Genomic DNA, 144,179 nt, shown 5'->3' on the forward strand with positions numbered 1-144,179 from the left:
TTGTGATACATGACTCTTTTTGAATTATGATTTTCTCAGGGTATATGCCCAGTAGTGGAATTGCGGTGTCACATGGTAGTTCTATTTTTAGTTTTTTAAGGAACCTCCATACTGTTCTCCATAGTGGCTGTATCAATTTACATTCGCAACAACACTGCAAGAGGTTTCCCTTTTCTCCACACCCTCTCCAGCATTTATTGTTTGTAGATATTTTGATGGCCATTCTGACTGGTGTGAGGTGATACCTCATTGTAGTTTTGACTCGCATTTCTCTAATGATTAGTGATGTTGAGCATTCTTTCACGTGTTTGTTGACAATCTGTATATCTTCTTTGGAGAAATGTCTATTTAGGTCTTCTGCCCATTTTTGGATTGGGTTGTTTGTTTTTGTGATATTGAGCTGCATGACCTGCTTGTAAATTTTGGAGATTATTCCTTTGTCAGTTGCTTCATTTGCAAATATTTTCTCCCATTCTGAAGGTTGTCATTTCATCTTGTTTGGCTTCCTTTGCTGTGCAAAAGCCTTTAAGTTTCATTAGGTCCCATTTGTTTATTTTTGTTTTTATTTCCATTTCTTTAGGAAGTGGGTCAAAAAGGATCTTGCTGTGATTGATGTCATAGAGTGTTCTGCCTATGTTTTCCTCTAAGAGTTTGATAGTGTCTGGCCTAACATTTAGGTCTTTAATCCATTTTGAGTTTATTTTTGTGTATGGTGTTAGGGAGTGTTCTAATTTCATTCTTTTACATGTAGCTGTCCAGTTTTCCTAGCACCACTTATTGAAGAGGATGTCTTTTCTCCATTTTATATTCTTGCCTCCTTTATCAAAAATAAGGTGACCATATGTGCATGGGTTTATCTCTGGGCTTTCTATCCTGTTCCATTGATCTATATTTCTGTTTTTGTGCCAGTGCCATATTACCTTGATTACTGTTGTTTTGTAATATAGTCTAAAGTCAGGGAGCCTGATTCCTCCAGCTCCATTTTTCTTTCTCAAGATTACTTTGGCTACTCAGGGACTTCTGTGTTTCCATACAAATTGTGAAATTGTTTGTTCTACTTCTGTGGAAAATGCCATTGGTAGTTTGATAGGGATTGCATTGAATCTGTAGATTGCTTTGGGTAGTATAGTCATTTTCACAATATTGATTTTTCCAATCCAAGAACATGGTACATCTCTCCATCTGTTGGTATCATCTTTAATTTCTTTCATCAGTGTCTTATACTTTTCTGCATACAGGTCTTTTGTCTCCTTAGGTAGGTTTATTCCTAGGTATTTTATTCTTTTTGTTGCAATGATAAATGAGAGTGTTTCCTTAATTTCTCTTTCAGATTTTTCATCATTACTGTATAGGAATGCAAGAGATTTCTGTGCATTAATTTTGTATCCTGCTACTTTACAAAATTCATTGATTACCTCTGGTAGTTTTCTGGTAGAGTCTTTAGGATTCTCTATGTATAGTATCATTTCATCTGCAAACAGTGACAGCTTTGCTTCTTCTTTTACGATTTGGATTCCTTTTATTTCTTTTTCTTCTCTGATTGCTTTGGCTAAGCCTTCCAAAATTTTATTGAATAGCAGTGGTGAGAGTGGGCAACCTTGTCTTGTTCCTGATCTTAGTGGAAATGGTTTCAGTTTTCACCATTGAGAATGATGTTGACTGTGGGTTTTTCATATATGGTCTTTATTATGTTGAGGGAAGTTCCTTCTGTGCGTACTTTCTGGAGGGTTTTTATCATAAATGAGTGTTGGATTTTGTTGAAAGCTTTTCCATCAACCGTTGAGATGATCATATGGTTTTTATCCTTCAATTTGTTACTGTGCTTTATCACATTGATTGATTTGCATATATTGAAGAATCCTTGCATTCTTGGGTTAAACCCCACTTGATCATGGTGTATGATCCTTTTAATTTGCTGTTAGATTCTGTTTGCTATTATTTTGTTGAGGAATTTTGCATCTATGTTCATCAGTAATATTGGTCTGTAGTTTTCTTTCTTTGTGACATCTTTGTCTGGTTTTGGTATCAGGGTGATGGTGGTCATGTAGAATGAGTTTGGGAGTGTTCCTTCCTCTGCTATATTTTGGAAGAGTTTGAGAAGAATAGGTGTTAGCTCTTCTCTAAATATCTGATAGAAGTCGCCTGTGAAGCCATCTGGTCCTGGGCTTTTGTTTGTTGGAAGATTTTTAATCACAGTCTCAACTTCAGTGCTGTGATTGGTCTGTTTATATTTTCTGTTTCTTCCTGGTTCAGCCTCAGAACGTTGTGCTTTTCTAAGAATTTGTCCATTTCTTCCAGGTTGTCCATTTTATTGGCATATAGTTGCTTGTAGTAATCTCTCTTGATCCTTTGTATTTCTGCAGTGTCAGTTGTTACTTCTCCTTTTTCATTTCTAATTCTATTGATTTGAGTCTTCTCCCTTTTTTTCTTGATGAGTCTGGCTAATGGTTTATTAATTTTGTTTATCTTCTCAAAGAACCAGCTTTTAGTCTCATTGATCTTTGCTATTGTTTCCTTCATTTCTTTTTCATTTATTTCTGATCTGATCTTTATGATTTCTTTCCTTCAGCTAACTTTGGGGTTTTTGTTGTTCTTCTTTTTTCTCTAATTGCTTTAGGTATAAGCTTAGGTTGTTTATTTGAGATGTTCCTTGAGGTAGGATTCTATTACTATAAACTTCCCTCTTAGAGATGCTTTTGCTGCATCCCATAGGTTTTGGGCCATCGTGTTTTCATTGTCATTTGTCTCTAGGTATTTTTTCATTTCATCTTTGATTTCTTCAGTGATCTCTTAGTTACTATTAGTGTATTGTTTAGCCTCCATGTTTTTGTAATTTTTAGAGTTTTTTTCCTTTAATTGATATCTAGTCTCATAGCATTGTGGTCAGAAAAGATACTTGATAAGATTTCAATTTTCTTAAATTTACCAAGGCTCAATTTGTGACCCAAGATATGTTCTATCCTGGAGAATGTTTCATGAGCACTTGAGAAGAAAGTGTATTCTGTTGTTTTTGGATGGAATGTCCTATAAATATCAATTAAGTCCATCTTGCTTAATGTATCATTTAAAGCTTGTGTTTCCTTATTTATTTTCATTTTGGAGAAAGTGGGGTGTTAAAGTCCCCTAGTATGATTGTGTTACTGTCGATTTCCCCTTTTATGGCTGTTAGCATTTGCCTTATGTATTGAGGTGCTCCTATGTTGGGTGCATAAATATTTACAATTGTTATATCTTCTTCTTGGATCGATCCCTTGATCATTATATAGTGTCCTTCTTTGTCTCTTGTAATAGTTTTTATTTTAGTCTTTATTTTAAAGTCTACTTTGTCTGATATGAGAATTGTTACTCCAGCTTTCTTTTGATTTACATTTGCACGGAATATCTTTTTCTGTCCCCTCACTTTCAGTCTGTATGTGTCCCTATGTCTGAAGTGGGTCTCTTGTAGACAGCGTATGTATGGGTCTTGCTTTTGTATCCATTCAGCAAGGCTGCGTCTTTTGGTTGGAGCATTTAATCCAATCACGTTTAAGGTAATTATCCACATGTATGTTCCTATTACCATTTTCTTAACTGTTTTGGGTTTGTTATGTAGGTCTTTCCCTTCTCCTGTGTTTCCTGCCTAGAGAACTTCCTTTAGCATTTGTTGTAAAGCTGGTTTGGTGGTACTGAATTTTCTTAGCTTTTGCTTGTCTGTAAAGGTTTTAATTTCTCCATCGAGTCTGAATGAGATCCTTGCTGGGTAGAGTAATCTTGGTTGTAGGTTTTTCCCTTTCATCATTTTAAATATGTCCTGCCACTCCCTTCTGGCTTGCAGAGTTTCTGCTGAAATATCCACTGTTAACCTTATGGGGATTCTCTTGTATGTTACTTGTTTTTCCGTTGCTGCTTTTAATATTTTTTTCTTGTGTTTAATTTTTGACAGTTTGATTAATATGTGTCTTGGCATGTTTCTCCTTGCATTTACCCTGTATGGGACTCTCTGCGCTTCCTGGGCTTGATTAACCATTTCCTTTCCCATATTAGGGAATTTTTCAACTATAATCTCTTCAAATATTTTCTCAGTTCCTTTCTTTTCTCTTCTTCTTCTGGGACCCCTATAATTCGAATGTTGGTGTGTTTAATGTTGTCCCAGAGGTCTCTGAGACTGTCCTCAATTCTTTTCATTCTTTTTTTTTAATTCTTCTCTTCAGTAGTTATTTCCACTATTTTATCTTCCTGGTCACTTATCCGTTCTTCTGCCTCAGTTATTCTGCTATTAATTCCTTCTAGAGAATTTTTAATATCATTTATTGAGTTGTTCGTCATTATTTGTTTGCTCTTTAGTTCTTCTAGGTCCTTGTTAAACGTTTCTTGTGTTTTCTCCATTCTGTTTCCAATATTTTGGGTCATCTTTACTATCATTATTCTGAATTCTTTTTCAGGTAGACTGCCTATTTGCTCTTCATTAGTTTGGTCTGGTGGGTTTTTACCTTGCTCCTTCATCTGCTGTGTGTTTCTCTGTCTTCTCATTTTTCTTAACTTACTGTGTTTGGGGTTTCCTTCTTGCAGGCTGCAGGTTCATGTTTCCCGTTGTTTTTGGTGTCTGCCCCCAGTGGTTCAGTGGGTTTGGTTCAGTGGGTTGTGTCAGCTTCCTGGTGGAGGGGACTAGTGCCTGTGTTCTGGTGGATGAGGCTGGATCTTGTCTTTCTGGTGGGCAGGACCACATCCGTTGGTGTGTTTTGGGGTGTCTTTGACCTTATTATGATTTTAGGCAGCCTTTCTACTAATGGGTGGGGTTATGTTCCTGTCTTGCTAGTTTTTTGGCATGGGGTGTCCAGTGCTGGAGCTTGTTGGTCGTTGAGTGGAACTGGGTCTTATCGTTGAGCTGGAGATCTCTGGAAGAGCTTTTGCCATTTGATATTACGTGGAGCCGGGAGGTCTCTGGTGGACCAATATCCTGAACTTGGCTGTCCCACCTCAGAGTCACAGGCCTGACACCCAGCCAGATCAGCAAGACCCTGTCAGCCACACGGCTCAGAAGAAAAGGGAGAAAAAAAAGAAAAATAATAAAATAAAGTTATTAAAATAAAAAATTAAGAATAAAAAATTTAGGGCTTCTCTGGTGGCGCAGTGGTTGAGAGTCCGCCTGCCGATGCAGGGGACGCGGGTTCGTGCCCCGGTCCAGGAAGATCCCACATACCGCAGAGCAGCTGGGCCCGTGAGCCATGGCCGCTGAGCCCGCGCGTCCGGAGCCTGTGCTCCGCAAGGGGAGAGGCCACAGCAGTGAGAGGCCCGCATACCGCAAAAAAAAACAAACAAAAAAAAACCAAACAAACAAAAAAAAAGAATAAAAAATTTAGAAGTAATAGAAAAAGAAAAAAAGAAAGAAAGAAGAGAGCAACCAAACCAAAAAACAAATCCACCAATGATAACAAGTGCTAAAAACTAAACTAAAAAAAAAAAAAAAAATGGACAGACACAACCCTAGGACAAATGGTAAAAAGCAAAGCTATACAGACAGAATCACACAAAGAAGCATACACATACACATTCACAAAAAGAGGAAAAGGGGAAAATATATATATATTGTTGCTCCCAACATCCACCTCCTTAATTTGGGATGATTCGTTGTCTATTCATGTATTCCACAGATGCAGCGTACATGAAGTTGATTGTGGAGCTTTAATGCACTGCTTCTGAGGCTGCTGGGAGAGATTTCCCTTTCTCTTCTTTGTTCGCACAGCTCCTGGGGTTCAGCTTTGGATTTGGCCCCGCCTCTGCATGTAGGTTGTCGGAGGGCTTCTGTTCTTCGCTCAGACAGGACGGGGTTAAAGGAGCCGCTGACTCGGGGGCTCTGGCTCACTCAGGCTGGGGGGTGGGAGGGGTACGGATGCGGGGCGAGCCTGCGGCAGCAGAGGCGTCATGACATTGCACCAGCCTGAGACACGCCATGCGTTCTCCCGGGGAAGTCCCTGGATCACGAGACCCTGGCAGTGGCGGGCTGCACAGGCTCCCAGGAGGGGAGGTGTGGACAGTGACCTGTGCTCGCACACAGGCTTCCTGTGGCGGCAGCAGCAGCCTGAGCGTTTCATGCCCGTCTCTGGGGTCTGCGCTGATAGCCGCGGCTCGCTCCCGTCTCTGGAGCTCGTTTAGGCGGTGCTCTGAATCCCTTCTCCTCACGCACCCTGAAACAATGGTCTCTTGCCTCTTCAGCAGCTCCAGACTTTTTCCCGGACTTTCTCCCGTCTAGCCATGGCGCACTAGCGCCCTGCAGGCTGTGTTCACGCAGCCAACCCCAGTCCTCTCCCTGTGATCCGAATTCCGAAGCCTGAGCCTCAGCTCGCAGCCCTGCCCGCCCCGGCGGGTGAGCAGACAAGCATCTCGGGCTGGTGAGTGCTGGTCGGCCCCATCCTCTGTGCGGGAATCTCCCCGCTTTGCCCTCCGCACCCCTGTTGCTGCGCTCTCCTCCGCGGCTCCGAAGCTTCCCCCCTCTGCCACCCACAGTCTCCGCCCATGAAGGGCCTTCCCAGTGTGTGGAACTCTTTCCTCCTTCACAGCTCCCTCCCACTGGTGCAGGTCCCATCCCTATTCTTTTGTCTCTGTTTTTTCCTTTTTCTTTTGCCCTACGCAGGTACGTGGGGGGGTTTCTTGCCTTTTGGGGAGTCTGAGGTCTTCTGCCAGCGTTCAGTAGGTGTTCTGTAGGAGCTGTTCCACGTGTAGATGTATTTCTGATGTATTTGTGGGGAGGAAGGTGATCTCCACGTCTTACTCTTTCGCCATCTTGAAGGTCTCTCCTCAGTCTTCACTATATTTAAAAATAATATTAGTATCTTCTGAGTGGCAAAGTATAGCCACAATAAATTTTTTTCTTAATAATCTAATCACTCAACAGGTTGTTGGGACAAATCTCTCTGTCCCTACACTGAAAGCTGCATTGTGGATACATGAGGGCTTATGGAGGTACTGAGCAGACAATTGGTTCTTCATAAATGTTTCCTGAATCTTTCTCTTGTTTCAAGTCAGCCACTGTCAAGCTGGGTGAGGTCAGATAGTTACCTGTCCTAGTTGACCTATAATTTCTTTATTCTTAAAAGATAAGCACTTAACCAAATGAGTGGTTTTTAAAGTTATCTATTGGTTTGATCCTCTGATCCTCTTTTTATAAAAGACATATTCCATACAACTTCAAAATGTCAAATAAATGGGAGTGGGACTATTCTGGCTTAGGCTGTGTTGAAGAGGCTGACTTTTACCTGTTTAGTCTTCTTTTCTTTTTATCCTCACCCCACCCCCAAAGGCCTTGATACACCTTAGAGAATCCCAGAGCTCCAGAGAACACAGTTATAAAATCATAGTACTAATTATCATTATTATTTATTTAAGCTCCAATTTAAAAACTTGTTTCAAAATATTATTTAGTTAATTGCCTTACAGGTTCCTACAATTTTAATTTTTCTATTGTTCTGTAATAAAACTTCTTTTTCACTTCAGTCATCAACATGTGCACAAAGGCAGTAAAGTAGAAAAGATGAATTTTCAAGTTTCATATCTATCCTCATGCTTTGGAGACTTTATGAATCTATAAACAATTCTATTTAATCACACACACTTGAGTATCAGAAACTCAACTTGATGTTGGATTTTGTAAGGATAAAGAAACTGGTTGAGATATCTAATTGACAAAACTTTTGAAAACTATAAAGTACTGTATCATAACTAATTGAATAACACTAAAATATATATGAGTGTTGAAATTCATGTGATAAAGTTGTCTGAATTTTATTGCTGTTCAGAGGAAAGGGAGGCCAGTATATTTTGCAGGAGTCAGAAAAAGGACAAAGTGAGGGCTTCCCTGGTGGCGCAGTGGTTGAGAGTCCGCCTGCCGATGCAGGGGACACGGGTTCGTGCCCCGGTCCGGGAAGATCCCACATGCCACGGAGCGGCTGGGCCCGTGAGCCATGGCTGCTGAGCCTGCACGTCTGGAGCCTGTGCTCCGCAGTGGGAGAGGCCACAACAGTGAGAGGCCCGCGTACCACAAAAAAAAAGAAAAAGGGCAAAGTGAGATGAGCTGAGTCTAGAAGAAAGCAAGACTTTGGACAGACAGAAGCATCAGAGGTTGATGAGGTTCTTATACAAGTTTGGTGGCAGGACTGAATGCATGGAACCCAGCTTCGTGAGGCTGTGTGGTACACAGGAGGACCAAGAGCTGGGGTCAACAGCTCTGCTGCTGGACCCTGACTTTCCTCCTTAGTCAATGAAAGAATGTTTGTGAAGACACAAACAATATTTGGCACTTAAAACCATTCATTTTTTTCTTCTCTCTTAGAGGGGGATATGAGGAAAAAATTAATCCACTCTGCTCCCACCTATATATTATTTTGACCGTGTAAAAATATTGGAAGAGTACAATATATTTATGGTATAAGTGCATAACTTATACTTTGAAATGTGTTTAAGTTTTGACCTTTAAGCAGAGAATTCATTTTTCATATGTAGATTGGTGATACTAAGAATTGGTATAATATCTTCAAACATGAATATGTATGGTTCTGTGAAATATTTCTTACTGGCAGATAGTCATGCGTAAGGAACTCTGCCTGGTAGGTCAGTGCTGCCCAAAACAGATGGCACAAGTCATGGGGTATCAGCTGTTCTAAGAAGTGGGATATGTTATGTTGGAAATCTAGCTTTTCACATATGAGAGGTGGAATACGACTATAACGAAGGGTGAAATGTCATTTTTAAGGAACAAGCCCCAGATAGATAAGGTAGGATCAACTACTACCATGTTACCTCTTACCATGTCTATCTGGGCCTTGTTCCTTAAAAATGACGTTTCATCCTTCATTTGACGATTTTATAAATCATCGTAGATCCTATTTGGTGAAGGAACAATAAAAATCTGCCCCTCCATAGAAGTTGGTGGTGTTTCTCCTCTTAAATTGCTATTATTTTTCTTTTTGCACCCTGGCTCATGGGCTTTCTGGCCCTGAAACAGGTTGAAGCAAAAACAGGAAAACATCATTTCTCCTACTCTGTTTCCTGCCAAGTCAGCACTAGGAAGTGTTAAAGGACCTGGAGGTGTAGACTCAGGTCAGTTCCTGAAATCTTCCTAAATCAGTCTGGTTCATTCCCTGAGAAGGAGACTTACTGTTAATAAGATTGTGACTCCCACCAAGAAAGAACATTGATAGAAAGTCAGTTAACATATTTTATCACATTTATAGGCCGAATGGAAGAAAAATATGATACTCTCAAACAATGCTGGAAAGCTGTTTGAAAAAAGAAACTCAACATCTGTTCACCAATGAAAAATATTTTAGGACACTTGGAATCAAAAGATGTATAATACTAGAATAAATAGGCAATATGTTTTCTAGGGAAAATAATATATAAATAATGGAAAAGAGGACAAAGAATTATTATTATATGTACATGATGCATCAACCAGGAAAATGAACAAATTACTTTGACAACTATTTAGAACCAAGAGATTTTAAGTGCATGATTATAATATTTACATATGAAAATTATTAGATGTTCTCTTTATAGCAATAACAAGTTATAATGTGAATGGGATATATTCCACTTACAATATCAAGAAAAATGAAAACATCATGAATAAAACATACCAAGAAATGTTTTAGAAAAAATTTTGAAGGACATAGTAATAGAAAATGATTTAATGTAGATATAATCTATTGTGTTACTGAAACTTGCAAAGTTTATTTCTTCAGCTGTGGCAGCCTTGGGGTGCAAGAGGTAAGAGATTATAACTATGCTAATATTAGGAAAATTCTCTGCTTTTCAATCTATGCCCTGAGCTGAGAATTCTGGACTTTTAAGTTGTTACTCCCTATCTTTAAGTTGTCAGTCACTCTTAGGAGCCACCAGTTCACCTCCAATCCCTTGAAATTCTCATGCCCTACATATTCTTCCATGCACAGACCACTCAGACTTCCAAGCTTTGCCTGTAATGGGCCGTTTATTACATGTGATCCCAGACAGCCCATGCATGCCTCTAGCTGCCAGAATTCCAGCCCTTAATTGCACCAGGATTTTTCACTGCTCTCAGCACCAACTAGGCCAGTAATACATCCTAAATTTCACCACCTTTCTTGGTGGAATGGTTGTCAGTTGTATTAGTTTAGTTGTAAACATGAGAGTCTAACTTATAATGTTAAGAGTCCAACAAAACCTTGCTATAAGCAAAAGGTTGATGGTTTGTATAGGTAGGAAAGGATTATTAAAAGGATGGTGGTAACTGACAGAATCTCTTAAGGTGCCAGACAAATAGGTGTAGAGGTTACACAGAAAAGAATGCCTCAAATCCTACCCAGTACTCTTCTGCTACTGCTGGGACGTAGGTAGTACATATGATTAAAACTGGACACTAATGCCACTAGAATTGCTGTCACTGCAGCTCTTGGAAACTAGAAGTAGCTGCTGCCTCTGCTACTACCTATCAACACAACGTGAATTTCCAATCACGAAGGGTGTGTGATTGGAAAGGGTGTGAGGAAGGGTGTGTCTGATTGGCATGGCATAAACTGTGTCACCACAACTTGAGCTATGGTGGCTGGGAATGCAAATACTTTACATTTACAAGTCTTCTAGAGACGCAGCCTTAGCTTCTTCAGGAAAAGGAGTCCCTAAGCATAGGAAGGGGTTCTGTTTCCGGGATGCAAAAACAATGACAAATAGTAAGTAGGGGAAGTTCTTGCTCATGTATTTTCTTTCTGAAAAACATTTCTTCTCAACATTTCTATCTTATTTTTCGTTTTCAAAGGAATCATAGGGTCACATGACACATTTTGAAATAATAGAGTTCCAATTTTCATTAGAGTAGATTTAAATCAATCAGGTAACTTGAAAAAAATTTACATTTTGTGATACCCAGTATTTCCATCTAGGAATATAGCATGACTCAGTTGATTTACATATTCATTTATATTTTATAACAAAGTCTGCAAATATCTTCACGTGAAGATAAATTTACTAAATTTATTCCAAGGTAATTTTTCTGTTTCAAATGAGGTCTTCATATGGTTTTTAAACTGGCGTTTGCCAAAATATAGAGAAGTCATTGATTAGTAAGATTGTTTTATTGAAATATACATTTAGAAAAGTATACATATCACATGAATTTTCATAAATTGAATATATCCTATAATCAGCAACTAGATCAAGAAACAAAAAGTTACCAAGCTTGACACCAAAGGCAAAAATCTTAGCATAATTTTCTTGAGCTCTATCCTTGTTGCTTATATGTATCAATAATTCATTTCCTTAGAGCTGAGTAGTATTTCATTGTGTATATATATATATCCCAATATATTTATTTATTTATCTGTTGATGGACATTTGAATTGTTTCTAATTTTTGATTGTTACAAATGAAACTGTTACGAACATTATGTGTAAGTTGTTGTATGGACATATGCTTTCATTTCTGTAGGATAAATATTCTGCCCTAAAAACTTACCTCAGGTTCCCATCCCCATCTTCATAACTCAGGGAAACTACACATTGAGTCTGCCTTCTTGTGCTTTGTCACGGAAAATCTTTCTAGGCTGGAGCAAATGTAAGGCTTACCTCTGTGTTTCTCATCATCCTGGGATCACTGTCTTTGAATTGCTAAATGTCCAAATTCTTGAAAACTGTTGCTTAATGAATTTTTTCCAGTTTTTTATTTGTGTCTGCTAGGAGGGTTAATGCTACTCCATCTTGGCTTGAAGCTGAAGTCCTAGTAGATTTTTTTTTTTTTTAATAAATAGCTTTACTGAGAGATACTACACATGCTATAATGTTCACTATTTCAAAGTGCAGAATAATCATTCTGTAGGTTGCCTTTTCATTTTTGAATAGTTCCCTTTGCTATGCAGAATCTTTTTAGTTTTAGTTAGTCTCACTTGTTGATTTTTGCTTTGGTTGCTTTTGCTTTTGGTATCAGATTCAAAAAATCATCACCAAGACCTGTGTCAAGTAGTTTACCACCTATATTTCCTTCTAAAAGTTTTATGGTTTTAGGTCTTATAGGCAAGTCCTTAATCCATTTTGAGTTAATTTTTGTGTCTGGTGTAGGATAGTGGTTCAGTTTCATTCTTTTGCATGTGGCTGTCCAGTTTTTCCAATACTATTTATTGATGAGATTGTTCTTCCTCCATTGTATATATTCTTGCCTTCTTTGTCATAAATTAATTGACCATATCTGCGTGGGTTTATTTCTAGGCTCTCTATTTTGTTCTATTAATCTATGTTTTCATGCCAATACCATACTCTTGATTACTGTAGTTTTGTAATATAGTTTGAAATCAAGAAGTATAATGCTTGCAGCTTTATTCTTCTTTCTGAAAATTGCTTTAGCTATTTGGGGTGTTTTGTGGTTCCACACAAATTCAGGATTGTTTGTTCTATTTCTGTGAAAAATGCCATTGGAATTTTGATAGGGGTTGTGTTGAATCTGTAGATAGCTTTTGGTACTGTGGACATTTTAACAATATTAATTCTTCCAATGTATGGGCATGGAATATCTTTCTATTTATTCGTGTGTTCTAATTTCTTTCACTAATGTCATAATTTTCAGTGTACTAGTCTTTCACCTTTTTGGTTAAATTTTTTCCTAGGTATTTTACTCTTTTTGATGCAATTGTAAATGGTATTTCTTTTCCTCAATTTTTCTTTCTTGTCATTATTATTACTGTATAGAAACACAACTGATTTTTGTACGATTTTGTTTTCTGCAAGTTTACTGAATTTGTGTGTTAGTTCTAACAGTTTTCTGGTGCCTTTATGGTTTTCTATATATATGATATCATGTTATCTGCAAATAATGACAGTTTTACTTCATCCTTTTTAGGATTAGGATGCCTCTTATTTATTTTCCTTTCCTTGGCTAGGACTTCCAGTACTAAGTTGAGTAAAGGTGGTAAGAGTGGGTATCCTCAGCTTGTTCTGACCTTAGAGGGAAAACGTACACCTTTTCACCATAGAGCATAATTTAATTATGGGCTTGTCATATATGGCCTTTATTATGTTAGTGTCCATTCTCTCATACCCACTTTGTTGAGAGTTTTTATCATGAATGAAAGTTGATCAACATAATCTTATATATTTCTTTGTACATTTGTTTTAAATCAGATAGGAGAAGAAAAGTGGTACAAGCAAAAATACACTCATATAAAAGAGTAAATGGATTTCATTTTATTGCTGTTTTTTATTTCTGCAGTCAATCAAATCTAGTATCCTTTAATTTCAGCCTGAAGTACTTTTTAAGCACCTTGTAGTGCAGGTGTCTTACAAAAGATTTTCTCAATTTTTGTTGTCTACAAATGTTTTAATTTCACCATCTTATTTTGGAGGATAGTTTTGTTAGACATAGAATTCTTGGTTAACAGTCTATTTCTTTCAGCACTTTCAATAGATTATTCCACTGTCTTCTGGCCTCAATAGTGTCTGATGATAAATATTCTGTTAATCTTATGAGGATTCCCTAGTATATAATAAGTCAAAAGTGACCCTTGATGCTGTCAACATCCACTCTTTTTCTTGACTTTTGACAGTTTAACCATGGTGTTTCTAGGTGTGAAACTCTATGAATTTATCCCAGTTAATATTTGTTGAGTTTCTCAGATGTTACATAAATGATTTTCCTTAAGCTTGGGAAAATTTTTGGCCATTATTTCTTCAACTATTTTTTTCTACCCAGTTCTTTCTCCTTTTCTTCTGGGACTCCAGTTGTGCATACTTTGGTATGATTTTTGGTCCCCACATGTCTTTGAGACTGTATTTTTCTTTATTATTTTTTTTTTCAGGGAGAAGCCAGACAGGTCAAATAGTGACAATTTCCTGTTGGGTGTTTAATAAAAGTCTGTTATTAACAATAATAGTTAATACTTAAGTTTTATTATATGTCATGAGAATCGATACCTGAACAATTTTGAGTCTTCCAATACATAAACGTTGTTTATTTCTCAATTCATTTAGCTCCCTTTAATTTCTCTTAGCAATATTTTATAATATTCAATGTATCAACTTTGTACATATTTAAAAAATTTTGTCCCAATTATTTCATGATTTTTGTTGCCATGGTTTATGGTATTTTTAAAATTTCACTTAAATTATTTGTTGATAGTATGTAAATATACAATAAATTTTGTATATTCACCTGTTTGCTACACTCCTCCTTAGTTGTAATACTTTTATTGTAGATTATTGAAGATTTTCTACCTAAATTATTTTGTCCTCTATAAATAAAGACAATTTTACTTCTTCCTTTCCAAACTGTTAGCCTTTTATTTCTTGCCTTATTGCACTAGTTAAAACTTCTAGATAAATGTAGTGAGCAGGTATTCTTGGCTTATTCCATATTTTAAGTATAATGTTATCCAGAAGTTTTTCATGAATGTCCTTAATCATGGATATTGAATTTTTTCAAATATTCTTTTTCTTCATCTATTGAGAAAATCACGTTTTCTTCTTCATTCTGTTAATATGATAAATTACACTGATATTTGTGGTAAACCAACATTGCCTTCTTAGAATAAACTATGGTTAGTCATGACATATTATTCTTTTTATACGTAGCTGGATTAGATTGTTAATAGTTTAAAAAAATTATTTTTGTATTTGTGTTCTTGAGAGAGGTCACACTGAACTTTCGTTTCCTGTGATATCTTTGACTTTAGATCAAAAGTATTCTGTTCTCATAAAGTGAATCTAGAAGTACTTGTCTCATCTATTTTCTGAAGGAGTTTTTGTAGGGTTGGTCTTATTTCTTTTTTGAACGTTTTGATGGAATTATCAGTGATATCCTGTGAGTCACCTAAAATTCTGAGGATAGATACATGTATAGATTATAAATTCAGTTTCTTTAGTAGTTATGGGACTACTGAAATTTTCTTTTTCTTCTTGTATCAATTTTGGTAATGTTTATCTTTCATGGAATTTGTCCATTTCATTTGAGTTTTCAGGTTTATTGGCATAAATTTTTTCTATAATACTCCCTGATTGCCATCTTCATTTCTATGAGACCTATAGTACTGAAATCTATTTGATTCCTGATATTGGTCATTTGTACCTTCTCTCTTTTTTCTTGATCAGTTTAGCTAGAAGTTTATCAATTTTTTGACCATTTCAGTAAAACAGCTTTTGGCTTCATGGATTACTTATTGTTTGTCCATTTTAAATTTTATTTATATCTATTTATTACTTTGTATGTTTCTACTTACTTGGGTTTAATCAACATTTATTTTTCTAGCTTATTAAGATGGAGACCTAAGATAATTAATTTTATAATTATTATTTATTTTCTAATATAAAATTTAAATTTAACTGTTTCTAACACATTTTGATACACTGTGCTCTCATTATCATATAGAAGAGCTTCAAAATAAACAAAATAACCCTGATATGAAAAGAGAAATAGAAAAATATGTAAGCTACAGCTGTTTTATTATTTATGTTTGTATAATTCATTTTTCCTATTCTTTTAACTTTAAACTTATTTGTTTCATTAAATTAAAAGTGAATTTCTTAAAGACAGCATATAGTTGGGCTCACATTTTTATTCAGTCTGATAGTCTGAAAGTCTGACTTTTAATTGGAGTATTTAGTTTATTTAAATTAATGTTATTATTGATAGAGTTAGATTTAATGTACCATCTTGATATATAAACTGCTATTTTATTTTTTTCCTCAATTTTATTGTCTTTTTTGATTAACTAGTTTTCTTAGTGTTCCATTTTATCTCCAGTACTGTGTTGTTAGCTAACTCATCTACTTTAAAATGTTAAGCATTTACAATATGTATTTTCAAATTTATTAAACCTTTTTTCAAATAATGTTATTCTAATTCACATATAATTTGGGACCTCTGTAAAAATATACTTTCATTTCATCCCCACTGCTTTTGTATACAACCAATTTTTAAGAAATAAAAGTTTTTAAGGAATTTGATAATTAAGAACAAGTAAGTTACATTTCCCACATATTTCTGATGCTCTTCATTCCTTTGTTTGGACACCATTAGAAAATGAAATGCAAACCTCATTCTGAATTAATTTATTTGCAATGTATATATATGACAAGGAAGTAGGACCCTTAATAGATAAAACTCATAAATTAATAACAAGATAAATAAATAAATAAATAACAAGATAAAGCTAATAAAAATGGTCAAAAGATTTGAATTGACACTTTACTAAAGATGGTCTTGAATGGCTAACATACATGTTGAAAGATGCTCAACATCGTTAGTCGCCAGGAAAATATCAAGATGAGACTAATAGATGTTATATAGCCTCTAGATAGCCTCTAGAATGGTTGTAATCAAGAAGACTGAAAATACCAAGTGTAGGGGATCTTGTGGAAAACTGTCACTTAAACACTGCTGGTGGAAGTATAAAGTGGTAGTAATACTCGGGATACTTTTTGGATATTTCTCATAAAATTAAACATTTTGAGGATAATCATAAAATCCAGCAATTTTACTACTAGGTATTTATCCCAGATAAATAAAAATAGATGTCCATACTTGGTCTTGAACAGGAATGTTCCCAGCGATTTTGTTAACAGGTGAATGAATAAGCAAATTACGGTGCATACATGCATTGGAATTCTACTTATCAATAAAAAGAAACAGTCCACCAATACAGGTATTAACATGGATGACTCAAAATATTTCACAAAGTGAAAGAAGGCAGATGTATAATAATACATACTGTATGATTCCATTGATATGTTCTATATAAAGCAACCTTGATATTAACAGAAATCAGGTCACTAATTATCTGGATTGAGGAAGAGGGATCGCCAGCAAAGGGGCAGGGAGACTTCTCTGTGTAAGGAAACATTCTCTGTCTTGATTGTGCTGGTAGTTACATCAGTGTATACATTTTTCCAAACTCATTGATCAATTTAATTAAAGTAGGTGGATTTTATTGTAAGTAAGTTATAACTCAATAATATTGACCTAAAAAACAAAGAATAGAAGTTTGTACTTTAAAGGACCACTGAGGGCTGGTCATTTTGGGAGGAGAGGATTTTAATAACTTTCACTATTTCTTCTTTGAAAATCAGTATGTTTTTAGTTCCTATGTTTTCTGTAGTCATTTGAGTATATTACATATTTTTAAAATATTTTCCATTTCATTCATATTTTCTAGTTTATTTGCATAGAAAACAAAGTTGTCTTCTATGTATCTACATTTTTCTTTTTTGTGGTTATTTTCCATCTTTTTAATTCTTTAGGTAACTTTTCGTTCTGTGTTTTTTTTTTTTTACTAGATTTAGATGGTGATTTATTTTCTTACAGAACCATCTTTCTTTGTATTTATTAATTTTACTCTGTTTTCTGTTGATTTTTGCTTTTATCTATCAGTTTTGCCTTTTGTTTCCCTGTAATGGATTGTTTTTCTTTTTCTACTTCTGAATTTATATGATTAATTTATTTATTTTCTTTATTTTTTCTTAATAATGCTATAATTTTTTTCTGAGCTATACTTTAACCACAGCCCTCAGACTTTCCTATATACCATCATATTATTTTTGGAAAATGTGAAACTTTTGCCTTATTATATAAATGACGCACAAGTTATTTAAGGTAAAATAATTTTTATCTACAAGCAATAAGAGCTCTTTGTTTTCTGGTTTCCATAGTAGTTTCCAGTCTATTGCTTGAATCCCTTTCCCCCCTAGGATGTTTTTGAAGATATTTTGCCATCTACTCCTTTGAAGAGGCTGGAGCAGTTTGGGGGAAACTTGTTGAGAATATCAGTGACATTGCCAGTAATATTTATTTTAGGGTCCTCTTCATTCTCATTCACACTTTTTCAGAAAAAAAAGTAAAGCATGTGAAACTAGACTTTTAATAAGTTAAGAGTCAGGGACTTCCCTGGTGGCACAGTGGATAAGACTCCATGCTCCCAGTGCAGGGGGCCCGGGTTTGATCCCTGGTCAGGGAACTAGATCCCACATGCATGCCACAACTAAGATGCCACAATTAAGGAGCTCACGTGCCGCAACTAAGGAGCCCACCTGCCGCAGCTAAGACCCAGTACAAGTAAATAAATAAATAAATGAATAAATGGGGGAATAAGAAATAAGAAAGATAGTAATCTAAAGAAAAAGGATAGACTCAAATAGGGATTACTGAATGTACTGAAATTGGTTCTAAAGTCAATTAATTCAAAAAAAATTCAAGACATTAAGGCAATGAAAGAATATCTTTAGAATAAGTAAAGGAGATAACTTTCAATGGTGAATATTTTGAAAGCAATAACATTCATATGCATCTGCAAACTCTGCATTGTTTAAAAAAATATATTCTCATTGTATCAGTACAGTCTTGTTCAAAATGTAACAAATTTGGAGTTAGCTACCTGAGTTGGCATCCTGCCTTAATCAGTCACTAATTGTGTGATCTTGAGCAAGTTCTATAACTTCACTGAGACTCGGTTTTGTCATAGTTAAGCATATAATAATAATAATGTCTCATAAAGTCATGATGTGAGGATTATAAATGTAGTTTATTCAAAGCACAAAACCTGCCACAATGAAGACATCCTTCAAGTGGTAGTTATTTCTGTTTGTGCTGTTATCAAAAGAACGGAAGTAAGAGTGGAAGTATAAGAATCCTCGTCTCACTCATTATATTGTACTATTTTCAATTTTGTGAATCAATAGTGTGCAAGCTTTTTAAGAAATAGGATTTATGCATCTTCCACAGAACCCAGATATATGACTAATGTGGAAGAGTTATCCAATAAATTTATTCATTCCGCGTTACCTTATCGAGCACTTATGCTCACAGAAACATAAAACTGAAAAATAAATTGGGAGTGCTTAGATCTGTCTTGTCTTGGTGTGTCACAGAAAGATTTAACCACGAGGTGGCAGCAACATATAGGGAAAGACACTGACTTTCTCTTGTAGAAGTTAGCTGGTCTGTGTCAGCATAACCAGCGTTTATAGCACTGACACCAGCATAATCAGCTTCCCGGCTGCTGGTAATGGCCTGAGTTACTTCCTAATTGTCACCATGAATCCATTTCATAGCTGATGCTAATAAAGGAAAGCCATAGGTTCTCTCCTTGACCATCCCAACAGGATTCTCAGAGTGATATTTGGGAATTTCTTTTTGTTTCAAGTGAAAAAAATGACTAAATGAACAATATACTTTAAAAGTGCTCCCATTACACTTGGTACTATCTCTACTTCAGCTCAAATCAGCTTGTCTTCTCTCTGTTACTGTAGCTGTGTCACGAGCCCCTGGTGAGGATATATATTTTTTTACCTTTAGCATATTTAAATTTATATATTATTATCATTCTTCAAATTTAGTTATAATATTCTCTAGGGGCATTTGTTTTAACCAATTAGAACACGGATTGTAGAACTAGCTGTGATTTTTCTAAATTTTATACTTTTTTATTTTGGAATAATTTCAGGTTTACAAGAAAGTTATAAAAATAGTACAAAGAATCCCCAACTATTCTCCCCATGAGGATATTTTAACTCTCTCTGTAACCTTGATGGCTAGTACCATTCCCCATAGTTGAGAAAGAAAATGATTCAATAATAATTACTCCAGAAATAATCTTACTTCTAAAATGTATTGTGTTGGATGATTTTAAGCAAATACCAGAGTCCAGATGAAACTTTCTGTATCTAGTCACCGTCCAGAGAAAGCCAACATCTGATAGTTACCTTTGTTTGCTCAAGGCTTTTTTTGTTTGTTTGTTTTGTTTTGTTTTAATTAATTTAATTTTTGGCTGCATTGGGTCTTCGTTGCTGTGTGTGGGCTCTCTCTAGTTGCTGAGAGCGGGGGCTACTCTTTGTTGCGGAGCACAAGCTCTAGGCGTGCGGGTTTCAGTAGTTGTGGCACATGGGCTCAGCAGTTGCGGCTCACGTGCTCCAGAGCACAGGCTCAGCAGTTGTGGCGCACGGGCCCAGCTGCTCCGCGGCATGTGGGATCTTCCTGGACCAGGGCTCGAACCCGCGTCCCCTGCACCGGCAGGCAGATTCCTAACCACTGCGCCACCAGGGAAGCCCAGCCCAAGGTTTTGAACCAAGTTGTTTCTTATTACCATTTCAAAACTCTATTCGTACCTGCCTGCTTGCATTTTATTCACAATTCTCAAAGGATTTTCATGTATTTACTCCTTACTGCAATCTTTGTGGGTAGATGAAGCAGGCATTACTGTGTCAACTTTACAGATTTTACAGATCATTTAAGTGACAATTAGGGAGATTAACTACATGGGAACTAAATCAGTGTAGGAATTTATACTGAAGAGTTTGACTCCCACTTTACCGTTCTTTCTCCTCTACCTTGCTGCTTTTTCCTCAGTAGAAATATCATGATGCTGTCCTGCAAATACATCTTAATAAGAGGTAAGAATGAATTAGGCTCTAAGGCTTTGAACAGCATTTAATCTGCAGGCTAGACATTTGAAGACAATCTCTCTTACTCTATAGTTTTCAGTAAAATGGCTCAAGTTGTCCTGGCAAGAACTATCCCTTATAAATAACCTTTGAGGGCTTAGAGATATAAAAAATTTCTCTTCATCCGACATTCTCACATACCCTTTGTAACAGTCAGAGCCCTTTGATCACAAGTGACAGAAAATCCAGCCTGCCCTGCTTTACACACCAAAGGGATTATATTGATTTCTGACTAAAAGTACAAATGTGGGTCTGACTTCAGAAGAGAATCTGGACACTCCAATCATGTTTTTAAGATTCTATTTTCTCTCTCTCTTTATCCTGCCTTCTGCAGTGTCGACGTCCTCCTCAGGCTCTGTGTGTCCTTGTTCCCGTACCAATCTCCTTGTCCCCAAACAGCTCCATGAGCAAAATGACTGCTGTGGTTCCAGACCCCAGACTCTACCATCTAAAGATGGAGAGAGATCCTCTTCCAGAAGATCCCAAGCAAATCCTGGGATTTATCTTTTCTCTTTGGCCTGAATAGAATATTATGACTATTCCTCAAACCATACAGCGCAGGAGATAGGATTCGCTGATTGGCTTCGACTAACCAGGGTCCCTTCCCATAGCTGGAAAGGAGCTAATCTTCCCAAGTCCCAGGCCGGAGAACGGAGGCAGCCTCGATTCTCCAAAGTCTTTGGGCAGAAGCAGAGGGAGATGGATATTGGGTGGCAATCAGCAAATTATACTCCCTTCACTGTGCCCCTGTTTTTAGGCTTCTTCAATATATTATTTCATCAGTTATTACTTCCTCATATTTCCTCACAGTTACTTCCTCTCTTTGAATTGGAATACTTGGGGTGAGATTTATGATAACTGAGATTTTTCTGTAGCATCGAGACCTTTTATCAGGAGTCATATCTTGCTGTTGGCTAAACACCAAAATATTTGGCCATATTTAGATGGTTAGCTAAAGTTTGCTGGATACAAAATTTACTAACCATCTAACTTAAACACATCACAAATTCTGAGTCAACAATAAAAATACTTAATTCTTGAGGGATTGAGATAGCAGAGGTTAAAACACCTAGCAGAAAATTGGTTCCCTTTTTTCTCATGAATGACTTGAATGGCTCAACTAGACACTGACCCCTCATCTACCTCAGTTCTAATAGGGCTTGGCACTAAAATGCATGCTCCAGTAGGCCCGCCATCCACTTCATCCAGGTGTCCTCAATAATTTTGTCAACCATCTCTCCCCTAGACAGACCAGAAAGGAGGACAGTCTCTGGTTAAGAGTTCACTTGACTTCTAACAAGTGATAATTTTAGTAGTTTCAGTGTGCTAAGAGAATGTCCATTAAGAGACTTTTTGGTCTGTACTAGGTTTATCCCTTGTTATCTTCAAGCCTGAGGAGGGAAATTTTGAAAACTAGAGTATGAAGAAAAATAACTAAAATTGCTATTCATAGTAAGGTAAGGTCATAAACCTAGAGCAGTAGTTCTCATCGGGGACAGTTTTGTCCTTCAGGGAACAATCGGCAATGTTTGAAGATATTTTGGGGGGTCCCAAGTGGAGAAAGTTGGTGGTATTAGCATCCAGTGTTTAGAGACCAGAGAAGCTGCTAAACTTTCTATCAGTACAATGCACAGGGCAGCTCCTGACGACAAAGAATTATTCACCTCTGCTCAAAAGTATCATTGTAGAGTATGGGACAGAAAAAATATTGTTTTCCCTTCTTAGTGGATTATATCCTACAATGTGTGAGATTCGATGTGTGTCCTTCAGGAGGTGTGTGTGTGTGTGTGTGTGTGTAGTTTGTGTGTTTGACTGAACAGTTACTTATTGAATAACCAGGAGAATAAAGAGGTATGTCTAGCTGGGCTAGATTGGACTCAATTTGGATGTCACTGCCTTCCTTATAGAAAAAGTTGAAGATCTAAACCAATACTTTCCTGTGCTTTGCCATTCAAGAATTTCCAAATATAATTGAGACTAGGAAAAATGTACTTCTTGAGAGAGGGACAGGTACTGTGGGTACAATGGTGAGCCCCAAGTGAAGGTGGAGAGAATTTAGCAGAATTTAGCAGAATTTAGAAGAGACAGACAATTTCACAGAGAAGCGCAAACAGAAGGACTATGGATTGGGGGGGGGGGCATACATCCCAGGTTCTCAGCAGAGTTCTAATTTACCCCTATTGTCCAGAGAGCTATTACTAAAGCCCTCTTTCATCCTAATCATGGAGCAAGCTAAGCCCCCAGAGTGAACACATAGAGCCCACACAGGGAAGGATTATATTTCTTGAGCGCTTTGCCATTAGACTAACATAAAAGTACAATTTTAAGTGTTTATCCTTCTCCTATGTTGTAATTCATTTTTTAGTTTTTCCTAACCCTTCAATAAAATCTGATATAAAGTTGTGTCTGGAAAATAAAGAAACAGGCCTGTCTCACCCTCATTAGCAACCAGCAGCCAAGTACAGAGTTCAGTGACCAGAGAGGTCGTCAGAAGCAGATCTGGGAGAAGAGACCAGTGGGGAGAAGCAACCTGGGCAAATCAGAAGGATTTAGTTCTTTTGAATTAAAATTTTTTGACTGGGGACTTGAAAAGCTGATTTAGTTATCAAAAGTTTTTTTGTACCTTAATCTCATTCTCTGCACACTGCTTGGCTCCATTTTATTTATTTATTTATTCATTCATTCATTCACTCATTTATGCATTTATTATATACTCCTCATTTCCTGTAAAACTCCTATTTATCCTGCCTGAGTATTGGACGCTACGTCTCTCCCCTCAGGCGGATCTGACTGCTTAGTTCTTGCTTGTCAACCAGACATTTCATCCACTCTTTATCTAGTTCTTGGAATTAAATTTGTTCCATGACATGACTTTTAGGTCATGGAACAAATTTAATAACTTTCACGGTTATTCATCTACTCACGTTTCAACATACTCACATTACTGCTTATGTTTCTCCTTGAGACATAAGAAAATATAAAAGCAGAGCCCTGGCCTTGTGTGGCTGGTATAAGAGAGAAAGTAACAATTACGTTTCTGGATTGGTCCAAGGTCTGAAAAGTGGAGCTGAAAATGGAGGTCCTCCAGGCATTACAAGAAAGGAAACTGGGCTTCCCTGGTGGCGCAGTGGTTGAGAGTCCGCCTGCCGATGCAGGGGACACGGGTTCACGCCCTGGTCTGGGAAGATCCCACATGCCGCGGAGCGGCTGGGCCCGTGAGCCACGGCCGCTGAGCCTGCACGTCCGGAGCCTGTGCTCCGCAATGGGAGAGGCCACAACAGTGAGAGGCCTGCATACCACAAAAAAAAAAAAAGAAAGGAAACCAAAAATATGGAAGCCCAAAGAACAAATCTGGGGTGGAAAAGCTTAAGGCAGTATGCTCTCACGCCTGGCAGGTCATCACATTCCCTGTAAATTTTATAACACATAGATGCCATGCCCCACCACAGATATGCTCAATGAAAATCATGCAGATTGGGATCCAAGGATCTGTACTTTTGGAAAGCATCCCAGGTGATTCTGAAGAGCGATCAAGTTTAAGAAATTGGGTTCTGGGGATTTAAGGTGAAGAGCTGCCTTGCAGGTGTGACTGCACTTATGGATCCTGCCATGTCTGGGGACAGGCTTACAGACTTTCTGAGATGCAACACGTATTGCTGGCCCCTGAGTCCTGCTTGGGCCCAGCCTAATTTGCATCATATACCCTCCTGTACTCCAGTCTGGGGGGGGCCAGGTCCTCACTGCCTGTGTTCCTGGCTTTAGGTAGAGCACTGACCCAATATATAGATCCCATCAATTTGTACTGGGCCTTACTCTATTTCCCTTGGCCTATACTCATGGCACAAAAAGAGATGAGAATAATTTTTTGAATTCAAAATTCAAAAAAATTTTTTGAATCCCGTATATATATATATATATATATTATTTTATATATATATTATTTTCCATAAATCTGTGCCACAAGGAAGGAGTGGTTTCCCAGCCTCGGAAGCCTCTTACAGCTGGTGTGTGTGGTTTTGTTACTGAGCTGTCTCTTCTGAGTGGTTTGGCTTATCTCACTGCTTGCTGCTGGAGATTTTTAAGCTACAAAATATTAATTGTATGATTTTCAGGGAAATGGCATAATTCTGTACAATGGAACCTCCTGTTTAAAAAAGACCTTGCTCCCAATCCATATATAATGTCTCCTAATCTTGCACTCATGATTTCTTTTAAAAATTTGAACATGGGCTTCCCTGGTGGCGAGTGGTTGAGAGTCCGCCTGCCGATGCAGGGGACACGGGTTCGTGCCCCGGTCCGGGAAGATCCCACATGCCACGGAGTGGCTGGGCCCGTGAGCCATGGGCGCTGAGCCTGCGCGTCCGGAGCCTGTGCTCCGCAACAGGAGAGGCCACAGCAGTGAGAGGCCCGCGTACCACAAAAAAAAGAAAAAAGAAAAAAATTTGAACATATTTATTTGTTTTTCTGTTTACCACACTTTCTTGTTTTGTTTTTTTCTTAACTACCCTGTTATTAAGAACACCTTCCCATTATTAAAAAAAAAAAAACTGATTACAGTAATGTATGATTTAGAAGTACAGTCTTCTCACAGGACCTTCTCATTTGGTATATTTAATATTCTTAATCTGGGATACTGTTGTATATTAAGTGTAATGTGTACATATGTTTAAATATAAAAACACAGAGGCTCATAATTTGAAAGCATAAAAATAAAAGCTAAGCTGGTAAAAAGCAGGCTTGGAGTGTGTATCATTGAATGGATTCTGAGATGACATCCCTATACTAATTATATGAGTCAATGAGCAAAAAGATTAGCTTACCCTCAGCATTTCAGGGTCATATCTTTGGGGTTTGGTATACAAAACTAAAGCTACATGAGGTTAAAATGAAACTCAGGGGATTCCAATAGTATTTTATACTTGGTGAATTAGTGCCTTTATAAAAGAGGCCCCAGAGAGCTTGTGAGGCCCCTTCCACCATGTGATGATACACGAAGTCTACGACCTGGAACAGGGCCCTCACCCTACCATGCTGGTACCCTGATCTCAGACTTCCAGCCTCTAGAACTTTAAGGAATATTTTCTGTTATTTATCAGCAACTCAATCTGCTATTTTGTTATAGTAGCCAAAATGGAGTAAGACACTTAATATAGTGGTCAGTGCCTGGTCCCTATTGAATTTACGATATCATGTCCTTGCTTCAATACCATCCTTAGGTACTCATCATCCATGGCCCAAAATTAAAATTATCTAGTTTTATATTTCCAGTAACTTTCATGATCTGGCTATAATCAATCCTTCAAGCCTCATTTTCACCTGGTTTTCTCTAAGAACCCTCTGTTTCACCCAGACTACACAGTTTCCTCATTCCTAGGGAAAATACCTTTGTGCAGGATTTCCCACTCTTCAGAAAGGGCACCCAAACTTTTTTCCATATGTCTGAGTCCTGCTTATAATCTAACACCTAGTTTACATTGGACCCAAACCGAAAAGCCTTTCTTGACCTCCCAAGACCAAAGTGTTCTTTCCCAGAATTTCTGTATCATTGAAGGACCATTTCATTCTTCTGGCCCTTAACATGAGCTGTCTGCACTGTCAGTGAACTTTAAAGCTATGTTTGTATCTTGTTATCTCAGTTATGTTGAAAGTCCCTAAGGATAGAAATTTGGAGGTTTCGTCTTTGTAATCTTTCATAGCATAAAATAGTGCCTTTCATACCACAGTCAAATATGTATTTAATTTTTAGTACACCCAACAGAAGTAGATATAGAGTAAGTATTACACAGTTGAATATCTAACTGTTTGTAACAGTAAGGTATTTTTTAATATATGAAAAAAGTTAGTATTCGTTCCAGTCACTTATTTTTTTATTTTCATATTATCTTTGGATAACATGTGAGTTTCTTTTCCAGTTGTTTTCAACAGTCCCTAATTTTAAATGTTCAAGCACAATTTTTAAAGATGTTAAATGGTAAGTCTGGCTAAAAATAATTCTTATTGAATGGCTCTGATTTGGGACTAAAATTTGAAAAGAAGACAATCAATGTTTTTCCTAGAGCTTCTTATTAAAAGCACAATAAACATTCCCAGAATTGTGGAGAAGTTATAGCACAGTTAAGTTTGTTTGTCCTGGAGCCAAAAATTCAAAGGAACATATGTTTGTCAAGTTAATGGAACGTGAGAAGATGGGTTTAAATAATCACAGGATAAATCTGTTGCTAAGTTTTTCAAGGATTTGAAAGTTTTAGATGAATGTGATTGGGATCAAGGGACTGAGGGAATGAGCAGAGCCTGTAATTGTGGTTATTTAGTCTATATTTCTTTACACTTACCATGATTGTGTGCTCCTTTCCCACAGCACACAGATGTTTGCTTTGTAGTATTCCATTACTCAGTTGGAAAATAAAAAGCTACACATTTCCAGGATTGTTCAGTAACACACTGTGTTAGGGCCAACCATCCTAACTCATTCTGCCTTCAGAGTTAATCATGTCCGTAAGACAATTACATACATCGCTAACTTAATACCCTGACAATAACTGAGGTGGTATTTTCCAACTGCTTGTATTATAACTCACCTAAATATCCTGAGAGGACCAGACAGAAGTAAGGGGACTTGACTTTCCCGTTCAAGACTTCAGAGACTAATTTGGCATTTATTTGTTTCACTCTCAGAATTCAACTCTTTAAAAAAAGAAAAACCCATGTGCTTTTAATTAAAAACAGAGTACAGACTTATACTAGATAATTTGGAAGCAATAAACAAAGATAAAAAAGAAAAAATTTTCTCATATTTCCATCCATCTGTCATGACCCACTATTAGTATTTTGTAGTATTACTGTTTTTTCTTGGAATATATAACATTTTTTTAATAAAATCTGAATTACACAATACTGTTTTATAATTTTCTTTTAAATTTAACAATACAATATGCATGTTATACCATGTTATACATTACTTATCTTTTATAATGTCATTTAAATATTTTTGTAGTATTCCATTATCTCCCTATTCTATATTTTAATTAATATTTTAGTAAGGAATGTTTATGCTTCCATTTGTAACTATTATAAATACTTCTGCAGTAAATATCTGTGCCTATTTTTTGTTTCAGTCATTGCAATTTTCTATTATATTCATATTGTATCAGATGAGTTCTTTGTTCCTCTTTGTATTTTTTCTGTGCAAGCACTTTTCTTCTGAATTCAGGACAATTTCTCAAGCTTGTTTTCTAATTCCCTTTCTTATCCAATCTAATATATTCTGCCTCCTCTACACTTCAGTAGAGATTATATTTTTCGTCCTACAATTTTCCTTATCTGAGCTTTTTCCCCCCTCATAAAGGCCTGGCCTAATTTCAAGATGTAATATTTTATCAGATAACTTGATGAACAAAGATTAAATATTTACAAACATTTCTTCCGTTTCACAATGTATGTGTTTCATTGAGGGCTATTTGTTAATGTCTCAGTTCAACTCCTTTCTTTGAATAGCTGTCCTTTCATGTGCAGCTAATCCTCCCCTACACAATGATCCCATGTAATAAGCCATAAAAAGACACATGGTCTGAAAAAACATTTTAATGCAACTTCTGGGTGACAAAAAGCATGCTAAGAAGTATACCCTAAATGTTAGAATTTCTGGAGTACCTGGAAGGTATGTTCTCTACGATGGTGGCTGTGTGTCAAATAGTATTCTGATATTAATGGTTTCCTTCAGAAATGGACAGGATCGAAATTTATTTATAGATGAAATCACTGACATTAACAAAAGGAAGACTAATTGTTAGTGCATGTTACTATTTATGTCAGCAAATTTTGTGCAGTCTTTTACTAACATGGCTTTACAGAAAGAAAGCAAGAAATCCGTTTTATCACGTTAGGAGAATTTTTTCTAGTTTCAGGTCTATCTTGTTGTAATCTCAAGACAGTGCTGTTTTTAACATTCTAACTTTAGGTGTAGGGTAAAAAAATCTCTGTTGATGGCTATTTCTCATTAGCTACAAATTTCTGAGTTTTATGTTTTGGAGGAAAGGGGTCAGGAACGTGTGTGTGTGTGAGCGCGCGCGTGCGCGCGCTCGCACAAGCTTAGGAGGGAGTAAGGGGGAGAGAGAGAAATAGAGAAATGAGGGGGTTGTGAAGTGAAGCTCTAATAAAGAGGATCACTAAGAGACATTTTATACTGAAATCATCAAGAATGGTACTACCTAAAAAAGTGAATGAATGACACCAAACACTCATCAAATTATAACGTTTGTGGGAGGGCAGGTTTGATGCCGGCAACTGGAGACGCCTGTCATGCCGAGACGCTAGATGGCTGATATAAGTTTATGGCTTAACGATGACAAAATTCTTTTCAACTTCTGTTAAAACTGAGTTGAGAAAAACTAACAGTATCTCTCTATCTTACAGTGGTACTGTGTTATAATGTTGTGAGTTGCTGGAGCAAGGAATAAGATAGCGACTTAGTAAACTGAGAAGATGGTGGATGAGTGTCCCCCAAAACCATCCTGCCTGGATTTGGGTGCTAGTTTCTTTTATAGAACAAAGAGGGGGTGATGAGAAGGTAAAGTAAAAAGAGGATAAGTTGTAGCAAATATTTCCTGGTTCCTGACAGAGTTTTGTGGGAATGTGTTCATTTCTTCTTTCCTCCAGCCATTCACAGGTGGGCCTGGTCAGGATGTTTCCTGTGGGCTTGAAGAAAGGTGTTTTAGCTTAACATTTAGGCTTGGGAGGAAGAATTGTCAGTGACGGATTATTATGTATACTTTATGCTATGGGCAACATTCCTTCAGTGATTAACTTGTGGTTAACAAAAGGCATAGAATACAAAAGTTAAAGTAAAAGAAACAGACCCAATATGGAGTCAGATTTGTTCTTCCCTATTACAATGATAAGAAATACATATCTTGATCCTGGTCCTTGACTCCTGGCCAGACCTCCTAAAACCCTTGTAATTTCCTAAATAATAAGAGCAAAAGGAGCATCTTTAGTTACATTCCTTTTTTGTCCCTAGTTCCTGAAAATGGCTTTGGAGCTATAAATGTGAAATTTGCATCTTTTCTTATTCATAACAGGCCCATTTCAACCTTTATTATGTTAATAAAATGACTTTTGGAAAGCCGCCTCTCAGGATGGGGGTGCTGGTTGCCAGGAGAAACGATCATATGATTAAAGAGGGTTAATCACCAATGACCAAAAAAATGGGCAGATGACCTGAATAGACATTTTTCAAGAGAAGACATAAATGGCCAATGGGTGCATGAAAAAGTGTTCAATGTCACCAATCATCAAGGAAATGAAAATCAAAACCACAGTGAGATATCACTTCACACCTGTTGAGATGGATATTATCAAAAAGGCAAGAGATAAGTACTAGCAAGGGTATGAAAAAAATGGAAACCTTGTGCACTGTTGGTGGGAATGTAAACTGGTACAGCCACTATGGAAGACAGTATGGAGGTTCTTCAAAAAATTAAAAATAAACTACCATATTATCCAGCAATCTCACTTCTGGGAATATATCCAAAGTAAATGAAATAATTATCTTGAAGAGATAGCTGTACTCCCATGTTCATTGCTGTGTTATCCATAATAGCCAAGTTGTGGATGTAGGCTAAGTGATTATCAATGGATAAATGGAAAAAGAAAATTATATATATAATTTAATATATATATGTATTATATATACCTCCAATGGAATATTATTCAGCCTTAAAAAAGAAGGAAATCTAGGGGGCTTCCCTGGTGGCGCAGTGGTTGGGAGTCCACCTGCCGATGCAGGGGACACGGGTTCGTGCTCCGGTCTGGGAAGATCCCACATGCCGCGGAGTGGCTGGGCCTGTGAGCCATGGCCGCTGAGCCTGCGCGTCCGGAGCCTGTGCTCTGCAACGGGAGAGGCCACAGCAGTGAGAGGCCCACGTACCGCAAAAAAAAAAAAAAAAAGGAAATCTTGTCATTTGTGACAACATGGAAGAAGCTGGAGGACATTATGCTTAGTAAAATAAGCCAGACTGAGAAAGACAAATACTACACGGCATCCCTTACATGTGGAATCTAAACCCCCCAAAAGTGAAACTCATTGCAATAGAGAGTAGAAAAGTGGTTGTCAGGGCTTGAAGGTGGGGGAAATAGGGAGAGGTTAGTAGAAGGCTACAAACTTTCAGTTATAAGCTGAATAAGGTCTGAGGGTCTAACGTATAACCTGGTGACTACAGTTGATTGTATAATTGTATTGTATAATTGAAATTTGCTAAAACAGTCGAATTTAAATGTTCTCACCAAAAATAATAATTATAATAATAATAAGGTAAATATGTGGGGTGATGGATAGGTTAATCAACTCAATGAGGGAGGCCTATGGTAAACTTTAAGGATTGTAATAATCAAAGAAGACACTTTGTTAAATTAAGTATTGACAATATGTGACAAACTGGAGTTTAGAAAATGTTCACCAAAGTGCCTGAAAAATGGCTTAATTTCCTATTCATAGGTTTAATTTCCTATTTCCAATGGAAAGATCATTGATGTTAAAAAAAAAAAAGAATTACACTAACAGCCAAATGAGTGTTAGAGGCCGTAAGTATTATACAATAGGTATTCATTAGAGCAGGAAATCAGTGTGGGCTGGGTATGGTCAGGGAATGTGTCTTGGTAAGTACAGGATCTTGAGAGATACAACAATCTCTTTCAAGTATACTGTGAGCTTACTGGAGCATAATGGATTAAAATAATGTCAAGCTCCATGGTTTTTACCTAACCATATATTTGCAGTGAGAGTTCAAAGATGGGGGCAGAGATAGCACTTGGTCACTACCTGTACTTTCTAACTCTTCTTCTTTTTTATAGGCAATCCTCTGTTTTGTGGGTTTAGTGGTTTCAAAGAAAACAAACCGTTTAAAGCAGAAATCAAGGTGAAATAGATTAGGTTTGAACACGAGAAAATGGTTTTTAAGACTCTACTGAGTTTTGTTTCCCTTCATTCTCTTTAAGGCTCTAAATAAATCTGAAATAGCTTTAGCCATGTCTTTTATGATTACCTGAGATTTTTTTCTCAAAGTGACTAAGTCGACTTTGGAATATACACATAGGTGCCAAATAAATACTTGTTGTCTAGTAGACTAAACTGTGGTATTAGCTCTTGATGTTGTAGACGTATGTTGTTGATTGGATAGTGTTAGAGAAAGCAACACTTGAATCTTCCTAAATCTTTCTCCCCAATGTGCTAGTAAACTTTTCTTGTAAGACAGCTTATTATTTTTTTCTTTTATTGTAACATAATTGACATATAGCATAATATTAGTTTCAGACACACAACAAAATGATTCACTATATGCGTATATTGGGAAGTGATCATCACAATAAGTTTAGTTACCATCTATCACCACACACTGTTACAATTTTTTTTCTTGTGATGAGAAATTTTAAGATCTACTCTCTTAGCAATTTTCAGATATACAATACAGTATTATAGTCGCCATGCTGGGTATTATTTATCTTTTAACGGAAAGTTTATACCTTTTGATCCCCTTCACTCATTTCACCCACCCCTGATCCCAGCCTCTGGCAACCAACAATCTGTTCTCTCTACCTATGAGTTTGGCTTTTCTTGATACATGTTTATATGTAAGTGAGATCATATGGTTTTTGTCTTTCTCTGTCTGACTTATTTCACTTAGCATAATGCCACAAGAGCCACCATACAAGTTGTAGCAAATGTCAAGGCTTCCTTCTTTTTTTAAGGCTGAATAATATTCCATTGTGTGTGTGTGTATCACATTTTCTTTATCTAGTCACCCTTGGATGGACACTTAGGCTGTTTCCATGTCTTGACTATTGTAAATAATGCTGCAGTGAACATGGAGGTACAGATATCTTTTCAAGTTAGTGTTTTCTTTTCCTTTGGATAAATACCCAGGAATTGCTGGATCATATGGTAGTTCTTTTTTTTTTTTTTGAGGACCCCTCCATACTGTTTTCCGTAGTGGCTGCACCAATTTACATTCCTTCCAACAGTGCACAAAGGTTTCCTTTCGTCCACGTCCTCACCAACACCTGTATTTTTCTTGTCTTTTTGCTATGGCCATTCTAACAGCTGTGAAATGCATGTCATCGATATATGATACATATCACTGTGGTTCTGATATATCATTGTGATTCTGATTTGCACTTCCCTAGTGATTAGTGATGTTGAGCACATTTCCATGCACTGGTTGGCCCTCTGTATGTCTTCCTTGGGAAGATGCCTATTCAGATCCTCTGCCCATTTTTTAATAAGATTGTTTGTTTTACTATTGAGTTGTATAAATTTTTACATGTTTTGAATATTAACGCCTTATAAACTTATGATTTGCAAATGATTTCTTCCATTCAGTAGGTTGCTTTTTCTTTTTTAATGGTTTCCTTTGTTGTGTTGATGCTTTTTTTGTTTGATGTGGTCTCACTTGTTTATTTTTGCTTTTGTTGTCTTTGTTTTGGTGTGAAATCTAAAAAAATTCATTGCCAAGACCTATGTCAGGGAGCTTACTGCCTATGTTTTCTTCTAGGAGTTTTATGGTCTCAGGTCTTCACAAGTCTTCAACAGCTTGTTCTTTGTCTACTTTAAATCTGACATTTTAAAATTTTGATTTTCAATTTCCAGTGGATGTGTTTCTTAGACAAACTTAAAGAATAGACTTTTACTTTATTTCAAGAGACATCAAAACTTAGTCACTTCCTTTTATAAAACTCTTCAGCAATACTTAGGAAAGGAGTCACAATAATAAAATAGGGAAACGAGAACAATTTGTTCATGGAGAAGGGAATTTTTACAAAGGGAATTTTTACAAAGGGATTTACAAAGGGAATTTTTACAAACGAGCTAAGACAACCATCCAACCTCTTTACCCAGATATTTTAACCAAGCAGATTTATGGACCAAAAGGCTGAGATTAATGGTTCTTAAGCCTGGCTGAGCGTTATAATCACCTGGGCAGCTTTTAACAAACACCAAAGTCTGGGCCTCACCCCTGGAGTATCTGATTTAATTGGCTTTGGTGATGTATGGGCATTGGTGCTTCTTAATAGCTCTCCAGGTGATTCTAATGTACAGCCAGGGTTGAGAACCACTGGTCTAGAAACTGTCTCTACTGCCTCTATGAAATATACAGGTAATATAATCAGAAGTGCTTCCTTGGTTTTTCTACTCTACCTGTGGAGCTTAATCATCTTTAACTCCTTCAGGTTTCAGGAAATGTTGTAGTTAGACATTACACACACACAGGCACAACAGAACACCCGATTGGCTCAGATCTTTAGAGCAACAAAGAGGTACAGACTTTATCATGTCTTTAAATGCTATAGCTCAAAATCTTCAAGTGGCAATACCTGTCACAGTAATAATCACTGGTCTTTAATAAAAATAGAATTTCACAGTTTGTGCCTCTAAGATCAAACATTGAATAAAGCTCTTAACTCTAGTAGTATAGATATGAATTGACAAATTCTTTGGAAGAGGCTGTCCAGCGATCTTTTATTCATTCCCTCTTGGAGGTGAAAGTGATGACACGTGGAGAGTGAAAGTAGCGATGTGGATGGGGGTGCAGTCCTCATCAAAATTTTCTTCCACATTGAGAAACTGCTATAATTCAAAGTAGTTGGGCTGAATGTAGTCAAAGACCCCTGGGAATATGCCCATAAGCTTCACAATTGAAGACCAAAGAGATAGGTAGGAATAGAGTGGCAGGATTCAGCGTGATGAGGAAGGAAGTAGGGTCTCCTTGCTAGAAACATGCAAATATTTTTTAATAACCATTTATTATTTATTTTTATTAGATTATATTAGTAATTTAACATACTTTCAGAGATTAGTTGGAAATCAGTGCTGGACAAGAATGAAACATTGACTAGGTAGCAGAGTTGAGGCGAAACGTTTTCCACCAATATATTGGAAACCTATATCCGAGTGTTTTCACATAGATTTCTCTTCCTCAAAGATTAATATGAGTGGACTTCCCAGTCCCCTACTCCCCAGATTCTGTTATTGCGACCTAAGCTTACATCCTTTCCTTCTGTACTATCTGAATCCCTCTCGGCCATTGGCAGTGTGCCTCTTGGAGATCCCATTAAAATTCTGGCTCATAATACTTATGTGACATTTGTCAACCTCAGTGTGTAAAATGGAAATGATATGACATCCTATGATTTTTATTAGAGCAAAAATTAGATTAACGTATGAGAAAGTATACTGTAAACTTTTGCTACTCAACCTTAACCAAAGCTGAACCTAGGAAAATTCACGTTGCTTGCTTTCTTTGTTTTTTTACTGCCAAAGATCAATGTGGGAAGTATTGCAAATATGCTGATCCTATTGACATATTCAATGTCAGTCTGTACCTCACTGCCGTCCTATAATTCTTTAACTTTTGTGGCCTCTCTGTTGCATTATCTAAAATGGTTGTTTCATACTTTTTTCACTTGCCTCAAATCTCTACTTCTGCTTCATTTCAGCTCCTGTGAGTAGATGGCCTTGGCTCTGTTATCAAGAATGATTGGGTCCATCCAATGGGAGGTCCCTTTAATGTTTTTGCATTTTATCTGGATGTATTTTCCTGGATTGTCATCTTTCCTACCTCTCTTTGCTCCTGCCCAAAATCTCTAGGTCCTAAAGATTACCTTGACTGAAGCCCATCTTCTCCTGCTCCTGTGAAGCCTAAGTCATTATCTTCTCTCTGCTCAGCCTCTTCCCTCACTCCCTACTCATTGACTTGTTGCCTTCAGACATGTTCAGGTCTCACCACCTCCATATAAACTCTCCTTCACCCTGGTTCTACCTTACATTACCATGACATCTCCCTCTTTCCTGGATCCCAAGTCTCTTAAGTGAGTAGTCTTTCCTCATCCCCCTTTCAATATTTAACGTCTCGTTATTTCTCACACCCTATTTCCTGTGACTTTTCAGGTGTCCTTCCCATCTTTGTGGCACTGGCATCTTCTTTGGTCTCTGTGACAACGGCTCTCCTCATTTTTGTCTTACATCTCACACTCTTTCACTGACTCCCTTTTCTTTCTTGTCTTCCAAGTAGTTTTACACCAAATCCATTCCACAGCCATCTTTTCATTTTAGAATTTCTCCCTTAAGATTATTAACCATTCTCACAAATTCTAATATGTATATAACTCTCAAATTTAGTCAATGCCAGTCTTTTGAGTTTTATTCTTGTATTTCCGATTGTTTGATGGTTACCCCCACCAAACTCATATTTAAAATTGAATTCGTTGTATTTCCCTCAAGCACATTTTCTCCAGTCTTCTTATTTCTATTAATGACATTATCAACTGTATAATATTGGTGTTTCAATCTCACTCAACCACCGACTCAATCATATTTAGTCTAAATGTCTAAACGTATTAGATTCATATTTAAAATCATGTAATCAGTCTAGCCCATGCAGTGAACGAATCCTCCTAAATACACACACATATTTTTCCTCTTTATCATTTATTTTTGTGAATAACATGTAAATATTATGAGTATGAAATTGGTTACTAAAGATAATCTGATTTGATGGCATTGTATTTATTGGAAGAAAGGAATGGATTTATAGTAATTGGACATGCGACTATTGTCCAGGAACTAACCGAATCAAATACATATTGTAGCATGAATGTCTTTTACAGTAACAAGTGCATTCTGCCTTTAGTGTATTTTAAAATGTGTCTTATTTTATATCTTAGGTTGAAATGTTAAGTGATAGCAGAAATTGTATTCCATTCATCTCTGTTTTATCTGTGGCCCCTAGAACTTGCTCTTGTAAAATAGGTAATCAGTAAACATTCACTAAATTTACAAAGGCATTCACAGAGTTCTTGAGGTATAATGCAAAAAGCCACCCCAAATGTGGAATGGCTAGTGGAACAGTTGCTGACAACAGAGTAGAAGGGTTGCAAAGAGCAATCTTTACTTATTTATGTATTTTTTCCTAGGCCCAGACATTACTGTGGCATCTTCAGTAAGAAAAAAGGACATTAACACAAGAAATGCATACATTTCTACCCATAGTAACACTTTGTGGTTTTTATTTTTATATTATTTATTTATTTTAACATCTTTATTGGGGTATAATTGCTTTACAATGGTGTGTTAGTTTCTGCTTTATAACAAAGTGAATCAGTTATACGTATACATATATCCCCATAGCTCTTCCCTCTTGCGTCTCCCTCCCTCCCACCCTCCCTATCCCACCCCTCTAGGTGGTCACAAAGCACGGAGCTGGTCTCCCTGTGCTATGTGGCTGCTTCCCACTAGCTATCGGTTTTACATTTGGTAGTGTATATATGTCCATGCCACTCTCTCAGTTCGTCCCAGCTTACCCCTCCCCCTCCCCATGTCCTCAAGGCCACTCTCTAGTAGGTCTGCACTCTGTGTTTTTTATATCCCATCTTTTTCTTTGTCATTGGCAAGCCCTACATATTTAGCTTAATGTTCATCCTGGGTGTCCTCCTAGAAATACCATGAGATTAGCTCACTTATGAAACTTGAGCAATTGTACTACATGATTATCGCCTGTAATAATGATAATGAGTTAATAAAGAGAAACATGGATTCAACAATTCTCAAGACCAACAGAGCTCTATGGAACCATCTGAAGTCCAATTGGAGGCAGTTCTTAAAGAGCCAGTGAGCAAAATCTAGACAGTTTATAAAAGCAGCGTGAGCCAAGAATCATGAAAACATAAACCTTAGGGAAACTAACTTCCAACTGTACAGATTTCCTCTTTAAGTTTCAAAGTTACCTGTTTAAAAAAAATTACAAAATTCCAGTACTTTCCATTTTATTTTGGAACTGGATTGTCTCAGAATCAAGCCACTGTTCTTATCTGACTTCTGGTTGGTCTCATACTGCCTTCTTATTAGTTTGGCTGGCGTTGGTTCTAAGCGCCATGCCTAAAATTGTGGGCTTGTCGACAAAATCCAGTTTTTTGTTTTCGTTGCCGACATGTTATATATACCCTCATAGAATACTTAGTGGGTAAATGGAATAGTCTCCATTCTTTGTGGCAATAGGAATTATTTTCAAATGAGTCATTTGCTGTAAATGAATGTGGTGGTGTGGGCTACCGCTTATACCAGCAGCGTGTAAAGTTAGAAACATATTCTAAGAAACCTTAGAATATGAAGACATGATTTAAATCTTGGAAAGTTTTTAAATTGATAGTTTGATATTTGATTTCTTAGACTCACACATGATGTATGGAATATTTAACCAGGGAAGAAATAAGGGGAAAAAAAGGAAAAGAAAGAAAAAAAAAAAAAAACCCACAAATACCTTTTCTTTGACTTTCATTTTTTCTTTTAGCCTACACAGATAAAACAAAGTTCAGAATTTACTGCCAAACACTTATTCATGAGTGTAAGTCAAATTAAATGAAGACAAGTTAATAACAGCACTTTGTAAAATGATAAATAGCTAAATAAAAGGAAGGCATTATTATATTGCAGATAATTTAAAGCTATATTGGACAATATGGAGCAGTTTAGGAAAGATTTGAATTTATGACAGATTGTAAGCTCCTCAATGCCAGGGAAGAAGTTCTGCTTCATCTTTGTATCTATTCAGAAAAGCGGTATATTTTAAGTGAAGATATAGATGTGAATGTATTAATATATAATTTTATATTTATATATAAAATATATTAACATATAATTTGCATATATTATATATAAATCTTATATATATATGAAATTTTCAAAGAAGTAGTGCAACCTTAACAAGTTTTTTTTTTTAATTACCTTAAGAGTCACCGGTATATGTTTCTATTGTTTTATGGAAACATAAAGAGTTAAATTCAGAAAAGTAAGGGAAAGCAGGGGCCAGGATTCTCCAGCGTGACACACTAGAAATATCCCTACAAAACAGAAATGTCTATGGATTGATGTGTCGTATCTCAAAATATGACCCTACGAATATAATAGGATGAAGAAAACATCTTGCTGACTCATCTATTTTCAATAGATGCTCTAATGCAGTATTGTAAATGGGAGGTATTCCTGTCCCAAAATAACACACCCAAACCTGTTAAATAAATTCAACTTCATATGTCTGTTTCTCTATAGGAAATGTTAAAGCCAGTTGTTAACACACTTTGGAGACTTAATAAAGGTTCACCAAAAATACAGAATAGACTTCCTCCCCTGTTCATTAATCCTACCAAACCCTCCAAATCCAGGTCTCACCTTCTCCTGGACACATCCACACTGCAGAAAGGAAAATTAAAAATCATCTTATCTGGCTGGTATTTCACAGGTGAGAGGATTGAGCTGTCGAGAGGTTATGTGAGTGGCCTAAAGTCACACAGTTGTTCTGAGGCCAGAACTCAGATCTTCAAGTCCAAGTCTACTTCACTTTTGCCACTTCCTCACCATCCCTAGTAAATTTCTCAGGCTTTGAAGATGACCAATAAATGCAATTTAGGGAGGTAGTGTTCTAGGAAATGGGTGAAATGTTCCGGGACCACCTCCCTAGTGGGGTCTTCCTGACAAAGAAAATAGATGTAAGAGGCTTCTTAGAGGTGAAACCTCACTCTTTAGTTTGAGGGGGTGATGTTGGCAGTTACAACAGAGTGGGAACAACCTCCTTGCCAACATTATTATAGCTTACCTTTGATATCAGGAATGAGTGTACGTTCTAGAACACTGGTTTTGAAAACAAATCAATAAATGGACTTCACAGGCTCAGTACTTCTCATGAAAATCTATGCAGAATTTTGTTAATTTTTTTTTTTTTTGCATTTATCGGCCAAGTCCAAAGGTTTCCTCAAATTATCTAAGGGTTTTATGAACCAAAGAAGACATAAAAATCACAGATCTAGACTGTCAAAGGAAGTAAATCCTGCTCTAAAACTGCAAAGTTGATGCTTTTATGTTTAGTATTTCCAGCCTCTCCTTTCTGTAATATTTTGTCTTCATTAACAATATTCTGTTCCAGTCATTCCCTCCCATTTCAGTACTCTGTTCTGATGGTCTTTTTCTCCCTCTTCAAAGCCTGTCTTCAAGAAAAAAAATATTCAAAACTCTTTCCTCCCCACTGAGATGGATGTGACCCATAAAGCTGTCGTTCATCTACTCTCTCCTGTTTAGTTGAGCTGGAGGTTTGAAGGCGTCCAGCCACTTCCCGCTCTGGCCATGAGAGGATGACCTCCACATTCCTTGGCTATTTGCCATCCTCTCTTTCAGACCAACTTTAATGATTCCAGATGGGATATAATTCTTTTCCTGTGTTTATCAACTTCATGTTCTAGAGAACATGCAGTTTTTTTCATGAAATGATTACCACAATCATACTAATTAACAAATCCATCACCTCCCATAGTTATCATTTTGTGTGTGTGTGTGTGTGTGTGTGTGTGTGTGTGTGTGTGTGTGAGAGAGAGAGAGAGAGAGAGAGAGAGAGAGAGAGAGAGAGAGAGATCTACTATCTTGGCAAGTCTAAAGTGTACAATACATCATTATTAACTCTGGTCACCATGTATAACATGAGGGCTCCAGAATGTATTCATTTTATAACTGACAGTTTGTCCTCTTTGATCAGTATCTCCCCTTTTCCCTCACACCCCCATTCTCTGGTTGCTATCATTCTACTCTCTGCTACTCTGCGTTTGACTTTTTCTTTTTTTAAGATTCCACATATACATGAGAAAAGGACTGCTGGACTAGCATGAAGAGAAGGGATCTGCTTTGGGAATTATAGGAAGTAAGGCTGAACACCTACGGGAAGATAAGTTATGTAGGGTCTTCTATTCCATGGTGAATTTGAACAGTGTTAATCTTTACAGATTTAGGTACAGAACATGGTCTCTTTGCGGGGACTTTTGGAAAAAAAGGATGCTCAAGAAAGTGACTTGGCTGCAAGAGGGACTCTAGAGATGGGTAAAGGGGACAGAACACGATTTGGTAAAGAATTCAGGTGGCCAGTCAGGTATTCAGAACAAAATAGTAGGGAATTTAGGCAAAGGTTAGTTTTCAGATTTTGGCGGGAAGGTAAGGAAGTAGTTGTTATTTGTGAAAATTCTTCCTGGATGGCAAGAGTCTTCATACTGACTTAGGTCTAGAGCAGAGCTCAAGTCTTGCGGTGGGACTAAGACAGGTGTTGGGATATCTCTCGGAACAAATACACACATGCATGCTCGCACATACATTATCCCAAATCAAAGACACAGGACAGTAGGCTAGGCCACCATTTGGTTAGGCTGGAGGAGGAGTTATATCAGTTGTACAACTTGTATCCAGAACTCTTTTCTGGAAGTACAAAGCTCTGGGTTAGCAAAAGGGACTCAGAGGATAAAGCAGCAACCCAACCGGTACAACTGGACCAGCCCTACCCCCTTTTTTGGTAGAAACAATTCTTAATATCTAAAAAATTCCAGTGTATCACAGAGAGTATTGGAAAAAAACTAGAAAAGCTCTCTGTTTCTACTTGATGTTTTAGACTTGCTGAAACATCTCACTAGTGGCTAAATTTATGCTTTTAGGTGCATTGCTACCTTTCTAATTTTGCCAAAAAATGATTCTGTGCAACTGAATAAAAGCTTTTGCTCCAAGCCATCCAGTGTCCTTTCTGGACCAGTAAAGATCTTCGTTTCAAGAATGGGCTAGACAGTAAAAAAGAATGAAATAATGCCATTTGCGGTAACATGGATGGACCTAGAGATTATCCTACCAAGTGAAGTAAGTCAGACAGGGAAAGACAATTATCATATGATATCATTTCTATGTGGAATGTAAAAAAATGATATAAATGAACTTATTTACAAAACAGAAACAGATTCACAGACTTAGAAAATAAACTTATGGTAACCAAAGGGGAAAGTTGTGGGGGAAGGATACATTAGGAGGTTGGGATGAACATGCACACACTACTACATATAAAATAGAAAACAGCAAGGACCTACTGTAGAGCACAGGGACCTCTAGTCAATACTCTATAATAACCTATATGGGAAAAGAATCTGAAAAAGAATAGATATATGTGTATGTATAACTGAATCACTTTGCTGGACACTTGAAACTAACACAACATTGTAAATCAACTCTACTCCAATAAAATTTTTAAAAATGATGTGCTAGACAGAACTCAGGGGTGACACCCCAGTTTATTAGGCTGGAATGGAATGAAACTCAGGTTTCTGGGTAGCTTGAGCTCAAATTACCTACCTGATATCTCCTGAATGCCTTATTCTGATCTACAAGATCATGTTTGCTCAAAATGCCATCTGAAGTTTCCCTGAAGTAAACACTGACAGGCCGAAATGAAGCTAGAGTGACAGTAAGAGCATAGAACCATGGTTAATATGCACGTAGGGCTTTTGGAGAAGACCTGAGTGCTACGCTGGGATCAAGCATTAATGAGATGTGATAAAGAGAAGCAGAAAGTAATCATGACTCACTTTGTCATCTGGTACAAACCACACCCTCTGGTGTGCAAACATGTCCCTCTTTCCCATCCAGAAATGGTGGGAACAGATGGCTTTGGAAAAACTTGTTTTGTAAGATGAACTTCTAAAGGGTCTAGTGTGTTTTTTACATGACCCTTATCTCCAAACACAAGGCCCTCAAATCCTGTATTTTTTCTCGCTGTGTGTGTAGGGGGCTGGGGGAGGGAATGCACATTCTCTCAGTCCATGCGAATAAATCTCTTGCCCTGGCCCTGGTCCATTTCTGCCTAAACGAACTCATAAGAAATACTATAATTGGAGCCAAGGTTTGCAGCAAAAAAAAAAAAAGAAAAAAAATTGTTTTGACTGAGAGAGAGAACTGACTTTATTTCCTCCTGGGACTTTTTAAAAAGATAACTTAGCCTTGTTGATTCCAGCTTTCTTATCAGGCCAATAAGTCGGTTTGGCTAGAAGGCTCACCTGACTAGTTATTCTGTAACTCAGATCCCTGATCCGTTCAGCATTTCTGTTGGGGTTAATAATGGTGTATTGTGCAAAGCAAGCTTGATTTTCACAGCTCAGTCTTTCCTTTGCTTGGTTCTGTCTTCTCCCTCTCCTCCAAATTATCTTCTCGCCACGCACATTATCAGTTCACTTTATAGCATCCCCGGCCTTCCTGTCCCTCCAACCTTTCATTAGTTCTAAATTCTAAGTGTCCTCTCCTCATTTCCTCACTGGTAACTCTCTCAGCCTTCAATCTTGTACCCAAGTCATGAGCAATCATTATAACTGTTCCCTTTATGTCTTCAGCCTGCTTCTTCCTCCCTAAGTCTTGTTTATTCATTTTTTTTTAATTGGGGTATAGTTGCTTTACAATATTGTGTTAGTTTATACTGTACAGCGAAGTGAATCAGCTATACGTATACATTTATCCCCTTTTGTGGATTTCCTTTTCATTTAGGTCACCACAGAGCATTGAGTTTCCCTGTGCTATACAGTAGGTCCTCATTAGTTATCTATTTTATACATAGTATCAATAGTGTGTATATGTCAATCCCAATCTCCCAATTCATCCCAACCCCCCCTTCCCCCTTTGTATCCATATATTTGTTCTCTACATCTGTGTCTGTATTTCTGTTTGTAAATAAGATCGTCTATACCAACTTTTTCAGATTCCACATGTATGTGTTAATATATATTTGTTTTGCTGTTTCTGACTTACTTCACCCTGTATGACAGTCTCTAGGTCCATTCATGTCTCTTCTCTACAAATGACCCAATTTTGTTCCTAAGCCTAGTTTATTCTTACAAGAAGTTTTCTTGCCTGGACAGAAAGAATCAATAAAACATGACCAATGAAAATATTGCCTCTCTCCTGCACCTTCTCCCATACATAGTGTGTTATTTAATCATTGATTTTATGATATTCAGGTCGCCGGTTCCTGATGATAAATTCTCAGAGAAGAAAAACGTTCTCTACTGGAGCAGTGGGCATGGGCGAACCAAATTCTCGTGCTTATTTTGTTACTTGCTTTGTGATCTTTGGCAAAGGACTGCTGTATGATGTATGCAGATTCATGTTAGTACCTGTCGCATGATCTCAGAGTGTCATCATGGTGCAAATGAGTTGCTTTCTTCCCTTGCTCTATTTTTTCCCCAAAATGCTCAGATTAGGAGCTTATGTGAGCCTCTTGAAGGTAGTTTCTTTAGTGTCTGCTGTGTGTATGTGTGTGTGGGGGGGGGAGAGGGAGAGAGAGAGGGAATGTGAGAATATAAAGAAGGTAATGAGTAATCACGTATGGAGTGAATGAATGAAACTGGTTAAAATATATGAAAATCAATGGGGTGTCATTTTCTATTAATAATTAGAACAGAGAAACACATTCACCTACTAATTTATTTATACTTAAGAAAAGCCAAAGTTCTGAAAAATTCAATGAGATTTTTTTTGTAGCTCCCACTTTTCAGATTTATTTCAGAATTTTCCAAACCCCACATCTTCTTAGAAGGTGTATTTTTTTTAAGGTTTTTAAATGTAAGTAAAATAAATCGTGCTTTCAGGAAAATGTCACCATGCTAAGAATTAGTTGATTTCAAATTTTCAGATGACCATGACTATTAATTCTCAGTTGATAGGGACTTTGTGAGCACACTACACTCAATAGCGTGAGATCTGCCAACAACAGGTATATTTTTGTTTCCAGTGAAAGGTGTTGCCTATTTTGGCAAGAGTGGAACCAATTTATAAATCACTAATTTACGCTGGTGTTGTGTTTATACACACACACACACACACACACACACACACACACGTATATTTATATATGCATACACTCTCCCAGCAAACAGCCCAGCTATCCAAGACTGCATTCCAATTTGCCAGTGTCAGTAAAATTGGCTACAATACCAAAAGGTGTTCTAATAAAATTGTGTGTCTATCCCCAAATGGTGAGAGTGTTCACACGCTTCTGCATGAGTATTTTCTGTAACGCTGTGACAATGAAATGTTGGAAGCAATCCCAACAGAAGTGCATTAGTTAAATTGTTGTGCGTCCATCCAGTGGAGCACTGAGCAGCAATACAGATGCTTCAGAACTGTACCTATTCATTTAAGAGATTTTCACAATACATTTCTAAATGTAAAAGAAAGCTGTAGAACTTAATATCATGGTCTCATTTTGGAGAAAGTAACACACATATAGATGTGTTGAAAATTTTCTAAATGAATATACCCTGGTGAGAACTTGTCTCTGATGTGGAGAAATTAGACCCTTTAAAAGCCTTTTTTTCTTTTTTTGCTTGTTGGTACTTTGTGTTCTTCTATACTCAACAAGAGTTAATATGATAATAAGGAAAAACACTTTCAAGATGGCTATTTGGCCATATATGTTAAAGCCCAAGAATCATCATCCCCTCAGCATAAGAAAAATTTTACACTTTGGAATAAGACCCAGGAAAATGATTAGAATGTATACAACGTATCCAAAATATTGGACTAATTTCCCCTTCCTTCAGCAGTGATATCCTTGGCAATATTAAGCACTATCATTTAAAAAATCTGTGCTAATTTGATGGGTGAAAAATCTGTTTATTTATATTTATATTTTATATATTAATCTTTAATTAATGTGGAATTAGTATATCAGACAGGAATTCTAAGTCGATGTTTTTCTTTTCTATATAGTTAATTAGCTAGACGTATTAATTAGTAAACCTACTAATTAATACCATTTATTGAGGGCCATAAAGCGGTATGAAAATTTAACCTTATTATACACTAAATTTATAGATATATTATGGTCAATTTCTGTACTATCTAGTCGATCTCATGTATCTGCTGTCTGATACTCTGCCTGGACAAGACTTTTATTTTTATTTATTTATTTATTTTTTCTTTTGCGGTACGCGGGCCCCTCACTGCTGTGGCCTCTCCCGTTGCGGAGCACAGGCTCCGGACGCGCAGGCTCAGCGGCCATGGCTCACGGGCCCAGCCGCTCCGCGGCATGTGGGATCTTCCCGGACCGGGGCAGGAACCCGTGTCCGCTGCATCGGCAGGCGGACTCTCAACCACCGCGCCACCAGGGAAGCCCTGGACAAGACTTTTAAATAGTGTAGCTTCATGATTTAACTCTGGTGAAGATTTGCCCCTCCCTGTCCTCACTTTAATGAAGGGGTGTTTACTAAAATGACTAGAGAATTATTAATCAAGGAACTCAAAAGCATGAACAGGACTGTTTGGGGACCCCTTACAAAATTTTGACAGGTAAACGTGTGATGTATTTCTCTAGATATCTGGGTCAGTGATATCATTACGACTTGTCTGCACACGTAGACAGTGTTCACCTGCAGATCAGTATTTCTCCTAATCAGCTTTTCTACTATAAATGTTCTAACTCCTTGCCACCCAGCTTCTTTCCTAGGAACAAGAAATAACAATGTAGAAACTTCAGATAACTCCTTGGGTTCTGTGGGTCTTGTTTCATTCTATTCATCCTGACCCCATTCACTAGGTCGTTCCTGATAAATACCTTTCCTCTATATAGTAAGACACGTGCTGAGGTTTGCACCTAACAACTCTGGTAAGTCAAGCAACCCTGGCAGTGATTCATTAGAGAATTGCATACTGGAGACATCTGAGATTGCTTCTGCAACTCTCTGTGATCTATGAAGATAGTTCAAGACAATATTTGTACATGAAACTCTCATCTCCCATTCTGCATTCTACTTATTCTTCCCAGTATGTTCTCCTAGAGCTGTACCTTTATCTTTTTTTAATTTAATTTTTATTTTATATTGGAGTACAGTTGATTTACAATGTTGTGTTAGTTTCAGGTATACAGCAAAGTGATTCAGTTTTTTATATATATATATATATATATATCCATTCCTTCTCAGATTCTTTTCCCATATGGCTTATTACAGAGTATTGAGTAGAGTTCCCTGTGCTATATATTAGGTCCTTGTTGACTATCGAACTGTTCCTTTTTCTTTCAAGTCCTGCCATTCGTGGTCATCTTCCAGGTGAAAACGACTTTGGTCAATTTTTTTCTATATTCTTGTCTCGAAATTTCTCTGTGCTTCTCGTGCCACCTTGTCACTACACCACTGCTCTCTTTTCAGGCTTTCCATTGTGCCTTCCAGAATGACTGTGGCATTGTTTACAAAACCTGTGTTACTTTTGACATCACTTCACTTCATTCATCTATAGCAAGGATAATGTACATCTGTAGCTTTTTAGTAGACGGTCCTCATTCTGTTACCTCCTAAGTATGCAGGAAGCAGTGTTCAGTTTTCCTAAGTTTCCCAGCTATTGGTATCTTTCCTCTTCTATATGTGTGCAAATCGTTTTTCCTCTGAAGCTGGGCAGCACTCTATATTTGCTTAGCCTCCCAGCTACTTCTGCATATTCATCTACAAGTTAGCACACTTTTCACAGATTTTCCTGTTTCAAACCCTAGTTTCTACCACCATCCAAGTGAGTACAATGTTCATGTAATCTGATAAAAAAAAGCTGAGCTTATCGCTCAGTTCCTTGACATGCTGTTGCATTTATCTTCCCCTTATGTCATTCTCAGAAATAGCTTCATCCTCAACCTGTTCATCACTCTAAAATTCTCCAGTTTTGGAACATTAAAAAAAGTTTTTGATTTCTAATTTATTATATAAAATTAATAATGTTCACTTTAGAAAAATTTTAAGAGAATTTAAGTATATAAAGAACATACAACTCACCAGTAAGCCCAGGATATTGATAATTTGTAAGTTATATATCAATCTACCTCTATATCGATCTATCCATCTATCCATCCATCCATCCATCCATCCATTTATTGTCTATAATGTGCATGTTATCTAGCTAGCTAGCTAGCTAGCTATTTACCTATAATTCTCCCTCTCAAAACCCTCAGCCACACACTAACACACACGTGCTAATATATAGGTATACATACATCACTTTTTCTATGTCTGCATGAAGTGGCAATTGACACTCATTCTGGCCCAAATTGCTAGGCATAAACACGTGCCCTGGAACTAAGGCTGTGTAGATGAATTCTCAAAGTTGTAATGTTGAGATCCAAGTAGATTTGAGCAAGAAACACACAGTTTCAGCCTTATTGACTCTCAGCGTCTAAACAGAACACCTCTGTAACTGCCTATTGCTCTTGAATAATCATGAATAGTGTGACCAACAGCAGTGCAGCAGCTATCCTGCAAGACATCCAAGTTCCATCATGTTCTGTGTATCTCCAGGGGCCTTGTAGTGTCTGGAGCAGAAAGATTAACTCCCTAGGCTCACATGGCCATCTGACACAGGTGTTCTTTTCCATGTTTTTTTCATTACAGGTAGCTCTCTTTGCACATGTAAGTGTTTTTCCTTCTCATGGCTTTCTTCACCTGTTATACAGACATTTAAAATATATATACTTTTCAGGGGGCAACATATGACTCCTAAATTGTTTTATGTATCTTTTAAAAAATTATTTTAACAAGCATGCTTTTTTTTTTTGTGGAAACTTGAGAGCAATACTTCATTGCCTCATTTCTGCGTATATTTTTATAGACTTGAAGTTGGTTATTTTATCTATATTCAGTTTGAATGGAAAGACATCATTCTAGTTCTGGTGTTTCCTAATATACACGCTGATGGAAACAGATTTATGAATCCCAATGTCCAACATGCTCCCCCAGTCCCTCACCTAGCCCCTACCCCTTCCTTTTAACACATGACTCTGCTCTTATTTTATGGAGAAGGTACTTTTCATAGTGTGTACACTTCTTCACCAACCTTCAGTCATATTTTTTAGATGTTCCTTTATCTTAACAATTTATAATCCAGAACCTTAGTTTAATCAATTTTTAAACCCTCACATAAATGATCAATTAATATTTGACAAAGGAGCCAAGAGTACTCAGTGGAGAAAAGATAGCCTCTGCGATAAATGGTTTTGAGAAAACTGGATAATAACACACAGAAGAATGCAGTTGGACCCCTATCTTATACCATACACAAAAAATAACTCAAAATGGATTAAAGACTTAACTATAAGACCTGAAATCACAAAACTCCTAGAATAAAACATAGGAAAAAAATATTCTTGACAGTGGTTCTGGCAATGATTGTTTGGATTTGATACCAAAAACAAAAGCAACAAAAACAAAAATAAACAAGTAAGACTACATCAAACTAAAACAATAAAAACTAATAAAACAAAACAAAACTGCACAACAGGTAAACAATTGACAAAATGAAAAGGCAACCTACAGAATGGAGAAAATATTTGCAAATTATGTATCTGGTAAGGGGTTAATAACCAAAGTATATAGGAACTTATACAACTCAATAACAAAAAAACATACAGTCCAATTAAAAAATGGGCAAAGACCTGAAAAAACATTTTTCCGAAGAAGACATACAGACGGTCAACAGGTACATGAAATGATGTTCAACATCACTAATCATCAGGGAGATGCAGAACAAAACTACAATGAGGTATCACGTCACGCCTGTTAGAATGGCCATCGTCAAAAAAACAATCGATAGAAAGTGCTGGTGAGAATGTGGAGAAAAGGCAACCCTTGTGCACTGTTGGTGAGAATGTTAATTGGTGCAACAACTAAAGAAAACAGTATGATGATCCCTCAAGATATTAAAATTAGAGCTACCATATGATCCAGCAATCCCACTTGTAGGTATTTATCAAAAACAATAGAAATCAAGATCTCGAAGAGATGTCTGTACTCCCCTGTTCAGTGCAGCGTTATTCACAATAGCCAAGAATGGAAACAATGTAATGTCCATTGATGGATGAGTGGATTAAAAAAATTTATGCATACAATGGAATATTATTCAAGCTTAAAAAGAAGAAAATCCTATCATTTATGATAACATAGATGGACCAGGAGAAGGTTATGCTAAATGAAATAATCTAGACATGGAAAGACAAATACAGAATGATCTCATTTATATGTGGAATCTAAAATCATCAAATTCATAGAAGCAGGACTTCCCTGGTGGCACAGTGGTTGAGAGTCTGCCTGCCGATGCAGGGGACGCGGGTTCGTGCCCCGGTCCGGGAAGATTCCCCATGCCGCAGAGCGGCTGGGCCCGTGAGCCATGGCCACTGAGCCTGCGCGTCCAGAGCCTGTGCTCTGCAACAGGAGAGGCCACAACAGTGAGGCCCACGTACCGCAAAAAAAAAAAAAAAAAATTCATAGAAGCGGAGAGTAGAATGGTGGTTATCAGGGGCTGGGGGGGAAGGGAAGTGGGGAGTTTATGGTTAAAGGGTGCAAAGTTTCAGTTTTGTGTGGTAAATAAGTTCTAGAAATCTACTGTACAGAACAGTGCCTAGATCTAACAATACTGTATTGTATACTCAAAATTTACTAAGAGGGTAGATCTTATGTTAAGTGTTTTTACCACACAAAATAATAGTAGTAATAAACAATAATTTACAAAGGAGGTGGGAGGATACTTTAGGAGGACTTGGATATATCTGTGGCCTTGATAGTGGTGATGGCTTCATAGGTGTATACTTATCCCCAGACACATCAACTTCTATACTTTGAATATGTACAGCCTTTTACATGTCAGTTATACCTCAATAAAGTGGTTTACAAAAGAATCTGCTGATTTAAATGTTAATCTCATCAAAAAACCCTTCATAGAAGCATCCAGAATAATATTTGAACAAGTATCTGGGTATCATGGCTCAGCCAAGTTGCCACATAATATTAACCATCACCTATTTATAAGTTAAATTCTAAGTCTTAATTTCTTCAAACTCTTCTCAGTTCCTTGGTATTCAGCGGCATTTATCTTTTCTCTTCTTAAGTCACTCTCAGAAATGGCTTTATTCTTGACCTATCAAGAAGATCTGTTCAACACAAAATTAATTTAATTTATGAATAATTGGATGGTTTTAATTCATAATTATAGTGCATAAATGATCACAGACTAATAAGTGCATGGGTTAGCAGCTTTGCTTGGTTAAGTCCAGAGAGAAATCAGAAAGGATCACCCAGTCCTATATTCTTATTCTATCAAGCTTACAGAGTACTTCTGCTCAACCCAGAAGCATGTGACACAGAAGGAGAGTTTGTAGAATGACTAAGTTACAAATAAATAAATTGGTTTAATGTGACTCCTGGGACAATGTTCTTCCATACAGTTTGTATAAAAGTAAGGACAATGCCAGCAGACTCCACTTGCAGGTGTTTAAAGTTCATTTTAATTAACCTGTCACAGCTTTGGGCATTATTACTTGTGTGGCTATCCCTTCCTTTCTCCAGTGGGCCCAAGATTTGTAATACTGAGTTGATCCTCTTTGTCTGGCGAAGAATCTCTTGGAGGGCGCTCTCTGATATGCACATGTAGGGCTAGCAGGAACACGTTTTTCTAGGATTAGAGAATTAGTGTATAACCAGTTCTTTTTTGTCTTTTTTCAATGATGAAATAGCTGCAATGTGGAGTACATCTCTGTGGAGAGAGTGACAAATTAAATAAAAAGCCCTCGGCTTTCTGGAAGGGAAGAGTCAAATCCCAATCTATATGCCTAGTGTATGATTAATTTTCTGTGTTAACTTGGCTAGGCCACAGTACTAAGATATTTGGTCAAATGATACCCTGTTCCTGTGAAGATATCTTTGCAGATGACATTAACATGTAAATCAGTAGACTTCAGCAAAGGAGATTACCCACCTTAATATGTACAGGCCTCATCCAATTACTTGAAGGCTTTAATAGAAAAAAGAATGACCTCCCCTGAGAAAGAGAGCATTCTGCCAGTAGCCGGCCTTCAGACTTGAGCTGCAATCCTAACTCTTCTGGGTTTGCAGCCTGCTAGCATACCCTGCAGATTTTGGACTCGCCAGCCTCCACAATTGTGTGGGGCAACTCAGGGAATACTTCAGGATATGAGGACCAAAGACAGAGACCTCTGAATTAAATAGCATGTGGGAAAAGGGACTTTACGCTGGAGAACGGGCTTTAGACAAGGTTTTAAGTTTGATTGAGAAGAGTTGATTTGAAGCAATATGAAGCTGCCACTTCCTTTAAATCTAGCTATCCTCCCATGAACAAGCGATGTGAGCGACAGCTAAGCAAGTCAATGTGAACTAAGAACCTTAGTGCCTTATTTGAAGCACCATCACTGTCCAGGGAGGGTTCAGAGCCTGTAAAAATACTTCTATATTATGGACCAGTTTTTCCATCCAGTGACAAAACAGTTGCAATAATAGACCAATCAGAATCCAGTTCTCAGTCTCTGCTTAATATCTTGAAAAGGCATGACATACTTTCAGCTATGTAAATCTGTAAGAGTTTTGAATGATTTGGGGAATGGAAGGGTGTATACAGAGAAATATAATGGGTTTCCTGTTAAGTGTGTAATGGGGGCTCAAGTGGGTTACTAAAAACTTTTCTAAAGTTAAAATATACATCAGAATTTTACGTTAATAGATAAAAGAATTTTTGCTCCAATTTTTTAATTTAAATTCATCCATTTAAAAAACATTAACGAATATTTATTGGGCATTTTCTAAAACATGCACAGTTCTAAGTGTTAGAGCTAACTTATTGAACCATTACTTGCTTCATGGAATTTACATTCAAGGGGAAGAGAGAAAGGCTTTAAAAATGAATAAACACACAAATACATAATGTAGAATGTTGGTGTGTAATAAGTGCAATGGAGAAAAATAAAACAAAGGGTATGAGTTGTGCTACAGAAAAGAAAAATGGAAATTTCTGATTAAGTTACACCTCATTGAGAAGGCAACCTTTTTTTTTTTTTTTTTTTTTTGTTGCGGTACGCGGGCCTCTCACTGTTGTGGCCTCTCCCGCTGCGGAGCACAGGCTCCAGACACACAGGCTCAGCGGCCATGGCTCACGGGCCCAGCCGCTCCGCGGCATGTGGGATCTTCCCGGACCGGGGCACGAAGCCGTCTCCCCTGCATCGGCAGGCGGACTCTCAACCACTGCGCCACCAAGGAAGCCCAAGAACGCAATCTTTGACCAAGTACTTGAACTAATCATCCAGGTACATATCTGAGGGAAGAGTATTTCAGGCAGAAGGAAGAGTCAAAGCAAACGCTGCAGCAAGCCTGTGCCTGATTATTCAAGGAATATGGAGTCATCCAGTGTGGCTTGATTAGAGTGAGCAAGAAGATGAGCTCAGACCAGAAGGGACTGAGGGGTGAGTGCCGAGTGTTGGAGTACAGGTCCTGTACAGCCTTGAAAGTCATTGTAATGGATGGAGTTGAGTTTAATTAGGATGGTGAAGATTTTTCAGTCAGTCTGGATTTTCATGTGTAGGAAGACCATGAGGAGACGACCATAAGAAAACTTTCTCTACCTTTGATTGTAAATAAGAGGAATGAGATTTCCCTATGGGAGTTTACATGTGAAATCAACACATAATGAATCCAAACAGATATAAGCAGAATGCCTCCCTGGTCCCTTTGGAAAGGATTACTATTTGACTAGGGGACCTTATCCATAAAAATAGAGTAGGGAGGGAAATTTGTAGTTAGACCAATCCAGGCTCTCTCTCTCTCTTTTTTTTTTTTTGCCATATCAAAGCACACATATTATTGGATCTTAATTTTAGTTTTTATACCAGATGAAGGGTAGGGGAGAGTGTAGGTCAGCAGTGGAGCACAGAAAAACTAGAAGAATCACAGATATAAAGATGGACAATGTCTATTCTCATTCCACCTGGAAGACAGAGTGTTCTGACAGCCCTATCTGCTTGTTAAGTACATCAGATTATGCAAATGATGCATCAGTTTGATTGGACTCAATAAATCTCTGTGATTAGCTACTGCTTTTTAATTTAGATACTGTGTGATGAGAGGAAAGGTCACTTCATGTTACAAAGAGCCTAATGCAATGTAGCAAGTCTTAAATAATAGCTAGTAATTCAGGGTGATTCAAGGTGAGAGGAGTTATTGGCTGATTATAACAGTAAAACTTCAGGTAAAATCTTATGTAAATATAGTACCTGAAAGGAGATAACAAAAACCTGTTGGCTTTCGTAAGTAAAAATGTATTTACAGAGCTTAAAAGCCAATAGCTTTCTTTCTTTGTGTTACACTATCTACTTACCATAGGTGGGAACATAAGTTAGAAGAGGAAACCTTAAGGTTTACCTTTGTTCTGGTTTTAGAAGACTAACAGCGCTTTTCTCTCTTTTCTTCTAAGACTCAGCTGCTCATGGCTTGTAGTTCAGGGGCTCTGCTTGTTTTTTGAGTGATCCTCCTTCAAATCACTAAATCAATGTGCAAACATATATTCATTAGCTCCTGTTTTCTAAGCACTCTGTTGGGGTCTTGAGGGTGCAATGATGACTAATATGTATCCTCAAGGAGAGCTCAGTTTAGGGGAGAATAGGTCTGTTCTGAAAAAATATTTTGATTTTTGTGTTTACTTTATGTAATTTTTAAATTATAAAAATAATAGTAACCACTACTTAAATATTAAGAAATACAGGAAGAAAAGAGGTAAAAACATTCATCTTCCCAGCACATACAGAAACACCTCCCTAAATATTTGGGAATTTTTTTGCTTTTTTTTTTTTTTTTTACTCCAAATAGGTTTTTGAAATTTTTATGTAGTTGTGACCATTTTGTATATAAATTTGTGGCTTCAGTTTTGTTCCAATATTATAATGTTACAATTTCCCATAATATTAAATTTCATTGTAAGTGGTTTAATATTTTATTGAGTAGGTACGTAGTTGACTATATGCCCATCTTTTTATTTTTGGATATTTAGTTTTAGTTTTATTCCTTATAGATAATGTAATTAACATCTTGATGCATAAAACCCATTTTATATTTCAGACAATTTTCTTAGAGTGATTCTCAGTGGTTGAATTACTTGTTTAAAATAGAAAATATTTAAAAATCTTGAATTTGATGACCAGTCTGTCTTCCTTTAAACTCTAAGTTTGTATTTTTGTTTGTTCTGTTATAGGGATGTGATCCAATAAATTTTCAACATGTGTACAGTATGTGTATAGAGCAGGGAGAAGGAATGTATTCAGCCGTGTTAACGCCTGAGTTCCTTATGCTCTACAACATATCCTTTAATAGCGTCTCTGGAAGCTATTTAATTTACTCAGTGCCAGCTCTGTGTAGTTCATTTCTGGGCACAGGGAAGACAAAGGTGGTGCCTCAGTATTCACTGACCCCGTAGTGTGTCTTTGGGTTGAAGGAACGTTACCTCTCTGTCTGTTCCAGAAGCAATTTGTAAGAGCATAGCAGTGTAGGAATGTTTTAATTAAATAAAAACATATTGAAGAAAGATCCTACACCCAGTGGTCCCAAGATTTGTCACACATGCTCAGAAAAGATCAATACTGGGACTTCTCTGGGAGTCCAGTTGTTAAGACTCCGCACTTCTGCTGCAGGGGGCGCAGGTTCGATCCTGGTCAGGGAAGTAAGATCCCGCAAGCCGAGCGGCCAAAAAAAAAAAAAGAAAAGATCAATATCAAGTCTTTGATAATTCAATGACACTTCCTTCTCTAGGTTCTAGGTTGTGGTGAAGATGATTCATGTTAATACAAAGCAACTAGCACATTCTAATCACACAGTAAACATTTGCTCCTTTCTCTCTTCCTGCTAAGAAGACTTTGCATCCCCTTGGTCTGAGTAGAGTCAAGTAGGTGGTGACTGAATAATCCTTTTCTCCCAGTTCCAATACTAACATCATTTGGTCTTTTTTCTACGTGATGTTCCTTGAACTAATCAGAATGGAAAGCAGAAAGAATAGTGAGAATTCCGGGCTGAAAAGAGATTTTTGTGAAGTTCTTTTGAGGAAAAATACAGTCTTCCATGTGTGCTATTTCTCTTTGCCCTTAGTGAATAGGGACAGAGCTATAATGGTCCTGGGAGGTGAAACAGTGACAGTAAGATCTTCCTGGAGCTTCAGTGAGAACCCATCTTGGGCAGAGTTCAAGACCTGATCTCTCATTCAAATGATTTGATGATTCTAAATAATTACTGTTGAAGAAATTTTGAAAGCCTTGAATGACATAAACATACAGAGAACACAGCAGAACGATTATATTTATTAAATCAGATACAATCTATGAGTCTTAGTAACCTACCCATAATTGGGTCCTTTTTTTCCCATGATCCCACTCTCGGTTTTAGGTCCATCTCCTCCTAAGAGGTAAAGATAAGGTGTTTTAAACCTTGAACACCTCCCCTACCCATTTATCTATGTCTGTTTCTCCAGAAGTTTCTTTTTTGAGGTGTGCAGCAGGGAGGAATACAAGAAGAGAGGGTGTCCTATTGTGGTACAGACACTGCTCCAAGAAACACTTCCCAAAGCATCAATGAAAAGGCAGAGCTCAAGACCAGATCCTCCCTGATACATTACATTGATCCTCATTGCCTGTCTCCTGCTTGGTGCTGTGGGGTCCTTTCACTATCAGTCTTTCCCAGCCAGCATCCCTAAAGGACTTTCTTTTTCTGATAATCATCTCCCAGTGGACTGTGGCCCTGAAGGATGGAGTAGGATCTGAGTAACTCCAACGCTACCAAAAAACAATCCTTCATAAGCTATACACTGCTGAAGTCCCTGCAAAAACTCCCTTAATACATCTGGACCTCAGTTTCTGCATATGTAACTTGGAGTTGTTGATACATACATCGAAAAATTTTAATAGGAACTAGCGACACCACATACAATGAACTTCAAATGGCATCAGGCGTATATTAAAGGGAAGGGGCTTTACAAGTGTCTTATACATTACAATGCATAGGAACTACACAATCTGGAACACCAGTTCAAAGTAGTAATGTTCTTACCTGTAACCAGATCAGATTTCATTCCTCACTATTTTTAATCAAATGATTAAAATGGATCATCTTGTTAGAATCCTCTCTTTAGGTGACATTTAAGAGAAATTTGTGTAGACTAGAGGATAAAGTAAACATTTTACAAGTACTTTTCAAATATATATTATCATTTGATCCTTATAAAGTCCAGTGAAGTAGAATGCTGGAAGTGATATTTGCTACATGACTTTGGAACTTAACTTTCTCCATAATCAAGATTTAAGAGAAAGTTATATTCCCAGTGTAATAAAGCAAGTGGCAGAGTAAGAACTTGAGCCTGTATTTTCCCACTCAAGTTCCTGTGCTGATATCACAACAACATCTTCCCATTCCCCCAGACACTCTTTGCTCCAAAAACACCAAAACATTACCAACCATAAACTAATGTGTTTATCCTCCTCACTACTTCTCACAGTTGGTTCTTCATTGATCTCATTGTTCTTGCCTCCAGGAAGCCTTCCTTGCCCTGATAGGATTTCGGCATAGAGGTCACCTCTGACTTCTGACCTCTATGCCTAAATCTATCATAGCACTAAACACAAGGTACTGTGATATACGGACAGTACTCACTTTGCACAACTTCATGGTAACCGTTCTTGCCTATCTGCCTCACCAGACTGTAAGCATCTAAAAGGAAATGATTGTGTTTTCAGCCATGACCTCAGTGTCCTATGCATAAGATACTAATGAATGTGTACAGAATTAATGGAGAAAAGCCATGTAATCATTTAAAAGCAGATGTATTCTTTCTGTTCCCTGAAAAAAACAAACCAGTAGAACTTGGATGGAAGAGACAAGACACCTGTGAGATTCCCAATCCTGATGGCTGAAATGTTCAATAACTAGATTAAAAAATTCCCTTATGCTTGTTGGCCAATATGTGTATTATCATTTAGAGATATCCCTTTTCATTGCAATCACTAGTATAAGAATGTGCTCAGAATCCATAAAATGATGCATAATTTTAGTGGACCAGGAATGGGTTTTGTAATAATACTTCAGGGTTTTTTAGTAGGAATTGTATATTTATTTCTCAACAGAAATATAACTGGGTGTATAAATCAGCTGCATAAGTAGGAAGCATTAGAGTCTGTGAGTAGGAGATCAGACAACACCAGGTCCAAATTCCACTCCTACCACTTGCTAGCTAGGTGACTGTGGGCGAGCTGCTTACTCTATTTATTCTATAAAATGAGGAAAACTGAGTCTTAATCTTCTGAATTTTTTATCTTTTTAAACCCCAGTTTTTTTCATATACAAAATATGGGTAAGATGATATTTATCACACAGGAGTATCATAAGAATCAATATGATAATTAGTATAAAGGACCTGGAACTTGGTAAGCAGCTCTAATTAATATTAGCTATACTGTGTGATATCTGGGCATGCCAGCTTAGACTCACTACCACCTGTGACGACTCCTGAAATTATCCTGGAAATTACATCTTTTGAGTCTTAAAGGCTTCCCCCTACCCCCTTCTCTTGGTTGTTATTGATGATACGAATACCCTTGGAGAGCTGAAAAACTTTGAGCTTATAGAGTCCTACATTCTTATTTCATGAGAGTTCAAGCTCCCTGAGATCGCCATTGTGGAACAACAGGCTAAGGATACAAAATAATTGGAAAAGAGAGTTTTATATAATAATGGGATTGGATCAGAAATTGCTTCACTGAACCACATGTATATGTGAGAGGATAACCTTCTCAATAAATTTTTGCCAACATAGCAAATACATATACATGTATTTATTTATTTTGCTTTTTTTAATTTTTATTTATTCATTTTTTTATTGAAGTATAGTTGCTTTACAGTGTTGTGTTAGTTTCAGGGATCCGCAAAGTGATTCAGCTACATATATATATATACTTTTATATATACATGTATATATGTGTATATATATATTTACTAATATATATATACTTTTTCAGATTCTTTTCCCTTAGAGGTCATTACAAAACACTGAGTATAGTTCCCTGTGCTATACAGGAGGTCCTTGCTGGTTATCTATTTTATATATAGTAGTGTGTACATACATATATATTTATTACACACATAATAAATACACACATTTATCAAGCTGCATTGAAGCCATTATTGCAGTGGCTTATTGGAATATAGTATTTTACTGGAAATGTACTACTTCTGAGTGGGGAATATGGGGAAGAAAGAAAGAGAAACAATAGCGTGGGATCAAGGGATCTTAGAGCCAGACTGCGGCCAGAACTTCCGCCTGCTGTGCCACTGTCACAGGACCAGAGCCCTGAGGTTGTGCAACACCTTTAGTAAACACTTCCTGAAGCAGAGACAAGAATGAACCCTGAGGTTTCATTCTGTCTCACTTGAGAGGAAGGGACAGACCCAGTGCACGTCTGCTTGAGACAGAAGGACAGACACCAGGCTCCTGGGATCACCCAGCATGTGGCCAGGGCTTCTTTTGACAGCCACTCTCCTCCTTTCTCCACTTCCAGGTAGGTGTTTAACTCCTTTTCAGGTTCTGTTAAATACCCAGGGAACTGCTTGCTTTTCATCTTCTCCCAGTATTTTTTTTAACCAATTTTACTAACCAGTTGAGCTGGTTTAATTTGTTTTGGGGGGCCCTGACTGATTTAAACATTCAGTGTAACGGAGAGGCAAGCAGACTTCTTGAATCAATATTTACACGTCTGATCTGAGAACACTTAGAAATCAGAGGGGAAATTTCATTCAGCATCATTTAAGCAGTGAATGTGATCTTTGCATCAAAGAATGGAATGCACCCAGATCAACCTTGTCAGTTTTTAGAGCAGTTAAGATGAGGCAGGTTTGACTGGTTATTGTGGTACAGAAGGCTTCAGAAAGTATCTGTTATTATTATTGGGGCCAGTTCAATTCGTCCTATTCCTTTCAATCACATTTTTATATTTAGTCCTTTCATTATTGGTGATGATAAATATGACGAATTAGAAATAAGTAGTGGACCCATTTCATGTTTATAAAGCACTGTGATATTACTTGATCAAAACAGTGTTGCCGTTGAACTTATGTTGATCATTCACTTCCATTTTGCTGGTTAGATCAAACATTTGTCGACTGAAAAAAAAAGCACAATGTGAGAGTTGTGAGTGAAGTTTTATTTGGGGCAAAATGAGGACTGTAGCCTGGGAGACAACTTCTCAGATAACTGTGAGGAACTGTTCGGAAGAAGTAGGGCAGGGAGATCAGTACTATGCGTTTTGGTGAAGGGGGACCCATGGACTCAAGCGTACATTTTGGCAGGAGGTTGCTGCTAGTCACAGTGAGCGGATGTCTCCATTAATAATTTTAGAGCTTTTCTAGATATGAGAAAATGCAAGAAATTGGGTTCATAACATCTTCTCCTAAAAGTATCTAATTATCTGAAGGTGTGTTCTGCCAGTTTTTCCCAGAGTACAGAGTGCCTCATTTCTGATCTTTGCCGGCCCTGAACTCCTGTTTCAGGCTGCGTATTGAAGGTCAACTACTGCAGTGGCTAGTGACTTCATTCTTTTTTTTTTTTTTTTTTTTTTTCCGGCGTACGCGTCTCCGGACGTGCAGGCTCAGTGGCCATGGCTCACGGGCCCAGACGCTCCGCGGTATGTGGGATCTTCCCGGACCGGGGCACGAACCTGTGTCCCCTGCATCGGCAGGCGGACTCCCAACCACTGCGCCACCAGGGAAGCCCCAAGTGACTTCATTCTTGTAGTGCCAGATGGTGAGCAGCAATTTTTAGTTTAAGAATTCAAAAGTAGAGTAATATTACTTCCTAATAATCAATTATATCTAGCATATCTCTCCATCTCTGATGAATTCTCCAGTTAGATTTTGGTTAAATTAAATTGGCTAACACATTTCCTTTGTTTATTTCTACTTCGAGAGCTTATTGAAATTCAGCACGTTAGCTTCAGTGCGTGAGACTCCTTCCCTGGTAAACCTTTTCCTGGGCTTTAGAATGTTTGCCGGGACCTAGAAATGGGAACACATTATCAACAAGAAGGATGGGGTTAGGTAGGGAAATATTCTCCTACCCCTTTTGCCCACACAGTACTTTGTCACTAAAAGCGACTTTCCTTTTACGCTGGTTTCTGATTTGTTTTTCAGACTTGGGAAAGTTTTAACTTAACATCTTTTGGTATAGAACTGTGCTAGGAATTTAAATTATTGACTTAAAATTCCTATTTTTTGAGTCAAAGTTAATAGAAATCTTCTTTCCCTACATTCTCCAAAAGTAGGATCACTGAACACTCTCTGGGACACTTTGCTTGGTTGAAACGTAAGAATTGTTTGTGTACTAGCCTTACCCAACAGCATAAAGATCAAGCGGGATCTGTTAACAGAATAACATAGCTACCAGTGCGGTCCACCCACATTATAGCCTTTTCAGTGAATCTGGGCATACCAGTTGATTCTGTTCTCCTGTCTTTGCATTCACATCATTTGCCCCAAGAGACAAAACATTTTTAGAGGTCATGTCTCAAAGTGTGACATCTCTGAATACTTGGTGAGAAGGGGACAGAGGTTCTGAAGTGGCTTTTGTGAGGATGGGGGGATGAACAGAAAGCTGCCTTCCCTTATCTTCCATCTGGAACAGAAAGCTGCCCCCTCTTTTTTATTTTCCATTGTGTATTTTCAAGAATGTCTCCGTGAATCCGCCTGCCAATTCAGGGGACACAGGTTCGAGCCCTGGTCCGGTAGATCCCACATGCCGCAGAGCAACTAAGCCTGTGAGCCACAACTACTGAGCCCACGTGCCACAAATACTGAGCCGGTGTGCTGCTACTGAAGCCCACGAGCCTAGAGCCCGTGCCCCGCAACAAGAGAAGCCACGGCAATAAGAAGGCCATGCACCACAATGAAGAGTAGCCCCTGCTCACCACAGCTAGAGAAAGCCCGTGTACAGCAACCAAGACCCAACGCAGCCAAAAAAAAAAAAGGAATGTCTCCATGGTCCCTGAAATAACCCTGAAATGAAATACCCACTGAAATGTAAGAAGTAAAGCAATTTCCATTTTCCCATCTCCTCCTTTTTTTGTTTCTCTGCCCCCATCATCCAGAGAATAAGTATGTGCCCCTCCAACCATGACTCCTGCCCAGTTCTTACATATGCGAAATTAAAACATGAGGTCAAATCAGGCCAACTGTTTGTAATGAGCTTTACAATCCCCTGAGAAAAATAACTTATAAGATTTCATTGTAGGAAAGGGAAAAAAATTTAAAGAATGTGACAGGTGCTTGGGGGTGAAGAAGGAGAAATTTCTTTACTTCAGCAGACTATCCAGGGGGTACAGTACTTTTTGAAATTATTTTATTTCAAATTGCAATTTCTTCCTATCTTCATAAGTCGACTGGAAGACCCCAAAGAGTATACGTAATTTGATCTTTAGAGCCAAAGTGATAGACATAATTAGGATGTCTTTTTTCCTGTAGTGTTTGTACTCACTTTTACTGCATGAAGTTTAAAATCACCAGATAGTTTGATGGGGTAGCTTGATGGGGTACAGAGAATCCCAGAACTTAAGTCCATGTCATTGCATAAACCCTGATTCAGGGCTTCACATCATGCATTTAGTTTGAAAAGACATTGCTTTCAACAGTTTTGAAAAGATTTGAAGAAAAATGGAAATATCAGTATTATGTACAAAGGGGCTAAACTCTAAAATGGCTCCAAACACATTAAAAAATAAAGTAGCCATCCAGACTAATGTCTGGTAGATTAATCTTGTCAACAAGATTTAACTTTTCTAAAGACAGAGGGAGGGAGGCAGAGAGAGAAAGAGAGATAAAGGAAGGAAGAAAGAGAAAGAAAGAAAGAAAACGGTTGGAAGGAAGGATGAAGGGAGGGTGGAAGGAAGGTGAGAAGTTTCCAGATTAAAAGAGAGTAAAGAGGGCTTCCCTGGTGGCGCAGCGGTTGAGAGTCCGCCTGCCAATGCAGTGGACGTGGGTTCGTGCCCCGGTCCGGGAAGATCCCACATGCTGCAGAGTGGCTGGGCCGGTGAGCCATGGCCGCTGAGCCTGCGCGTCCGGAGCCTGTGCTCTGCAACGGGAGAGGCCACAAACATGAAAACTAGATAAAATACCTGACCCTAGAGTGGATCCTGCACTGGAATGGGGAAAATGCTATAAAGGATATTATTTGGTCAATTGACAAAACTGGAATACTGATGGTAGATTAGATAAAAGTACTGGCTCAGTGTTAAATTTCTTAAATTTGAGAGCTGTGCTATGGCTGTGTAAGAGAATATTCTTGTCCTTAGGAAATACTCAAGTTTGTAGGGGTAAAGAACCATGATGTATGTAGTGTAACTCATCCTCAAATGGTTAGAAAAAATTGTGTGTATGTGTATGTATATTTATATACATATGTATGTGTATATACACATATGTATATAAGTGAGAGACTGAGAATATTCAAAATCTCAGTGACAACAACCTCAAAATATTGGTGGCTTACAAGAATACTTTGTCATTCATGAACATGTTGGCAAAAGGGTAAATCTGTGAATTAGGTAAATCCGGGTGAAGGATATAAAGATGTTATTTGTACTATTCCTATTCTTGCAATTCTTGTATACATTTGAAATTATTGCCAAATAAGAAGTGTTTAAAAGTACCCCCCCCAAAGATTTCACTTTTCTAAAACTAATAAACAGTGAAAATAATGATCTAACCCAAAGCCAAATAACAGTTTTCTTTTTCTTGATCCGGTTTTGCTCATCAAAACTAATCCATCCTGTGAGTTCTGTGGGAGAGAGAAAAGCAAGTATTAAAGTGAATTAGTAGAAACATATTGTGTTTCATCTCAGATTTGTGTAATCCCTGGATGATAGTTAGTTGTGTTTGTTCCACAGGCCTTAAAATAATTAGTGTGCTGTTCTACAGCGGGGAGGAGACGGCACCATCACACCTTAGGATGATGAGCCAAACAACACTTAGGTCTGTTGCCTCTTTAACTGCTGTATAATTTGTTGTATCTCAAATCTCATTCTTTCAGGGCCTTCTTGGTTTCAGAAAAAGAAGGGCCATTAAGGGAAATTCTATCTGTTTTCTTTAGAGAATGTACCCTGTTGTAAGAATGTGAAAAGCTGGAAATCTGTTCACTTCACACTGAAGAAAGTGAGAGGTTGCTGGAGGCGTTTTAAAAAATATCCTGGTTTAGTTTATTCACTGATTTGTTTTGGTTGCCATTTGGAAGTGCTTGGCCATCAAACAAAGAGTTGGAAAGAAATTTCTCCACTGATTTACATACTTAGACTCCACATTTCATAGTCAGTTGGGAAACATTAGCATTTAGAAAGTAACTAGAGGCATGGAGATCAATGTGTATATCAGAGAAAACTTGTGTTGGTTGGATTGGCCTGTCCCCTTCTCACCACTTCTGAAGGGGAGCATGTGAGTGTTATCCCTTTCTGCTTTTATAAAAAGAATTAGTTGGGTAGTTATTATTTTATGAACTGAGGGCAGCTTAGACTAATATTTCCCATCAGAATAATGTGTGTTTCATACAGCATTTTTAGAAGAGTTGCTCTGGTTGCAATGTTGGTGAATATATGGCTTCATGAGCTCCATATTAATGGGACTAATTGCATTGATTGAACACAGTCCACCAGACAGCATGCGGGTGCCTTATGGTGTACTTAGAGAGTAACAGGAGACTGTACGGAATTGATACCATCAGTTAATTTCTGGCAAGAGTAATTTTCTTACTCTTGGCATCTTATTATTTTGAAATAATTATGATAATTAGGAAAATTTTCACTCGATGGAAAGAAAATGACTGATTTACTGTTCCTTTAGGCTTTTGAACCTCGCTTATTGTTTTAAAACTAACATTATTATTTTCCTATACCAAAAATTAATTAAATAGAAATAAAAGATGCCCAGCCTATTCAAAGAGATCATTGGAGATTCTGTATTTATTTGCATAAGTTGTAGACTACTTGAACTGTTCTTCAAGATCATTTAATCTGCCCCCTCTTTTCACAATTAAAAAACCCAAACTAAACCCAAAGTTAATGTAGTCTAGTGTTGACGCCACGGCTTTAAGTGTTTCTGAATTATTTTTAACAGTAAATCTTGAGCCAGTGAAAGAAATGCCATTTCATCTCTTTAACACTCCATTTTTGACCCAGTGAGCTTTTAGCAAATTTAATCACTTTTTCTATTCTTCAAAGTTAGATATGCAAATGGCTCTTGAATGGTCAGAAGAATGAAAGCCATCCTAAAATGATAAAAGAAAATTGACATCACTAGGAATCTTGAAAAGTTTCTACTTTAGTTTCTGAAGAAACTTTGAAAAAATAAGCATTTATTCTCTGGAACATCACTGGGATAAGTGTACATTCATGCAAAGTGACTAATGAAAAATACTGTTTTATTTGCTAAAAGATCAACCCCATCACATAAATTTATGTTATCATAGAATTTAGGTTTGCCTATTTTAATGAGCTAGAATTACCCTCTAGTCATTTAAAGCCTTTCCAGTTCTAGTTAGGAAACTGCTGGGTTGGGGCCATCCTGTGGACCCCTGTTCCCTTGTACCTACATTCTCTGTGGATCTGCAGCCCCTTAACCTCTAAAGAGCTGGTCTGTTGACATTTCCTCAGGCACTTCTTTATACAGAGCAGGGACTGGACCATGTGGGCAAATAAAAAAGAAAATAGAAAATTCAGCATCAGCTTTGGGAAAAAATTTCTCTAAAAAACATAACTTCTAGAAACAACATTGAAATGAGAATTCAAGATGCCAGTAGTAGGTTGAATCTTTCCAATTCTCTTTCAATATAACTGCAGGTTCAGAAGTTTTCCTTCCAGGCCAGTCCTAGTGTTCTAATTGTCTGCTTCTCCAGGTTTCATATTTTTCATGTTTTGTATTCAAAAATGAAGGTATGTCTGTACTGCAAAAGTCAGCCCATTCTATGGAGCTGATATTGGAGCCTTTTCTTACTGATTTCGTTTCTTTCGTTACTGTAAAATATTGCTGTTGGAAAACCCAAGAAAAATATATTAGAATCTGAAATGGCATCCATTAGTTTTTTCATTTTTGTGACACTGTGTAGTTTCAGAGTGCTTCAGTTTGATTATTCTGACACTGATTAGGTTCTTAGAGGATTACTTTGGCTTCTGTTCTCCTGTCCTGGCTTTTGCCTGAACTGTTTGCTACCTTCCCCTAGGGGACACAAAGTGGTAAAGAGAAGCGGGAAAATTCTTAGTGAGGAAATATCTTCACTAAGTGTTTTTGAATTATTTTTATCTTTGAATTATCTTTTATCTTAGTGAAGATATTAAATATCTTCACTAAGCTGAGAAACACCGGTAAACTTTCAGTGGGAAAATATCTGAAGATATAGATTAAAGATCTGAGAGGAAGAGTGGGCTTCTGATTTTGTTGATCTTTTCTGGTGTCTGCACTTTTATAACTCTCTCACATAACTCAGTTAAAGCCCCTGCGTGTGGCATCATTCATCAGAAACGCAATCAACATGACTACTACCGAACAGCATATGTTAGTTCTGCTTAGCTGAATCTTCTCTAACTTTTTTTTTTTTTTGCTCAGTAAATTCTATAAAAGAACTCCCTGGAGTGAAAAACTATGAAGTGGTTTATCCCAGAAGACTTCATCCACTGCATAAAAGAGAGGTCAAGGATCCAGGTCAACAGGTACAGCTTTTGATTTAATAAAGAATTTTGAATACAGGCACACACACACACACACACACATACACATATATATAACTATATTTAATATGTAGATATATATACATACACACATTTGTGTTTTTTAACCTGTCTTACCTTTATTAATCTTCACGATAACCCAACATTCTATTATTAGCTTTATTTTGATTTTAAAGTTCTGGCAGTTGAGATAAACTAACTGTCCAAGGTCACACAGAGGGTGAACTTTATTTATGGTAATTTATAACTTATTCTGTTACTTCTAAAGAATTTGATGCAACTTCTTTTGTCTATCTCTTTGTATATCTCTATCTATCTATCATCTATACATACACACATACAAACAAAACCGTGAGCACTAAAATTGAAGTAAAAAATAAAATACTGTGGGTGAATAAATGCATATATGTGTAGTAAATTAGGATTAATTCCTGTAATCGAACATAAAATTTACCTCTGTTTTTTCAAGAGTCGGCTATTAAAGTTTGTAGAATTCTTACCACTTGACAAAACACACATTCTCAGTCAGAAGAGGAAAGCTAAAACATGATGATTCATTCCACAGCAATTTTCTAATTACCTACACCTGGAAGTCTTCTGCTGGGAGCCAGGAAAATACAAATAAATGAGACATAAATGACAGCTTCTACATCTACCTATTGTAAGATGAAACTCACTGGAAGCTCATATTCCCCAACTGGACAAAGTTCCTCACAAATTATTTTTTCTAAAGCAAACACATGTATAGCAACAGAACCCAGAGTAGACTCTGTTTCCCAAAATAATTGTCTCTCAACAAAATGTTTCTGCTAAATTTATATAGGACCCATATGCATTGGATTCCCTGTCAATATGGCTTTCTTCAAATGCTTTCTGGCAGTCTCTTAAAAATGCCAACTACATTTTCCACTGAATATTTTGAGGTGAAAGCCAAGTTGCTAGAAATTAACTTTGTGGTTTCTGTGTTGAGACTCTTGGTCTTCCTTGTGCAAATAATTGATTAGCAATTACGTGAAACATTTAGAATTTAGAGTGCATGGGACAGAGGGGATCCCTGTATCTACACAGATCTCAGTCTGGATTGATCACTTCTCAAGGCAGTGAAGAGGAGGACTCTTGTACTTACTATGACACCACTGTGCCCTCTGCTGGACCAGAGAATTAAGGCACCAACATTACCTGTCAGGTATGCCAAGAGCATGGCCCATCTTTCTGACTTCCTCACACCTGGCCACATTACTTAAGATTTGAGCTAGAATGAAGTAATCCTCTGAAACATTTTCTGGAGGAGGCACTAACAGCCAAGACAGAATCTTAAAGATTTGATTCATGATTGTATTCTTGACTGTATTTTACATACATGGCATAAGGAGACCTGAATAAGCGTTTGTTGAATAAGTGAGCAAATGAGTAAGTAAACAAATAGACAAATGAATGAGTGTAAGTGGAATACATTTCCTATAAACCTGCATAGATGTATAGTCAACACATTCTCAGTCAAGGTCCCCGATGTTGAAACTTACATTCCAAAGGTGGTCACTGTTCTTGCAGTCTTCAGATCACATGCTTCCTTAGAGGCCAAAATCATCTTGCTGTTGGTCCATGCCTTAAAACAAAATATCTGGGGCTTCGCTGGTGGCGCAGTGGTTGAGAGTCCGCCTGCCGATGCAGGGGACGCGGGTTCGTGCCCTGGTCCAGGAGGATCCCACATGCCGTGGAGTGGCTGGGCCCGTGAGCCATGGCCGTTGGGCCTGCGCGTCCGGAGCCTGTGCTCTGCAACGGGAGAGGCCACAACAGTGAGAGGCCCGCGTACCGCAAAAAAAAAAAAAAAAAAATCTGGCATCACAATGCCTCCCCTATTAAGAACAACGTCAGGCCTTAGCTAGGTCCACCAAGGCTTTCAGAGGCCTCGGATTACTGTATGTTATCACAATAGTTGGGCTACAGGGTTTCCTTTGTGTATTCACAGGCATCATGTTGACTTTACAGTTCTGTTTCCATCTCAGAACCATACAGGACTCTAACCGTCCCAATCCACCCACTAGACCTTACCCATGGTGTTTCCTGGAGGAAATTTTTATTTATATGTCCCTGTGCCCAGTTAATCTTACTCAGTGAGCTCCAAATCATTTCCTTCTAGTGGAAGCTCTCCAAATAAAGGTGCCTATTTCCTCTCCCAACCCATAGCTCAGAACCTAGATAGAATACAAATAAGACACACTTCTTATTAGCAGGCATTGTTCTCCACCATGAGCTTCTACTTGAGAAGTACAGTTATAACATTACCCAGCGCACCCTCTTTCGTATAGTCTCTGGTTTTCTTCTTTGCTGTTTTCTTTCATCCGTACCCTCTATGATAGTATTGGCTAAAACTCCCATTACCCAATTATCTTTTCTGAAACAACCTCCAAATAATATTTTATCTGAAAATCTACTAAAATCCATTGCTGACAGAAAACAGATATCTGGAAGGCTCTTCTGTTTGGACGGTCATATCTGGTATCCTCCTAATATTTTCATTTTATCTGGCCTTTCTTAAGCCTGAACAAGAAGTGGTGACAACAGTTCTCCATGACGTTTGTTTTCAACCCTCAGGCTTTTTTCCAGCTCCTGTTATTCATGAAAGTAAACTCAATTAGAGCAGCTTCCCCTCCTCTAGACCCACAGTGTAGGATATTTATAGTCTGAGATTTTTGACACCAGAGACACACTTCAATAACTGAAAATTTAAAGGAAATTTTAGCTGAAATAACTGACCTTGGAGATGGTAAATCCCTGCACAATACTCTGACCAGATGGCTCTAACTTTTTTTTTTTTTTTTTTTTACGGTACGTGGGCCTCTCACTGTTGTGGCCTCTCCCGTTGCGGAGCACAGGCTCCAGACACGCAGGCTCAGCGGCCATGGCTCACGGGCCCAGCTGCTCTGCGGCATGTGGGATCTTCCCGGACCAGGGCACGAACCCGTGTCCCCTGCATCGGCAGGCGGACTCTCAACCACTACACCACCATGGAAGCCCCTTTCTTTTTTATCAACAATTTTATTTTTAAAAATTTTTATTGGAGTATAGTTGCTTTATAATATTCTGTTTATACTGCGCAGCGAAATGAATCAGCTATATGTATACATATATCCCCTCTTATTTGGATTGCCTTCTCATTTGGCTCTAACTTTCTATTGTCCCTGGATGAGTTCAGGTCCTTTTCTCTCCTTCAGGAGAGGGAGGAGACAAGAAAGCTTGACCTTAGGTGTAACACAACAGTGGAAGCATCACTGAGTCCATAATAACTGGTGCTTTATCACGTTTGCTCTGCCATATTGGATCTCTTTAATAACAACAATGTCCTAGTACTTCCCAGTGAATTGGTAGATATTACATGTCACCATGGCTAATAACCCTGTTTTATAGGACAAAGTCAGAATTCAGTACCTGATAACATCTTCTTTAAAATTCTTCTGTATAGACCTATCTCCTCCTGTATATATAAATCTAAACTTAAAATAGTTCTCCTTTTCCACACAGTTTACTAGAAGTGCCATTTTCTTCTCTTTCTGAACACCCAAGACTATGTTTTCTTCCTGATGACTTCTTCTTGCCTTATGGTACGAATTCATGTTATTTTGCCCATATTCTGCCCTCCATGTAGCAGTGAGAAGACCTCTAGACCAAATCATCAGTTGAGAGGCTTGCGGGTCTTTGGGTCTGTGTGCATAGTAGTACTTCTTCTCAAATAACTTCCCCACCCTGTGTCACCTGGCTAATTCATATCTCAGCTGACATGTTCCTTCCTCAGGAAAGTCTTTCCCTGCCCTTAAGACGTGAGACATCCTACCCTGCTTCCAGATTCATACCCCTTATCATATAACTCACTTCTATTGTCTGTCTTTCCACAATATTGTAAGCTTTCTGACAGTCAGTACCAATTTTTCCTGCTCAGAGGCCAGTTTCCAGAACTTAGCAGTGCCTGGCATATAACCCACACTCACATCCTCTTTGTAGAATGTGAGGCTGCCTGGATGGATAGATGGGTTTGTATAAAGGTCTCAGATAATTTGTCTATTCAGTTGGCAGCTTGACTTGTTAAAAAAGGCAGAAGCAGACATTTGGAATTACAGAGACCACTGTTAAAGAAAAGCAGGCATTGCTCTCTAATGATGAGACAGATGGACATAGCCAAGTGAATCTGTGTGTGTATGTTTTTAATCACCAGTAAGTGTTTGTGCATTTTTGCAGGAAAAATTTGAAACTGAACTGAAGTATGAAATGACAGTTAATGGAAAAATCGCAGTGCTTTACTTGAAGAAAAACAAGTAAGCGTCTTTACTTCTGATACTATCCTCACCAACAGCCAGTTAGCATGTGGCAAGTGTGATGACTGAGTCTGTTACTACTTATGACTCCCACAAACCTTGGCTAATCATCTTTTACTCTCAAGTGACCCAAGGGCTTCCACGAGTATTTGTTTGTACTGAAGTAGCAGAGACACTGAGTAAGGTAACAGTTCCCTAGTGTTCTGCCAGTTGAAGTCATAAAACACAATGAACGAGGTGCGAGCAGACGTATATTTTATCAACTTCTATGAAACAGCACATAGATTTTTAAGTCTCCCCCACTGAATTTTGTTATTTTAACACTGAAAGATTAGATATTTAAAAAATTTGCAACTATTTTCATCAGAAAAACAAGACATACATAAGTTAAGTAAACTCTAGGGCCAAAAAACAAGTCAGTGGTAAAAACTGACTCAGGGTCCCCTGATTGCAACGCCAATGCTGTTTCTACCCAGCCAACCACCAACCCTCCATTTTCTCATACATTACATTTTCCTGTATTCCTTCATTCTCTTCATTCAGTTCATTGAAATTCAACATTCTTTTTCAAATTTCACTACCTCAGCTCTCACCCAGATCTTGATCATCCTATATCTAGACCATATCCAAAGTAGTTTCTTCCTAATTCTATGCTTTCAAGTTTTTTTAATCCCTCAATTGTTCAGTATAGGGCAACGAGATTTTTTTTTTCCCCTCAAATAGACTATCACCTTTTGCAAAAAGCCACACTGTCGAGAGTTTGGAAACAGTGTGGTACAATGGAAATAGTATGGCTTTGAATTCAGACAAATCTGGATAGGATTCTTTGCCACTTGAACTGTTTAATCTCATCTGAAAAATAAGGAGAGTAATATTTATCTGGTAGGATTGTTGAAATGATTAAATGATATGTGTAATAGGTCTATCCCAGCAGCCAGGATGGAGAGGGTATAGAATACATATTAGTTACTTCCTTTTCTCCTTGCCCTGCCTCTTTTAAAAATATATTCAGACTCCTATTTGCTGGTGGATAATTGAAAGAACTTTAGGAAGCTCAGTGAGAATGCTGAAAGAGCCCAAACTACCAAGTGCAAGTCAATTTTCAATACACTTTCCACTGCTGCAACTGTTAACAGTTACTGGTAACTGACAAGGACTGGGTGAAAAAGGCAGTCGTCCTTAGCTGTGGGGAAGAACATTGCTCTTTTCAGTCATTTTTATCAACTTTGCCCTACTCAGTTCTATTTCTTCCTCAAATCTCTCCTCAAACAGGCAGAGTCTGATGAGGAAACAGACATTGTTCCACACTACTCAGGAATGTCCCTGCCCTTCCCACTCTCTCCAGTTTAAGCATCCCTTTCATGCTTGGATTTGCCCTGAGGGGCTAAGAGGTAAAACTTTTCTCCACACCCAGGGAAAGCTCTGGCTTTGATCACTGGACTTTGCAATTAGCATGAGTAAACATGACATTTTCCTCCCACCCTCAGGGGTCTCCTTGCACCAGGCTACACGGAAACATATTATAATTCCACTGGAAAGGAGGTCACCACGAGCCCACAGATCATGGTAAGACAGAGTATCCTAAATTCATTGCTAATTGGCGTGTGACCCACACACTCAGAAGCAGTGTCATTGCCAATTAGTGAAAGTGAAATGGTGTTATGGCAACAATGTTTTTTTCACAGTAGTAATTTCTTTTCTTTAATTTTTATTTTATATTGGAGTATAGTTGATTTACAATATTGTGTCAGTTTCAGGTGTACAGCAAAGTGATTCAGTTATACATGTATATATATCTGTTCTTTTCCAGATTCTTTTCCCATATAGCTTATTATGGAATACTGAGTAGAGTTCCCCATGCTATACAGTAGGTCCTTGTTGATTGATTATCTTATTTTATATATAGTAGTGTATATAAGATGTGGTACCTATATACTATGGAATATTACTCAGTCATAAAAAAGAATGAAAAAATCCCATTTGCAGCAACATGGATGGACCTAGAGATTATCATACTAAGTGAAGTAAGTCAGACAGAGAAAGACAAATACCATATGATACCACTTACATGTGGAATCTAAAAAAAAAATGATACAAATGAACTTATTTACAAAACAGAAACAGTAGTAATTTCTTAATAGATCCTCTAACATTTTTACAGTTTGACAAGAACAAATGTATTCCTTGACCACCATGGTAACCATTTCCAGACTTTAAGGACTCCTTATAGGAGAGTGGGCAGAAAGGGCTACTTATTTTCATTTGAAAAGTAGAGAATTAAATGTATCTGGTGTTCTTATTCAGTGCCAATCACCTCTCAGGATCATGTAGTCTCTCAAACTCAAGACTATTTCCTCAATGGTAGAATTGTAGAATTCTGTGTTTTCCCTAAATAATTTCCACTCTGGACTTTTATTCAGAGAAGAAGACAGGATGAAGTGGTATGAGGAGTGTTTTATCCTTGCCATCTATTCTGAGGAAGTTTTTCAAGCATTTTCTTCCATAGCAATGCACAGAGGTTTATGTGGGCCAATACCTCACCTGTGCCAAAGTAGAAAGGTGAATTTGACTGAAGTACATCCATGTGAAAAAGTGCTAAGACTGAGCATTTGGCTTCGAGTGGATACAGGGATGTTAAACTAATCTAGTTAGTCTGGTGGCGCTCTTTGGAAAAATCAAGAAATAACAGCACAAACTGAATAATCCATTCGTTGGAAAGAGCTCATCAGTGTTAGGAAAATTTACTGAGCAATTAGCCAAGGAAAAGAATGAATGCCTGGTGTTTTGGGGGCTCAGGTTTTAAACTTATACCTGGGAGTTGTTTTTTTCCCAAACTGTATTCATCCCTGTTATCCTTCTTCGGCAACAACAAAATTTACAACAGTGTTTAGTTAATGCCCCCTAAGCATTTGGGATCATTAGCTAAATAGTAAAGATTTTAACCACAAAAGGCTGCTTAAAGAAAATTTTTTTAGGGAGACTTCCCCGGTGGTCCAGTGGTAAAGAATCCACCTTCCAATGCGGAGGATGAGGGTTTGATCCCTGGTTGGGGGACTAAGATCCCACATGCCGTGTGGCAACTAAGCCTGCATACCACAACTACTGAGCTCGCATGCCTCAACTAGAGAGCCCACACACCACAACTAGAGAGAAGCCAGCACGCCGCAACGAAAGATCCTTCATGCCTCAACGATGATCCTGCGTGCTGCAACTAAGACCCGATGCAGCCAAAAAAAAAGAAAAGAAATTAAAAAAAAATTTTTTTGTTGTTCAGCATAAAATGATTTGAAAATATTACAGATCTTGTTTCAAGATTTCAAATTCAAATTTAGTAGCGGGTCTAAAGTACATGCACACTTTTCCTTTGTCAAACCCCTTTTCCCTTTTCTCTAGGATGACTGTTATTACCAAGGACACATCATTAATGAAAAAGTTTCTGATGCTAGTATCAGCACATGTAGGGGTCTAAGGTAAGGCTTCATAATGGTTTGTTTGTACCTGTGATGATGGGTGTGTGTGTGTGTGTTAATTACCTAAAGAATCTCAAATATAATAAATTATACTATAGTTGAGTATGAATTCTAAGGACTCAAAAATTTTGAAATTTGAAGGAAACATGGCTTTTCTTGGTAGTAGTTTGTAAATTACACCTCTGAATTGCTTGCAGAGTTGTCTTTGTTTGTTTGCTTGTTTTCAAAATATAGGTTTTTGAGTCCCAGTTTTAGAGTCAGAATCTTTAGGGAATGGGAACACCTCTCTTCACTCTAAACTCTCTCTAGTGTGTCCAATCCATGCCTATGACATCCATTTCTTTTGGGATGTTAATGACTTGTCATGTATTTGTCTACAGTAAGATATCTCTTCTGATGCCCAGACTTCATTATCTCACTTCCTCTTCCATATCTCCATCTCTCTCCATATCTGGATGTCTTAAGGAAATCTCAATCTTAATATACTCCAAATCAAACTAATGATATTCTCCCTCATGTGGCATTTTCCCAGTGCTTCCTATCTCAATAAAAGATATAGTCAACCAACCACCTAATATAGAAACCTAGGTTCCTTGATGACTTCTTGCCTTTCAAATACGCATTTTCTATCCATTTAACAAGCCCTATTGATTATATGTTCTAAATATTCCCTGAGATTATTCACTACATTCTCTCTCTACTGCCACATCCTAGTCCAAACTGCCATGATCCTTTAGGCAGACTATTGCAAGAAATCACCTAACTTATTTCCCCAATCCACTCTTCTACTTCCATGTATGCTTAGTCCAGTCTCCCTGCTATATAGTCTCAGACTTTCTTCCTAGCAGTTATCTGCCATAATTGCATGTATTACGTATACATCATATAATTGTACATATTTGTGGATCAAATGTGATTATTCGATCCACATCCATCTTCCTTATTTGAATATAAGCTCCATGAGATGAGAGACCACGACTCTTTTCCTTTTACCTTCTGCCCTTGCTCCAGTGTCTAATGAATAATGGGTGCTCGCTCCCTAATTCATGGTTAAATGAATCTTAGCTCAGGGCTTTAGCAGAGAGAATCGAGAAGAAATTGATAATATTCATTGATTATGTGCCTTATGTATTATCTCCTTCAATCTTTACAACTATACTATTAGGTAGGTATTATTATTCCCATTTCAGAGGTGGAGAACTAAGGCTATGTGAATTTAAGTCTTCTTCCCATGGTATCATGGATAATAAGTGATAGACTCAGAATTTTAACTCTATCTATAAGACTTCAAAGTCTCTTTTATTGTCGGTGTATCTTTAGAGCAGACCAGGCATGAGAATCGGAAGGACACTTGACTGAGACTCAGGAATTTTCCATTCTAGCACCAGTTCTGACACAGGTTAGCTATATGACTGCAGTAGTTACTTCTCCCCAACTAGTCCAATTTCCTCATAGAGAAAATAAGTTTAGGTAATCTCTAAGCGTCTCTTCAGCTACAATGTTATACTATATTTTACTGCCATGAGCTTGGAATGCTTTGGCATTGGTCATTTTTTGAAGTCGACAAGGCTTTAGTGCTCAGAACTGGAATATTTTTAGGAAGCTTAGATTCTTGTGTTTTTCAGGGGTTACTTCAGTCAGGGAGATCAAAAGTACTTCATTGAACCCTTAAGCCCCACAAATCAGCATGAACAGGAACATGCACTCTTCAAGCACGATCCTGATGAACAGAAGACTAACAGCAACTGTGGGATGGATGACATGTTATGGGTACCTGAAATTCATCAGAATGCAGCCCCATCGGCCACCAGTCTTCTTGTATGCCTACTTTTATTTTTTATTTGCGGTGCTCTCATGTATCTCATCCTGGCTGCTCTGGTTTCCAGTCTTAGTAGCTCCAACTGACTGAAACTTTACAGTCATTGTTGAAACTAGTAAGTTAAAGAGACCTTAAAACCTTACTGTACATTGACGATTTATTTAATGAGTGTGTAAGGATCAACTATTATTAACAACATGTTGTGTGCAAGGGTTAAAAAGATGCATCGATATAATGCTGGCCTCCTAGAAGCACACAGCTTTCGCGATGCTACAACATACAACAAAGGTGTAAAGTATTATTACTGCTTTGAGATAAAATATCCTGCCTTCTCCATGAATGAATTTATTCAATAAATCTTTCTTAAAGTACCGCCATAGGTGCTGGGGATATAGCAGTGGGCAAAATAAATATCAGATCTTCCCACAGGAACTTAGAATATTCTTTCATACCTGGAATTCAGCTTCTGGTCACAGAAGGAAAATGAATATTGCTTGTGTTTGAAACTATAAAATATATACACAAAAACTTTGTCATTATTACCTTCATTTTCTTTAGGATACGCTTCACATCCAATCATCTCTTCTACTGATACATGTTCTCAGAATGCATAAGCACTGGACAGAATAGGTTTGAATAAAATAGAATCTCTGTTGGATTCAATTTGCTATGGGTTTAAATTCTACCAGTGGTATGATATCTAAGAGTCCAGGAGAATCACTCTGAGCTATATGTTCCTGTGAACGTTGATCTCCTGGTTTAGCTTGGTACAGGCCTCTAGTCTTTCTGTCTCAATTCCTTGGTAACTGTGTGCAAATAACCTCGCTCTCATGACATCTTGTTGTTTGGTTTTGCGACTTCTTCTCAGTTCCTCTCACTGTTATCCCGCCTCTGATGGACCACTAAATATTAGAGGCCTCATGTAACTCAATACTGGGTCCCATTCTTTACTTTATCTACACATTCTTCCTAGGTAATCTCATCCAGTGCTATGTCTTATTTAAATAAGAACTGTTCACTAATTACCATCAAATGTATATCTCCAGCCTTTGCCTTTAGAGGCCAGATGGTTACAAGTAGCTACCTACTTCATGCATCTAACCCTTGTCTGAATTTCTCATCTGGCCTCTTACCAATTTCTACTGATTAAAGAGTTCAAGAACCCAGATCAGTAAAAAATCTACTGTGAAACATGTTTTTTTGTTTTTGTTTCATTTTGTGGAGAGAAAGAAACTGAAAATAGGGAGGCTTGGAATGTGGGAAGGAGATCAAGCACTGTCTGAGAAGAAAAGGACAGACTGGGTGCCGCGGTGGCTCTGGACTTTGCACCATTGGTAAAGGAGGGTGTATTCACTGGGATAGGAATAAAAGGCAACCAAAACAAAACAAAACCCTAGGAGGATGCTGAAGTTAACGTGCCTCTATTTCACAGCAGGCTAGTGGAGAAAGTCCACCGTTCAAAAAATATGAAGACTTTGGTTTTATTTTTAGCACTCAGTTGTGTAATCCTTTACACTCTTTGGTAAAAATGAAGGGGCCAGACTAGAATATCACCAATGTCTCTTCTACCTCTGACATTCTGAGCCTTGTCTATAGATGATTCTGGATGGTTAGTTAGAGTCAAAATGGTAATATTGTCTTCCTTCATTCCCAGACCAACCAACTCTTACAAAATTACTCATTTAAAATTTAAGAATGACTCTTGCAGAGAAAGATATTGTCTTAGTAATCTTCTTTTTTATGTTTATTATAGAAATCCAAAGACCAGAAGGCTTGGGAACAAAATAAATACATAGAATATTTTTTGGTCCTGGATAATGGTGAGGTAATTATATCAGATATAATTTTAAAATGCTATACTACATAAATTTATTATGCAAGATATTAAATAATGGATACGTTTTTAAAAATAATGAGTATGAGCTATTCTTTTTTACAAATTGTTTTGAACCTAGGAAATATAACATATAATTAGACTGATATGATCTTCCTTTTAAGGAATGTACACCTAATATGATATGCATAAACTGATTTTTTTGCACTATAATGCGCCTTTCTCATTGTCTTAAGAGCCCCAAACTTATTTTCCAATTAAATTCCTTTGTCACTTTGTCTTCTGTTAAGTAGTTAAATCATTGGTAAATTAAAATTTATGCTCATCAGGGAGTGGTAAATAAAATAAAAAAAAAACTAATGGATAGAATTTTCTGAAAAAGATGATTTTTTGGTAATATTCATTGTTAATCTTCTTTTATAAGAATGCATTTTATATATTGATTGTTCTAAACCTGAAGTCCACATGTGTGCTCTCAAAAGGAAAATTTTTGTGTTATGATAACGTAAGTTAGTGCAGACCCTAAAATTTTGACCTCTCTTATTATACTAAATTCACTTACTGCTCATATTTTTTGAAATAAGTAGACTATTCCTTGCACTAGTGCTCCTCAGCTTAGGAAACTATGGTATTTAACTGAAAATATGTCTGCAATAGCTCCTTAGAGCTTTACACTGAGCTAGTACTTCAGGGGACAAAACATCATCTCTTCTTCCAGACTGCTTTAATTTAGGTAGAGAAATAAGGAAGTGCTTTGTTTTTAATGTTTAAGTGTTAACTTTTATAACTGATCATTAGTTATAATAAGTAAAATAAAGTGAAATTGCTTTTTCTTACCTTCCAATTATATTTATTTCTATCAATGTCTATACTTTGTCTGTAGTTTAAAAAGTACAATCAAGACCAAGAGGAAATAAGAAAGAGGGTGTTTGAGATGGTCAATTACATCAACATGGTATGATATATTTTATTAAGTGTAATTTTAACAATTTGCTAGGTGATGCCATTGGGTGTTTCTATGAATGTTCATGAAGCAGGGAAGAAAAGCCAATAGTCCTAAGACTAATACTGCTTACTGGCTCTTGAAGGGTGACCACAACTTTGGCAACTTAATTGAATATTAATATTACATGATAGAGAAGTATCTCACATACTCACCACACTATTCTCAGGTCCATGAAGGTATAGGAGCTGGTTTTGTTTCATGGTTTTTATTTTTCTAAAACCCAGTAAGAAAATGCTGACACACAAATCCCAATAGAAAACCAATCTAAGGAAGAAAATGGAAAACCAACCAACCAACCAACCAAAAAACAAAATAAGCCAAGCTCTGGTACATAGCAGCTTTCAATACCTAATCTCATTTAATCCTTGAACAACACTAACATATTATTAAACGTAATTTATAGCTAAGAAATTAGTTTCTAAGATGCAAAATAACTTGCCTAAAATCACAAAGTTAGGAAATGGTAGAGAGAAGATTTCAACTTAGATTGGTTAGATTTCCACGCCTATTTCCATTGTAAAACTGTTGATTTGGTTCTTTAAACGTGATTTTATTATCTAATTTCTAAAAACTTTTAAAAAATGATTTTTATATCATTTCTATTTAAATCTTGTTAGTTTCCTATTAGTTGAACATATGGTTACCTACTTAGTTGAAATGGCTGAGTCACTTGTGGTCCTGCAAATCCTCTGAGGATAGAAATAAAACGAAGGTGCATACAATGACCAAGGTCATATCTCATCTTCTCACCACAAAGAGTATGCTGACTCCTCTTAAAGAGCCCCAAGAACTGGCCATATTTATTGAGCACCTACTTTGTGTCGGTACTTTTCTAGATTACGGAAATAAAATGGGGGACAAAACTGACAAATATCCTTTTTTCCAAGGAGTTATCCTTCCCTTCAGGAAGTTAGCATCCTTGTTCAAGGAGGCAAACAAACAAGTCAAATAAAGAGTATGTAAGATGGTGATAAGTGCTATAAAGAAAAATAAAGCAGAGTTTTTAAAAAGAGAGAAAGAGAGAGAGAGAGGGAGGAGAAAGATTGAGATATCTTGGGTGCTGTGTTAGACAGGGAAGTCATTTCTAATAGGGTAACATTTGAGTAGAGACTTGAAGGAAGGGAGAGAAGTCTGACCCTAGGCAGAGCAAAGGACCTGAGGGCAGAACCTAGATTGCCTTGTTTGAGGAATAAGGGGAAGGCCATTGTGGCTGGTTGTAATAAGCCAGGGCTAGGGTGGGAGATGACATCTAAAGGTAGCAGTGGCCAGAACCTGAAGGCCCTGTGGGTCTGCGTAAGGACTTTGCTATTCTTTTTTTTTATTGAAGTATAGTTGATTTACAATGTTATGTTAATTTCTGCTGTACAGCAAAGTGATTCAGTTATACACACACACACACACATATATATATATACATTCTTTTTCATATTCTTTTCCATTATGGTTTATCACAGGATACTGAGTGTAATTCCCTGTGCTATAAGTAGGACCTTGTTGTTTATCCATCCTATATATAATAGTTTTCATCTGCTAATCTCAAACTCCAACCCTTCCCTCTCCCACCCCCCTCTCCTTTGGCAACCACAAGTCTGTTCTCTATGTGTGTGAGTCGGTTTCTGTTTCATGGATAGGTTCATTTATGTCATATTTTAGATTCCACATATAAGTGATATCATATGGTATTTAGCACTTTGTTATTCTTAATGAATGAGGAAGACATTGGAAAGCCTGAGCTGAGGTGTGACATGTTCAGATCTGTGTTCTTAAAAGATTACGTTGGCCATTCTGTTAAAAATAAACTGAAGGAAAGCAAGGGCAGAAACAAGACCAGGTAGGGGAATTCAGGACAAGAGAAAAAGGCAGTGATGGGAGACCTATTGAGAAGATCTGATGTCTGGACAGAGTCAACTGGGTTTACGAGGTGGGTGGAAGATGAGAAGCATAAGAAAAAGAGTGGAGTCAGGTGACACCAAGGGTTTTGACCTAAGCAACTTCAAGAATGGGGAACAGTGGTGGGGGATGATGGAAATCTATCAGAGGAAAGATTAGGATTTCCATTTTGGACACAGCAACTTTGAGATACCTCTTTGTATAAAAATTTCTAGGTGGAAATGCTGGAGATACAATATTGAAGTTCAGGGCAAGAGATGGCAGGTCCGGGTCCATAGATATAAATCTATGACTTTAGCACATATAGATGGCATAAGACACAGGTTAGCAAACTGTAGCCTGTGGACCAACTCTGGCCTATTGCCTTTTTATAAAATAAAGTTTTATTCAAACACAGTCATGCCCATTTGTTTACACTGTTCATGGTTGCTTTCCTGCTACAATAACAAAGGTGGTGAGTAATTGCAACCAAGACCACATGGCCTCAAAGCCTAAAATATTTTCTACCTGGACCTTTGCAGAAAATGTTTGTAAAATCACCAAGGGAATGGGTGTAGATAAGTAGGAAGAGGACACAAAGATATATACTCGAAGTACTTCTCTAAGGAGGAGTAAGAGGGGAAGAGGTGAGAGAGTAGAGGTGAGACCAAGGAGTAGACAGTGAGATAGGAGGAAATCCAGGAGAGGTTGTTATTCTAGAAGCTACTTGAAACAAAAATCTATCAAAGGAAGACATGATCAATGATGTGAAATGTTGTGAGGACCAGGAACTGGCCACTGGATTTAACAAAGTAGAAGTTATTGGTCTCCTGGATGAAGCAAGTTCCTGTGGAGTGTAAAAGCATGATTCCAGGGAGTCCAGGAGACAATGAAAGAAGTGGAATTAGAGACAGCAAATACAGAAATTTTGTTATAAATGGAAGCAGAGAAATGGGGCATAAGTCATTGGAGGAAGAATCATAAAGAGAAATTCCAGTCCCGCCACGATGAGGCATCCTTTATATGCTAAAGAGAACCACGGCACAAAAGGCTAAACACTGACAGTGAAAAAAAGATGGAATAATTTTTGGAGGAATCTCTTTGATCTGGGGAGATGGCAGGTCCAGTGCATGCATGGAGAAGTTGGCCTTGGGCTCACAGTTCATTCATATAGTGAGGAAGGGGAAGCACAGGTTGTTTGAACAGGTGTAGACCAGTGGGTGGACGGGGTGGGAGCTTGTGGAGATTCTCTTCTGGTTGCATCTATGCTCTTCGATGAATGTGGCAGCAGGGACGTCTGCTCAAAGTGAGGATTTAAAAGAAAGTGGCAGAATTTTTGAGAAAGAAGAGCAAGCATGAAAAAATGTATAGAAGGTTGTGAGAGTGAATGGGTTTCGGAAATGCAGCAGGTTTGCTGGAGGGTGGTTCAGACCACTGGAGGTTAGTGGTCATGGCTTCTAAGCGAAAGCAGCCAACATCATTTGTTTTCCCCTGTCTGTGTTCGGGGCTTGATGGAGGAGAGACAGAAGGGAGAGTTTGTTTTAACCGGGATTGGAGTTTTGTCAGGTGAGTAAGATAAAGAAGAGAGGAATAAGGAAGTTGGAAAAAAATCAAAGGCAAGATTTTAATCTGATTAGATTTTTACTTTGCTTTTGATGATAATTGCATTCCTCAACACTTTTCTTGTTTTCTTGTTTTTTTTGAAAAAATATCTCCTCAGGTCTCTCAGCAGAAAGTTGCCCCAGGAGAAGGCCTGTAACTGTGTAGTTTTTTTCCCCAGCTTTATTAAGATATAATTGGCATATTACATTGGGCAAATTTAAGGTGTTGTGTTGATCTGATATACTTATATATTGCAAAATGATTAGGTTCGCTCACCTAATAGGTTGGCTAACACCTCCATCACGTCACATGATTCCACCATTTCTTTTCTGCGATGAGAACATTAAAGATCTTCTCTCTTAGCAATTTTGAAGCATAGAATACAGTATTATTAACTTTAGTCAGCATGTTGTACATTAGATCCCCAGAACTTACTCATCTTATAACTGGAAGCTTGTACTCTTTGACCAACACTGTGCAGTTTTATAAACTATAGTAGTAATTTAAGTTTTCATCTTTACAGTAAGTGTATTGTCTCATAAGCTTAACTAGTTATTTCTAAAGGTTATTCTGTATGCATTGTAGATTATTTGGTTCAGTCCAGTTTCAAGTATTACAGGTCCCTTACTTTATTGTAACTCACATATGCAGGACTTTTTCATGTAGCCTGTTCCTTTTCTGATGTCCAAATCAGCACCGAGTCAGGCTTGCTAATTCTGAAAAATTATGACTCTGAGGAAGTTACATAGCATTTGAGGAAATATATTTATAGTAAAGTCATAGTCATGAACTACTAGCAGGAAATTATAATATTTTTGAGGTTGCAAACAGGAAAAGTTAGCTTCAATAGATGCTTTGTCCCAAAAAAGGGAGTTTATAGACCTGAAATATCTAAGGGTGTCTGTCTTGCCTACAAATGGGGATGCTAGTGTCTGCCAAAAGAGATGGTAACTTCCATTTCACAAGTATGTTTGGAAAGAAGGTTTTTACAGTGCTGTTGTAAATAAGTTTCAAAATCTAAAGTACATTGAAAATATTAAAAGATAACACCATTATGAGTTGTTACTTTGCCATTTATTCTCTTTCAACAGCTTTATAAAAAGCTCAATACTCATGTTGCCTTAATTGGGATGGAAATCTGGAATGACAAGGATAAGATAAAGATATCCCCCAATGCAAGCCTCACCTTGGAAAATTTTGCTAAATGGAGGGGGGGTGTCCTCCTAAGAAGAAAGCGTCATGATGTTGCTCAGTTAATCACGTATGTAGAGATTTTCCCCTTTGTATGTTCTGTGGTATTTGCCATAGACATTTTTCAAAGCCTTGGCAAAGCAAATGGTATCTCAGGTTACAGGTTTACACAGAGCGTTAAAAGTTTAAAAAGTATTCATTTGGATCTTATGTTGCATGTGCTCTTACTTTTGTTCCAACGATTTCTTTTTCTTTTTTTTTAAGAGAGAGGCTAGTAAGTGAGCAATGGTTCATAACAAGCTTGTTTGTTTTGATTGTGTATAACAGAAAGGAAAGGCGGGTTTAGATAATGGCAAGAGGGATTTAGATTCAGTGTTTTAAAAGAATGGATTAGCTGTACGCACCAATCAGGACAAACTTCTAGGACTGAAGGAAAATTGAACATGATATTCTAATCCCATGCTTCTACCATCCTGACAAAATGACTAATTAGTGACTAATTTAAAAAATAGGGGAAATAATTCCAACAGCTATAAATGACACAAGACTGCTAAGCATATGCCTCAAGACAGTTCTGCCGGATGGTTTGCAGCTGGAATCAGACTGCAACAAAGAGTGACTTAAAATTACTTGAGTTTCACTACCTAAGAAAACAGTGGGTGTCATGGGAAATAAGTGGACTAGGTCCTGTCAGAATTAATTAATATTCTGTGCTGGTTATCTATGACTGCATGATGCATCAGCCCGCAACTTCCAGACTTAAAATAAGTCTTCTTCATTTATATGTCTAGTGCCTTGCCTGGGGTGCCGGTTGATCATCTCTTTGCATATACAGCTTTTCATGTGGCTAACTTGGACTTCCTCCAATATGGCAGTCTCAGGTTTCTGGATATCTTAACCAGGTGACTAGCTTTCCCCAGAAGAAGCATTCTAAGAGGCCCAGGAGAAAACTTCAAGGCTTGTTATGACTCAGTCTTAGAAATCACACATCACTTCTGGTGTATTCTGTTGGTCAAGAACAAGTCATAGACCTATCCAGTTTTAGGGAAGGTGCTACACAGGATATGAATACCACAAGGCTGGCTCATTGGGTTATCTCTGAAGGCTAGCTGCCACAGTTCCTTCATTTGGAAAGATGAGTTCCAGACTCAGGGGCCCACCACAAGACATAGCTCATTTTGGGGAGTGGTTTGGTGATTTTCCAGGGTCTCGAAGGTAGTGAGTAGTAAGGGAATTCAACTCTTAACAGACTGGTCCCAGGACAAAGCTAAAATGGTAGTTGAATCCAGTATTGTGAAATAATAGGGTAGAGAAATATAAATTATAGACAAGATGACAGATGTATAGATAAAAAATAGTAATCTAATATCAAGAGTAGATTTCCTGAATAGACCAGAATAAACAAGATAAAAGAACTAAAAAGATAAGGATGGAAGGAAATAATTGCCCTTTCATGTGTAAATTGAAAGCCTTACCATTTACCTGACAAATTAACAAAATATACCTATACCTGGGCATAACCGGGTATGAATCTTAGAGTCCAAATATACTCTATCCACTGAAAAGAGAAACCAAAATAGGTAATCCCATAATGGAGGAAGATTTTATTTTTTATAAATGAGCTAGTAGTAAGAATTAAATCCACAAAAATGTAGACTTAAGTATAAATAATTTTACAATATAATTTTAAAAGAGAATATAAATGCCATAAATCTTTAAAATATCATGTATGATACAAAATATCATTACAGAATAACAGATATTGAAATCTCCATAGGGAATGGGAAGTGGCAGGAAGTTCTCTAATTTCCTCATTTTTCATGGCAAAATGTGTACTTGCCATTCTTTATGTTGATAAGTGGAAAAATATAGGTTCAACTTTTTATGTAAATGCACCTACTATGGGAATTTTTAAAATGATGCATACTTGCAAATTTCTAGATGCAAACCAGGGTCAGATTCTTAACAGACAATAATAACAGAATAATAATAACAAAAAAAGCACATGGAATTATTAAAAATTGAAAGAAAAAATGAAACAAAACCAAAATAGAAATTAAAATTACTAAAGACCAAATATATCATCTACATAAATAAATGCAAGTGGTTCAAATGTCACTCCAATAGGACAAATATTGCAAATGCATAAATGCTTCAATAACACAAATACTTATAGAATGAGCCCAAACTTAAATCAAGCTACAGCTAAAACAGTGCTAAAATAAAAGTAAACATATATAAAAATACATGAGGAGAATATAAATTAAGGTGAAACATGTTTCATCTTAATTTATATATTTATATAAATTTATACATACATATGTATATTATAAAGCAAAACATTTGTTAGAAAAAAAATCCCCCTTTATTTCCTGACAAGAAATGAATTCCACAATGAAAAATATAAGAATCATGAATAAGAGATATAAAATATTAAAGTGATTACTCCCAGATGCTTGGATTTAGGTGGTATGAAAACCATTGTATTTAAAAAAATGCCTTCTGCAAACTCGCTGAAGGAAATATTTGAGTGGTGATTCGCAATGTGAGTTTCTCTGTTAATTAGTAAGGGTTCTGGATGAATTGTCTATAGAAAATATACTTAGAGTCATAAGCTTTATCAATTTCTCTCTTTTTCGTAGGGCAAGTGAATTTTCTGGAACAACTGTGGGCCTTGCTTTCATGTCTACAATGTGCTCTCCGTATCATTCTGTTGGCATTGTTCAGGTTTGTTTAAACTGTTGGTTCTACAGCTCAAGCCTGTCAAATGCTGTTCTGCTGCATCTATTGAGAAGGTCATGTAGTTTTTCTCCTTTGGCCCTTTGGCATGGTAAAAAACAGTGACTGAATTTCAAATGTTGAATCAATCTTGCATATCCAGTATAAACCCAACATGGTCATAATGTATTATTTGTATATATTGCTGGAGTCAACATGGTAACATATGTTGAGGATTTTTGCATCCATATTCATGAGGGATATTAGTCTGTAGTTATCTTATCCTGTAATGTGTTTTTCAGGTTTTGTTATTAGAGCAAGTATCAGGGTGAAGGATGTGCTCCCAACTCTTCGATTTTCTGGAATATTTGAGTAAAATTAGTATTATTCCTTCCTGAAATGTTTGGTATAATTCACTAGTAAAACCATATGGGTCTGGCATGTTTTTGTGGAAAAGTTTTAAACTACATTTTCAATTTCCTCAATAGATATTGGACTTCTCAGGTTATTTATCTCTTCTTGAGTGAGCGTTGGTAGTTTGTGTCTTCAAGGAAAGTTGTCCATTTAAGTTGGCATATATTTGTCGATGATATTCCATTACTATCCTTTTAATATCTGTAGAATTTGTAGTGATTTTCCCTCTATCATTCATGATATTAGAAATTTGTGGGGTTTTTTTCCCCCATTATCAGTCTGGCCAAAGGTATATCAATTTTATTGAGCTCAAGGAAACAGTTTTTGCTTTACTGAGGCTTTCCTAGTTTCAATTTCATTGATTTCCCCTCTTGTCTTGATGATTGATTTTTTTCTGCATTCTCTGCATTTAATTTGTTACTCTTTTTCTAGTTACTTAAGGAAGAATTTTAGATTGTGAATTTGAGGGTTTTCTTCTTTTCACATATAATCATTTAATGCTATAAATTTCCCACTATGCACTGCTTTAGCTGCATCCAAGTTTTTTGGATATGTGTGGTTTCATTTTCATTAAGTTAAAAATATTTGCTAATCTCTTAATAAATTTATTTATTCATTTATTTATTTTTGGCTGCATTGGGTCTTTGTTGCTGCGTGCAGCCTTTCTGTAGTTGCAGCGAGCAGGGGCTACTCTTCATTGTGGTGCGCGGGCTTCTTGTTGCAGTGGCTTATCTTTGTTGCGGAGCACAGGCCCTAGGCTCACGGGCTTCAGTAGTTGTGACACTCAGGCTCAGTAGTTGCGGCACATGGGCTTAGTTGCTCCGCCGTATGTGGGATCTTCCTGGACCAGGGATTGAACCCGTGTCCCCTGCATTGGCAGGCGGATTCTTAACCACTGCACCACCAGGGAAGTCCCCTTAATTTCTTTTTGACTCATGTATTATTTAGATGTGTATTGTAATAATTTTCATTATTGACTTTTTAGTTTAATTCTGTTATTCTGTCATGGTCTGTGTATTCATTTGTTAGGGCTGCCATAACAAAATACTATCGCCTGTGTGGTTTAAACAACAGAAATTTATTTTCTCACAGTTCTGGAGGCTGGAAATCCAAGATCAAGGTGTCAGTAGCTTTAGGTGACAAGGTATCTGAGGCCTGTCTCCTTGGCTTGATGATGACCACCTTTTTGCTGTGCCCTCATGTGGCCGTTTTTGTGTGCACACTTATCCCTGGTGTCTCTTCCTCTTCTCATAAGGACATCAGTCTTATTGTATTAGGGCCTCACCCTTATGACCTCATCTAAACTAATTATCCCTTTGACGATTCTATCTCCAAATACAGACATGTTAGGAGTTAGGGCTTCAACATATGAATTAGTGGGCAGGACACAATTTAGTTCATAATAGTCTGGGAATATACTTAGTAGAATTTTGATATTTTAAATTTTTTTGAGGTTTGTTCTTGGTCATTGCCCCATATGAACTTCAAAAAAATGTGTCCTACTGTTGTTGGAGTGTTCTGTAATTGTCAATTATGTCAGGTTGACTTATAGTGTTCAGTTCTTTTGAATCGTTTATGGAGAGAGTGTTTAAGTTTCCAAGCAGAACTGTAGATGTGTCTGTTTCTTCTTTCAGTTCTATAAGTTTCACTTCATGTATTTTGAAGCTCTATTGTAAAGTGAATACAGAGTTGTCATGTCTTGTTGGAGAACTGATCCATTTATCATATTATGTCCCTCTATTTCCCTGAGATATTCCTATTCTGAAGTCTACTTTGTCCAAATTCAGTATAATCACTCCAATACTTTGTGGCTATAGTGTACTTGATACAACCTCTTCCTTACTTTTATTTTTAGCATATATATTTCTTTACATTTAAAGAAGGTTTCTGCTAGACAGTATATACATGGATTTTATTTTTTATCTAATCTGACAATCTCTGTCTTTTATTTGGTATGTTTAAATAATTTATATGTAATATCATTATTCATATTGTTGGATTAAAATCTTTCATTTTGCTAGATGTTTCCTATGCCATCTCTTCTATTTTTTTCTGCCTTTTTAGGATTGAGTATATAAAAAAAATTTCATTTATCTCCATTATTAGCTTTTTATTGATTTGTTTCTTTTTAATGGTTACCCTGGGGTTTATTACACATCTCTGCTTGTATGTTTTACCTTGAAATCGTATTAACTGGTTCACTTATAGTATAAGGACTTTACAAGGGAACACCTCTAATTACTCCCTTCCATCCTTTGTGCTATTTTTATCAAATGTTTAACTTCGCATATACTATAAATACAATATACATTGTTACTAATTTTTCTTTAAAAGTCATCTTGCTGTGCAATTTAAAATGAGAAAAATTAGTTTTCCGTTTATCTTATCTTTACTGGTGCTTATTTTGGTTACATTCCCAACATTCTTCCTTTCTTTGCAGAGAGAAAATTTCTATCTGGCATAATATATTTTTTCTTCCATAAGAATTTTTAAAAAATATTTCTTATAAGACAAGTCTCCTGTCCATGAATTCTTTCCATTTTTTTAAGAAGATGACCTTATCTCTCTTTCATTCTTGTATATATATTTCACTGGGTTGACAGTTCTGGGTGGATAGTGTTTTTCTTTCAGCACTTTTAGTGATCTCACTGTCTGCTGGAGTTCCTAACGAGAAATCTGCTGTAAACTTTATCTTTGTTCCTCTCTAATGTATGTGGGTGGTTTTTTTTTTCTGATTTTAAGATTTTTCCTTTGTCCTTAATTTCTTCAATTTGATTATAATTATAATTATGTTATAACTAAGGGGTTTTTGTGGGGAGAGGTGATTTATCCTACTTAGTGTTCCTTTGTCCTGGGGCTTGGTATTTGTGATTAATTTTGGAAAATTTTAGGCCATTATGTCTTCAAATATTTCTTCTCTTCCATTCTCATCCTTTTTACTTTCTGGGATTTCAATTACATATAAGTAATTGAACATATATGTATGATCATTCTATATTACCCCACAAAACTTGTATCTCCATGTTTGTTTCATTTTGTTTGGTTTTTCCTTTTTATCATTTTTTTCAATTCGTGTTACCATTTGGGTAATTTCTGTTGAAACATTAAATCCACTGATTCTTTCCTCAGCTATTCCGGATCTACTGTTAAGCCTATGGAAGGCATTATTCATCTCTGTTACTGTCTTTCAATTCTAGTGTTTCCATTTGATTCTCTCTTATGGTGTCCAACTCTCTTCTGAAACTTTCCATCCAGTCTTATATGATATTCATCTTTTCCACTGAAGCTTTTAACATATTAATCGTAGTTATTTTAAAGTGCCTCTCCGATAGCACTAATAATCTGAGTCTGGTTCTGTTGATCAGCAAGGTATTGTTTTTCTTGTTTTTTTTGGGGGGCGATGCCTTATTACTTTTTGTTGAAAGTTAGGCATCTCGTGAAAGGCAATAATCTGAGGTAAATAATTTTTTTTTTGGCCTGGAAATGATCCCTTCTTTCCTTCTTCTAGGACTTCAGTGTGAAGATTGGAATCAATCTAGCAGGAGTTGAGCTGGGTTCGGGATTTTTGGATTGGTATGGACATCCTCAGTGCATCACAGATGTTAAATTCCTTTCACATTATTTTGTGTTTAGAATGAAGGACGGTTTGCCAGAGTTTTTCTCACTGTGTGTTCCACACTCATCTTTAGGGCTTTACTGCACCTCACAGGGAGTCTCTTTAAGCTGTTATCCATCTCCCATCAATAGGTTGTTGTTACTTGTTACTGGATGATTGTTGGACTTTTGGTGGGAGGAGGGCATTTCCTTTTGTTCTCATTAAGCTCAGTCTTAGGCAAGTCCTGCATCTCTTAGTTTCTGGCATGGGTCCTTCTAGTGATTCTGCTCCACTGCCAGATGGTAGAGACCTCTAGTGACGTAAACCCAGCAGGCATTCCTGCCCCTTCTGCCCCTCCCCTCCAGTGGTAGAGGTGTTTTGCTTTTGGGTTTTTTATGTCCCTTTCTTATTCTTTTTCTTTTTCTTTTTCACAGTTGCACTGAGACTTCACCAGTGCGTTAAGGGTGGCAAGATTTGTTGCCCTTCTCTTAGAAGTTTAAGACCTTAGTTAAGGCTAGGACTAGAGTAAGCCAAGTGAGGCACTTCTCACCCTGGTGCTGGTCACGTTTGCTCCATTACAGGGATAAGGGAGAAGGATTGTGAAGGGGCTTCATGCCTTTGCTACTGCTGTTCTGCTCCCCCAGGTCAATACCATGATGGAGGATTTCCCAGAACTCTGACTTAGTGACGTCATGTGGAGAAAAATCTGTGAATAGGTGGGAATTTCTCTAATTTCTGGATTCCTCACATTTTGCATATTCTCTTGCTATTCCACAATCAACATTTATCAGTTTTTTGGGGTTTTTTTTTTTGGTGTTTCCACCACACTTTTTTTTTTAATAGATCTTTATTGGAGTATAACTGCTTCACAATACTGTTTTAGTTTCTGTTGTACATCAAAGTGTACAACAGAATCAGCCACATACATACATATGTCCCCATATCCCCTCTTGAGCCTCCCTCCCACCCTCCCTATCCCACCCCTCTAGGTCATCGCAAAGCACGGAGCTGATCTCCCTGTGCTATGCTGCTGCTTCCCACTAGGTGACAGTTTTACATTTGGTAGTGTATATATGTCGATGCTACTCTCACTTCACATCAGTTTTTAATGTTTTGTGTGAGTTATTACGGCATCTGGTAGTGTCTGCCCCAGGTAAACAGAAGTTCACGTCCAGCTCTCCCACTAGGTGCCAGCCCGTCTTTCCTTAGATTTCAGCTTTGTTGCCTTGTGACCTCAGCTCTAGGATTGGTTCTAGAAAATTGTGAATCTGACTACAATAAGTTTGGGTGGGATGCTCTGTCCAGCTTTCTATTATCTGGTGATGAGAAACAGGGGTCAGGGAATTCTCATCTGACTTTGTCTAATTTCAGTTTTCATCAGGCCCTGGGTCTCAGCAGCTAGGCTTTCTCAGTGATCCTGCGTCCTTTCAATGGCAGCAAAACTCTGCTTTCTGACTTTTGCAGATCATTCCTGGAAGAGAGTTTCCTGGCCCTCCTGCACTGGCAGAGAACCTCACTTGATATCAATATAGGATCCTAGGCTCAGGATTTTTGTCTGCCCCTCTCTCAGGAGTAGAGGTTTTTGTAGTTTTGTGTGTGTGTGTGTGTGTGTGTGTGTGTGTGTGTGTGTGTGTGTGTTAAACTCATGCCCTATCTGTAACAGGTCGGCAGTTCTGCTATAGGTTGTTGCCACTTCTCCCGTCAGTGAATATTTATATATCTCTCCAATATATCTTATGAGTCTGGGTTTATGAGAGGCTTCCTATCATAAACGGAGGAAGTAAAATATGTATTTTAAAACTTGAAAGTGCCTACCATAAAACTGGAAGAGAAACTAGCCCACTCAAAGCAATAGTTAATAATATATGATAGTAACATCCATAAGATGTTATGGAAAAAACCTGAACAAACTTTCTGGCCAACCCAACAGACTTAACACTGCAGTAGGAATCCAGAGGAGAGGATTGTAGATGAAGAGTAATGTGGTCAGGAAAAGTTGCATTAAAATGAACCTCAGAGCTTGGATTGGATTTAAGGGGAAGAGAGGATGGAGGTAATCCCAGTAGAAAAAACCATTTAAGTTATGAAAATAATTATTTAAAGGAAGGTACCCTAAATTTGAAGGAACCTCAAATAAGGCAATCTGGAAAGTGTCTATTTAAACACATTTCTTTTTTTCTTAAATTGTTTGGTTTGTTTTTGTCCCCACTGAAGACTCTCCATCTTAATAGATAGTAAGTTTACCAGGTTCACCTCAACAGGATGAAACAATATTGTGAGTGGTAGGTATTAACTTCCTGTCTCACATACGTGTTCCTTGTTTGCCAGCCTTGTACTGTGCCTGATGGACTTCTCTATTTTGTTCTTTGAAATGAAGTACATAAGGGAATCAGTTTTCTGTGGATGGGTGTTATTGGCATATTCCTGTATCCCTACTGGGAAATTACAACCAGCAATAATTCTTTAGTGTTGTTTTATTGCTTCTGGATAACTTGGATGTCCTGGTCCAACACCTTTAATCAGAAACAATCTGGTAATGAAGTTGGCTACTTGCTGAACTTCATGCAATAAGGGAAGTCTGGAGTTGACTGATGTCTAGTCTTGGCAGTAGTAGATTTGAAAAAGGTACCAGTGGTTCTAAAGTTCTAGGTTCATGAGCACTTCTAGATCCCTATGAACTAAATACATTAAAGACCTCCAATTATTGATAAATTGGAAAGAATTTGAAAAACAATCCAAATGTGAGGGGGGAGGTAAATCAGTTTTTAAAAATTCTAATTTCTTATTATTGTTGAAAAAAGGTTGTCATTATCCGTCATGGCAGGAAATAACAAAAATTTTCATTATAGGGACCCATTGACAAGAACAGAGAGTAGGCTGTATGCCTTGTGATGGGGATTCAGTACCAAAGGGGTGTGTGTGTTGGGGGGAGATACAGCAAGAGATACAGAGACAGAGAGACAAAAGGGCAGAGAAAGTCAAGGTGAGAGACAGGAGAGAAGGGAAGAGAAGGAGAGAGGGGAAGAGATGGGTAAGGTGAGGAAACTGAAGCTGAAATCAGACTCTCTACTCCACTTGACTACAGTGAAAATACTTAATTATGTCCTGAGTGATAATTCAATTTGCAAACCAGAGTATCTGTCTCCCTATTCTCATCCTCAGGACCACAGTCACAACATGCTTAGCACTGCAGGGACCATGGCCCATGAAATGGGCCATAACTTCGGAATGTTTCATGACACCTATGCTTGCAAGTGCCCTTCTACAGTATGTGTGATGGACAGAGCACTAAGGTGAGCCTTTCTGGGAAGATGCTATTTATCTGTGTTTTGGATTCACTCTGGGCTGTCATCTTCAATGACATGTTCAAACTTTCAAATTATTAAATAGCAGTATCAGGACAAAATCATGGATGTGTATCTATACCAAACTACCTTGTACCTCATCTATGTGTAATGTTTTTCATTAACTGAGACACAGTTTAAACATACTATCTCTTTGCTGTTGGGGTGATGTGTCACTTTATCCTCATCTTAGCTACACAAGATCTGGGTTCATAACATCATTAGCATTTATCACATTTTCAGTGAATTCAGATTGGGTGGTGGTAATGGAGAAGTTTTAGGAGAAAACTGTAATTAAAGAAGAATGGGGCTTCCCTGGTGGCGCAGTGGTTGAGAGTCCGCCTGCCGAGGCAGGGGACATGGGTTCGTGACCCGGTCTGGGAAGATCCCACATGCCGCGGAGCAGCTGGGCCCGTGAGCCATGGCCGCTGAGCCTGCGCGTCCAGAGCCTGTGCTCCGCAACGGGAGAGGCCACAACGGTGAGAGGCCCACGTCCCGCAAAAAAAAAAAAAAAAAAAGAAGTAAACTCAAAATGGATTAAAGACCTAAAGGTAAGGCTGGATACTATAAAACTCTGAGAGGAAAACATAGGCAGAACACTCTTTGACATAAACCACAGCAAGATCTTTTTCAATCCACCTCCTAGAGTAATGAAAATAATAACAAAAATAAACAAATGGGACCTAATTAAACTTAAAAGGTTTTGCACAGCAAAGGAAACCATAAACAAAACAAAAAGACAATCCTCAGAATGGGAGAAAATATATGCAAACAAAGCAACCAACAAGGGATTAATCTCCAAAAATATACAAACAGCTCATGTAGCTCAATATCAAAAAACAAACAAACCAATCAAAAAATGAGAAGATCTAAATAGACATTTTTCCAAAGAAGACATACAGATGACTAAAAAGCACATGAGAAGATGCTCAACATCATTAATTTTTAGAGAAATGTAAATCAAAAACTACAATGAGGTATCAACTCACATGGGTCAGAATGGCCATCATCAAAAAATCTACAAACAATAAATGCTGGAGAGGGTGTGGAGAAAAGGGAACCCACCTATACTGTTGGTGGGAATGTAAACTGGTACAGCCACAATGGAGAACAGTATGGAGGTTCCTTAAAAAACTAAAAATAGAGTTACCATATAATCCCACTCCTGGGCATATATCCAGAGAAAACCATAATTCGAAAAGATACATGCAACCCCAATGTTTATTGCAGCATTATTTACAATAGCCAGGACATGGAAGCAACCTAAATGTCCATCAACAGAGGAATGGATAAAGAAGATGTGGTACATATATACAAAGGAATATTACTCAGCCATAAGAAAGAATGAAATAATGCCATTTGCAGCAACATGGATGGACCTAGAGATTGTCATACAGAGTGAACTGTCAGACAAAGACAAATGTATGATACCACTTATATGTGGAATCTAAAAAAAGGGTACAAATGAACTTAGCTACAAAACAGAAATAGATACAGATGTAGAAAACAAACTAATGGTTACCAGGGTGTAAAGGGGAGGCAGATAAATTGGGAGACTGGGATTGACATATACACACTACTAGATATAAAATAGATAATAAGGACCTACTGTATCACACAAGGAACTCTATTAAATACTCTGTAATGGCCTATATGGGAAAATAATCTAAAAAAGAGTGGATTTATGTATATGTATAACTGATTCACTTTGCTGTATATGCGAAACTAATACAACATTGTAAAGCAAATATACTCTAATAAAATTGTTTTTCAAAAAAGAAGAATGTTCTCATAGGAAGATGACGAGAGTCTCTGAAAAGAGATTACACATTCCTGCCACACCTTAGGCAAAACTGCCCTGGAATTTTATTTTTAAGAACCCCACAATCCCTTTTATGTGTTCATTTCCTCTTTTTGTATTTCCCTCTCCCAGCTCATTCAAGCTAGGGTTAGTCTCCCATGCCCTTCCATGAAATAGCCTATGGCTGCATGCCAGTTACATAGCTTATGCTATCTCTCACATATATTACTGTAGTTTAAAATTTTTTTTTAATTTTAAGTATAGTTGATTTACAATGTGTTAATTTCTTCTGTACAGCAAAGTGACTCAGATAGGTAGGCATATATATTCTTTTTCATATTCTTTTCCATTATGGTTTGTCACAGGGTACTGAATATAGTTCCCTGTGCTGTACAGTAGGACCTTGTTGTTTATCCATCTTATGTATAATAGTTTGCCTCTGCTAATCCCAAACTCCCATTCCTTCCCTCCCCCGCAACCCCCTTGGCTACTGCTTTTTTTTTTTTTTTTTTTCGTTACACGGGCCTCTCACTGTTGTGGCCTCTCCCGTTGTGGAGCACAGGCTCCAGACGCGCAGGCTCAGCAGCCATGGCTCACGGGCCCAGCCGCCCCGCGGCATGTGGGATCTTCCCGAACCGGGGCACGAACCCGTGTCCCCTGCATCGGCAGGTGGACTGTCAACCACTGCGCCACCAGGGAAGCCCGGCTACTGCTTTTTTAACCTCATTGTTATTTGTGGAATGAAGAGAGGCTGTCAATAGAAATCCCTCTGAAGGAAAATGAATTCTTAAACATGTAAATAAATATAATTTTAGTGCCTTTAAGACTTCAAAACCAAAATGACCGAAAGCTGAATTAGATTATCTGGATAAATTAGAACGATTTTTAGTTCATTAAATAGCAGCCTGGATGTTCTATTTTAAGATGTGACCATACTTGCTTTGTTCATTAAGCTGGAGGTGTTTATACCTGCCCGGGTGGGCTACTTCAGGAGCAAAAATAAGAGCTCATGATTTAGCAGTTGGTGAGTGTCTTCCCTTTGATCTTTTGGGTCACGTTTTGAGTGTATCACACCCAATGTCTGATATTTCCCCCTATCTGCTCAGCGTGACTGTATTCCATTTTCTTTTTCCTTACCTTTACAGCTTCTATATATCTACAGACTTCAGTTCTTGCAGCCGTGTCAGCTATGAAAAATTCTTGGAAGATAAATTATCCAATTGCCTCTTTAACGTTCCGCTGCCTACAGATATCATATCCATCCCAATCTGTGGGAACCAGTTGTTAGAAATGGGAGAAGACTGTGACTGTGGGACCCCCGAGGTACCACCAAGTTCTTTCTAAAACGATCTACTTTGTTTTTCAATTGCTGAGAGATAAACTATCAACGTGCGGTTCACTAAAAAAATCACACTTCTTGTAATTTTGTAAATGTTTGTTTGTAGACATTTGTTAGGCCAACTTTGGGACTCAGGACATTTTCCCATTCGAAGTGCCTGGCTTGGTCCCATCCTCTTGACAGGGCAGCCAGGATTCTGAATGGGACCTTTGCCCCCATCTTATTAATACCTAATGCGAGTACCAGGCCAAGCTCTCAGGGGGTTGGCCTTTCAGTACTTCAAAATAGGATTACACATTTATCCCTTCTGTGAGAAAAAGGAATCTTTCCCAGGTGATGTTTGTTTGAATAAGGGCAAGAGTTTTTTGGGGTTTTTTTGCGGTACGCGGGCCTCTCACTGTTGTGGCCTCTCCCATTGCGGAGCACAGGCTCCGGACACGCAGGCTCAGCGGCCATGGCTCATGGGCCCAGCCACTCCACGGCATGTGGGATCTTCCCGGACCCGGGCACGAACCCGCGTCCCCTGCATCGGCAGGCAGACTCTCAACAACTGCGCCACCAGGGAAGCCCAGGGCAAGAGCTTTAACCCTAAAAATTGGTAACTGTAAATATCTCACTCTGAGGTTCCCAAAGTAGGAGTTTCCCCAAAGCCTTGTGCAGATGCCTAATTTCTCAGAAGCAAGGTGGGGAGAACAAGACAAAGTATACTGCTTTACAGAGAGCTGAATTAAATGTCAAACTTGAATAAAGAACTATATTTTTAGATTTTCAGTACATGCTCTAGAGATTAAGTTTACTGCTGGATAGATACAAAATTGATGAGCTGAATTAATTATGTTCTGTAACAATTTAGAGGAATTTGATTTTCAAAAACTGTCCCTTTCTTTTGTTTTCTCTCCTATTTCACCAAAAATAGACCATGTTCAGTATTACTATGGGAGATTGGGGGAACTAGAAAAGATATTCAAATAAAAAAATGATGTAAGTAGAATTCAGATAAACTCAGTATTTCTAACGTTAAACTTTTTTTTTTTTTAGTTTTCCCCCAAATCATTTTCAGACTGTATCAAAGAAAGGTCTGTGTGATGAATAAATTGTATTATGAATTGTGCCAAAATGAGACCAAAAGGTAATCTTGCATTTGCATTTGTTTCTGGTATTTCTTAGGAATGTACCAACGTTTGCTGTGATGCAAAAACATGTAAAATCAAAGCAAATTTTCAATGTGTGGTAGGGGAATGCTGTGAAAAATGCCAGGTAAGATTATTATTTTATTCTATCTTAATAATTATGATTACTTTGTTTTTTCTGTATTAAAATCTTAGGGATTATGTTAAATGAAATAGGCAAAGTAATATTTTTCTGTCTATAAAATAATGTTACCTACCATCTATCAAGTCCTCACTGAGTACTTTGCAAAGATGGGCTCTTTAATCCTCCAACAGCCCTTTGAAGTATATATTATTATTTAATTTTGTTTTCGAGCAGAGTCTCAGAACAGATGATGTACAAAATAATACAGCCACTAAATGGCAAAATCCAAGTATGATCAGTTCCAAAACCAATGCTTTGTTATTCCCACCTGCTATTTCTTCTGATGCCATGTGACCCTCTTGGACCAAATCCAGTAATTGCTTGCATATCCCTTTTGTTGGCAAAAAATTAATCAGCCAATCTAAGAAAGAAATGGAAAATTTTATTCTAGCCAAATTGAGGATTATAACCGGGGAAGAGCATCTCAGAAAGCTCTGAAAACTGTTGAGCCAGTTAGAAGTCAAAGCACAGTTGTGTAAGTTTTTTGAGACAGAGGGCTATACGTTAAATGGCATATTATTGATAATTTACACAATCCATATCTAAGCATCACCGTGGCCCCTTACAAGATCAAGAAGGAACGTTATCTTTTAAGGAGTTATCTTGTTGGTGCTGGGAGTATGTTGGTCTTTATGGTTGAGCAGGTATTTCTGCTGATGGGGGAGGTCTGGTCAATGCCTAATGCACAGTGCACGGTATGGGGAGAGAGGAGGTCAGAGGGAGTGACAATTTCTTATGTTTAAATTTTCCTTGTCTTGCCATAAAATATGAATTGTATTTCACACTTTAATATGGTGTAGTGGAAAAGCTTTTAATTTTAATAATATAGGGGCTCCTCTATCTTCAACCTTTGAAGTCACTTCCGGGTGAAATTCTTAGAAAAAAGACATAAGATGAGGATGCCGTGTCATTTTCTCTGTGGGGCTTTTTTGACTTTCTCTTCCAGTTTGAGTTCAGCATGTTACATTCTACTGTTGCAGAGAATTCTCTATTATGATTATTTGTTTATGTGTCTTCTTAGTTAAACTGATTCTTAATGTCTGGAGTCTGATTCATGCTCACCTAACACAGAATTGCGTTCATTTTAAAAGCCCAATAACCATCTGTAAAAGGAATGTGCAGATGGCATGCCAGGTTATAGGCAGTGTTTGAGATAGGTTTTTTTTGTTTGTTTCTTTTTTTTTTTTTTTTTAATGTTGGAGGGAGAGGAAAGAAATAAAGGAGGCCAAAATGAAGAAAATTTGAGAACTTAAGTAGTATTCAACAAGTATTTATTAAGTCTTGTTTGTTAGAGATTATGAGTGATAAAGAAAACTAGTTATTTGACTTCAAAAAACTTGCTATTTCTTTAGGGTGATGACATACATAACTAAAACAGACGAAAATATGATACATGATTAACTGCTCAGATAGATATTATAATGACAGATAGCCATTATATGGGTAATAGTTTCCACATATATCCTCACTTAATGTTCATAATGACCTTAGAAAGTTAATATTGGATCGGGAAACGGATCTTCAGAGAGATTAAATCCATTTGCTAAGGGTACACATCTAGCCACTGGCAGAGCCAAGATTCAAACCTGTATCTTTCAAATCCAAATTGAGGGCTCTTTTCCTACCACATGTAGAAAAGAGGAACAGTGATTTGCATTGGAGAGGTCAGAGGAGATTTTAGATAAATAGAAAGAAAAAATTCCAAGTGAGCAGGCAGGGAGAAGGAAGAAAGAAAAGAAGATATAAACATAGTTTGTGTGACATCTGGTAAGAAAGCTAGTCTGACTGGAGTAGGGGTGGCTTGAATTTGGAGGGTCTCTTATGCTCTGATGAAAATTTGGATTCTTTTAAAAATATTTATTTATTTATTTGGCTGTGCCGGATCTTAGTTTTGGCACATTCTGTCACCAGCGTAAAGATATGGAAAGTCTTGATGATATGAGAGCATGCCTTCTCACTTCAACTATGCTTCCAATATCCACACAGGCCTTTTAGATTTGTACGAATGGCAGAATTTCTTTTCCTAAGGTTTCTCTGAGCTCACAAGAGCAAGACTCGCAGTAATAGATTGCAATGGAATTAACACATGAAATGAATATTTGGTTGTTTCCTCCTTCTGATAAATCATTCCATAGAAAGACGTGAGTTGAAAAGAAATATCTGAACATACAATAAAAGGAATTAAGGATTAGGAAACTCTATGCCTGGGGAAGTCTCAGAGCACGCTGATCTGGGCTTATAAACTTATCTTCCTTACTATGGAAGATTTACTTCACCAATAAATCTCTGAAGGTGCAGATTTAAATCTCCTTGAAAAGCTTGTCGAAGATGCATTCAACAAAGGGAGAAATAACTTCCTTCTTTCCATCTAAGATATTGCTCAGTTTTCTTCTGTGTTTTTTCATTGTTATTTCTATAACGTTTGCTCTACAAATTCAGAAATATTGATTGCTTAAAGACCCAGGGCTTGGCCAAAGTCAACAGAAGAGAGATTATAGGAGATGGCTTCAGCTTATACAATGAAAACGTGAACTAAAATAGAACGATGCCTCTAACTACGTTGCCAAGAGAAGGCCACAGGGAAAATGTTATTTGAATCAATTTGAGATATTAGGGTTAAGTCAGGTGGGGAAAAAAGCCTTCTCTCCAATTTTATTTCCCTATAGTTTAAAAAGGCTGGTGAGGTGTGCAGACCAGCAAAAGATGAGTGTGACCTGCCCGAAACGTGTGATGGCAAATCTGGTCTCTGCCCGGATGATCGATTCCAAGTCAATGGCTTCCCTTGCCAAAATGGGAAGGGCTACTGCTTGATGGGGATGTGCCCCACCCTGGAGGAGCAGTGCACCAAGCTATGGGGACCAGGTAGGAGGACAAACCCCAGTGATGCTGGCACTACCTTTGTACATACAAAGGAAAATCGTATCACTCCAAGTGACAGTGTTTAATCATGGCCAAAGTAGCATTCTGTCCCTTTCTTCCATCTTAGAGACTGTGCCACTGCTCAAAATCCTGGATAAGTGGAGAATTTTGGTGTTGCTAGATGTAGCAAATAAAAATAAGGACAGTCCAGTTAAATTTGAATTTCAGATTAACAGTTTTTTTTTTAAGTGTCAGTATGTCTCATGCAATATTTGGGTGAGACTTAGGCTGAAAAAAAGTCTTTATCTGGAATTTAAATTTAACTGGATGTCCTGTACTTTATCTGGCAGCTCTAACCAAAATCCTTCCCAGTTAAGCAGACCCTTGGAATTGTGTGTGTGTGTGTGTGTGTGTATAGGGGTGGAATGCAAAGGAGCAGTGAGGAAAACTGAAAGTTTTTAAAATGTTTATTTTGTCCATAATACCAGAATTTTAAAGGTCATATTCTCTGATTACACCATAAAAAAGAAGTTAAAAATAAAAGCATAACTTAAGAATCTTCAAAAACTTTAAACCCAAATTTAAATTATGCTAAATAACTTGATAAGAAGAGCAATTTTTAAAATATCAATTCGTTGGACTTCCTGGATATCATGTATATTGTGTAGATATATTTAATTTTCATACCATTTTCTGCTACATTTCCAGATTCCTACTTAAATGGCTGAAGGACTGTTTTTAACAGGGAAAATACATATTCCTAAAAATATTTGAGGAAGGTTATCATATGCTGGAAACTTTCCATAATTCCTGAAAATATACATAAGACGAGATGAAGGAAAGCAACAAAAATCACTGATTGACAATATACCCAGAAAAAAAGACACCTGGGAAATAAATGGACAGGAACCTAGAAAAACCCCTGAATGAAAGCCTCTGTATCAGGCTAGGGTGAGCTGAGACACAATTTGAGGAGAAAGCTTGATACCATTGGTGCATTAGGAAGTGCTCTGATGGTCTGGAATTCGGTTCTGGCTCTCCTCCAGTTTATAGGTAATGCAGGTGGACGTGCTAAATTACAGCTGCAAGCAAAGATGGCTTTGCTGGTTAAAGACCTTGTACTTCCTTGGCTAACTTCAGTATATGGCAGAAACCTGGGGAAAGGAAATCTTCAGCACAGAGATGAAGCTCTGAACATCTCCTTTGTTACTTGGCTATAAATCACTGCGATAAAAACTATTACTTTCTTCTTTTTGCCTGACCCTTCAATATCGCCTCCCTTACAAATCTGTAAATTTTCTAGTACCTAGACACTGTTTTGTTCATAGTTGCTATTCCCAGTGTATCCTAGCACAGTGCCTGACTTTAGTAAATGTTCCAAGTGATCTATTGAATTAATGTTGAATATATTTATCCAATATTGGAATAGAGAAGAACTTTTAAATCATATATTTAAAGGTGGCCTTTATAAAAGACCAGAGAAATAGATTTGCCTAAATAAAATTTCAAATTTTACAATTCACAAGGATCACACATTTATTTTAAATTAGTCTTCAAAGTTTGAAAAGTCTTATAACACATATAAGGGGGAAAAATCACTGTCTTTAACCTCCTATAAATCATTTGGAATTCCAAATATTGAAAATGTGACCAAGGAATAAACAGGCAATTCATCATAAAGAAGTACACGTGTTTAATAAACATTAAAATCATTTTAACTCACTAGCAAGAAGTATGAAACACTATTAATACATCAGCACATGCAATATATGGTAAGAAATATAAATGAAGACAAGTTAATCTTCTACACTTGTTAAATTGCAAAGCTTTGTTACAGTTAATGCTTAGTGTTGGTGAGGATGTGACAAAACACTTAGTTTAATATGCTCTGGTAAGAGTATGAATTAGTACAATCTTTTCACAGAGGATTTGGAAAAATGTGTGTGCAACCTAAAAAGAAAATGTGCTCCTTTCCTTAGCAATGGTACCCAGGTATATTTATTTACAAAGGATTTTCAGCCAGCATTTTCTTTCTGAACCATGTACTACAGACCAGGCCCTCTCCTCAGTGGCTCACATATATTAACTCATTTAATCCTCATAATAACGCTGTGGGGGAGGTACTATCATAGAATCCTCATTTTTACACAGAGCAAACCAAGAGATTAAGGCACTTGCCAAAGATCACACAGCTCTTACTTAACGCCTGAGCTCTCAACCACTGTGTTCTGTTGCCCCAGTTGATGGGGATCTGAGGAAGATTACCTGAGAAATTAAGCATGCGATGCTCATCTCTGTGCCTGGCAGAAGTAGAAGTTTGACTAAGCACAGCATGTACCTGTCACAGCTGCACCCTCCAGCAGGATAACATTCCAGTATCTGCCTGTGGGCTGCTACTACGATAACTACGGCTCTTCCAGCTAAGTCTTCAATCATCCAGATGTTTCCAAATATTTAGATAGCCATTATTCAAAGATAGGCTATCTAAAAGATTGTTTTAACTCTAGCCATCTCTCTTGATATCCAATTAGTGCAACCTATATTTCCAAGAAGGGTCAAGGGGATGATGCTAAAATCGTATTCCTCATGCTGGTTTTCTGTTTCATGAATCCTTTATGGCACTGAACTATTTATCTCTTTTCTTTTCAACTGTGTGCCTACTGACTATGCCTGGTCCCAGGAACCCAGGTTGCAGATAAGTCATGTTTTAGCAGAAATGAAGGTGGGTCAAGTTACGGGTACTGCCGAAAAGTGGATGACACACGCATTCCCTGTAAAGCAAAGTAAGTGGCCTTGTTATTTGAACCTTCCTGCTCATTTTGACACATTCTGATTTATCCCATATAAAGAGAAAGTGAATTTGGACATCACTGATTTGATAAACATTCATTGAGTGACTATTATATGATATATTTTAGGCTAGGCACTGAGTTAAAAAGACAAATAGGGAATGATCCACTTTTTCCAGTCTCTCATAATGGATGCTTCAAAGGACACCAAGTACAGCTGTTGTTAAATAGAATGAATGTTTGAGACCGAGCGTGCAATAGTTAAATGGGCCTGGTTGGAAATTTGCACACTGATTCTCCAGTACACTTTAGATGCTTTTCCATCTAGTGTCTTTCATTTTGATTCTAGGGTATAAATATGTATCTACTCAGAGAAATAAGCAATATGATGATTGTACAGTTTTATTTAAACTTGCCATGGCATTCCATAAAGAAAAAATACAGTAAGGGAAAGATTGACAATTTACCTAAAGAATTTGTTGTCCTTTTTATATTGATAGTCTGAAAAAAATGATAGAACACCATAAGCAATGAACTTGAGATTTTTTCTATATATTTTCCTTTGATTCTGCAATTTTAAGATGACGTTTAAAATTCAAATGATAATAGATTAAACTTTATACCTGCTCCAAATTTTACACATACAAACTAATGTGTAACCAGAGATTGAATGAAAAAAATCAGCATTTCTCAAAGATTTTCTATTAAAATAACACTGATTTTTCTCAATGATAGATATTACCAAACAAACTATATTTTGGACAGAAGGTCATCTCCTGGGGAGTCTAAGCCTCAAAGATAATCATACCCTGTGGGTTCTTCTTTACAGGAAATCATGAAAATTATGTAAAAGGCAATATGTGTGGGAGAGTGGGGTGGGAGTGTGGCAATATTTAGTCTGAGAGGGTGTGACAGGGAAAAGAGACTAGGGTAATTCCATCTTTCCTCTGTAGAGTGTATACACCCTTGTCCTGTAAAACTTTGTGTGAACACTGGATAATCTGCAACCAGAGGCACAAGCATTTCATTTCTTCCCACAGGCTGACCTCCTGGTCACTTCTTGATAGTCTTTGGCTGTAGTGGGAAATAAGCCTGAAAGTCCCTGCGTCCTAGAGCCTTCCTCATAAAGCTCTACCTAAATGATTCAAGAAAAACACCCTCTCAAGTCTGGAGAGAATGCATGCCTTTCTCCACTCCTCAATGGTATTTTCTAAAAGCCTCAGAGACATCAGAAGAATCTGATTCTACCACTCTCTGAAGAGTTTTTCACAGCATTCCTCTAAATTCTGCATAAAGCAATTGATTCCAATTTTGTTGGCAATGACTTTCTTCCCCTTGCTAGTGAAGGCAAGGCTTTAGTGAGCGCTGAGCAGTTTCATCTGAATTTGCAGGGGTTCTTCCAGTAGCACACGATGCCTTGGAGTGACCACCGAGGCTCAGCCTTATACCGATACAACTACAGTCGAGAGAATTATTCTGCTGCCCTTCATGGCAATAAATAACTTAGCTGAAACAAGACAGAAACTGATTTCCTAGGTGCCCTCCATGATGTTAGACATCCATCCTCCTTATAGCTTCTTGCTCCATCATACGTATGACCTCCTTTCCCAAATGTTTCTCTCAGTCTGTGATGGCTTCTCCAACTCCAACCGTCATATTCCAATAAGCAAAAAGGAGAAAATATTGAGAAGAGGACATATACCCTCACGTAAGGGCACCCTCAAGAATCTGCAGTTAAGATTCTGCTTCCTTCCCATTGGCTAGAATTTAGGCAACTGGCCAAAATTTGGGAATATGAGAGCCATGGGATTTTTCTTTTGAGCAACATTGTGCCTTGCTAATACTCAATGGTTCTATTACTGAAGAATAAGGGGGAAATTGGTATAAAGGAGAACTAGAAGTCTCTGCCATAGGGGAAAATACCATTAGTTAAATATCGATAGGGAGCTGATTTACATTTGTGTAAAACTGCATTCTGGATCCTGCTATTTCAAAGGCAACACATTTCGGCTTTTCTTCAGTGATGCCCTGTGTGGGAAGTTGTTCTGTAATGGTGGGTCAGATTATCTGCTCTGGAAAGGACATATAATAACGTTCCTGACATGTAAAACATTTGAACCTGAAGACAGCAGTCAAGAAATCAGCATAGTAGCCAATGGAACCAAGTGTGGAGAGAATAAGGTACGTTGATTAATGGTGGCTTTTACTCAAAATGTTCTGGTTGTTTGTTCATTTTGTTTGCTTGCTTCTCAAGGCCTCCTTGTGTTTCATGGAGCACAGTTTTTCAAAGTAATGTTTATGCCATTCACGTATACATGACTGTGTTCTTGCCTTCAATGTTATTTAATAAGTACCTATTATGTGCTTAGCACTAGGTTGTTAAATTTAGGTAAATTTTATTTCCCCCAAATTGGTATGGTCTCAATAAATGATAGCCATTCTGATGATAATAATGAAAAAAATCGTAACAATACTATTTATTTTTACATAAATGATAATTATCTTAATATTAGAGATGATGTGATATTACCATGTTTTCCATAGTATTTTTGTTTAGGATGCGTACCTTGTACCATGTACAATGCTTAGCTCAGTGCTCTCAGTCTTCAGAGTTGGACTAAAGAGGTGCATTAAAGATGACCCATGAGATATGACGTGAAGTAAGGAAATCTTCTTTAAAGAGGACTTCCTAAATATTTTATTATAAAAATGATCTAGATTCCATATTCCTATTTTCAAAAGGATTCGGTGATTTCCCTAATGAAAAGGCAAGTTTGATAACAATAATAGTAACTAAAAATACAAGGCTAAATACCAAAGAGTCAACAGTTTGCAGAACGGAAACCACTGGACATTCATGTCTACTTTGTGTTTTTCATATCACTTTCAGGTTTGCATTAATGCAGAATGTGTGGATGTCGAAAGAACTTACAGATCGGCCAATTGCTCCTCTAAATGCAAAGGACATGCTGTAAGTCTTGACAATGTTTCCCCAAGCTTGCTGAATCTTGTGTCATTTTAGGTCAGACAGTTTGGATGATGTTAAAATAATGTTTCAGTGTTGAATGATTATAATTATTACCTAACTCCTCACTAGTTTTATTCAATGAAAAATTCCTTCAAAGAACCTGGTACTGAAATTACTATTACTGATCCATACATTACGTAGACAGTTGAAAGGCTACAGAGCAGAGGTTATTCTTTTTTTGGAATGGACTTAATTATGGATGAATCAACCCTCGGGTTGGGGATTAGTCCAGTGAGAAAACACAGGATCATTGCTCCTCTAGGTGTGTGACCACGAGCTCCAATGTCAGTGTAAAGAAGGATGGGCCCCTCCTGATTGCGGTGGTTCTTCCATGGTCTTCAGTAAGTAATATTGCACATCTAATGTGAGAAAATTACTCTCCTCTTCCAAGCTTTTATTTCCTGTTATGTAAGATTTCATTGTCTTTTTTCCACTCCTCTTGGAATTCCTATTCTGTAGATATTGAATCCACAATATTAATCCCCAAAGTTTCTACAGCAGCTTTTTAATCATATTTTCCACATTCTTATGTTTTTGTGCTACATACAAAAAGATTTCTTGACATTTTATATTTGTCATTTTATTTTAATTTTCCGAATTTTCTTGCTTTATGATTGTTCCATTTTCATAGCAGCCTTGACTGAATGTGTACTAGATATAATATCCTCATAAAACTCTAAGAATATGACATAATTTTTGCAGGTTCACTTTGTTCTCTAGATTGTTTCTTTTGAGTCGAGTTGTTTTGTTTTTTCACCCTGTCTCTTTTATTTCCCTGGGCTGTTTTTCTTCAGTATGTATGATCCTTCTTTCAATGTGGGATTAGGTTGACTTGCTCTTTATAACTAATAATAATAATAATAAAATCTTTTCTTATTTTTTGGCCATTTGGATTTTGTTTTTTGCAAAGCATCTGTTCAAGCCATTTTGTTTATTCTTCTATTGGGTGTCTCCCCTGACCCCTTAATAACTTGTGTAAGTTTTAATATATTCTTGATATAAGCTATTTTTTCAGTTATATATGCTGCAAATAACTCCCTTCGTTCTGTGTTTTCTCACTCTATTTGTGATGTCATGTGATTAAAGAAGCTTTTTTTTAATTATTATTATTTTTAAAATCTATTTTTGGCTGCGTTGGGTCTTTGTTGCTGCATGCGGGCTTTCTCTAGTTGCGGCGAGCAGGGGCTACTCTTCGTTGCCGTGCGTGGGCTTCTCATTGCGGTGGCTTCTCTTGTTGCGGAGCATGGGCTCTAGGCGCATGGGCTTCAGTAGTTGTGGCTCACAGGCTCTGGAGCACAGGCTCAGTAGTTGTGGTGCACAGGCTTAGTTGCTCCGTGGCATGTGGGATCTTCCCGGACCAGGGCTTCAACCCGTGTCCCCTGCATTGGCAGGAGGATTCTTAACCACTGCACCACCAGGGAAGCCCTAAAGAAGCTTTTAATTGTAATGTAGTCAATTTGTTAATCATTTCCTTGATGATTAGTTTTTTTTCTTTTTGTGTCCTTTTTAAGGACAATTTTCCTATCCTGAAGTTATGAACGTATACCCATATATTATCTTCTAAAAAGGATTTTTGTATTGCCTTTTCAAATTTAAGTCTATAATGTATCTGGAATTATTTTGTGTGTGATGCACACAAAGTGTGCAATTTCATAATAACAAAAGTGTTAATTCACTGGGAAGACATACAATTCTAAACTTTACTGTAGATAACAGCATGGTCTCAAAATATATAGGTATTGATAGAACCGGAAGTAATAGCCAAATTCAGAGTTATAGTGGGGGATTTTAACACTCTTGACTCAGTCATTGGTACAACAAACAAACAAGGTATCAGTAAGGGTTAATATATTACACACAGTTAACAAACATGGCATTAAAAACACATGGAAAACACTGCACATAAGTGCAGAACACATTTTTGTGTTCATAGACAGAACACTTACAGTATGGGCTTATGGTCATAGAGCAAGTGTCAACAAAGTGTTCAATTTCGTTTTTATCTCAGATAGATGCCCAGTTGTCACACCATTATTCATATCATAAATGACTTTCTAATAAAGCACGTATGTCCATGCACGTGTGTTGTTCCAGGATATCTGTTCTTTGCTGGTGGCCCTATTTGGCTATCCTTATGCCAGTATAACACTCTTTTATTATTGTATCTTTAAAACAATTTTGTTATCTTATAGGAGATCCTTTAACATTGTTCTTCAAGAATGTCTTGGTTATTAGGTTTTGTATTTCCACATATATTTTATAATCAGATTCTCAAGTTACACACACAATTCCTGTTGGGATTTTAATTTAGTGTAAACTACAGCTATAGATTTACTTGCAGAAAATGAGCATATATAAAATATTGAATTCCAAACCTATTGACATGACATATCTATCCATTTACTTAGTCTTCTTTAGTTTTGCCCAATAATAGTTAATGGTTTTCACCACAGAAATTTTACATATATTTTGATTTGTTTTATTAGAAATTAATTTTTATTGTATTTTTAAATGGTATTTTTTGAAAAAATATTTTTCAACTATTACTAGAATATAGAAGGTCAACTAATTTTTGTATATTTATTTTTATATTTATTTTTATATCAAGCACGTCTGCTAACCTCTCTTAATAATTTTAGTAATTTATTTGTAGATTCCATTAGACTTTCTACATATTCAATCATTCTGTTTAAGAAAAATGACAGTTTTGCTTCTTCTCTAATCTTCACCATTTTAATTTTAATTTCTCATACTTGTTTTTAATTTTTTTTAATTTTTAGTTGAGAAATTTTTAATTTCTCATACTTGTTTTCCTTCACTGAGTAGTACTCTTGTGCAATGCTGAATAGAAATAGAGGTAGCACGCCTCTTTGTTTCTTTCCCAATCTTAGGAAAGACTTTCAGTATTTTGCCCTGGTATCTGAAGGTATTCTGTACATACTGGATCCTCTTCATTAGATCAAGAAAATTCACTTCTATTTCTAGTTTGCTGCGAATTTTACCAAATACTTCTTATTTATTGGTTAAGATCCCCCTTACCCTGCTGGTGTTGCAGAATAAACTGATGGATATTCGAACATTTATCTAACTGTGCATACTCTGGATAAACCCAACATGGAAACAGCTCTCACGGACACTGATGGATGATGTTTGCTATTATTTCATGTTCATGAGTGATGCCTGTACTTGCTAAATTTGAGTATCATGGTTATGCTAGACATATTAAATGAAGTGGAGCATTTTCATTCATTTAAATTCTCTGGAAGAGTTTGTCTAAGAATGGAAGACTCTTTCCTTAAATATCTGGTAGAACTTGTCAGTAAGCCATGTAGGCCTAGAATTCTGGACAATATTTTAGTTAAAGATTCAGTGTCTTTAGTAGCTCTAAGACCCTTCAGGTATTTAATTTCTTCTTATGCAAGTTTTACTATGTTATATTTTTCTTAGACATTTACCTACTTCACCTAAATGTCAATGTTTTGGTTTAAGAGTGCTCATAATACTCACTTATCTTTTCAATATCAATAGTATCTGTAGCATTGTTTCTTCTCTTTTTTTATACTATCCTAACAAAATTTTAAAACTTATTATTCTTTATGATTTGTTTTTTTAACATTTTTTTTGCTATTTCAATTTCTACTTTATACAATTCCATTTCCTTAAGTTTATTTCATCTTTAAAAGAAAAATCTTGAAAGGAATCTTTGGCTCATTAATTTTCAGTTTGTAGACCATATCGTAATTGGTGTTTTCATTATCATTTGTTTCAAATTATTTTCTATTTGCTTTCTTCTTTGGCCCTTGAACTGTTTAGACATCTATTTCTTAACATACATGCATATGGAGATTTTCTAGCTTCTGTTAAATTAATACTTAGCATAATTCCATAGGGATCAGAAAACCTACTGTGTTGAGAATATGCTGAAATTTGTTGACACTTGCTCTAGGACCCAGCATAAGCCCATACTGTAAGTGTTCTGTCTATGAACACAAAAATATGTGTTCTGCACTTATGTGCAGTGTTTTCCATATGTTTTTAATGCCATGTTTGTTAACTGTGTGTAATAATATATTAACCCTTACTGATACCTTGTTTGTTTGTTGTACCAATGACTGAGTCAAGAGTGTTAAAATCCCCCACTGTAACTGTGAATTTGGCTATTACTTCTGGTTCTATCAATACCTATATATTTTGAGACCATGCTGTTATCTACAGTAAAGTTTAGAATTGTATGTCTTCCCAGTGAATTAACACTTTTGTTATTATGAAATGCTTTTGTGTATCTCTAGTCTTATTGCCTTTTAAAGTCCACAGTTCCTGGAGAAAAATATAGCTGTACCATATTTCTCTTGGTCACTTTTGCTTTGGTATAACTTTTTCTTCATACTTTTACTTTCATCCTTTCTGAATCCTCATGTTTTATATCTGTCTCTCATTTTAAAAAATACAGATATATTTTAAAATTTTAGTCTCAATCGTTTTTTAAAAACTTAGTCCATTCAAATGAAATGTAATTACTGATATATTTGGGTGTAATCTACAATCTTATTATATGCTTTTTATTTGTCCTGCCTGGTTCCTGTTCCTTTTTCTCTCCTTTCTTGTTTTCTTATGGACTTACTGAGGATTTTAATCACTTCATTTTTATTTTTATTAATTTGGAGATTATACATTTATGTTATATTCTTTCCGTGGCCAGCATAAAAATTTCCATTTTTATTATTTTTAATAGAGACTTTACTTTTTAGAGCAGTCTTAGGTTCACAGTAAAACTGAGCAGAAAGTACAGAGATTTCCCCTATATCCCTGCCCCACACATGCACAGTCTCCCACCGCTAACATCCCCCAACCAGAGTAGAACATTTGTTACAATTAAGGAACCTACATTGACATGTGATTATCATCCAAAGTCCACAGTTTACATTAAGGTTCATTCTTGGTTTATTTACTTTTCATTCTTTTCCGCATTTCTGAGCTTCCTTTTATGATCGTTTTCCTTCCTGTGTTTCTGAGTTCCTGCTTTCTCACTCCAAAGTAATTTTCTCTCACTCCAAAATATTTTCCCCCTATTTCTTCAGCACTTCTGTGCTTTTAGGAAGATTTTTTTTAAATTCATTTGTTGTTTTTAGTGAGAGAGCTAATCCAAATTTCCTAGACCACCATTTCCAGAAACAGAAAGGGCTGTATTTTTTGTTCAGTCACTGACATCTTCAACGGTAAACCTGCTTCCTTTTATAGTACTCTCCATCTGCCTGATGCCCCGGCTTTACCTCTAGACCACATCCTTTCAAACTATGGATGTCTGTGAAGTACTGCCAAGTTCCTCTTTATTTCCTCTGGACCGTGTCACTCTTTTGAAAATAGCTACGATTCTGTTGTTAGTGCAAGTACATTTTTAAAATTCTGAACGCATCTATACTGTTTCTAACACAGATGCTTCAGAACTTTATTTCCTTTGACTTTTTGGGTAGGAATTTTTATGGAGGGTAGAGAGTATTAGGTATTTGAACTGTTATTATCTTACCTAGAATTCTACTTCTGAGGTCTCTCTCTCTCTGCACGCATGTGTGCTCACACTTGTGAACTTTGCTTGCATTTATGCAAAAATCATTCTTATTATTCATTTACTGATCTCCGCCATCTCTGTAATAAGAGAGCAGTAGCTGTTTGCATTGCTCTTCAAACTTGTACCTCCTGGTCTTTGTGCTTTCAGATTATTATAAGAGAAATGAATACATGAGATAGCAAAAGATTGAAGTTGCATTCATTAATTAGATTAGTAGGTAAAAAACACCCTATAAACCAAAAAACTTTGTTAGAACCATTCCCCAGTTCACAAGGTCACATAATTTTTTTGTCCATAATAATTCCACTATAGAGCAAACGTCAGCAGGACACTCACTTATGTCCTATCTATCACTTATCAGTTATCCATCAGTTCTCTTTTTCACGTCTCAGCTTCTTACTTGCTACTAAGAGGAATATGATTTCAAGTCTTCAGATTCTTTTCACTGGTTTTATTCCAAGGCTGAATTTTAACAATGTTTCCCTCCTCTTCCGCATCCTCCTTACTTCATATTCTTTCAGCCCTTTGTTTTCAATTTATTACAAACATCATCCCTTCTAAGAATTCCCAGTAGTATGATGCTTTACCTATCTCATGTAAAATGTTTTCCCTAGACATCCTCTTAATTTCTTCTATCTAAATAATATTATAATAATCATTATCAAAATATATTTTCATTTTACTGGCTATGAGAGATGTTCCAGGGACTGCATGTCCTTTGGGGAAAAGGTAGGCGGAGTTTGTGATAAATAAATAAGGGGGCTTCCCTGGTGGCGCAGTGGTTGAGAGTCCGCCTGCCGATGCAGGGGACACGGGTTCGTGCCCCAGTCCGGGAAGATCCCACATGCCGCGGAGCGGCTGGGCCCGTGAGCCATGGCCGCTGAGCCTGCGTGTCCAGAGCCTGTGCTCCACAGCGGGAGAGGCCACAGCAGTGAGAGGCCCGCATGCCGCAAAAAAAATAAAATAAAGAAATAAGGACCAGTGTGATGTATACTTGTGAATTTCCCCTATTCTCACGAGGCCCTCGTTCTCCTGGCTGCAGATTTCTCCATTGTGGTTGGGGTGCTGTTCCCTGGGGCCGTCATATTTGTGGTGGTTGCTATAGTAACCCGATACCAAAGCACCAGAGGAAAGCGGAAGGAAGTCCGGAGGTAGGCATTATCTTGCCTTGGGGACGTTTTTGGCCTTTAATTCACTTTAAATGTAAGGACCCAAATTATCCAAGTTAATTTTAGTTTACTTCAAATACTCAGAAATAAGTACAGATACATTTTTCTTGGACCAGAGGCTAGTTATTCTTTTTATTGGGAAATTCTTCACAGTAAGATCTCCTTTTTCTCTTCTATTAATCACCGTTTATAATTAATAATAACTCTCATTATTAAAGATGTTTATGCTCATTATCCAAATACAGTATCTAAAGTGTATCGCTCATGGCTTTATGACAGGCGCTCTGCTTAGCCCTTTTACGTATGTCATTTAATCTTCATAAGGAAATAGTAGTTACTATTATTCCCATTTTATAGATGAAAAGGTGTTATAGATTGATCCTCACAACAGTCCTGCAAGGCCAGGCACTTCACTTTTTTACTGATGTGGAAACAGAAGCTCAGGGAGATAAACTAACATGTTCAGAGTCTTACAAAGTAAGTAATGGAGTCTAGGTTTGCACATAGATCAGTCAGTCTTTCAAAGATAATCTTGACACTACAGTCTCTTTCTAGCATTTTTTAAAAATTGATTTATTCACCCAGAATGGGCTTTTAATAAATACTGAATGAGTAAAACAAATCTTTAAGTAAATGGCATAATTTAGATAAAAGTTGGATTCAGCATCTTCACGATTAGGTTTCAGGGATTGGTAGAGAATGGAAAAGAAAATTAGTGGTAATGATTATTAATTACAAGACAAGGAAACCTGCAGGATGCCCTAGGGAGCAGATGAAAACCCAGTCAACTACCAAGTATGAAACAATGGGCAGAGGACACTAGCAGACTTCTCTTGAATCTCCCTCTCACGGGGAAGGAATTTCTAAGTCAGTTTATATGATATGCTTTCACATACAGGCCACTGTCTACCACTGACACCGGGCCACACAAGCAGAAGAGGAAACCACAGACGGCGAAGGCTGTTCAACCCCAAGAGGTGAACCATAGTCTGTACTGTGTTTGCCCTGGGTCCCAGTTTGTGATTCTCTCACTCTTGTCCTGACCAGCTAGCTGTCATTTCTACTCAGCAGTGTTTTACAAATCCATCTCACTAGTTAGTATGCAGCAAGGACTGTGGGCTCTGAACTACACATTCAGAAAGTTCGCCTTTGCCTTTTGTTCAATGCAAAAGAGTCTCTCTACAATTCAGAGGCTGCTTTGCTGGGGTTCACAAAATGCAAAGAGAATAAAGAGAAAGGGGAGGGCAGATGCCAGCTCTCTCTCCTTTTCTCTGGGATTCTAGGTTGATTCCTTATTCCTTTTGCAATATCCCAATAATGACAATAATGTGTATACTTGTATGACAACACCTGTAATATGTATAATCCTTAATGCCCTAGTTGTGTCCTGCAAGTTTAAAAATTTAAGTGGCAATTGCCTAATGACAATGACATTGGTAATAATGTTTTTGATGGAAACTTACCCATCTCTGATAGCTCTGTACACAGCAGAATGCAGCAGCTGGGCCACTGTGATTTTCCATCCAATCTCTTAGTGTCATCTTAGTTCTGAGCTCACATCAGAAAGGGCTGCTTATTTGGAAGCTGAAATTAGGACACCGATCATTTTTTAAAATTTATTTTTATTGAATGCAGCATTCTTTAAATTCTATAGTGCTTTACAATTTTCAAAGTTTTCACACACATGATTTCATATAAACCCATTTTAAAATTTTATTTTTTTCTTTTTAGATGAAGCTTGACACACCTGACCTTCTGGCAGAGGAGGATGCGCCTCCAGCTTCTGTTGTGAGTTGGTAACGTCTCTTAAAAATCCCTTCCAATCTAACCTCAGGGGAACGCTAGTGAAAGACATAACCCACAATGCCCAATTATTTCTTCAGGAGAATGTTCAGATCTGTGTGAATATTCATAGAAAATATGGATTCTTCTGCAAAACGTTTTGAAAAGACGAAATACGAGCTTGCCTTTCCATTATACTACTAAATTTAACCCTTCAACCTGAGTTACTGGGTCTGAAAAGCTAATTCATTAAAGAAGAGAACCGATCTGCTTCATAGAATGCCATCTTCATCATATGTCTGTTGGCATTGAGCTTGTTTCTGAACTGCATGTGCGCCCCTTAGTGAAAGCAATTAAATGTACAGGTTTAGAAGATTCCTAGTTCTCCGTTTCTGAAAGTGATTTAAGCCTTTCCGTTAAGCACACCTGTTTTCGAGGCCCCATTTTTTAATTTTTTTTTTTTTTACCTTCTTACTAGCTAATTACGAAGCCAGATTTTTCTCCACCGCTGATTCCTACATCTGTGTCATTCTCTTTCCTTGTAAGTATCAGATGGTCACTGGTGGTGTTTTAAATGTCTCTGGTGCCCAATGTGAAGGGTGTCTTCAGATCTCTGGGTTCCCTTTCAGGATACGCTAAGCTAACCTGAGATATCATAGCCCATAGGAATATCTGAGAAAGAAGGCCTACTCACTATCTACAAATTAGAATGGCTATTAATTTTTTTACTGTTAAAAATAGTTCTACTGTTACATGATTGTTAAGAAATGATAAATGGTTCTGCTGCAGAAGTTGAACTGTCTCCTTCACAGGTTAGTTTCTAGACGCTCTTTTTGGAGGATACAAAATTGTATTATAAATTAGACTGTACTTGTTTATTCTAGACAGAATAAGGTCTATATTATTCACAGTGTTCTAGAGGAGGAAGGGTATGAAAAACGGAGCACATGAAGGCACACCCAGAATAAAGGCCAAGCACTCATGAAGCAACAGGTAGAGTCATTCGCTCAAGTGGATCCTGAACATACTCCCCTCATACTTGGTACTTTGTTGTGAGTACATGAGAAGGAATTAAAACTTAAGGTCCTTTTTTTCAATAATTTTTACATTTTTGGTAGGAAAACAAATCATATGCATATGGAGCACTTAACTCCTCATATATTACGTGTGCCAAAGCAGGCAATACTACTGAGAGAAGTATGGTGAGGGGACAATGAATGGGGTAGGAATGGGAAAGTAAGAGGAAGGTCCATTGACTAAGTGGTTGGAATTTGTACTGGACCCTGAGGGTTGGGTGGAAGTTAAAATAAGTGACAAGGAGGTAGGAAGGATTTAAATAAGGAAATAAGTATAGCAAAGATGGGAACTGCACAACATTTCTAACGCCCTCCCATTATTTTTGTCCCTAATATAGCATAAAGACATAAAAGGACTTTCCTCTGCTGTTTTCAAGCCAATGTCTGCACTTAAAGTAAGAGATCGATAACCAAACTATTCTAATCTTGTAGCCCTCCTAGAATCAAGGACAGAAGTGCTAACCATGTCTTGCTAGAAGATGCTCACTAAGGACCGTGTCTATATGAGTATATTTTGGGTTCTAGTATATGTCTTCCTTCTGAGCTTGGACAAAAACCAAGAGAAAGAAGACGTAAGGGTCTTTGCTAGAAAGTGATGATGACCCCAATATTCTTTGTTTTCTCAGAAAAATTACCCAGGGATAGTGAGAGGGAGAAAATTCTCCACAGAAAAATTACTCAGCATGGCATAATTCTTCTCCTGATGCCCCACCCTCTACAACTGATAAGTGGCCAGGTGGATAGTTGAATCCCAGTTGTGATGTTTTTCTCTCCTTTCTCTACCCTCTTATGTTTCCACTCCTTCACTGTGAAGTATCAAGCTACAGAATAGGAAGAGTGACTACAGATAAATCATTTTAATTTCTTAATAGTTCAAAGTTATGTAATATCTAAGTTTTTAGGAAAAGTTCATTATTTAAGAGTTCTGTCTTTTTTTAGGGCTCCAATCCAGAAGTCTGAAGTAACAGCTAAACAAGGATTGGTGGGTAAATGATCAACTTAGAAGACTGGACCATCTGGATGGAAGAGAAATGTACTAATATTGCTCTTGACACTCAAGGACGTTACTATTTCTTGATTATACTTTGAAGACATAAAACTTTCAAGAGAGACATACTCTTGATAATCTTTGTATGAATTAAAATTTTCTGTTCTCTATACTCACGGGAAAGAGGATGGCTCTAAAGAAAGAGTTATAAAGCTGAAATCTCTAATTAGGTGAATTTCCTAACCTTTCCCACCCCTGCTTTTTTACTGTGATGTTGACTAATATTTGTTAAAGGGTTTTGAGCACCTTGATTTCCTCATTCAGTAGGAATTAATTCACCCTCTAATGAAAACAAGAAATCACAGGAAACTGGGAAGGATGGGATAAAATTGTATACTCCTCATTGGATGACTAGCAATAGCTTAACTGTTTTAACCCTGAAACTGTCAAATTAGAACCCTCAGTTACAAAGAAAATTATACAGACATTCTCTGGTTTATATCATGTCTTTTTCCTACCCTACATTATCTTCTGGAATTCTTATTAGCTGTGTCATTGGAAGTTTACTACAACTGATTAAGACTTTATTAATTAAATTGTTTTTTCATAGAAATTTGTATAATTCAGTTACTGGTAAGCTTAAAGTGAACATTACTTTCTAAGTAGTTTTAGTAGAAACTTAGTAGTACTTCCTAACTAAGTTTTAGTTAAATAAATTAATAACGTAAACCAGAAGTTGTAAACTGCTGACCAGCAGGATGTGTCTGGACTGCAGATTTATTTTATTTGGCCTCAATGATTTTGGCCAAAAAGTATTTTTTAATGTTTTGAATGTATTGCCAATATTTAAAACTTGGGAGATCCTGCATAAACATCCAGATCTCCAGCATTTTAAAAGTAATCAAATGGTTTGTCAACCCTGGAATCACATTGCCCACAGCAACCATCAGCTTAGCTGACTGGTGATGGAACAAACATTGTAGGTTGCCTTACCAAAAACTCCTTTCTTGCTTTTCAGAAGCCAAATTTTGTTCAGTTTTCCATATGCATTTCCATTTTCATGCATGCATGAAGAGATAGTCTCTGTAATAACCTATATGGGAAAAGAATCTGAAAAAGAATAGATAAATGAATATGTATAACTAAACACTTCGCTGTACACCTGAAACTAACACAACATTGTAAATCAACTATACTCCAATATAAAATAGAAAATTAAACAAAAAAAGACAATCCTAACTCCATCTCCTGGATACATTTCTATCATCACTCTAAGTCAATCATAATAATCTCATTTCCTTTACCAGTGGTTGATTGATTTAGAGGTAAGTGTATTAACCCACCCTACCCCCATCCCCCCCCCTTTTTTGCCAATGGGCAAGACAGGAGATATGCTGGGGAATTTCTAGGAAAGATATCCTTGTCCCTTCTGGCTATTTGGATATCCTATCTGGTACTGTTGCAGCCATGTTGTTGTGATTATGAGGGCATGGCTGATATACTGAATAAGATAGAGCAGAAAAATGAGAAGAATAAAACCTGGTCTTTTAATGATGTCATGAACTGGTAGATTAGTAACTGCCTGCATCACCGTGTACTTTCTTGGGACTTCTGTTGCATGACCAAGAAAATCTTCTTATTGTTTAAGCCATTTCAAGTTAAACGTGCTCTTATTTGTGACAGAAGCCATCCTGACTAATAAAGTGGCTGCTCCTATTATTAGGGCACATGTTCCACTTCACCATCACCGCTGTAGATCGCTTCCAGAAAAAGACCTTCCCTTGCCAGTGACAACTTTAGACATTGCTTAGCAATTAGCCCTGGACAGTCTGCTATTCTGCTCAACACTAATACAATATTACTATTCTTAATCTGCTAAATAAGTAATATTGTTATGGAAACTAAGTTCCTAAGCAGAAGAAAATTATGGTATGCTGTTTACTATGAAAGTATCTCCTTGTTAAAATTTAACTCTTTTCTCTCTCACAACTGGTGTTGAAGTCCATACTCTTTTTTATAAAATAAATTTTTAAAAATGTATTGTGGTAAGAACATTTGACATGACATCTGTCCTCTTAACAGATACTTAAATGTACATCAAAGTATTGTTACCTGTAAGTACAATATTGGGCAGCAGCTCTCCAGTTCTTATTCATCTTGCATAATTGAAATTTTATACCCATTGATTGGCAACTCCCCATTTTCCCCTCCCAGCCTCTGGCAACCACAATTCTGTTTTTTGCTTCCAAGAGTTTGCCTATTTCAGACATCTCATATAAATGGAATCATGCAATATTTGTCCTTCTATAATTCACTTATTTCATTTAGCATAATGTCCTACAGGTTCACCCATGTTGTTGCATATGACAGGATTTCCTTCCTTTTTAAAGGCCAAATAATATTCCTTTTTACATGTATACCACATTTTAAAAACTCATTCATTCATTGATGTTACATTGTTTCCACATTTGGGGTATTATGAAGAGTGCTGCAATGAACATGGGATTGCAGATAACTCTCTGAGACCCTAATTTTAATTTTTTTATATAAATACCCAGAGGTGGAATTGTTGAATCATATGGTGGTTCCATTTTAAATTTTTTGGAGGAATCTTCATACTGTTTTCCATAGCAGCTGTACCAATTAACACTCCCATGAACAGTGCACAAAGTTTCCCTTTTCTCCACACCTTCACCAACTCTTCTGATCTCTGGCCTTTTTGACACTAGCCATCCTAACAAGTGTGAGGTGATATTTCACTGTAGTTTTGATTTGCATTTCCCTGATGATCAATGAGGTTGAGCACTTTTTTACATACCTGTTGTCTGTCTTCTTTGGAAAAATGTCTGTTAGGCTCCTTTGCCCATTTTCTTAAACCTGGCTGTTTTTCTGAAAATACAGATAAAAATTTTACCATTTTAACCAATTTTAAGTTTACAGTTCAGTGGCATAAGTACATTCACAAGGCTGTGTACCCATCACCATTATCCATTTTCAAAACTTGGTCATCATCCCAAACAGAAATTCTGTACCCGTTAAATACTTCCCATTACTACTTCCCCCAGGCCTGATAACCTTTCTTCACCTTCTGTCCATATGAATTTGCCAATTCTAGGTACCCTAATAAGTGGGATTATACAGTATTTTTTTTCTTTCATGTAACTGGTTTATTTCACTTAGCACAATGTTTTCAAGGTTCATCCATGTTGTAGAATATATCAGAATGTCATTCCTTTGAAAGGCTTAAGAGCCTAATATCATTTTAACCTATTTATTTTCTCCTTAAAACAGCTGGAGGCAGTTTCTGGGGTTCCACTTCCTCATGCACATTATCACTGTTTTCAGGCTTGCTCATTCCCTAACCCACTAATTCTTTTTACACGTGGCTTCTTGGTGAACATACTTTTGAATTGATCATGTTACTCACTGTATTCTTAGTATTTTAGAACGTTGTTTTAAAGCAAGGGTCTTGCTAGCCTCTTCTTAGCAAGAACCATGTCTTAGGTCGCTTTCCTAGCCTTACCAAGCATCCGCATGAGCTGAGTGTTGAAATCCTTAGTGTACAACCCCGATGGGGGCCTAAAGGAAGCTGGTAAGTTTGTCTAAGTGAAAAACAGGGTGTAACAACCTAACTATAGATAATGGTCTCCTCCTGATGTCCCAGTAACTTCTGATGAAGGTGATTGCAGCCTCTAACTGCCAAAATTGTTGCATTTTTCATAGAGAAAGCCCCTGATTCAGAGGCCAAGTACATAATGACTCAGTATATAACGTTTTCCCTTCTAAGTCAATGTGTGTCACCTGTTTGGCTTTCTAAACTCCAACTGCTGTGAAGTAGCCCCCTGAGGTTTGTGTGTCTTTGGGGACATGTTATAACCGTAATTAGAATGGAGTCTACAGCAGCCAGTTCTAGGCAGACTCCTTTAGTCCTACTTGTCAATGGCAGGCCAAGCAGACCCAGTGAAAAGCTGAAGTGTCAGATGGGGACCCGGAGAAAGTCAAGAGCAAATTTAATGGAAATGTTCAGAAAAGAATAAGGAAAAGTTTTAAAAAATACGTTATGTGGGGGAAATATACAATACACAGGGATAAAAGCAGAGACAGTTCCCCCAGCTCTTCCATTAACTAGCCTTTTAGACTTAGTAAATAATTTGAACTCTGTGGGCATCTTTAAATTTCCTATGAAATGCAATTAACAATTCATGAATTGCCAATATCTAAAGAGGGTTTTCTAAGAAATGTGTAAAGGTAGTATGAAGAACATAAAAAGAAAAAGAGAAAAGAAGAGAGATGTCCATAGTCTAGAAGGGCAGATAATGTCCATCTGTCATGGATCTACCCATAAGATGCTTCCATTCTTGGATTTGTCAAAGGTGGAGCCCTTCTCTGTACAGGCTACTGTTTCATGCATCTTTGAGCAGGAAGTAGGGCAAAGTTACTTATTATGTGTAGATATCTCATTGGTGAGCCTCTATTTTTCTTAGTGTTTTGTTGCGTCTATGAAGTGCTTTTAGAATTTGTCTCCATACCTTTATTCCTCCCCTTCCATTAAGTCTAAATCTCAGCCAGAACTTCTGGGTCAAATCAAACACTGTTCTAGATTTGGGGCTGCCATGTAAAATGACCTGGAATTGATATTTGAGGGAAATCAACAAGCACTGAATCCACAAAACTATTAGAAAAAAATGAAATCACAACTGATTGTAAATTTGATGATTTTTTTTAAAAGTTAGAATATCATAGGGTAATGATAAAAGTTTACAACTGTAGAGTACCATATGATTTATGCAAGCCTGTGTGTATGTGTGTGCATGTATGTCTTCGCTTAATCCTTACAACACTGTCCTCATTTTACAGATGAGAAAACAGAGATAAAAATGAGAGTAGGTTATTTTTCTCTAGATTATTCAGCTAGGATGTGTTGAAATAGGGTCTCAAACCCAACTATTCTGACTCCAAGTTTTTAGTTCCTTCTACACAACCACACTGTCTGCAGCAAAACTATTTTGAACAGAAAGGCACATTTAACATTATAGTACTAAGTAGAGAAATTCCCCTTTATCTCCAGCTATAATTTCCTTTCTACAGTGTTACCAGTGAAAATTTATCTGATGTTGGTGTCAAACTTTATGCCCCTTGGCTGTCCACTCCTTCTGAAAATAACTTTTAATTTTTCTCCCCATTCTTGCCGCTATTGATAACACAGAGCCTGGAAAATGGTAAGTACTCAAAAAGTCCTTAACAAAAGTCTTTGGTCAAGACTCTGGATTTAGCATTATGCAACTTACACTTACCTGGTTGTTTTCTTTTGTTCTTTAATGCAAACATTTGCAAAAATGGCGAGAGAGAGGCATGGACATATATACACTAACAAACGTAAGGTAGATAGCTAGTGGGAAGCAGCCGCACGGTACAGGGATATCAGGCTCGGTGCTTTGTGACCACCTAGAGGGGTGGGATAGGGAGGGTGGGAGGGAGGGAGACGCAAGAGGGAAGAGATGTGGGAACATATGTATATGTATAACTGATTTACTTTGTTATAAAGCAGAAACTAACACACCATTGTAAAGCAATTATACCCCAATAAAGGTGTTAAAAAAATGTTAATTTACTATGTTGACCTTTGGGATAGAAAGATTAACCTCTTTCCCTGATGTCCTGGGACACACAGCCTCATTCTAAAGACTGGCGTAAATAAATACAGAAATAAATTTATTGCTAAAATAACAGCACAAGGGAGCATGGGGGAAATATTTATCAAAGGAGGGCATGAGAAATTTCTCAGGGAGGTGCCACTTCAACCTTAAAATAGCAGGTTTGTCAGGCCTATAAAGGAAACAAGAAGAAGGGGGCATTCTGGGGAGATAATGAGATTCAACAATAGCATGTATGAAGTCATGGTTCATCAGGTTTATCGAGGTTAGCCTGAAATGAAGCGTTTTATTTATTTATTTTTTTAAGGAGTCTCTTTATATATTTACATACACCACCCTTCATTAAACACACACACACACTGTGCACACACAAATTGTGGAGGTTTCAAAAAGTATAACAAAAGGAAGAGAAACAGTTAAGAGAATTAGAAAACAAGAAAGCAAGAAAGTTCCAGAAACCATAAAGCCATGGTAAGATGAGACCAGTGAAATATAAAACATACAGCCCTACAAGTTTGATAAGTATGAGCTCTAAGTTTTACTCCAAACTATCTGAAGACAAAATAGTAAACAAACGAGAAGTAAACAGGATTGATAGGAGATGGATAGCACCCATAAAACAAAAACAAACATACTATCAACAAGGATAATAAAACTACATAAACAGAGCAAAGCCAACCAAACAAATACATAAAAATCAGAAGGAGCACAGCTCTTCCTGTTTCTGAGAGTTTTCATGGTGGTATCGTTATTGGATCAAACTTGAGAACCTGACTTTGCCTTTTTCCTGGGCTTTCACACTGGTATCCCCCAGGTATTTCACAGATACAGATTCTTGACTACTTGCCCTAACCCACGCTATACTCACACCCAGTAGGAAAAGAACCCCAAAAGGGAGGAATGTGTAGGCTTAATTCAGCTCATCGACCCAACCTTTTCACCAGTGACTTTAATCCATTACTTGTCACAGTAATGGAGTAATTTCAAACTAAGCTGTAAACCATGAATTGAGAAATCAGATAACTGATCTTTCTCACACTAATATATCATCACCGAACAAGTGAAATAGATATTTTAACCTGTTTTAAGAGTACTTGCAGCAATATGGATGGACCTAGAGATTATCATATTAGGTGAAGTAAGTCAGACAAAGACAAATATCATATGATATCACTTATATGTGGAATCTAAAAAAATGATACAACTGAATTTATTTACAAAATAAAAACAGACTCACAGACCTAGAAAACAAAGGGTTTTCCAAAGTGGAAAAGCAGGGAGAGGGATAAATTAGGAGTTAGGGATTAAAATATACATATTATATTATATTATATTATATATATATATATATATATATATATATATATATACACACACATATTGTTACATATAAAATAGATAACCAACAAGGTCCTGTGATTGCTGGATTGTAGGGTTACTCCAAATTGTCTTCCAAAGTGGCTGAAACATTTTGCTTTCCCACCAGCAAAGAATGAGTGTTCCTATTGCTCTGCATCCTCCCCAGCATTTGATACTGTCAGTGCTCTGGATTTTGGCCTTTCTAGCAGGTGTGTAGTGGTATCTTATTGTTGCCTTAATTTGCAATTCCTCATGATATATGATGTTGAGTGTTTTCATATGCTTATTTGCCAAACATACCCTTTGGAACTGATCCAGGAACCTTTTATTTTGTTGCAACTGAAGATAATGTCATAATAAAACTTATATTTGAGTCCTTCTAATATCTCTTGAGATGGTAAATCTTCCATGCAGTGACTCAGATGACATCAAATAATACCTCCATTAGCAATAGGTGGGTCTCACAAGTAAAGGTACACGAGCTGTTTGGTTTAGACTTCTGCTTTCTTCTTAAAACACAAAATGGAGAAGTAAAGAGGGAAAAAGGAAGCTAGGCTGATAGAAATAGGTTTTGTAATTAGAAAGGGGTTTTAAAGGACCCATTCAGCTGAATGATCTAATTCTAGGTAAATTTAGTGAGGAAAGAAAACATGCATATCTTGTTTACATTTAAAAATCATCCAGTCATTTCAAGGAAATAAGCTGATGTGGCACATCTGGCTATTTCTTTAGTCCCAGGAGAACTTAAGGAAGCTGGAAGACTTCCCCAGATAATGTGGGAGTGGGAGTGGATTTGTTTTTAGATTTCTGTGTGCTGCTTTGGCTTGGAACAGGAGGCAGCTTGGAAATCTGTGAGAGGGTAAAAGAGGAACAGAAGGTATTGAGCTTCTCTGGCTGTTTGCCAGATTTGCCTTGAATACACAGTGTTGTGTATTATATCTGCTCCAACTGGGATTAGTCCTCGTGGACTCAGGAATAAAATCAGGGCAATAGAGAAACCCTGAGCAGTATGATTCCAGAGGAAATGAGACTAACTAATCCTTCACAGTTGCTTTCTCACCTCACCTGCTCTAAACTGACGAAGTAACATCTAAAGAGTTTATCTTACTAATGCTATTTCTCTAGGGGCAAACGGTGAAGGTCTGAGAGCTGTCTGTGGGTGGGGAGTAATTGACTTGTTTCCTTGTATTTGAGGTTTTCCACCTTGTGAGAGATGCATCAACTTCCCACTTTCTCGCTTTTCTAGCTAACAATATCTGAGGCTGTCCTTCTCTATATGCATGTCTTAGTAGAATAAGCAATAGTGCTGTGTAAAAATGAGGTAGCTGACCCAAAAATAACACATTAGGGAAACAAACATTTCCAAAGACAAGCAATATGTTGGATTACAGATTCCAACCTAGGCAGAAATATTAGAAGAGAGGAGACAAAAATAATAATAAACATACTAATAGGAGTAAAGGAAGATAGTTCAAATATGAAACTAAAACAAGAAAACATAAAGAAAGGAACCAAGGGAAAATATGAGACATAAGAAAACTTAATAGTTGAAATATACAGAATAAAATAGAATAAATAATAGAATAGATAGAATTGAGGAACAAATCAGTAAACTGCAGAGACCAAATAAAAAGTTTTTTCCAGAAATAACCAAAAAAATTACGAAGAATTTTTTTTAAAAAAAGGAGAGCCAAAAATTATGGAGGGTAGAAGTAAAAATGCTAAAGTCCAAATAATAGAAATCCCAGAAAAATGATATCTCAAAAAAGGGGAGATAAGTAAATATTTGAATAATGGAGATGAATTTTCCAGACTTAAGAAAGAGAAAAGAGCACCATATGAGAAAAGCCATGGAGAGTCAAAGGGGAAAGGGAAACAAAACATTTAAAAAAAAAAAATCTTGCCCTTAGCAAATTTATGACAAATTTAGGAATATCAAAACAAAGAAAAAAATCCAGTGATTCCAAGAGAAATAGCATATCACACAGAAAAAAAATAAAAAGATTTTCATTGACCTCACATTTTCCAACAGCTGTAATAGATTCATGAAGGAAATACAATAGCAATTTTAAAGTTTTGAAGGAAAAAACTTAGAACTAGGATTTTATACCCAACCAAACTCTATTTAATTATAAGGAGTTGATTCAACAATATTCTCAAGCATCAGGGGTTACAGAAATTGACTACACAAAGACCCACTTGAAAAGCCTTTTGGATAAATTAATAAATGAGACAAAAAAAAATCCAGAGTACACCACAAGAAATATATGAAGCAGAGATGATTAAACATCTTGATAAAATGTATGTATCCTAAAACAAAATAGTTATAGCCCCCCTCCCCCAAAGTATATCCATAATTGCCCTGATTGGAAAGTCTGGATCAATTCTATTCAAGAAAACTTTGTTATGATGGAAGTATTCTACATCTTCACCCTGTAAATGGTAGCCACTAGCCACATGGCTATTGAATGTTTGAGATATGGCTTCTATGACTTAGGGACTGAATGTTTAAATTGTATTTAATTTTAATTAATGTTAATCTTAATAGACACATGTGGCTAGTGACTACTTTTTGGACAGTATAAGTCTAGATGATATCAATAAAATGTAAGACTTGGGAAAGAGCAAGGAATAAGAAAGCGAGGTGAATTCTTGTCTTATTTGGGGGGAGAAATAGTTATCAACTATTTAAAAAGTAAGAAATAATTTGAAAAGATGAAAACAAGGACAAAAAATACCAATAGTAACAATAAATATAATTAAACTAAACTTACAAGTTAAGAGACAAAGATTGATGAACTGAATAAAAATAAAATGCAGATATGCATAGTTTACAAGTGACACATCTAAAATATAATTTCATGTAAAGTGAAAAGATAGGAATAGAAATATCAGGCAAATATAAGTAAAAAGAAACCTGGGGTATCTAATTATCAGAGAATATATACTTTATGGCAAAAAAGCATTATTAGGGATGGAGAGGGTAGGGAACAAAGAGAGTTATTGTATAATTTTAAAAGGTACAAAGTAAAATGTAGTATTTTATGCATCTGAACACCTAATAAATTTCTAGAACCACAAGGGGAAAGTGATAAACTTGCCTTAATTGTAAGCGATCTCAACATCTTCCTTTTGATTATGAATAGTTCAAACAGATAAAAAATTAAGAAGAATATATAGGTGATGTGGACAATATAATTAACAAGCTAAGACTAATGTAATTATATAAAGGTTTGCATCAAACAAGAAAAAAATCTAAAAAACTATTACAAAGAGATATAGCCAAAAATCCAAATACAGGGACTAAAATGTGACACTAAAAAAATTTGAATACCCAAAAGAAGGCAAGAAAGGAAAAACAAGAGAATAAAAAGCAAATGCATGCAGACTCTGGAGGGGCTCATGCCAGGGAGTGCTTCCTGGGGCTTCTGCTGCCGGTGTCCTTGTCCTCACGGTGGGACAGGGCCAACCCCCGCCTCTGCAGGAGGCCCTCCAACACTAGCAGGCTTTTAAAAGGCTACTGCCAAAAGTTGTTTACATAAAAACTCAAAAGAGAAGAGGAACCAAGATGGCGGAGTAGAAGGACATGCTCTCACTCCCTCCTGTGAGAACACCAGAATCACAACTAGCTGCTGGACAATCATCGACAGGAAGACACTGGAACTCACCAAAAAAGATACCCCACATCCAAAGACAAAGGAGAAGCCACAATGAGATGGTAGGAGGGGTGCAATCATAGTAAAACCAAATCTCATAACTGCTGGGTGGGTGACCCACAAACTGGAGAACTCTTATACCACAGAAGTCCACCCACTGTAGTGAAGGTTCTGAACCCCATGTCAGGCTTCCCAACTTGGGGGTCCGGCAATGGGAGGAGGAATTCCTAGAGAATCAGACTTACAGAGACTCCACTCTTGGAGGGCACACAAAGTAGTGTGCACATCAGGACCCAGGGGAAGGAGCAGTGACCCCAGGGGAGACTGTACCAGACCCACCTGCTGGTGTTGGAGGGTCTCCTGTGAAGGCGGGGGGTGGCTGTGGCTCGCCGTGGGGATGGGGGCACTGGCGGCGGAGGTTGTGGGAAGGGTTTCTAGGCGTGAGCCCTCCCAGAGTCTGTCATTAGCCCCACCAAAGAGCCCAGGTAGGATCCAGTGTTGGGTTACCTCAGGCCAAACCACCAACAGGGAGGGAACCCAGCACCACCCATCAGCAGTCAAGTGGATTAAAGTTTTACTGAGCTCTGCCCACCAGAGCAACACACAGCTCTACCCACCACCAGTCCCTCCCATCAGGAAACTTGCAAAAGGCCCTTAGATAGCCTCATCCACCAGAGGGCAGACAGCAGAAGCAGGAAGAACCACAATCCTGCAGCCTGAGGAACAAAAAGCACATTCACAGAAAGTTAGACAAGATGAAAAGGCAGAGGACTATGTACCAGATGAGTGAACAAGATATAACCCCAGAAGAACAACTAAATGAAGTGGAGACAGGCAACAGTCCAGAAAAAGAATTCAGAAAAATGATAGTGAAGAGGATCCAGGACCTCAGAAAAAGAATGGAGGCAAAGATCGAGAAGATGCAAGAAACGTTTAATAAAGACATAGAAGAATTAAAGAACAAACAAACAGAGATGAACAATACAATAACGGAAATGAAAAATACACTAGAAGGAATCAATAGAATAACTGAGGCAGCAGAACGGATAAGGGAACTGGAAGACAGAATGGTGGAATTTACTGTTGTGGGACAGAATAAAGAAAAAAGAATGAATAGAAATGAAGACAACATTCATTTCTGGGACATTAAACACAGCAACATTCACATTATAGGGGTCCCAGAAGGAGAAGAGAGAGAGAAAGGACCAGAGAAACTATTTGAAGACATTATAGTCGAAAACTTCCCTAACATGGGAAAGGAAATAGCCACCAAAGTCCAGGAAGCGCAGCGAGTCCCATACAGGATAAACCCAAGGAGAAACATGCCGAGACATATAGTAATCAAATTGGCAAAAATTAAACACAAAGAAAAATTACTGAAAGCAGCAAGGGAAAAATGACAAATAACATACAAGGGAACTCCCATAAGGTTAACAGCTGATTTCTCAGCAGAAACTCTACAAGCAAGAAGGGAGTGGCATGCTATACTTAAAGTGATGAAAGGGTAGAACCTACAACCAAGATTACTCTACCGGCAAGGATCTCATTCAGATTCGATGGAGAAATCAAAAGCTTTACAGACAAGCAAAAGCTAAGAGAATTCAGCACCACCAAACCAGCTCTACAACAAATGCTAAAGGAAATTCTCTAAGTGGGAAACCCAAGAGAAGAAAAGGACCTATGAAAACAATTAAGAAAATGGTCATAGGAACATACATATAGATAATTACCTTAAACGTGAATGGATTAAATGCTCCAACCAAAAGTCACAGGCTTGCTGAATGGATACAAAAACAAGACCCATCTATATGCTGTCTACAAGAGACCCACTTCAGACCTAGGGACACATACAGACTGAAAGTGAGGGGATGGACAAACATATTCCATGCAAATGGACATCAAAAGAAAGCTGGAGTAACAATACTCAAATCAGATAAAACAGACTTTAAAATAAAGAATGTTACAAGAGACAAGGAAGGACACTACATTATGATCAAGGGTTCAGTCCAAGAAGAAGATATAATAATTGAAAATATATATGCACCCAACAAGGAGCACCTCAATACATGAGACAACTGTTAACAGCTATAAAAGAGGAAATGGACAGTAACACAATAATAGTAGGGGACTTTAACACCTCACTTACACCAATGGACAGATCATCCAAAATGAAAATAAGTAAGGAAACAGAAGCTTTAAATGACACAATAGACAGATTTAATTGATATTTATAGGACATTCCATCCAAAAACAGCAGATTACACTTTCTTCTCAAGTGTGCATGGAACATTCTCCAGGAGAGATCACACCTTGGTTCACAAATCTAGCCTCAGTAAATTTAAGAAAACTGAAATCATATCAAGCATCTTTTCGGACAACAACACTATGAGATCAGAAATGAATTAAAGGGAAAAAAAAGTAAAAAACACAAACACATGGAGGCTAAACAATACGTTACTAAATAACCAAGAGATCACTGAAGAAATCAAAGAGGAAACCAAAAAATACCTAGAGACAAATGACAATGAAAACACAATGATCCAAAACCTATGGGATGCAGCAAAAACAGTTCTAAGAGGGAAGTTTATAGCTATACAAGCCTACCTAAAGAAACAAGAAAAATCTCAAATAAACAATCTAACCTTACACTTAAAGTAACTAGAGAAAGAAAAACAAACAAAACCCAAAGTTACTGGAAGGAAAGAAATCATAAAGATCAGAGCAGAAATAAATGAAGTAGAAACAAAGAAAACAATAGCAAAGATCAATAAAACTAAAAGCTGGTTCTTTGAAAAGATAAACAAAGTTGATAAAGCATTAGCTAGACTCATCAGGAAAAAGAGGGAGAGGACTCAAATCAATAAAATTAGAATTGAAAAAGGAAAAGTTACAACAGACACCACAGAAATACAAAGCATCCTAAGAGACTACTACAAGCAACTCTATGCCAATAAAATGGACAACCTGGAAGAAACAGACAAATTCTTAGAAAGTTATAACCTTCCAAGCCTGAACCAGGAAGAAATAGAAAATATGAACAGACCAATCACAAGCACTGAAATTGAAACTGTGATTAAAAATCTTCCAACAAACAAAAGTCCAGGACCAGATGGCTTCACAGTTGAATTCTATCAAACATTTAGAGAAGAGCTAACACCCATCCTTCTCAAATGCTTCCAAAAAACTGCAGAGGAAGGAAAACTCCCAAACTCGTTCTATGAGGCCACCAACACACTGATACCAAAACCAGACGAAGATACTACAAAAACAGAAAATTACAGACCAATAGCACTGATGAATATAGATGCAAAAATCCTCAACAAAATACTAGCAAACAGAATCCAGCAACAAATTAAAAGGATCATACTCCATGATCAAGTGGGATTTATCCCAGGGATGCAAGGATTCTTCAATATACACAAATCAATTGATGTGATACACCATATTAATAAACTGAAGAATAAAAACCATATGATGACCTCAATAGATGCAGAAAAAGCTTTGACAAAATTCAACACGCATTTACAATAAAACTCTCCAGAAAGTGGGCATAGAGGGAACCTACCTCAACATAATAAAGGCCATATGTGACAAACCAACAGCAAACATCATTCTCAATGGTGAAAAACTGAAAGCATTTCCTCTAAGATCAGGAACAAGAAAAGGATGTCCACTCTCACCACTATTATTCAAAACAGTTTTGGAAGTCCTAGCCATGGCAATCAGAGAAGAAAAAGAAATAAAAGGAATACAAATTGGAAAAGAAGAAGTAAAACTGTCACTGTTTGCAGATGACATGGTACTATACATAGAGAATCCTAAAAATGCCACCAGAAAACTACTAGAGCTAATCAATGAATCTGGTAAAGTTTCAGGATACAAAATTAATGCACAGAAATCTCTTGATTCCTATATACTAATGATGAAAAATCTGAAAGAGAAATTAAGGAAACACTCCCATTTACCATAGCAACAGAAAGAATAAAATACCTAGGAATAAACCTACCTAGGGAGACAAAAGACCTGTATGCAGAAAATTATAAGACTGATGAAAGAAATTAAAAGATGATACCAACAGATGGAGAGATATACCATGTTCTTGGATTGGAAGAATCAATATTGTGAAAAATGATTATACTACCCAAAGCAATCTACAGATTCAATGCAATCCCTATCAAGTTACCAATGGCACTTTTTACAGAACTAGAGTAAAAACTCTTAAAATTTGTATGGAGACATAAAAGAGCCCAAATAGCCAAAGCCGTTTTGAGGGAAAAAAATGGAGCTGGAGGAATCAGACTCCCTGATTTCAGACTATACTACAAAGCTACAGTAATCAAGACAATATTCTACTGGCACAAAAACAGAAACATAGATCAATGGAACAAGATAGAAAGCCCAGAGATAAACCCATGCACCTATGGTCAACTAATGTGACAAAGGAGTGAAGGATATACAATGGAGAAAATACAGTCTTTTCAATAAGTGGTGCTGGGAAAAATGGACAGCTACATATAAAAGAATGAAATTAGAACCCTCCCTAACCCCATACACAAAAATAAACTCAAAATGGATTCGAGACCTAAATTTTATACTGGGCACTATAAAACTCTTAGAGGAAAACATTGGAAGAACATTATTTGACATAAATCACAGCAAGATCTTTTTTGATCCACCTCCTAGAGTAATGGAAATAAAAACAGAAATAAGCAAATGGGACCTAATGAAACTTAAAAGCTTTTGCACAGCAAAGGAAAGCATAAACAAGATGAAAAGACAACCCTCAGAATGGGAGAAAATGTTTGCAAATGAATCAACGGACAAAAGATTAATCTCCAAATATATAAACAGCTCATGCAGCTCAATATTAAAGAAACAAACAATCCAATCCAAAAATGGGCAGAAGACCTAAATAGACATTTCTCCAAAGAAGACTTACAGATGTCCAAGAAGCACATGAAAAGCTGCTCAACATCACTAGTTATTAGAGAAATGCAAATCAAAACTACAATGAGGTATCACCTCACACCAGTTAGAATGGGCATCATAAGAAAATGTACAAACAACAAATGCTGGAGAGGGTGTGGAGAAAAGGGGAGTCTCCTGCACTGCTGGTGGGAATGTAAATTGATACAGCCACTGTGGAGAACAGAATGGAGGTTCTTTAAAAAACTAAAAATAGAATTTCCATATGATCCAGCAATCCCACTACTGGGCATATACCCACAGAAAACCATAATTCAAAAAGACACATGCACCCCAATGTTCATTGCAGCACTATTTACAATAGCCAGGTCCTGGTAGCAACCTCAATGCCCATCTACAGATGAATGGATAAAGAAGATGTGGTACATATATACAATGGAATATTACTCAGCCATAAAAAGGAACGAAATTGGGTCATATGTTGAGATGTGGATGGATCTAGAGACTGTCATACAGAGTGAAGTATGTCAGAAAGAGAAAAACAAATATCGTATATTAACGCATGTATGTGGAACCTAGAAAAATGGTACAGATGATCCGCTTTGCAGGGCAGAAGTTGAGACACAGACATAGAGAACAAACGTATGGACACCAAGAGGGGAAAGCCGCGGGGGGATGGGGATAGTGGTGTGATGAACTGGGAGGTTAGGATTGATATAGATACACTGATGTGTATAAAATTGATGACTAATAGCCTGCTGTATAAAAAAATAAATAAAATTAAATTAAAAAATTTAAAAAAAAGAGAAAGGAAACAGAAAAATAGCATATTCTCCCCAAGAAAATAACAATACCTAAAATGAAAATGGGCAAAACACCTAAAATAAAGCAGCCTAAGCAGATATATTAGAAGAGAGGGTCCAAAAATAACAATAAACATATTAATAGGCATAAGAGAAGTTACTCCAAATATAAAACAAGAAAAGATTTTTAAAAAATAAGGAAAAATATTAGGCATGAAAAACTTCATACTTGAAATACAGAATAAAATAGAATAAATTGTGGAATGTATGGAATTGAAGAACAAATCGGTAAATTAAAGAAACGAAGTAGAGAAAATATTTCCAGAAAAAGTTTAAAATTTGATTTACATCCAGAGAGACATATACTCAATAGTACTGTAAAGTAGAACTGACTGTAAAAACACATATCATGTAAACACTCTTTAAGAAAGGCAGTGTGGCTATATAAATATCAGACAAAATAAATTTTATACAGGAAATACAGCTGGAAATAAAAAGGGACATTCATCACAAACATATAATAATCTCAAATGTTGTGCACCAAGTAATAAAGCTTAAAAATACACGAAACATGGGGCTTCCCTGGTGGCACAGTGGTTGAGAGTCTGCCTGCCGATGACATGAGTTCGTGCCCCGGTCCGGGAAGATCCCACATGCCACAGAGCGGCTGGGCCCATGAGCCATGGCTGCCGAGCCTGCATGTCCGGAGCCTGTGCTCCGCAACGGGAGAGGCCACAACAGTGAGAGCCCCACGTACCACAAAACAAACAAACAAAAATACACAAAACACAAACTAAAAAGCATTAAGGTAGAAATAGGTAAATCCACAATTATGGTAGGTGATTTAAAATACCTCTTTCAGGCATTGATGGAACAACCTGGAAAATTTTAACAGTACAGTTATAGAAGACTTGAACAACACTACCAACTAGACAACTAGTATGACCTAATTAATAATGAGTACAGTATTATATTCATAACCACAGAAAATACATGATTTTTAAGAGAACATGGATTTTTCACTAATGATGAATGTCTCATATATTTCAAAAGACTGTAATGTTACAAAAATTTTCTCAGAACACAACAGTAATATATTAGAATTTCATTAAAATGAGATATATTGGAAAGCTCCAAATATTTTGCAATTAGGCAGCATGCTTCAAAATCTCATAAATTAATAACAAAAATAAAATTAGGAGATATTTTTAACTGATGTTTTTATCTCTTTCAAATAAAAGAAATAGTGGATAGTGCTGAGAAATGTATAGCTTCCCAATGCTTATGTTAGAAATTTAAAATCAATGATTCAAATAATAAAAAATTAAAAAGAAAATAAATTAATTAAAATTAAACTTATAAAAATTAAGAAAAAATGAGGGACTTCCCTGGTGGTCCAATGGTTAAGACTTTGCCTTCCAATGTAGGCAGTGCGGGTTCAATCCCTGGTTGGGGAGCTAAGATCCCACATGCCTCATGGCCAAAAAATCAAAACATAGAACAGAAGCAATATTGTAACAAATTCAATAAAGACTTTAAAAATAGTCCACATCAAAAAAATCTTTAAAAATATAAGAAAAAATGAAATGGCACACAAAATATAATAAAGAAATGAACAAAGGAATAATTTGATTTGAAAAGAGAAATTTGGTAAAGGTTTGATAAACTTTTACCAAACATATCAAGTATAAAGAGAAAGCAGAAATTACTAATATCAAGAATCAGAGTGATTCCATCACAACAGACCCTTTAGATGTTAAAAGGATAATAACAAAGTAGTATGAAAACTTTACAGTAAAAATTCAGCAACTTAGATAAAACAGAAAAATTCCTTTAAAAACAATTTAATTTGGAAGACAGAGTAGGTGTACTTTTCCCTATTTCTCACATGAAGTACAACTAAAAACTGTATGTGGAATATATATAAAATAAACATAATAAGACTCAAAGGTGGAGAGAAGACAGAACATCTAGGACCTTGGGCTGCAAGTAAGGACATAATGGTGAGTTCCCTGGGTTTTCTTTCACCCAGACTGTATCTGAAGAAGCCATCAATTTGGAAATGTCAATGGACACAGACAAGAAAATCCTCAACAGAAGTCTGTTCATTTTAGTCAAACAACCAGGAATAAGACAGGTTAGCAACACAGAAAATTTTAAATGCTCTACTCCGGCCAAACACTACACAAATATTTATGGCTACACTCCAACTACATCAGCAAAAGCTGAATGAACCCTTTGACCACCATACTGGGGTGATGTCAGACAAGGCTAACTGGAGGCCTGCGCTTTTTTCATTCTCACCAGGCGGTAATGATCATGACAGTCCACTCCCCTTGGTCTCAGTGGAAATGAGGTAGAGAGCCTTGATTTCTACCCCTACCTGGGGAAAATGAAGGGCTCCCTCCCCACTCACTGATGCAGGGTTGTCAGAGGAAGCTTAGTGGAGAGTCAAGATTTTCATCACCTCCCGGGTGTAACAAGGCCACCTTCCCTAACCGAGGTGTCAATGGAGACCATGTGGGGAGCAGTAACAAGGTGCTCCTACCTCTCCAGAGAGGGTAGTGTCAGTGGAAACCTAGTGGGGAGCCAGAACCCCCTCTCCTACCCAGGAATGATAAGAAGCATTCCCACCTTTAGGTGTCAGTTGAGTTAGAGTGGAGAATGTGGATTTCTACCTGCAGTAGGTACTAATGAGGCAGTGTCCCCCTTCTCCTGCCAGAGAGGTGTTAGAAGAAGTCAGCTAAAACAGAAAGTTTAAGTAATATTTAGAGTTTCAGAGCATAATATCTCCAAAGCCCAAGTTTTAGTAAGAAATTACTCATTATACCAAGAACAGTGGGTATCTCAAATTAAGTGATTAAAAAACAAAAACAAAAATCAGCCAGTATAGATGAAAACACTGAGATGACAGAGATTATAGAATCATCTGACAAAGATTTTAAACCAGTCATTAAAAAGATGCATGAAAGAGCAACTATTAACATGCTGGAAACAAAAGCCAGTATTTAAAAATCACATTAATAGACTAAATAAGAAACATCAAATGATGATATCAATCAATGAAGGAAAAATTTAACAAAATTCAACTGTAGTGCATGATTAAACCCTCAGTAAAAAGGAATGGAAGGGAATTTCCTTAATTTGTTAAAGAACTTTTAACAATTTTTAATATTTAATTATCTAATATTATATTTAATTATATTTAATGATGAAAAACTCAGTGTTTTCTCCTAAAACTGGGAACAAGGTGAGGCTATCTGCTCTTGTCACTCTTATTCATCAGTGTAATAGAAGTGCTAGCCAGTGCTACAAGGCAAGTAAGGGGGAAAGAATCAGATCAGAAAAGATAAAATAAAACTTTATTTGCAGATGACATGATGGTCTATATAGAAAATCTCAAGGAATCTACAAAACAATCCTAGAATAAGTAAGTTCCACGAGGTTGCAGGATACGAGATAAAAATAAGTTTTATTTCTCTATATTACTAATGAAAACAAGGAAGCTTAAACTAAAACTACAATCCATTTGCAGTTTCTTAAAAAATTAAACATGTGTGTAAGTCTAACAAACATATATAGGATTTATATGCTGATGAAGTACATCAAAGAAGATTTAAATAAATGGGGAGACCTCCCATATTCATGGTTAGGGAGGCTTAGTATAGTAACATGTCAATTCTTTGCAAACTGATACATGGGTTCAACACAATTCCTATCAAAATCTCATGAGGATTTTTTCTATATACAGACAAGATAACTCTAAAATTTATAGGGAAAGACATAGAAATTAGTATAGCTAAAACAATACTGAAAAGGAAGAAGTGAAAAGATCAATTTACCTAATTCCAAGACTTATTATTTGGCTATTCTCAAACTCGTTTTAATAGGTTTTATACATTTTTTTCTCTACCTCATGAACATATTACTAGTGGAGGACTGGTCTGATACAACCTAGTCTGCAACAGTTGGCAGTTTTCTTTGGTTGATACCCAAAATACTCTTCTCTTACCTAATTCTGTATTTTCTTTTCCCTCATGCACCATTCCACTTACTGTTCAGTGTAATTTTCCTCACAATTATACTGTTGAATCTCACCTCCCAAAACCCTTATACAAAGCCTGGAACATAAGCAATTCTAAATATTTGTTGAATGAATGAGCAAACCCAATGGAACCCTCTCTCATTCCTTTTACTTTATTCACCTGAAAATATACATACCCCTTATCTTCAATCTCTTTACCATCTGTCATAACTGAAATCCCACTCTCCATTCAATGACCTCGTTACCTTGCATGCATTTAAGGGATATTTCCAACATATTTCCCACATTAATTGGGAAAACTGCTAGTTCACCAAAGATGGCTTTTAAATGATTGCATTTTCACTTTTACTTCCATTAAGTTTCATGTTGCTCAGCTGTCACCTTCTATTTTTACTTATCTTTGACATCTAACAACTTGATGATAGCGAACAAATACACATTAAAGCTGTGTGATGTAGCTGTTCACCAAACCCATTTCCCTTTCCTCTGGAATCGTGTAGCTGGACTATTGTCCCAGCCTCCCTTACAATTAAATGTGACCCTGTAAGTTCTGGCCAATGGAGTTCCAAAGATGCGATGTTATTTCCAAGCCTAGCTCCATAAATGCTCCACTCTTTCTCTTCCTCCATCTTTCAGATGGATGTTGATGTCCATGGTAACACTGAAAGTTACGTGTTGAAAATGGCGGGGCCTCCATCATCCAGTGTCTCCGAATGACTGTGTGGAGCAGAGCCCCTTGCTGCTGATTGGATTTTAAGTGAACTATATGTTGTGTATAGCCACTGAGATTTAAGATTTACATGTTACTACCCTTAGAATGACCTTTAGTAGTGCACGTGGTACATCTCTGTATCAATAAAGTCTGCTATAACTTTAGAACTTTTAATATTTAAAGACCCAGAAGCATACTAACATTATAGTTCTTGGATCTTACTGCAAGGCAAAACTTTAACTCTAGTGGTATCAAGCCTTACTATCATTTCGGATAACTTAGGTACCTAATCTATTGTCTAATATGAAACTCTTGTATATCTAACTCTTTCTGTGATTTATAACCTTAGTTGTTTCATTAATACTAACAATCTTTTTACCTTTCCTTAGTCAGCTCCCCTTCCATTGTTTTGAATAATTATTCTGAGTACTTATTTATTCTTATTAAAGTAGAGTTGATTTACAATGTTGTGTTAATTTCTGCTGTACAGCAAAGTGATTCCTTTATACATATATATACATTTAATTATTCTAAACCCTCTCTTCTCACCTCAAACCTCTCACCCAACCCACTAATTCCTATCCTCTCATATTCTTAGAATAGGCTTCTTCCTTGAAGCAATTGAAGCCATCATGGATCCCTCCCACAATAAGATATTTGAAATACTTTAGTTCTCATATCAAGCAACTCTTCTCCTATGTCAGTGACTTAGGAGACATATATTACAGACCTTCTGGATGATTTGAAGGAAGTCTCTTTGAGTCATCTATAAAATGGGAATCACAATCTTTGAACTGACTACTTAGATCTATTACGATTACCAAATAAAAGAATGTATGTAAAATATTCACATTTTAAGGGATTATTGTAATTTTTATCCATGTTGCTGTTCTATTTTCATTTCTAGTTAGACACTGTTTAAACATCTTCCCCAGTCATCAAGTATACTTTATTATGAAACATTTCAGAATGTTGTTAACTTTTATTGGAACAAAATTCTCTGTGGTCAAGGTCATGATTTCTTAGTTTTGTGATCATAACTTAAGTCCTATGTTTAGTAAATCCTTGGATATTGTGTTCATAAGGGTACATGGTATGTCATTCCTCATTCCCTCCAGATGCATCAAGTAAACAATCTCTTCACTATTATTTCCACAGTTTTAATTTATAGACTGATATTCAACTATTTAACAAACAGCATTAGTATCTCAGGCAGACAGTTCAGTTTACAAACTTCTTTTCATTGAATGTGAATATTTTTGAACATCTATTATCTTCAAGGTGCTGTGCTCTTGAAAGATACACCAGGAGATATATATCCTGCCTTTAATGGTTACAACTAAATAGTCTGATCAACTGACCAAATGGGAAGATGTCATCTATAAGATTCATACAGTTGCTCAAGCTGCCCCTTAGAACCCATTCCAGATTTTTCTATCTTCCTTAGTTGTTACATCCGATCAATTAGCAAGTGTGACAATTTTATGAGCTAAATATTTCTCAGATAGGTACCATTTTCTTTAAGCCCTTTAACATTTGTCTCTCCATAACTTGGCCCCCTGAATATCTCAAAAGCTTTATGCCATATACCTATTACTTTTTATGTTATGTTCAAGTCATGGAGAACATATTGTAGTTCTACACACATATTATGATTTTCTACATATCCATGGCTTTTCTCACATAGTTTTCTCTCACAGAATGCTCATTCCCCTATTTCTTTTCCAGCTAATATTATCTGACTCTCTCTGCGCACCAAATGATGTATTCTAAAATCTACCTGAATGTAGTGCACAAGCCTCAATCATAATGTTTACCATTTGTATAAACTGACCTATTTGTAAATTAATCTCTATTATTAGACTTTGTTACGGGACTATCACAATACTAAGGATAGTATCAGGGTCATCTTGAAATGCCCAGAATAGTAGCATTAATTTAATATAAACTCAAATTTAACATGATCTCAATAAATATTTAACTTATCTTGAAATACTAGCTGTATAAGTAACCAAAAATTAATGTGGTGTTTAATAGTCTGAAAGCAGACTTTTCAACAGCAACACTAGTTGTCAAAAAAAAAAAAAAACCCCAGTAAAATAGCTTACAAATGCTGAGACATTAATTGTCATTCTAAAACTGTATTCTCAGCTAAACCACCATTAAATAATAGGGTGAAATAAATACTCTCAGAAAAAAAATTTAAAAAAAACAGTAGTGTTTACTCTAAGAAATGATTTGTCAGAGAATATGTTTTATAAAGACATTAAAAAAAATACTAATGCTAAAAGGATCTATAAGCAAAGAAGGTGGTATGATTGTGAGTAATTTCAAATAGTATTATCTGTATAAAACACAAACTAATGATAATGACTAACTTAGGGGTGGAAATCACGGTAGAGCTAAAATACCTGACAACAACATGTAAGATGGCAAGGGGTGAGATGTTGATAAGAGTTACACCATTCCAAAGTCTTGTACTATTTGACAGTAGAGATGTTAAGATTATATTTTGTGAAATTTTAATGGTAACTACTATAGGATATATGTAGACTGTTGATCTTCTGCACCAGCAAATATATATATATATAAAGTTATAGAGAAAGCTTAAATGACACAACAGAACGTAGAAGAACAAAAAGAAGCATGAACATGAAGAGGTAACTATAAAACTTACAGTCCAATGCTAGCAAACTCCCAAATGTATCAGTGAAAACTGAACTCAGTAGTTAAAGAGCATAGATTTTTAGATTGGGAAAACTCTGCAAATGGGGGTGTAATTTGGAGCTAATTATCTGAGAATTACCAGATCAATGTGTACCAAGAAGCTCAAATTGTTCTACCTTTTTAACTAAATAATACCATTTCTAGTAAGTTATCCAAAAGAATCAGAAAATCAATCATAGAAATATACACAAATAACGACATATAAAACATTACACGCAAGGCAATATTCTAAAGTCATTAAAATAACATATTAATATACAATAGGATGACAATGTTTATGCTATAATGCTATGCAAAAAATAACAGGTTCCCCAAACCTTTTCTACAGTAAGAACTATAGTTTAAAAAGTTTAATTTTCTTTTCTTTTCTTTTCCTTTCTTTTACTAGTGCATGGAAGAGAGATGAAAATAAGTTGTCAAAATGTTAACAGAAGTTACTTCTTGATGTTGGGCTGTTGGGTGACCAACTTCTTTCCCTCAATATACTGATTTGATGCTTATGACCATGAAAATGTATTATTTTTGTAATCAGAAAAAGTTATTTTCCTTCAGTAGAACTCATAGTGCGTTTCAAAAATACTTTATATGCAGTATAATTTGAGGCTAGCACTGTCGTCAAGAGAATTTACATTTGCACATTTCCTTATAGTTTTACGTGTGTGCGTGCATGTGTGTGTGTTACCTTGTATGAACTTTATAAGAAACTTAGAGTAGGTATCATTATCATCATCCCCTTTTCACAGATAAGGAAAGTGAGGGTCAGAGAAATTATAATATCCTAGCTTATAAAACTTTGCCTGGTGCTTGTTTTACAGATTGTTTTCTCTGTGCCAATTTTTCAAAATATGTACAGACTACTGAAATATTTTCTAAAAGTATGGATCAATTTCTATAACATTACCGAATGGCATGAGCAATGGCTGAATTTAATGAATATGTAAACATATGCACACATATCTGTCTCAGTTGGTACTTTCCCACTACTATAGGAGCATCAGGGCCAAGCAGCTGTCCAGATGTGACTCCTTAAGCTGTAACCACAGACATAAACACCTCTCATAAATGAGGAACATTCTCACGATCTTGACACTGCAATTTCTTAGCAACTTCCCAGTGTCATTAGGAAACATTCCTCAATCTCCCAAAGAAGGTTTTAGGTTTTTATTATTTTTTTTCAATTTGTAAAGAGAAGTAGGGGAAGATAAAACTGGACAGCTGGGGAGACCAAATCTTCATGTTGTGTGGGATGTCTCAGCTACCTACAGTAGCCAGCATGTCTTTGGTCCTGCTTTCCACCCTCTGGCTCATCGTTCAAGCTCAAGGTAAGTACTAATATATTGACAGTTCCAAAGAATTGTTTCATCATTGTCACATCTTTCCAGAATAGGGAGAGAAAACTAAAGAAAAATTCTTTGTTATCAAAGCTGAACTGGAGGAGTAACTTGTTCTTCTCAATGTTTCCCTTCTCAATGGAAATTGTCTTCCACTCACTTTCAAAAAACCAACCGACAAAAACCTTTAAATATTTTGTCAGTATTACCTCTCTTTTTCTAGCAATAGTCATAAAGCAGACTCCTGAACTAGAGCCCTATGAAGTAGTTCATCCTAAAAAACTACACATTTTACACAAAAGAGAGATACAGAACAACCAGACAGAGAAGCATGGCAAAGAGGTAAGCAATGGGATGACCGTGGGATTTTGCTGTCATCTAAAGAGATAGTAAAGGACCTTTTTACTAGTAGAAGTGATGTCACAGTCAACATCTAGTAGTTCAGTCTTGAAGCCCATTTACACGAATGCTCCCCTTTGCCCAGGAGAGGGCATAGGATTTTTCTAAATGCTTTTACCGTTAAGCAGCAGGAAGGGAGTTAACTCCCACACTGGATCAGAAAAAATAAAACAGTTTGGGTGTTTCTCCAACTCTGTGGGGGGAACAAAAAAAAAAAAAGAGGACAGAACGGCAGTATTTCTAGGAGAAGACATTCCTTGCCAAGCCCACCAAACCCATGTCTTCTCCCTACCCTCACCTCCTGACCCCCTGAATTGCCTTTTGTCTATAATAGAGAAATCATATTATCTCATTAACATTTTAAAAATGTATCATAGATATTAACTTTCTGACTATTACATTTGTAATTATTATTCTATACAGCTACCTATATCATTATAATTATTTTAGATAGACTCATAAATATAAATTATCATTATATTATTACATATTTTTAGGAAAGATATGAACATGAACTTCAGTATCAGATGATATTAAATGGAGAAGACGTCATTCTTTGCCTACAAAAAGCCGAGTAAGTTGTATTTCCTGACAGTCTAATCACTGGATTATACCTAAGAGAATGTGGAAAAATAAATCTTCTTTAGACTCTATATACTGTAATTTGACATAGAAGACATGAAGCATATTGAATATTAGATGTTAATAGTTGGTGTTAATATTATCTAAGAAGTTTGATGTTTCCCTAGGAAATTATATGCAAAGAGTAAAACAAAGAGCTGCACGAATGACTTGATTCCCTGCTGCTTTTGGAATTTACTGAAAATATTTTTTACCCAGATAAACTGAAACCTTTGATGTGACTTTCCATTACTTTTTGTTGCTGTTGTTCTGTAAAGCATTTTAATTTTTTTAACATCTTTATTGGACTATAATTGCCTTACAATGGTGTGATAGTTTCAGCTGTATAACAAAGTGAATCAGCTATATGTATACATATATCCCCATATACCCTCCCTCTTGTGCCTGCCTCCCAACCTCCCTATCCCATTCATCTAGGTGGTCAAAAGCACCGAGCTGATCTCCCTGTGCTATGCGGCTGCTTCCCACTAGCTATCTATTTTACATTTGGTAGAGTATATATGTCCATACCACTCTCTCACTTCGTCCCAGCTTACCCTTCCCCCTCCCCATGTCCTCAAGTCCATTCTCTACGTCTGCATCTTTATTCTTGTCCTGCCCCTAGGATCTTCAGAACCATTATTTATTTATTTATTTATTTTTAGATTCCATATATATGTGTTAGCATATGGTATTTGTTCTTCTCTTTCTGACTTACTTCACTCTGTACGACAGACTCTATGTCCATCCACCTCACTACAAATAACTCAATTTCATTTCTTTTCATGGCTGAGTAATATTCCATTGTATATATGTGCCACATCTTCTTTATCCATTCATCTGTTGATGGACACTTAGGTTGCTTCCGTGTCCTGGTTATTACAAATACTGCTGCAATGAGTATTGTGGTACATAACACTTTTGAATTATGATTTTCTAGGGTGTATGCCCAGTAGTGGGATTGTGGGGTTGTATAGTAGTACTACTTTTAGTTTTTTAAGGAACCTCCATACTGTTCTCCATAGTGGCTGTACCAATTTCCATTCCCACCAACAGTGCAAGAGGGTTCCCTTTTCTCCACACCCTCTCCAGCATTTATTGTTTGTAGATTTTTTGATGATGGCCACTCTGACCAGTGTGAGGTGATATCTCATTGTAGTTTTGATTTGCATTTCTCTAATCATTAGTGATGTTGAGCATCCTTTCATATGT

At 37.0% G+C, this 144,179-nt stretch overlaps 2 protein-coding genes across 2 annotated transcripts in view; both read left to right on the plus strand.

Annotated features, from left to right (window-relative positions):
* The first annotated feature begins 58,585 nt into the window (after positions 1 to 58,585).
* ADAM28 (ADAM metallopeptidase domain 28) lies at positions 58,586 to 116,906 on the plus strand. Its single transcript, XM_027087966.1, has 24 exons — positions 58,586 to 58,651; positions 65,730 to 65,833; positions 70,085 to 70,161; positions 71,649 to 71,727; positions 73,555 to 73,631; positions 75,257 to 75,449; positions 77,204 to 77,275; positions 78,168 to 78,239; positions 82,853 to 83,022; positions 85,595 to 85,679; positions 92,842 to 92,972; positions 95,970 to 96,147; positions 97,331 to 97,420; positions 100,144 to 100,339; positions 103,017 to 103,119; positions 105,147 to 105,306; positions 106,016 to 106,096; positions 106,416 to 106,494; positions 112,762 to 112,870; positions 113,787 to 113,865; positions 114,620 to 114,676; positions 115,149 to 115,211; positions 116,085 to 116,141; positions 116,686 to 116,906. Exons 1-24 carry the CDS (start codon positions 58,600 to 58,602, stop codon positions 116,704 to 116,706), a joined length of 2,385 nt encoding a protein of 794 aa, XP_026943767.1. The 5' UTR covers positions 58,586 to 58,599; the 3' UTR covers positions 116,707 to 116,906.
* Positions 116,907 to 141,754: 24,848 nt separating this feature from the next.
* Positions 141,755 to 144,179, plus strand: part of ADAMDEC1 (ADAM like decysin 1) — a 20,761-nt gene continuing 18,336 nt past the window's right edge. The window contains exons 1-3 of the mRNA XM_027087965.1: positions 141,755 to 141,938; positions 142,171 to 142,289; positions 142,844 to 142,920. Of these exons, the coding sequence (XP_026943766.1) occupies positions 141,851 to 141,938; positions 142,171 to 142,289; positions 142,844 to 142,920 (284 nt within the window). The 5' untranslated portion in view covers positions 141,755 to 141,850. The remainder of the gene's footprint in view (positions 141,939 to 142,170; positions 142,290 to 142,843; positions 142,921 to 144,179) is intronic.

Source organism: Aethalodelphis obliquidens, unplaced genomic scaffold (genome assembly GCF_003676395.1).
Source record: "Aethalodelphis obliquidens isolate GAN/ISIS:26980383/991018 unplaced genomic scaffold, ASM367639v1 scaffold61, whole genome shotgun sequence".
Lineage (NCBI taxonomy): Eukaryota > Metazoa > Chordata > Mammalia > Artiodactyla > Delphinidae > Aethalodelphis > Aethalodelphis obliquidens.

Coding starts and splice junctions, on each gene's coding strand:
- ADAM28 (XM_027087966.1), top strand. CDS start 58,600: ATGTGGCCAGGGCTTCTTTTGACAGCCACTCTCCTCCTTTCTCCACTT. Junction 92,973..95,969: donor GTGATGGACAGAGCACTAAG/GTGAGCCTTTCT, acceptor TTACCTTTACAG/CTTCTATATATCTACAGACT. Junction 96,148..97,330: donor GTGACTGTGGGACCCCCGAG/GTACCACCAAGT, acceptor GGTATTTCTTAG/GAATGTACCAACGTTTGCTG.